The sequence below is a fragment of the Plectrocnemia conspersa genome, unplaced genomic scaffold (assembly GCF_051122295.1).
Source record: "Plectrocnemia conspersa isolate PC_06_02 unplaced genomic scaffold, ASM5112229v1 ptg000008l, whole genome shotgun sequence".
In the NCBI taxonomy this organism is placed as follows: Eukaryota; Metazoa; Arthropoda; class Insecta; order Trichoptera; family Polycentropodidae; genus Plectrocnemia; species Plectrocnemia conspersa.
In genome coordinates, this window is record NW_028277172.1 from 27445876 (window position 1) to 27590054 (window position 144179).

Sequence of the window (144179 nt, forward strand, 5' to 3'; positions counted from 1 at the left end):
TATTTTGTATTAAAAATTCAAGTCTATTTCTTAAATAGAAACCTCGTACGAGCATTAACTATATGCAGAGTCGCATAAAAGCTCGTTCGAGGTCTCGGTCAATATATGGTAAGACTCGGTTTTTATTAAAAAAAAAATAATTAAAAATTGCTTTTATATGCAAATTAAAATTCCAAACACTTTTTGCATTAGACATTTTTTAGTAGGATTTCATTTAGCAAAGTTATGACACTTTGAATTTTTACATTAGCTGCCATTTTGAAAAAAAAATTTATATATTTTTTTTAAACATAACGTATAGTGCCTGCACGTTAGTTCTATGCGATACTCAAAATTTAAATTTTTATCTTCGAAACCAAACAGTTAAGAGCGTTAACTCTTCCGAAAGTCTCAAAATGGCTAGTATGGGGGTACGATCGAACTGATACATCGCTTGTTTTCAAGCAAAAATATATATTTTTTATATTTTATTCTGATGAACTTTAGGCTTCTAAACATTTCATGTATAGAGACCTTTTTGACAAAATTGAACACTACTGAGTTATAAGTGATTGAATTTCAATACTTGTCGCCATTTTGCAAAAAATTGACAAAATGGATTTTGCTAACAAACATACACAGGATGCTTAAGAATTCTATACTGTCACAAAAATTGAAATTTAAATATGTATAAATAAGCTCACACTGACCTTAACTATATTGAAAATCTTATGAGCGTATGAATGGTAGGTCGATCGACTCATCACACTAAACGTGTTTTGAAAAAAAAATACTTTTATTTTTTAATTTTTAATTTTTTTTTATAGTATCGTAAGTATAGTCGAAAGCTCTATTTTGTATTAAAAATTCAAGTCTATTTCTTAAATAGAAACCTCGTACGAGCATTAACTATATGCAGAGTCGCATAAAAGCTCGTTCGAGGTCACGGTCAATATATGGTAAGACTCGGTTTTTATTAAAAAAAAAATAATTAAAAATTGCTTTTATATGCAAATTAAAATTCCAAACACTTTTTGCATTAGACATTTTTTAGTATGATTTCATTTAGCAAAGTTATGACACTTTGAATTTTTACATTAGCTGCCATTTTGAAAAAAAATTTTATATATTTTTTTTAAACATAACGTATAGTGCCTGCACGTTAGTTCTATGCGATACTCAAAATTTAAATTTTTATCTTCGAAACCAAACAGTTAAGAGCGTTAACTCTTCCGAAAGTCTCAAAATGGCTAGTATGGGGGTACGATCGAACTGATACATCGCTTGTTTTCAAGCAAAAATATATATTTTTTATATTTTATTCTGATGAACTTTAGGCTTCTAAACATTTCATGTATAGAGACCTTTTTGACAAAATTGAACACTACTGAGTTATAAGTGATTGAATTTCAATACTTGTCGCCATTTTGCAAAAAATTGACAAAATGGATTTTGCTAACAAACATACACAGGATGCTTAAGAATTCTATACTGTCACAAAAATTGAAATTTAAATATGTATAAATAAGCTCACACTGACCTTAACTATATTGAAAATCTTATGAGCGTATGAATGGTAGGTCGATCGACTCATCACACTAAACGTGTTTTGAAAAAAAAATACTTTTATTTTTTAATTTTTAATTTTTTTTTATAGTATCGTAAGTATAGTCGAAAGCTCTATTTTGTATTAAAAATTCAAGTCTATTTCTTAAATAGAAACCTCGTACGAGCATTAACTATATGCAGAGTCGCATAAAAGCTCGTTCGAGGTCTCGGTCAATATATGGTAAGACTCGGTTTTTATTAAAAAAAATAATTAAAAATTGCTTTTATATGCAAATTAAAATTCCAAACACTTTTGGCATTAGACATTTTTTAGTAGGATTTTATTTAGCAAAGTTATGACACTTTGAATTTTTACATTAGCTGCAATTTTAAAAAAAATTTTATATATTTTTTTTAAACATAACGTATAGTGCCTGCACGTTAGTTCTATGCGATACTCAAAATTTAAATTTTTATCTTCGAAACCAAACAGTTAAGAGCGTTAACTCTTCCGAAAGTCTCAAAATGGCTAGTATGGGGGTACGATCGAACTGATACATCGCTTGTTTTCAAGCAAAAATATATATTTTTTATATTTTATTCTGATGAACTTTAGGCTTCTAAACATTTCATGTATAGAGACCTTTTTGACAAAATTGAACACTACTGAGTTATAAGTGATTGAATTTCAATACTTGTCGCCATTTTGCAAAAAATTGACAAAATGGATTTTGCTAACAAACATACACAGGATGCTTAAGAATTCTATACTGTCACAAAAATTGAAATTTAAATATGTATAAATAAGCTCACACTGACCTTAACTATATTGAAAATCTTATGAGCGTATGAATGGTAGGTCGATCGACTCATCACACTAAACGTGTTTTGAAAAAAAAATACTTTTATTTTTTAATTTTTAATTTTTTTTTATAGTATCGTAAGTATAGTCGAAAGCTCTATTTTGTATTAAAAATTCAAGTCTATTTCTTAAATAGAAACCTCGTACGAGCATTAACTATATGCAGAGTCGCATAAAAGCTCGTTCGAGGTCTCAGTCAATATATGGTAAGACTCGGTTTTTATTAAAAAAAAAATAATTAAAAATTGCTTTTATATGAAAATTAAAATTCCAAACACTTTTTGCATTAGACATTTTTTAGTAGGATTTCATTTAGCAAAGTTATGACACTTTGAATTTTTACATTAGCTGCCATTTTGAAAAAAAAATTTATATATTTTTTTTAAACATAACGTATAGTGCCTGCACGTTAGTTCTATGCGATACTCAAAATTTAAATTTTTATCTTCGAAACCAAACAGTTAAGAGCGTTAACTCTTCCGAAAGTCTCAAAATGGCTAGTATGGGGGTACGATCGAACTGATACATCGCTTGTTTTCAAGCAAAAATATATATTTTTTATATTTTATTCTGATGAACTTTAGGCTTCTAAACATAATATGTATAGAGACCTTTTTGACAAAATTAAACACTACTGAGTTATAAGTGATTGAATTTCAATACTTGTCGCCATTTTGCAAAAAATTGACAAAATGGATTTTGCTAACAAACATACACAGGATGCTTAAGAATTCTATACTGTCACAAAAATTGAAATTTAAATATGTATAAATAAGCTCACACTGACCTTAACTATATTGAAAATCTTATGAGCGTATGAATGGTAGGTCGATCGACTCATCACACTAAACGTGTTTTGAAAAAAAAATACTTTTATTTTTTAATTTTTAATTTTTTTTTATAGTATCGTAAGTATAGTCGAAAGCTCTATTTTGTATTAAAAATTCAAGTCTATTTCTTAAATAGAAACCTCGTACGAGCATTAACTATATGCAGAGTCGCATAAAAGCTCGTTCGAGGTCTCGGTCAATATATGGTAAGACTCGGTTTTTATTAAAAAAAAAATAATTAAAAATTGCTTTTATATGCAAATTAAAATTCCAAACACTTTTTGCATTAGACATTTTTTAGTAGGATTTCATTTAGCAAAGTTATGACACTTTGAATTTTTACATTAGCTGCCATTTTGAAAAAAAATTTTATATATTTTTTTTAAACATAACGTATAGTGCCTGCACGTTAGTTCTATGCGATACTCAAAATTAAAATTTTTATCTTCGAAACCAAACAGTTAAGAGCGTTAACTCTTCCGAAAGTCTCAAAATGGCTAGTATGGGGGTACGATCGAACTGATACATCGCTTGTTTTCAAGCAAAAATATATATTTTTTATATTTTATTCTGATGAACTTTAGGCTTCTAAACATTTCATGTATAGAGACCTTTTTGACAAAATTGAACACTACTGAGTTATAAGTGATTGAATTTCAATACTTGTCGCCATTTTGCAAAAAATTGACAAAATGGATTTTGCTAACAAACATACACAGGATGCTTAAGAATTCTATACTGTCACAAAAATTGAAATTTAAATATGTATAAATAAGCTCACACTGACCTTAACTATATTGAAAATCTTATGAGCGTATGAATGGTAGGTCGATCGACTCATCACACTAAACGTGTTTTAAAAAAAAAATACTTTTATTTTTTAATTTTTAATTTTTTTTTATAGTATCGTAAGTATAGTCGAAAGCTCTATTTTGTATTAAAAATTCAAGTCTATTTCTTAAATAGAAACCTCGTACGAGCATTAACTATATGCAGAGTCGCATAAAAGCTCGTTCGAGGTCTCGGTCAATATATGGTAAGACTCGGTTTTTATTAAAAAAAAAATAATTAAAAATTGCTTTTATATGCAAATTAAAATTCCAAACACTTTTTGCATTAGACATTTTTTAGTAGGATTTCATTTAGCAAAGTTATGACACTTTGAATTTTTACATTAGCTGCCATTTTGAAAAAAAAAATTATATATTTTTTTTAAACATAACGTATAGTGCCTGCACGTTAGTTCTATGCGATACTCAAAATTTAAATTTTTATCTTCGAAACCAAACAGTTAAGAGCGTTAACTCTTCCGAAAGTCTCAAAATGGCTAGTATGGGGGTACGATCGAACTGATACATCGCTTGTTTTCAAGCAAAAATATATATTTTTTATATTTTATTCTGATGAACTTTAGGCTTCTAAACATTTCATGTATAGAGACCTTTTTGACAAAATTGAACACTACTGAGTTATAAGTGATTGAATTTCAATACTTGTCGCCATTTTGCAAAAAATTGACAAAATGGATTTTGCTAACAAACATACACAGGATGCTTAAGAATTCTATACTGTCACAAAAATTGAAATTTAAATATGTATAAATAAGCTCACACTGACCTTAACTATATTGAAAATCTTATGAGCGTATGAATGGTAGGTCGATCGACTCATCACACTAAACGTGTTTTGAAAAAAAAATACTTTTATTTTTTAATTTTTAATTTTTTTTTATAGTATCGTAAGTATAGTCGAAAGCTCTATTTTGTATTAAAAATTCAAGTCTATTTCTTAAATAGAAACCTCGTACGAGCATTAACTATATGCAGAGTCGCATAAAAGCTCGTTCGAGGTCACGGTCAATATATGGTAAGACTCGGTTTTTATTAAAAAAAAAATAATTAAAAATTGCTTTTATATGCAAATTAAAATTCCAAACACTTTTTGCATTAGACATTTTTTAGTATGATTTCATTTAGCAAAGTTATGACACTTTGAATTTTTACATTAGCTGCCATTTTGAAAAAAAATTTTATATATTTTTTTTAAACATAACGTATAGTGCCTGCACGTTAGTTCTATGCGATACTCAAAATTTAAATTTTTATCTTCGAAACCAAACAGTTAAGAGCGTTAACTCTTCCGAAAGTCTCAAAATGGCTAGTATGGGGGTACGATCGAACTGATACATCGCTTGTTTTCAAGCAAAAATATATATTTTTTATATTTTATTCTGATGAACTTTAGGCTTCTAAACATTTCATGTATAGAGACCTTTTTGACAAAATTGAACACTACTGAGTTATAAGTGATTGAATTTCAATACTTGTCGCCATTTTGCAAAAAATTGACAAAATGGATTTTGCTAACAAACATACACAGGATGCTTAAGAATTCTATACTGTCACAAAAATTGAAATTTAAATATGTATAAATAAGCTCACACTGACCTTAACTATATTGAAAATCTTATGAGCGTATGAATGGTAGGTCGATCGACTCATCACACTAAACGTGTTTTGAAAAAAAAATACTTTTATTTTTTAATTTTTAATTTTTTTTTATAGTATCGTAAGTATAGTCGAAAGCTCTATTTTGTATTAAAAATTCAAGTCTATTTCTTAAATAGAAACCTCGTTCGAGCATTAACTATATGCAGAGTCGCATAAAAGCTCGTTCGAGGTCTCGGTCAATATATGGTAAGACTCGGTTTTTATTAAAAAAAAATAATTAAAAATTGCTTTTATATGCAAATTAAAATTCCAAACACTTTTTGCATTAGACATTTTTTAGTAGGATTTTATTTAGCAAAGTTATGACACTTTGAATTTTTACATTAGCTGCCATTTTGAAAAAAAAATTTATATATTTTTTTTAAACATAACGTATAGTGCCTGCACGTTAGTTCTATGCGATACTCAAAATTTAAATTTTTATCTTCGAAACCAAACAGTTAAGAGCGTTAACTCTTCCGAAAGTCTCAAAATGGCTAGTATGGGGGTACGATCGAACTGATACATCGCTTGTTTTCAAGCAAAAATATATATTTTTTATATTTTATTCTGATGAACTTTAGGCTTCTAAACATTTCATGTATAGAGACCTTTTTGACAAAATTGAACACTACTGAGTTATAAGTGATTGAATTTCAATACTTGTCGCCATTTTGCAAAAAATTGACAAAATGGATTTTGCTAACAAACATACACAGGATGCTTGAGAATTCTATACTGTCACAAAAATTGAAATTTAAATATGTATAAATAAGCTCACACTGACCTTAACTATATTGAAAATCTTATGAGCGTATGAATGGTAGGTCGATCGACTCATCACACTAAACGTGTTTTAAAAAAAAAATACTTTTATTTTTTAATTTTTAATTTTTTTTTATAGTATCGTAAGTATAGTCGAAAGCTCTATTTTGTATTAAAAATTCAAGTCTATTTCTTAAATAGAAACCTCGTACGAGCATTAACTATATGCAGAGTCGCATAAAAGCTCGTTCGAGGTCTCGGTCAATATATGGTAAGACTCGGTTTTTATTAAAAAAAAAATAATTAAAAATTGCTTTTATATGCAAATTAAAATTCCAAACACTTTTTGCATTAGACATTTTTTAGTAGGATTTCATTTAGCAAAGTTATGACACTTTGAATTTTTACATTAGCTGCCATTTTGAAAAAAAAATTTATATATTTTTTTTAAACATAACGTATAGTGCCTGCACGTTAGTTCTATGCGATACTCAAAATTTAAATTTTTATCTTCGAAACCAAACAGTTAAGAGCGTTAACTCTTCCGAAAGTCTCAAAATGGCTAGTATGGGGGTACGATCGAACTGATACATCGCTTGTTTTCAAGCAAAAATATATATTTTTTATATTTTATTCTGATGAACTTTAGGCTTCTAAACATTTCATGTATAGAGACCTTTTTGACAAAATTGAACACTACTGAGTTATAAGTGATTGAATTTCAATACTTGTCGCCATTTTGCAAAAAATTGACAAAATGGATTTTGCTAACAAACATACACAGGATGCTTAAGAATTCTATACTGTCACAAAAATTGAAATTTAAATATGTATAAATAAGCTCACACTGACCTTAACTATATTGAAAATCTTATGAGCGTATGAATGGTAGGTCGATCGACTCATCACACTAAACGTGTTTTGAAAAAAAAATACTTTTATTTTTTAATTTTTAATTTTTTTTTATAGTATCGTAAGTATAGTCGAAAGCTCTATTTTGTATTAAAAATTCAAGTCTATTTCTTAAATAGAAACCTCGTACGAGCATTAACTATATGCAGAGTCGCATAAAAGCTCGTTCGAGGTCACGGTCAATATATGGTAAGACTCGGTTTTTATTAAAAAAAAAATAATTAAAAATTGCTTTTATATGCAAATTAAAATTCCAAACACTTTTTGCATTAGACATTTTTTAGTATGATTTCATTTAGCAAAGTTATGACACTTTGAATTTTTACATTAGCTGCCATTTTGAAAAAAAATTTTATATATTTTTTTTAAACATAACGTATAGTGCCTGCACGTTAGTTCTATGCGATACTCAAAATTTAAATTTTTATCTTCGAAACCAAACAGTTAAGAGCGTTAACTCTTCCGAAAGTCTCAAAATGGCTAGTATGGGGGTACGATCGAACTGATACATCGCTTGTTTTCAAGCAAAAATATATATTTTTTATATTTTATTCTGATGAACTTTAGGCTTCTAAACATTTCATGTATAGAGACCTTTTTGACAAAATTGAACACTACTGAGTTATAAGTGATTGAATTTCAATACTTGTCGCCATTTTGCAAAAAATTGACAAAATGGATTTTGCTAACAAACATACACAGGATGCTTAAGAATTCTATACTGTCACAAAAATTGAAATTTAAATATGTATAAATAAGCTCACACTGACCTTAACTATATTGAAAATCTTATGAGCGTATGAATGGTAGGTCGATCGACTCATCACACTAAACGTGTTTTGAAAAAAAAATACTTTTATTTTTTAATTTTTAATTTTTTTTTATAGTATCGTAAGTATAGTCGAAAGCTCTATTTTGTATTAAAAATTCAAGTCTATTTCTTAAATAGAAACCTCGTTCGAGCATTAACTATATGCAGAGTCGCATAAAAGCTCGTTCGAGGTCTCGGTCAATATATGGTAAGACTCGGTTTTTATTAAAAAAAAATAATTAAAAATTGCTTTTATATGCAAATTAAAATTCCAAACACTTTTTGCATTAGACATTTTTTAGTAGGATTTTATTTAGCAAAGTTATGACACTTTGAATTTTTACATTAGCTGCCATTTTGAAAAAAAAATTTATATATTTTTTTTAAACATAACGTATAGTGCCTGCACGTTAGTTCTATGCGATACTCAAAATTTAAATTTTTATCTTCGAAACCAAACAGTTAAGAGCGTTAACTCTTCCGAAAGTCTCAAAATGGCTAGTATGGGGGTACGATCGAACTGATACATCGCTTGTTTTCAAGCAAAAATATATATTTTTTATATTTTATTCTGATGAACTTTAGGCTTCTAAACATTTCATGTATAGAGACCTTTTTGACAAAATTGAACACTACTGAGTTATAAGTGATTGAATTTCAATACTTGTCGCCATTTTGCAAAAAATTGACAAAATGGATTTTGCTAACAAACATACACAGGATGCTTAAGAATTCTATACTGTCACAAAAATTGAAATTTAAATATGTATAAATAAGCTCACACTGACCTTAACTATATTGAAAATCTTATGAGCGTATGAATGGTAGGTCGATCGACTCATCACACTAAACGTGTTTTGAAAAAAAAATACTTTTATTTTTTAATTTTTAATTTTTTTTTATAGTATCGTAAGTATAGTCGAAAGCTCTATTTTGTATTAAAAATTCAAGTCTATTTCTTAAATAGAAACCTCGTACGAGCATTAACTATATGCAGAGTCGCATAAAAGCTCGTTCGAGGTCTCGGTCAATATATGGTAAGACTCGGTTTTTATTAAAAAAAAAATAATTAAAAATTGCTTTTATATGCAAATTAAAATTCCAAACACTTTTTGCATTAGACATTTTTTAGTAGGATTTCATTTAGCAAAGTTATGACACTTTGAATTTTTACATTAGCTGCCATTTTGAAAAAAAATTTTATATATTTTTTTTAAACATAACGTATAGTGCCTGCACGTTAGTTCTATGCGATACTCAAAATTTAAATTTTTATCTTCGAAACCAAACAGTTAAGAGCGTTAACTCTTCCGAAAGTCTCAAAATGGCTAGTATGGGGGTACGATCGAACTGATACATCGCTTGTTTTCAAGCAAAAATATATATTTTTTATATTTTATTCTGATGAGTTTTAGGCTTCTAAACATTTCATGTATAGAGACCTTTTTGACAAAATTCAACACTACTGAGTTATAAATGATTGAATTTCAATACTTGTCGCCATTTTGCAAAAAATTGACAAAATGGATTTTGCTAACAAACATACACAGGATGCTTAAGAATTCTATACTGTCACAAAAATTGAAATTTAAATATGTATAAATAAGCTCACACTGACCTTAACTATATTGAAAATCTTATGAGCGTATGAATGGTAGGTCGATCGACTCATCACACTAAACGTGTTTTGAAAAAAAAATACTTTTATTTTTTAATTTTTAATTTTTTTTTATAGTATCGTAAGTATAGTCGAAAGCTCTATTTTGTATTAAAAATTCAAGTCTATTTCTTAAATAGAAACCTCGTACGAGCATTAACTATATGCAGAGTCGCATAAAAGCTCGTTCGAGGTCTCGGTCAATATATGGTAAGACTCGGTTTTTATTAAAAAAAAAATAATTAAAAATTGCTTTTATATGCAAATTAAAATTCCAAACACTTTTTGCATTAGACATTTTTTAGTAGGATTTCATTTAGCAAAGTTATGACATTTTGAATTTTTACATTAGCTGCCATTTTGAAAAAAAATTTTATATATTTTTTTTAAACATAACGTATAGTGCCTGCACGTTAGTTCTATGCGATACTCAAAATTTAAATTTTTAATCTTCGAAACCAAACAGTTAAGAGCGTTAACTCTTCCGAAAGTCTCAAAATATCTAGTATGGGGGTACGATCGAACTGATACATCGCTTGTTTTCAAGCAAAAATATATATTTTTTATATTTTATTCTGATGAACTTTAGGCTTCTAAACATTTCATGTATAGAGACCTTTTTGACAAAATTGAACACTACTGAGTTATAAGTGATTGAATTTCAATACTTGTCGCCATTTTGCAAAAAATTGACAAAATGGATTTTGCTAACAAACATACACAGGATGCTTAAGAATTCTATACTGTCACAAAAATTGAAATTTAAATATGTATAAATAAGCTCACACTGACCTTAACTATATTGAAAATCTTATAAGCGTATGAATGGTAGGTCGATCGACTCATCACACTAAACGTGTTTTGAAAAAAAAATACTTTTATTTTTTAATTTTTAATTTTTTTTTATAGTATCGTAAGTATAGTCGAAAGCTCTATTTTGTATTAAAAATTCAAGTCTATTTCTTAAAGAGAAACCTCGTACGAGCATTAACTATATGCAGAGTCGCATAAAAGCTCGTTCGAGGTCTCGGTCAATATATGGTAAGACTCGGTTTTTATTAAAAAAAAAATAATTAAAAATTGCTTTTATATGCAAATTAAAATTCCAAACACTTTTTGCATTAGACATTTTTTAGTAGGATTTCATTTAGCAAAGTTATGACACTTTGAATTTTTACATTAGCTGCCATTTTGAAAAAAAATTTTATATATTTTTTTTAAACATAACGTATAGTGCCTGCACGTTAGTTCTATGCGATACTCAAAATTTAAATTTTTATCATTGAAACCAAACAGTTAAGAGCGTTAACTCTTCCGAAAGTCTCAAAATGGCTAGTATGGGGGTACGATCGAACTGATACATCGCTTGTTTTCAAGCAAAAATATATATTTTTTATATTTTATTCTGATGAACTTTAGGCTTCTAAACATTTCATGTATAGAGACCTTTTTGACAAAATTGAACACTACTGAGTTATAAGTGATTGAATTTCAATACTTGTCGCCATTTTGCAAAAAATTGACAAAATGGATTTTGCTAACAAACATACACAGGATGCTTAAGAATTCTATACTGTCACAAAAATTGAAATTTAAATATGTATAAATAAGCTCACACTGACCTTAACTATATTGAAAATCTTATGAGCGTATGAATGGTAGGTCGATCGACTCATCACACTAAACGTGTTTTGAAAAAAAAATACTTTTATTTTTTAATTTTTAATTTTTTTTTATAGTATCGTAAGTATAGTCGAAAGCTCTATTTTGTATTAAAAATTCAAGTCTATTTCTTAAATAGAAACCTCGTACGAGCATTAACTATATGCAGAGTCGCATAAAAGCTCGTTCGAGGTCTCGGTCAATATATGGTAAGACTCGGTTTTTAATAAAAAAAAAATAATTAAAAATTGCTTTTATATGCAAATTTAAATTCCAAACACTTTTTGCATTAGACATTTTTAAGTAGGATTTCATTTAGCAAAGTTATGACACTTTGAATTTTTACATTAGCTGCCATTTTGAAAAAAAATTTTATATATTTTTTTTAAACATAACGTATAGTGCCTGCACGTTAGTTCTATGCGATACTCAAAATTTAAATTTTTATCTTCGAAACCAAACAGTTAAGAGCGTTAACTCTTCCGAAAGTCTCATAATGGCTAGTATGGGGGTACGATCGAACTGATACATCGCTTGTTTTCAAGCAAAAATATATATTTTTTATATTTTATTCTGATGAACTTTAGGCTTCTAAACATTTCATGTATAGAGACCTTTTTGACAAAATTGAACACTACTGAGTTATAAGTGATTGAATTTCAATACTTGTCGCCATTTTGCAAAAAATTGACAAAATGGATTTTGCTAACAAACATACACAGGATGCTTAAGAATTCTATACTGTCACAAAAATTGAAATTTAAATATGTATAAATAAGCTCACACTGACCTTAACTATATTGAAAATCTTATGAGCGTATGAATGGTAGGTCGATCGACTCATCACACTAAACGTGTTTTGAAAAAAAAATACTTTTATTTTTTAATTTTTAATTTTTTTTTATAGTATCGTAAGTATAGTCGAAAGCTCTATTTTGTATTAAAAATTCAAGTCTATTTCTTAAAGAGAAACCTCGTACGAGCATTAACTATATGCAGAGTCGCATAAAAGCTCGTTCGAGGTCTCGGTCAATATATGTTAAGACTCGGTTTTTATTAAAAAAAAAATAATTAAAAATTGCTTTTATATGCAAATTAAAATTCCAAACACTTTTTGCATTAGACATTTTTTAGTAGGATTTCATTTAGCAAAGTTATGACACTTTGAATTTTTACATTAGCTGCCATTTTGAAAAAAAATTTTATATATTTTTTTTAAACATAACGTATAGTGCCTGCACGTTAGTTCTATGCGATACTCAAAATTTAAATTTTTATCATTGAAACCAAACAGTTAAGAGCGTTAACTCTTCCGAAAGTCTCAAAATGGCTAGTATGGGGGTACGATCGAACTGATACATCGCTTGTTTTCAAGCAAAAATATATATTTTTTATATTTTATTCTGATGAACTTTAGGCTTCTAAACATTTCATGTATAGAGACCTTTTTGACAAAATTGAACACTACTGAGTTATAAGTGATTGAATTTCAATACTTGTCGCCATTTTGCAAAAAATTGACAAAATGGATTTTGCTAACAAACATACACAGGATGCTTAAGAATTCTATACTGTCACAAAAATTGAAATTTAAATATGTATAAATAAGCTCACACTGACCTTAACTATATTGAAAATCTTATGAGCGTATGAATGGTAGGTCGATCGACTCATCACACTAAACGTGTTTTGAAAAAAAAATACTTTTATTTTTTAATTTTTAATTTTTTTTTATAGTATCGTAAGTATAGTCGAAAGCTCTATTTTGTATTAAAAATTCAAGTCTATTTCTTAAATAGAAACCTCGTACGAGCATTAACTATATGCAGAGTCGCATAAAAGCTCGTTCGAGGTCTCGGTCAATATATGGTAAGACTCGGTTTTTATTAAAAAAAAAATAATTAAAAATTGCTTTTATATGCAAATTAAAATTCCAAACACTTTTTGCATTAGACATTTTTTAGTAGGATTTCATTTAGCAAAGTTATGACATTTTGAATTTTTACATTAGCTGCCATTTTGAAAAAAAATTTTATATATTTTTTTTAAACATAACGTATAGTGCCTGCACGTTAGTTCTATGCGATACTCAAAATTTAAATTTTTATCTTCGAAACCAAACAGTTAAGAGCGTTAACTCTTCCGAAAGTCTCAAAATGGCTAGTATGGGGGTACGATCGAACTGATACATCGCTTGTTTTCAAGCAAAAATATATATTTTTTATATTTTATTCTGATGAACTTTAGGCTTCTAAACATTTCATGTATAGAGACCTTTTTGACAAAATTGAACACTACTGAGTTATAAGTGATTGAATTTCAATACTTGTCGCCATTTTGCAAAAAATTGACAAAATGGATTTTGCTAACAAACATACACAGGATGCTTAAGAATTCTATACTGTCACAAAAATTGAAATTTAAATATGTATAAATAAGCTCACACTGACCTTAACTATATTGAAAATCTTATGAGCGTATGAATGGTAGGTCGATCGACTCATCACACTAAACGTGTTTTGAAAAAAAAATACTTTTATTTTTTAATTTTTAATTTTTTTTTATAGTATCGTAAGTATAGTCGAAAGCTCTATTTTGTATTAAAAATTCAAGTCTATTTCTTAAATAGAAACCTCGTACGAGCATTAACTATATGCAGAGTCGCATAAAAGCTCGTTCGAGGTCTCGGTCAATATATGGTAAGACTCGGTTTTTATTAAAAAAAAAATAATTAAAAATTGCTTTTATATGCAAATTAAAATTTCAAACACTTTTTGCATTAGACATTTTTTAGTAGGATTTCATTTAGCAAAGTTATGACATTTTGAATTTTTACATTAGCTGCCATTTTGAAAAAAAATTTTATATATTTTTTTTAAACATAACGTATAGTGCCTGCACGTTAGTTCTATGCGATACTCAAAATTTAAATTTTTATCTTCGAAACCAAACAGTTAAGAGCGTTAACTCTTCCGAAAGTCTCAAAATGGCTAGTATGGGGGTACGATCGAACTGATACATCGCTTGTTTTCAAGCAAAAATATATATTTTTTATATTTTATTCTGATGAACTTTAGGCTTCTAAACATTTCATGTATAGAGACCTTTTTGACAAAATTGAACACTACTGAGTTATAAGTGATTGAATTTCAATACTTGTCGCCATTTTGCAAAAAATTGACAAAATGGATTTTGCTAACAAACATACACAGGATGCTTAAGAATTCTATACTGTCACAAAAATTGAAATTTAAATATGTATAAATAAGCTCACACTGACCTTAACTATATTGAAAATCTTATGAGCGTATGAATGGTAGGTCGATCGACTCATCACACTAAACGTGTTTTGAAAAAAAAATACTTTTATTTTTTAATTTTTAATTTTTTTTTATAGTATCGTAAGTATAGTCGAAAGCTCTATTTTGTATTAAAAATTCAAGTCTATTTCTTAAATAGAAACCTCGTACGAGCATTAACTATATGCAGAGTCGCATAAAAGCTCGTTCGAGGTCTCGGTCAATATATGGTAAGACTCGGTTTTTAATAAAAAAAAAATAATTAAAAATTGCTTTTATATGCAAATTAAAATTCCAAACACTTTTTGCATTAGACATTTTTTAGTAGGATTTCATTTAGCAAAGTTATGACACTTTGAATTTTTACATTAGCTGCCATTTTGAAAAAAAATTTTATATATTTTTTTTAAACATAACGTATAGTGCCTGCACGTTAGTTCTATGCGATACTCAAAATTTAAATTTTTATCTTCGAAACCAAACAGTTAAGAGCGTTAACTCTTCCGAAAGTCTCATAATGGCTAGTATGGGGGTACGATCGAACTGATACATCGCTTGTTTTCAAGCAAAAATATATATTTTTTATATTTTATTCTGATGAACTTTAGGCTTCTAAACATTTCATGTATAGAGACCTTTTTGACAAAATTGAACACTACTGAGTTATAAGTGATTGAATTTCAATACTTGTCGCCATTTTGCAAAAAATTGACAAAATGGATTTTGCTAACAAACATACACAGGATGCTTAAGAATTCTATACTGTCACAAAAATTGAAATTTAAATATGTATAAATAAGCTCACACTGACCTTAACTATATTGAAAATCTTATGAGCGTATGAATGGTAGGTCGATCGACTCATCACACTAAACGTGTTTTGAAAAAAAAATACTTTTATTTTTTAATTTTTAATTTTTTTTTATAGTATCGTAAGTATAGTCGAAAGCTCTATTTTGTATTAAAAATTCAAGTCTATTTCTTAAATAGAAACCTCGTACGAGCATTAACTATATGCAGAGTCGCATAAAAGCTCGTTCGAGGTCTCGGTCAATATATGGTAAGACTCGGTTTTTATTAAAAAAAAAATAATTAAAAATTGCTTTTATATGCAAATTAAAATTCCAAACACTTTTTGCATTAGACATTTTTTAGTAGGATTTCATTTAGCAAAGTTATGACACTTTGAATTTTTACATTAGCTGCCATTTTGAAAAAAAATTTTATATATTTTTTTTAAACATAACGTATAGTGCCTGCACGTTAGTTCTATGCGATACTTAAAATTTAAATTTTTATCTTCGAAACCAAACAGTTAAGAGCGTTAACTCTTCCGAAAGTCTCAAAATGGCTAGTATGGGGGTACGATCGAACTGATACATCGCTTGTTTTCAAGCAAAAATATATATTTTTTATATTTTATTCTGATGAACTTTAGGCTTCTAAACATTTCATGTATAGAGACCTTTTTGACAAAATTGAACACTACTGAGTTATAAGTGATTGAATTTCAATACTTGTCGCCATTTTGCAAAAAATTGACAAAATGGATTTTGCTAACAAACATACACAGGATGCTTAAGAATTCTATACTGTCACAAAAATTGAAATTTAAATATGTATAAATAAGCTCACACTGACCTTAACTATATTGAAAATCTTATGAGCGTATGAATGGTAGGTCGATCGACTCATCACACTAAACGTGTTTTGAAAAAAAAATACTTTTATTTTTTAATTTTTAATTTTTTTTTATAGTATCGTAAGTATAGTCGAAAGCTCTATTTTGTATTAAAAATTCAAGTCTATTTCTTAAATAGAAACCTCGTACGAGCATTAACTATATGCAGAGTCGCATAAAAGCTCGTTCGAGGTCTCGGTCAATATATGGTAAGACTCGGTTTTTATTAAAAAAAAAATAATTAAAATTGCTTTTATATGCAAATTAAAATTCCAAACACTTTTTGCATTAGACATTTTTTAGTAGGATTTTATTTAGCAAAGTTATGACACTTTGAATTTTTACATTAGCTGCCATTTTGAAAAAAAATTTTATATATTTTTTTTAAACATAACGTATAGTGCCTGCACGTTAGTTCTATGCGATACTCAAAATTTAAATTTTTATCTTTGAAACCAAACAGTTAAGAGCGTTAACTCTTCCGAAAGTCTCAAAATGGCTAGTATGGGGTTAGATCGAACTGATACATCGCTTGTTTTCAAGCAAAAATATATATTTTTTATATTTTATTCTGATGAACTTTAGGCTTCTAAACATTTCATGTATAGAGACCTTTTTGACAAAATTGAACACTACTGAGTTATAAGTGATTGAATTTCAATACTTGTCGCCATTTTGCAAAAAATTGACAAAATGGATTTTGCTAACAAACATACACAGGATGCTTAAGAATTCTATACTGTCACAAAAATTGAAATTTAAATATGTATAAATAAGCTCACACTGACCTTAACTATATTGAAAATCTTATGAGCGTATGAATGGTAGGTCGATCGACTCATCACACTAAACGTGTTTTGAAAAAAAAATACTTTTATTTTTTAATTTTTAATTTTTTTTTATAGTATCGTAAGTATAGTCGAAAGCTCTATTTTGTATTAAAAATTCAAGTCTATTTCTTAAATAGAAACCTCGTACGAGCATTAACTATATGCAGAGTCGCATAAAAGCTCGTTCGAGGTCTCGGTCAATATATGGTAAGACTCGGTTTTTATTAAAAAAAATAATTAAAAATTGCTTTTATATGCATATTAAAATTCCAAACACTTTTTGCATTAGACATTTTTTAGTAGGATTTTATTTAGCAAAGTTATGACACTTTGAATTTTTACATTAGCTGCAATTTTGAAAAAAAATTTTATATATTTTTTTTAAACATAACGTATAGTGCCTGCACGTTAGTTCTATGCGATACTCAAAATTTAAATTTTTATCTTCGAAACCAAACAGTTAAGAGCGTTAACTCTTCCGAAAGTCTCAAAATGGCTAGTATGGGGGTACGATCGAACTGATACATCGCTTGTTTTCAAGCAAAAATATATATTTTTTATATTTTATTCTGATGAACTTTAGGCTTCTAAACATTTCATGTATAGAGACCTTTTTGACAAAATTGAACACTACTGAGTTATAAGTGATTGAATTTCAATACTTGTCGCCATTTTGCAAAAAATTGACAAAATGGATTTTGCTAACAAACATACACAGGATGCTTAAGAATTCTATACTGTCACAAAAATTGAAATTTAAATATGTATAAATAAGCTCACACTGACCTTAACTATATTGAAAATCTTATGAGCGTATGAATGGTAGGTCGATCGACTCATCACACTAAACGTGTTTTGAAAAAAAAATACTTTTATTTTTTAATTTTTAATTTTTTTTTATAGTATCGTAAGTATAGTCGAAAGCTCTATTTTGTATTAAAAATTCAAGTCTATTTCTTAAATAGAAACCTCGTACGAGCATTAACTATATGCAGAGTCGCATAAAAGCTCGTTCGAGGTCTCGGTCAATATATGGTAAGACTCGGTTTTTATTAAAAAAAAAATAATTAAAAATTGCTTTTATATGCAAATTAAAATTCCAAACACTTTTTGCATTAGACATTTTTTAGTATGATTTCATTTAGCAAAGTTATGACACTTTGAATTTTTACATTAGCTGCCATTTTGAAAAAAAATTTTATATATTTTTTTTAAACATAACGTATAGTGCCTGCACGTTAGTTCTATGCGATACTCAAAATTTAAATTTTTATCTTCGAAACCAAACAGTTAAGAGCGTTAACTCTTCCGAAAGTCTCAAAATGGCTAGTATGGGGGTACGATCGAACTGATACATCGCTTGTTTTCAAGCAAAAATATATATTTTTTATATTTTATTCTGATGAACTTTAGGCTTCTAAACATTTCATGTATAGAGACCTTTTTGACAAAATTGAACACTACTGAGTTATAAGTGATTGAATTTCAATACTTGTCGCCATTTTGCAAAAAATTGACAAAATGGATTTTGCTAACAAACATACACAGGATGCTTAAGAATTCTATACTGTCACAAAAATTGAAATTTAAATATGTATAAATAAGCTCACACTGACCTTAACTATATTGAAAATCTTATGAGCGTATGAATGGTAGGTCGATCGACTCATCACACTAAACGTGTTTTGAAAAAAAAATACTTTTATTTTTTAATTTTTAATTTTTTTTTATAGTATCGTAAGTATAGTCGAAAGCTCTATTTTGTATTAAAAATTCAAGTCTATTTCTTAAATAGAAACCTCGTACGAGCATTAACTATATGCAGAGTCGCATAAAAGCTCGTTCGAGGTCTCGGTCAATATATGGTAAGACTCGGTTTTTATTAAAAAAAAATAATTAAAAATTGCTTTTATATGCAAATTAAAATTCCAAACACTTTTTGCATTAGACATTTTTTAGTAGGATTTTATTTAGCAAAGTTATGACACTTTGAATTTTTACATTAGCTGCCATTTTGAAAAAAAAATTTATATATTTTTTTTAAACATAACGTATAGTGCCTGCACGTTAGTTCTATGCGATACTCAAAATTTAAATTTTTATCTTCGAAACCAAACAGTTAAGAGCGTTAACTCTTCCGAAAGTCTCAAAATGGCTAGTATGGGGGTACGATCGAACTGATACATCGCTTGTTTTCAAGCAAAAATATATATTTTTTATATTTTATTCTGATGAACTTTAGGCTTCTAAACATTTCATGTATAGAGACCTTTTTGACAAAATTGAACACTACTGAGTTATAAGTGATTGAATTTCAATACTTGTCGCCATTTTGCAAAAAATTGACAAAATGGATTTTGCTAACAAACATACACAGGATGCTTAAGAATTCTATACTGTCACAAAAATTGAAATTTAAATATGTATAAATAAGCTCACACTGACCTTAACTATATTGAAAATCTTATGAGCGTATGAATGGTAGGTCGATCGACTCATCACACTAAACGTGTTTTGAAAAAAAAATACTTTTATTTTTTAATTTTTAATTTTTTTTTATAGTATCGTAAGTATAGTCGAAAGCTCTATTTTGTATTAAAAATTCAAGTCTATTTCTTAAATAGAAACCTCGTACGAGCATTAACTATATGCAGAGTCGCATAAAAGCTCGTTCGAGGTCTCGGTCAATATATGGTAAGACTCGGTTTTTATTAAAAAAAAAATAATTAAAAATTGCTTTTATATGCAAATTAAAATTCCAAACACTTTTTGCATTAGACATTTTTTAGTAGGATTTCATTTAGCAAAGTTATGACACTTTGAATTTTTACATTAGCTGCCATTTTGAAAAAAAAATTTATATATTTTTTTTAAACATAACGTATAGTGCCTGCACGTTAGTTCTATGCGATACTCAAAATTTAAATTTTTATCTTCGAAACCAAACAGTTAAGAGCGTTAACTCTTCCGAAAGTCTCAAAATGGCTAGTATGGGGGTACGATCGAACTGATACATCGCTTGTTTTCAAGCAAAAATATATATTTTTTATATTTTATTCTGATGAGTTTTAGGCTTCTAAACATTTCATGTATAGAGACCTTTTTGACAAAATTCAACACTACTGAGTTATAAATGATTGAATTTCAATACTTGTCGCCATTTTGCAAAAAATTGACAAAATGGATTTTGCTAACAAACATACACAGGATGCTTAAGAATTCTATACTGTCACAAAAATTGAAATTTAAATATGTATAAATAAGCTCACACTGACCTTAACTATATTGAAAATCTTATGAGCGTATGAATGGTAGGTCGATCGACTCATCACACTAAACGTGTTTTGAAAAAAAAATACTTTTATTTTTTAATTTTTAATTTTTTTTTATAGTATCGTAAGTATAGTCGAAAGCTCTATTTTGTATTAAAAATTCAAGTCTATTTCTTAAATAGAAACCTCGTACGAGCATTAACTATATGCAGAGTCGCATAAAAGCTCGTTCGAGGTCTCGGTCAATATATGGTAAGACTCGGTTTTTATTAAAAAAAAAATAATTAAAAATTGCTTTTATATGCAAATTAAAATTCCAAACACTTTTTGCATTAGACATTTTTTAGTAGGATTTCATTTAGCAAAGTTATGACATTTTGAATTTTTACATTAGCTGCCATTTTGAAAAAAAATTTTATATATTTTTTTTAAACATAACGTATAGTGCCTGCACGTTAGTTCTATGCGATACTCAAAATTTAAATTTTTATCTTCGAAACCAAACAGTTAAGAGCGTTAACTCTTCCGAAAGTCTCAAAATATCTAGTATGGGGGTACGATCGAACTGATACATCGCTTGTTTTCAAGCAAAAATATATATTTTTTATATTTTATTCTGATGAACTTTAGGCTTCTAAACATTTCATGTATAGAGACCTTTTTGACAAAATTGAACACTACTGAGTTATAAGTGATTGAATTTCAATACTTGTCGCCATTTTGCAAAAAATTGACAAAATGGATTTTGCTAACAAACATACACAGGATGCTTAAGAATTCTATACTGTCACAAAAATTGAAATTTAAATATGTATAAATAAGCTCACACTGACCTTAACTATATTGAAAATCTTATAAGCGTATGAATGGTAGGTCGATCGACTCATCACACTAAACGTGTTTTGAAAAAAAAATACTTTTATTTTTTAATTTTTAATTTTTTTTTATAGTATCGTAAGTATAGTCGAAAGCTCTATTTTGTATTAAAAATTCAAGTCTATTTCTTAAAGAGAAACCTCGTACGAGCATTAACTATATGCAGAGTCGCATAAAAGCTCGTTCGAGGTCTCGGTCAATATATGGTAAGACTCGGTTTTTATTAAAAAAAAAATAATTAAAAATTGCTTTTATATGCAAATTAAAATTCCAAACACTTTTTGCATTAGACATTTTTTAGTAGGATTTCATTTAGCAAAGTTATGACACTTTGAATTTTTACATTAGCTGCCATTTTGAAAAAAAATTTTATATATTTTTTTTAAACATAACGTATAGTGCCTGCACGTTAGTTCTATGCGATACTCAAAATTTAAATTTTTATCATTGAAACCAAACAGTTAAGAGCGTTAACTCTTCCGAAAGTCTCAAAATGGCTAGTATGGGGGTACGATCGAACTGATACATCGCTTGTTTTCAAGCAAAAATATATATTTTTTATATTTTATTCTGATGAACTTTAGGCTTCTAAACATTTCATGTATAGAGACCTTTTTCACAAAATTGAACACTACTGAGTTATAAGTGATTGAATTTCAATACTTGTCGCCATTTTGCAAAAAATTGACAAAATGGATTTTGCTAACAAACATACACAGGATGCTTAAGAATTCTATACTGTCACAAAAATTGAAATTTAAATATGTATAAATAAGCTCACACTGACCTTAACTATATTGAAAATCTTATGAGCGTATGAATGGTAGGTCGATCGACTCATCACACTAAACGTGTTTTGAAAAAAAAATACTTTTATTTTTTAATTTTTAATTTTTTTTTATAGTATCGTAAGTATAGTCGAAAGCTCTATTTTGTATTAAAAATTCAAGTCTATTTCTTAAATAGAAACCTCGTACGAGCATTAACTATATGCAGAGTCGCATAAAAGCTCGTTCGAGGTCTCGGTCAATATATGGTAAGACTCGGTTTTTATTAAAAAAAAAATAATTAAAAATTGCTTTTATATGCAAATTAAAATTCCAAACACTTTTTGCATTAGACATTTTTTAGTAGGATTTCATTTAGCAAAGTTATGACATTTTGAATTTTTACATTAGCTGCCATTTTGAAAAAAAATTTTATATATTTTTTTTAAACATAACGTATAGTGCCTGCACGTTAGTTCTATGCGATACTCAAAATTTAAATTTTTATCTTCGAAACCAAACAGTTAAGAGCGTTAACTCTTCCGAAAGTCTCAAAATGGCTAGTATGGGGGTACGATCGAACTGATACATCGCTTGTTTTCAAGCAAAAATATATATTTTTTATATTTTATTCTGATGAACTTTAGGCTTCTAAACATTTCATGTATAGAGACCTTTTTGACAAAATTGAACACTACTGAGTTATAAGTGATTGAATTTCAATACTTGTCGCCATTTTGCAAAAAATTGACAAAATGGATTTTGCTAACAAACATACACAGGATGCTTAAGAATTCTATACTGTCACAAAAATTGAAATTTAAATATGTATAAATAAGCTCACACTGACCTTAACTATATTGAAAATCTTATGAGCGTATGAATGGTAGGTCGATCGACTCATCACACTAAACGTGTTTTGAAAAAAAAATACTTTTATTTTTTAATTTTTAATTTTTTTTTATAGTATCGTAAGTATAGTCGAAAGCTCTATTTTGTATTAAAAATTCAAGTCTATTTCTTAAATAGAAACCTCGTACGAGCATTAACTATATGCAGAGTCGCATAAAAGCTCGTTCGAGGTCTCGGTCAATATATGGTAAGACTCGGTTTTTAATAAAAAAAAAATAATTAAAAATTGCTTTTATATGCAAATTTAAATTCCAAACACTTTTTGCATTAGACATTTTTAAGTAGGATTTCATTTAGCAAAGTTATGACACTTTGAATTTTTACATTAGCTGCCATTTTGAAAAAAAATTTTATATATTTTTTTTAAACATAACGTATAGTGCCTGCACGTTAGTTCTATGCGATACTCAAAATTTAAATTTTTATCTTCGAAACCAAACAGTTAAGAGCGTTAACTCTTCCGAAAGTCTCATAATGGCTAGTATGGGGGTACGATCGAACTGATACATCGCTTGTTTTCAAGCAAAAATATATATTTTTTATATTTTATTCTGATGAACTTTAGGCTTCTAAACATTTCATGTATAGAGACCTTTTTGACAAAATTGAACACTACTGAGTTATAAGTGATTGAATTTCAATACTTGTCGCCATTTTGCAAAAAATTGACAAAATGGATTTTGCTAACAAACATACACAGGATGCTTAAGAATTCTATACTGTCACAAAAATTGAAATTTAAATATGTATAAATAAGCTCACACTGACCTTAACTATATTGAAAATCTTATGAGCGTATGAATGGTAGGTCGATCGACTCATCACACTAAACGTGTTTTGAAAAAAAAATACTTTTATTTTTTAATTTTTAATTTTTTTTTATAGTATCGTAAGTATAGTCGAAAGCTCTATTTTGTATTAAAAATTCAAGTCTATTTCTTAAAGAGAAACCTCGTACGAGCATTAACTATATGCAGAGTCGCATAAAAGCTCGTTCGAGGTCTCGGTCAATATATGTTAAGACTCGGTTTTTATTAAAAAAAAAATAATTAAAAATTGCTTTTATATGCAAATTAAAATTCCAAACACTTTTTGCATTAGACATTTTTTAGTAGGATTTCATTTAGCAAAGTTATGACACTTTGAATTTTTACATTAGCTGCCATTTTGAAAAAAAATTTTATATATTTTTTTTAAACATAACGTATAGTGCCTGCACGTTAGTTCTATGCGATACTCAAAATTTAAATTTTTATCATTGAAACCAAACAGTTAAGAGCGTTAACTCTTCCGAAAGTCTCAAAATGGCTAGTATGGGGGTACGATCGAACTGATACATCGCTTGTTTTCAAGCAAAAATATATATTTTTTATATTTTATTCTGATGAACTTTAGGCTTCTAAACATTTCATGTATAGAGACCTTTTTGACAAAATTGAACACTACTGAGTTATAAGTGATTGAATTTCAATACTTGTCGCCATTTTGCAAAAAATTGACAAAATGGATTTTGCTAACAAACATACACAGGATGCTTAAGAATTCTATACTGTCACAAAAATTGAAATTTAAATATGTATAAATAAGCTCACACTGACCTTAACTATATTGAAAATCTTATGAGCGTATGAATGGTAGGTCGATCGACTCATCACACTAAACGTGTTTTGAAAAAAAAATACTTTTATTTTTTAATTTTTAATTTTTTTTTATAGTATCGTAAGTATAGTCGAAAGCTCTATTTTGTATTAAAAATTCAAGTCTATTTCTTAAATAGAAACCTCGTACGAGCATTAACTATATGCAGAGTCGCATAAAAGCTCGTTCGAGGTCTCGGTCAATATATGGTAAGACTCGGTTTTTAATAAAAAAAAAATAATTAAAAATTGCTTTTATATGCAAATTAAAATTCCAAACACTTTTTGCATTAGACATTTTTTAGTAGGATTTCATTTAGCAAAGTTATGACACTTTGAATTTTTACATTAGCTGCCATTTTGAAAAAAAATTTTATATATTTTTTTTAAACATAACGTATAGTGCCTGCACGTTAGTTCTATGCGATACTCAAAATTTAAATTTTTATCTTCGAAACCAAACAGTTAAGAGCGTTAACTCTTCCGAAAGTCTCATAATGGCTAGTATGGGGGTACGATCGAACTGATACATCGCTTGTTTTCAAGCAAAAATATATATTTTTTATATTTTATTCTGATGAACTTTAGGCTTCTAAACATTTCATGTATAGAGACCTTTTTGACAAAATTGAACACTACTGAGTTATAAGTGATTGAATTTCAATACTTGTCGCCATTTTGCAAAAAATTGACAAAATGGATTTTGCTAACAAACATACACAGGATGCTTAAGAATTCTATACTGTCACAAAAATTGAAATTTAAATATGTATAAATAAGCTCACACTGACCTTAACTATATTGAAAATCTTATGAGCGTATGAATGGTAGGTCGATCGACTCATCACACTAAACGTGTTTTGAAAAAAAAATACTTTTATTTTTTAATTTTTAATTTTTTTTTATAGTATCGTAAGTATAGTCGAAAGCTCTATTTTGTATTAAAAATTCAAGTCTATTTCTTAAAGAGAAACCTCGTACGAGCATTAACTATATGCAGAGTCGCATAAAAGCTCGTTCGAGGTCTCGGTCAATATATGGTAAGACTCGGTTTTTATTAAAAAAAAAATAATTAAAAATTGCTTTTATATGCAAATTAAAATTCCAAACACTTTTTGCATTAGACATTTTTTAGTAGGATTTCATTTAGCAAAGTTATGACACTTTGAATTTTTACATTAGCTGCCATTTTGAAAAAAAATTTTATATATTTTTTTTAAACATAACGTATAGTGCCTGCACGTTAGTTCTATGCGATACTCAAAATTTAAATTTTTATCATTGAAACCAAACAGTTAAGAGCGTTAACTCTTCCGGAAGTCTCAAAATGGCTAGTATGGGGGTACGATCGAACTGATACATCGCTTGTTTTCAAGCAAAAATATATATTTTTTATATTTTATTCTGATGAACTTTAGGCTTCTAAACATTTCATGTATAGAGACCTTTTTGACAAAATTGAACACTACTGAGTTATAAGTGATTGAATTTCAATACTTGTCGCCATTTTGCAAAAAATTGACAAAATGGATTTTGCTAACAAACATACACAGGATGCTTAAGAATTCTATACTGTCACAAAAATTGAAATTTAAATATGTATAAATAAGCTCACACTGACCTTAACTATATTGAAAATCTTATGAGCGTATGAATGGTAGGTCGATCGACTCATCACACTAAACGTGTTTTGAAAAAAAAATACTTTTATTTTTTAATTTTTAATTTTTTTTTATAGTATCGTAAGTATAGTCGAAAGCTCTATTTTGTATTAAAAATTCAAGTCTATTTCTTAAATAGAAACCTCGTACGAGCATTAACTATATGCAGAGTCGCATAAAAGCTCGTTCGAGGTCTCGGTCAATATATGGTAAGACTCGGTTTTTATTAAAAAAAAAATAATTAAAAATTGCTTTTATATGCAAATTAAAATTTCAAACACTTTTTGCATTAGACATTTTTTAGTAGGATTTCATTTAGCAAAGTTATGACATTTTGAATTTTTACATTAGCTGCCATTTTGAAAAAAAATTTTATATATTTTTTTTAAACATAACGTATAGTGCCTGCACGTTAGTTCTATGCGATACTCAAAATTTAAATTTTTATCTTCGAAACCAAACAGTTAAGAGCGTTAACTCTTCCGAAAGTCTCAAAATGGCTAGTATGGGGGTACGATCGAACTGATACATCGCTTGTTTTCAAGCAAAAATATATATTTTTTATATTTTATTCTGATGAACTTTAGGCTTCTAAACATTTCATGTATAGAGACCTTTTTGACAAAATTGAACACTACTGAGTTATAAGTGATTGAATTTCAATACTTGTCGCCATTTTGCAAAAAATTGACAAAATGGATTTTGCTAACAAACATACACAGGATGCTTAAGAATTCTATACTGTCACAAAAATTGAAATTTAAATATGTATAAATAAGCTCACACTGACCTTAACTATATTGAAAATCTTATGAGCGTATGAATGGTAGGTCGATCGACTCATCACACTAAACGTGTTTTGAAAAAAAAATACTTTTATTTTTTAATTTTTAATTTTTTTTTATAGTATCGTAAGTATAGTCGAAAGCTCTATTTTGTATTAAAAATTCAAGTCTATTTCTTAAATAGAAACCTCGTACGAGCATTAACTATATGCAGAGTCGCATAAAAGCTCGTTCGAGGTCTCGGTCAATATATGGTAAGACTCGGTTTTTAATAAAAAAAAAATAATTAAAAATTGCTTTTATATGCAAATTAAAATTCCAAACACTTTTTGCATTAGACAATTTTTAGTAGGATTTCATTTAGCAAAGTTATGACACTTTGAATTTTTACATTAGCTGCCATTTTGAAAAAAAATTTTATATATTTTTTTTAAACATAACGTATAGTGCCTGCACGTTAGTTCTATGCGATACTCAAAATTTAAATTTTTATCTTCGAAACCAAACAGTTAAGAGCGTTAACTCTTCCGAAAGTCTCATAATGGCTAGTATGGGGGTACGATCGAACTGATACATCGCTTGTTTTCAAGCAAAAATATATATTTTTTATATTTTATTCTGATGAACTTTAGGCTTCTAAACATTTCATGTATAGAGACCTTTTTGACAAAATTGAACACTACTGAGTTATAAGTGATTGAATTTCAATACTTGTCGCCATTTTGCAAAAAATTGACAAAATGGATTTTGCTAACAAACATACACAGGATGCTTAAGAATTCTATACTGTCACAAAAATTGAAATTTAAATACTTATAAATAAGCTCACACTGACCTTAACTATATTGAAAATCTTATGAGCGTATGAATGGTAGGTCTATCGACTCATCACACTAAACGTGTTTTGAAAAAAAAATACTTTTATTTTTTAATTTTTAATTTTTTTTTATAGTATCGTAAGTATAGTCGAAAGCTCTATTTTGTATTAAAAATTCAAGTCTATTTCTTAAATAGAAACCTCGTACGAGCATTAACTATATGCAGAGTCGCATAAAAGCTCGTTCGAGGTCTCGGTCAATATATGGTAAGACTCGGTTTTTATTAAAAAAAAAATAATTAAAAATTGCTTTTATATGCAAATTAAAATTCCAAACACTTTTTGCATTAGACATTTTTTAGTAGGATTTCATTTAGCAAAGTTATGACACTTTGAATTTTTACATTAGCTGCCATTTTAAAAAAATTTTATATATTTTTTTTAAACATAACGTATAGTGCCTGCACGTTAGTTCTATGCGATACTTAAAATTTAAATTTTTATCTTCGAAACCAAACAGTTAAGAGCGTTAACTCTTCCGAAAGTCTCAAAATGGCTAGTATGGGGGTACGATCGAACTGATACATCGCTTGTTTTCAAGCAAAAATATATATTTTTTATATTTTATTCTGATGAACTTTAGGCTTCTAAACATTTCATGTATAGAGACCTTTTTGACAAAATTGAACACTACTGAGTTATAAGTGATTGAATTTCAATACTTGTCGCCATTTTGCAAAAAATTGACAAAATGGATTTTGCTAACAAACATACACAGGATGCTTAAGAATTCTATACTGTCACAAAAATTGAAATTTAAATATGTATAAATAAGCTCACACTGACCTTAACTATATTGAAAATCTTATGAGCGTATGAATGGTAGGTCGATCGACTCATCACACTAAACGTGTTTTGAAAAAAAAATACTTTTATTTTTTAATTTTTAATTTTTTTTTATAGTATCGTAAGTATAGTCGAAAGCTCTATTTTGTATTAAAAATTCAAGTCTATTTCTTAAATAGAAACCTCGTACGAGCATTAACTATATGCAGAGTCGCATAAAAGCTCGTTCGAGGTCTCGGTCAATATATGGTAAGACTCGGTTTTTATTAAAAAAAAAATAATTAAAATTGCTTTTATATGCAAATTAAAATTCCAAACACTTTTTGCATTAGACATTTTTTAGTAGGATTTTATTTAGCAAAGTTATGACACTTTGAATTTTTACATTAGCTGCCATTTTGAAAAAAAATTTTATATATTTTTTTTAAACATAACGTATAGTGCCTGCACGTTAGTTCTATGCGATACTCAAAATTTAAATTTTTATCTTTGAAACCAAACAGTTAAGAGCGTTAACTCTTCCGAAAGTCTCAAAATGGCTAGTATGGGGTTAGATCGAACTGATACATCGCTTGTTTTCAAGCAAAAATATATATTTTTTATATTTTATTCTGATGAACTTTAGGCTTCTAAACATTTCATGTATAGAGACCTTTTTGACAAAATTGAACACTACTGAGTTATAAGTGATTGAATTTCAATACTTGTCGCCATTTTGCAAAAAATTGACAAAATGGATTTTGCTAACAAACATACACAGGATGCTTAAGAATTCTATACTGTCACAAAAATTGAAATTTAAATATGTATAAATAAGCTCACACTGACCTTAACTATATTGAAAATCTTATGAGCGTATGAATGGTAGGTCGATCGACTCATCACACTAAACGTGTTTTGAAAAAAAAATACTTTTATTTTTTAATTTTTAATTTTTTTTTATAGTATCGTAAGTATAGTCGAAAGCTCTATTTTGTATTAAAAATTCAAGTCTATTTCTTAAATAGAAACCTCGTACGAGCATTAACTATATGCAGAGTCGCATAAAAGCTCGTTCGAGGTCTCGGTCAATATATGGTAAGACTTGGTTTTTATTAAAAAAAAAATAATTAAAAATTGCTTTTATATGCAAATTAAAATTCCAAACACTTTTTGCATTAGACATTTTTTAGTAGGATTTTATTTAGCAAAGTTATGACACTTTGAATTTTTACATTAGCTGCCATTTTGAAAAAAAATTTTATACATTTTTTTTAAACATAACGTATAGTGCCTGCACGTTAGTTCTATGCGATACTTAAAATTTAAATTTTTATCTTCGAAACCAAACAGTTAAGAGCGTTAACTCTTCCGAAAGTCTCAAAATGGCTAGTATGGGGGTACGATCGAACTGATACATCGCTTGTTTTCAAGCAAAAATATATATTTTTTATATTTTATTCTGATGAACTTTAGGCTTCTAAACATTTCATGTATAGAGACCTTTTTGACAAAATTGAACACTACTGAGTTATAAGTGATTGAATTTCAATACTTGTCGCCATTTTGCAAAAAATTGACAAAATGGATTTTGCTAACAAACATACACAGGATGCTTAAGAATTCTATACTGTCACAAAAATTGAAATTTAAATATGTATAAATAAGCTCACACTGACCTTAACTATATTGAAAATCTTATGAGCGTATGAATGGTAGGTCGATCGACTCATCACACTAAACGTGTTTTGAAAAAAAAATACTTTTATTTTTTAATTTTTAATTTTTTTTTATAGTATCGTAAGTATAGTCGAAAGCTCTATTTTGTATTAAAAATTCAAGTCTATTTCTTAAATAGAAACCTCGTACGAGCATTAACTATATGCAGAGTCGCATAAAAGCTCGTTCGAGGTCTCGGTCAATATATGGTAAGACTCGGTTTTTAATAAAAAAAAAATAATTAAAAATTGCTTTTATATGCAAATTAAAATTCCAAACACTTTTTGCATTAGACATTTTTTAGTAGGATTTCATTTAGCAAAGTTATGACACTTTGAATTTTTACATTAGCTGCCATTTTGAAAAAAAATTTTATATATTTTTTTTAAACATAACGTATAGTGCCTGCACGTTAGTTCTATGCGATACTCAAAATTTAAATTTTTATCTTCGAAACCAAACAGTTAAGAGCGTTAACTCTTCCGAAAGTCTCATAATGGCTAGTATGGGGGTACGATCGAACTGATACATCGCTTGTTTTCAAGCAAAAATATATATTTTTTATATTTTATTCTGATGAACTTTAGGCTTCTAAACATTTCATGTATAGAGACCTTTTTGACAAAATTGAACACTACTGAGTTATAAGTGATTGAATTTCAATACTTGTCGCCATTTTGCAAAAAATTGACAAAATGGATTTTGCTAACAAACATACACAGGATGCTTAAGAATTCTATACTGTCACAAAAATTGAAATTTAAATATGTATAAATAAGCTCACACTGACCTTAACTATATTGAAAATCTTATGAGCGTATGAATGGTAGGTCGATCGACTCATCACACTAAACGTGTTTTGAAAAAAAAATACTTTTATTTTTTAATTTTTAATTTTTTTTTATAGTATCGTAAGTATAGTCGAAAGCTCTATTTTGTATTAAAAATTCAAGTCTATTTCTTAAATAGAAACCTCGTACGAGCATTAACTATATGCAGAGTCGCATAAAAGCTCGTTCGAGGTCTCGGTCAATATATGGTAAGACTCGGTTTTTATTAAAAAAAAAATAATTAAAAATTGCTTTTATATGCAAATTAAAATTCCAAACACTTTTTGCATTAGACATTTTTTAGTAGGATTTCATTTAGCAAAGTTATGACACTTTGAATTTTTACATTAGCTGCCATTTTGAAAAAAAATTTTATATATTTTTTTTAAACATAACGTATAGTGCCTGCACGTTAGTTCTATGCGATACTTAAAATTTAAATTTTTATCTTCGAAACCAAACAGTTAAGAGCGTTAACTCTTCCGAAAGTCTCAAAATGGCTAGTATGGGGGTACGATCGAACTGATACATCGCTTGTTTTCAAGCAAAAATATATATTTTTTATATTTTATTCTGATGAACTTTAGGCTTCTAAACATTTCATGTATAGAGACCTTTTTGACAAAATTGAACACTACTGAGTTATAAGTGATTGAATTTCAATACTTGTCGCCATTTTGCAAAAAATTGACAAAATGGATTTTGCTAACAAACATACACAGGATGCTTAAGAATTCTATACTGTCACAAAAATTGAAATTTAAATATGTATAAATAAGCTCACACTGACCTTAACTATATTGAAAATCTTATGAGCGTATGAATGGTAGGTCGATCGACTCATCACACTAAACGTGTTTTGAAAAAAAAATACTTTTATTTTTTAATTTTTAATTTTTTTTTATAGTATCGTAAGTATAGTCGAAAGCTCTATTTTGTATTAAAAATTCAAGTCTATTTCTTAAATAGAAACCTCGTACGAGCATTAACTATATGCAGAGTCGCATAAAAGCTCGTTCGAGGTCTCGGTCAATATATGGTAAGACTCGGTTTTTATTAAAAAAAAAATAATTAAAATTGCTTTTATATGCAAATTAAAATTCCAAACACTTTTTGCATTAGACATTTTTTAGTAGGATTTTATTTAGCAAAGTTATGACACTTTGAATTTTTACATTAGCTGCCATTTTGAAAAAAAATTTTATATATTTTTTTTAAACATAACGTATAGTGCCTGCACGTTAGTTCTATGCGATACTCAAAATTTAAATTTTTATCTTTGAAACCAAACAGTTAAGAGCGTTAACTCTTCCGAAAGTCTCAAAATGGCTAGTATGGGGTTAGATCGAACTGATACATCGCTTGTTTTCAAGCAAAAATATATATTTTTTATATTTTATTCTGATGAACTTTAGGCTTCTAAACATTTCATGTATAGAGACCTTTTTGACAAAATTGAACACTACTGAGTTATAAGTGATTGAATTTCAATACTTGTCGCCATTTTGCAAAAAATTGACAAAATGGATTTTGCTAACAAACATACACAGGATGCTTAAGAATTCTATACTGTCACAAAAATTGAAATTTAAATATGTATAAATAAGCTCACACTGACCTTAACTATATTGAAAATCTTATGAGCGTATGAATGGTAGGTCGATCGACTCATCACACTAAACGTGTTTTGAAAAAAAAATACTTTTATTTTTTAATTTTTAATTTTTTTTTATAGTATCGTAAGTATAGTCGAAAGCTCTATTTTGTATTAAAAATTCAAGTCTATTTCTTAAATAGAAACCTCGTACGAGCATTAACTATATGCAGAGTCGCATAAAAGCTCGTTCGAGGTCTCGGTCAATATATGGTAAGACTTGGTTTTTATTAAAAAAAAAATAATTAAAAATTGCTTTTATATGCAAATTAAAATTCCAAACACTTTTTGCATTAGACATTTTTTAGTAGGATTTTATTTAGCAAAGTTATGACACTTTGAATTTTTACATTAGCTGCCATTTTGAAAAAAAATTTTATACATTTTTTTTAAACATAACGTATAGTGCCTGCACGTTAGTTCTATGCGATACTTAAAATTTAAATTTTTATCTTCGAAACCAAACAGTTAAGAGCGTTAACTCTTCCGAAAGTCTCAAAATGGCTAGTATGGGGGTACGATCGAACTGATACATCGCTTGTTTTCAAGCAAAAATATATATTTTTTATATTTTATTCTGATGAACTTTAGGCTTCTAAACATTTCATGTATAGAGACCTTTTTGACAAAATTGAACACTACTGAGTTATAAGTGATTGAATTTCAATACTTGTCGCCATTTTGCAAAAAATTGACAAAATGGATTTTGCTAACAAACATACACAGGATGCTTAAGAATTCTATACTGTCACAAAAATTGAAATTTAAATATGTATAAATAAGCTCACACTGACCTTAACTATATTGAAAATCTTATGAGCGTATGAATGGTAGGTCGATCGACTCATCACACTAAACGTGTTTTGAAAAAAAAATACTTTTATTTTTTAATTTTTAATTTTTTTTTATAGTATCGTAAGTATAGTCGAAAGCTCTATTTTGTATTAAAAATTCAAGTCTATTTCTTAAATAGAAACCTCGTACGAGCATTAACTATATGCAGAGTCGCATAAAAGCTCGTTCGAGGTCTCGGTCAATATATGGTAAGACTCGGTTTTTATTAAAAAAAAAATAATTAAAAATTGCTTTTATATGCAAATTAAAATTCCAAACACTTTTTGCATTAGACATTTTTTAGTAGGATTTCATTTAGCAAAGTTATGACACTTTGAATTTTTACATTAGCTGCCATTTTGAAAAAAAAATTTATATATTTTTTTTAAACATAACGTATAGTGCCTGCACGTTAGTTCTATGCGATACTTAAAATTTTAATTTTTATCTTCGAAACCAAACAGTTAAGAGCGTTAACTCTTCCGAAAGTCTCAAAATGGCTAGTATGGGGGTACGATCGAACTGATACATCGCTTGTTTTCAAGCAAAAATATATATTTTTTATATTTTATTCTGATGAACTTTAGGCTTCTAAACATTTCATGTATAGAGACCTTTTTGACAAAATTGAACACTACTGAGTTATAAGTGATTGAATTTCAATACTTGTCGCCATTTTGCAAAAAATTGACAAAATGGATTTTGCTAACAAACATACACAGGATGCTTAAGAATTCTATACTGTCACAAAAATTGAAATTTAAATATGTATAAATAAGCTCACACTGACCTTAACTATATTGAAAATCTTATGAGCGTATGAATGGTAGGTCGATCGACTCATCACACTAAACGTGTTTTGAAAAAAAAATACTTTTATTTTTTAATTTTTAATTTTTTTTTATAGTATCGTAAGTATAGTCGAAAGCTCTATTTTGTATTAAAAATTCAAGTCTATTTCTTAAATAGAAACCTCGTACGAGCATTAACTATATGCAGAGTCGCATAAAAGCTCGTTCGAGGTCTCGGTCAATATATGGTAAGACTCGGTTTTTATTAAAAAAAAAATAATTAAAATTGCTTTTATATGCAAATTAAAATTCCAAACACTTTTTGCATTAGACATTTTTTAGTAGGATTTTATTTAGCAAAGTTATGACACTTTGAATTTTTACATTAGCTGCCATTTTGAAAAAAAATTTTATATATTTTTTTTAAACATAACGTATAGTGCCTGCACGTTAGTTCTATGCGATACTCAAAATTTAAATTTTTATCTTCGAAACCAAACAGTTAAGAGCGTTAACTCTTCCGAAAGTCTCAAAATGGCTAGTATGGGGGTACGATCGAACTGATACATCGCTTGTTTTCAAGCAAAAATATATATTTTTTATATTTTACTTAGATGAACTTTAGGCTTCTCAACATTTCATGTATAGAGACCTCTTTGACAAAATTCAACACTACTGAGTTATAAGTGATTGAATTTTAATACTTGTCGCCATTTTGCAAAAAATTGACAAAATGGATTTTGCTAACAAACATACACAGGATGTTTAAGAATTCTATACTGTCACAAAAATTGAAATTTAAATATTTATAAATAAGCTCACACTGACCTTAACTATATTGAAAATCTTATGAGCGTATGTATGGTGGGTCGATCGACTCATCACACTAAACGTGTTTTGAAAAAAAAATACTTTTATTTTTTAATTTTTTATTTTTTTTTATAGTATCGTAAGTATAGTCGAAAGCTCTATTTTGTATTAAAAATTCAAGTCGATTTCTTAAATAGAAACCTCGTACGAGCGTTAACTATATGCAGAGTCGCATAAAAGCTCGTTCGAGGTCTCGGTCAATATATGGTAAGACTCGGTTTTTATTAAAAAAAAAATAATAAAAAATTGCTTTTATATGCAAATTTAAATTCCAAACACTTTTTGCATCAGACATTTTTTAGTAGGATTTCATTTAGCAAAGTTATGACACTTTGAATTTTTACATTAGCCGCCATTTTTAAAAAAAAATTTATATATTTTTTTTAAACATAACGTATAGGGGCTGCACGTTAGTTCTATGCGATACTCAAAATTTAAATTTTTATCTTCGAAACCAAACAGTTAAGAGCGTTAACTCTTCCGAAATTCTCAAAATGGCTAGTATGGGGGTACGATCGAACTGATACATCGCTTGTTTTCAAGCAAAAATATATATTTTTTATATTTTACTTAGATGAACTTTAGGCTTCTCAACATTTCATGTATAGAGACCTTTTTGACAAAATTCAACACTACTGAGTTATAAGTGATTGAATTTTAATACTTGTCGCCATTTTGCAAAAAATTGACAAAATGGATTTTGCTAACAAACATACACAGGATGTTTAAGAATTCTATACTGTCACAAAAATTGAAATTTAAATATTTATAAATAAGCTCACACTGACCTTAACTATATTGAAAATCTTATGAGCGTATGTATGGTGGGTCGATCGACTCATCACACTAAACGTGTTTTGAAAAAAAAATACTTTTATTTTTTAATTTTTTATTTTTTTTTATAGTATCGTAAGTATAGTCGAAAGCTCTATTTTGTATTAAAAATTCAAGTCGTATTCTTAAATAGAAACCTCTAACGAGCGTTAACTATATGCAGAGTCGCATAAAAGCTCGTTCGAGGTCTCGGTCAATATATGGTAAGACTCGGTTTTTATTAAAAAAAAAATAATTAAAAATTGCTTTTATATGCAAATTAAAATTCCAAACACTTTTTGCATTAGACATTTTTTAGTAGGATTTTATTTAGCAAAGTTATGACACTTTGAATTTTTACATTAGCTGCCATTTTGAAAAAAAATTTTATATTTTTTTTAAACATAACGTATTGTGCCTGCACGTTAGTTCTATGCGATACTCAAAATTTAAATTTTTATCTTCGAAACCAAACAGTTAAGAGCGTTAACTCTTCCGAAAGTCTCAAAATGGCTAGTATGGGGGTACGATCGAACTGATACATCGCTTGTTTTCAAGCAAAAATATATATTTTTTATATTTTATTCTGATGAACTTTAGGCTTCTAAACATTTCATGTATAGAGACCTTTTTGACAAAATTGAACACTACTGAGTTATAAGTGATTGAATTTCAATACTTGTCGCCATTTTGCAAAAAATTGACAAAATGGATTTTGCTAACAAACATACACAGGATGCTTAAGAATTCTATACTGTCACAAAAATTGAAATTTAAATATGTATAAATAAGCTCACACTGACCTTAACTATATTGAAAATCTTATGAGCGTATGAATGGTAGGTCGATCGACTCATCACACTAAACGTGTTTTGAAAAAAAAATACTTTTATTTTTTAATTTTTAATTTTTTTTTATAGTATCGTAAGTATAGTCGAAAGCTCTATTTTGTATTAAAAATTCAAGTCTATTTCTTAAATAGAAACCTCGTACGAGCATTAAATATATGCAGAGTCGCATAAAAGCTCGTTCGAGGTCTCGGTCAATATATGGTAAGACTCGGTTTTTATTAAAAAAAAAATAATTAAAAATTGCTTTTATATGCAAATTAAAATTCCAAACACTTTTTGCATTAGACATTTTTTAGTAGGATTTTATTTAGCAAAGTTATGACACTTTGAATTTTTACATTAGCTGCCATTTTGAAAAAAAATTTTATATTTTTTTTAAACATAACGTATAGTGCCTGCACGTTAGTTCTATGCGATACTCAAAATTTAAATTTTTATCTTCGAAACCAAACAGTTAAGAGCGTTAACTCTTCCGAAAGTCTCAAAATGGCTAGTATGGGGGTACGATCGAACTGATACATCGCTTGTTTTCAAGCAAAAATATATATTTTTTATATTTTATTCTGATGAACTTTAGGCTTCTAAACATTTCATGTATAGAGACCTTTTTGACAAAATTGAACACTACTGAGTTATAAGTGATTGAATTTCAATACTTGTCGCCATTTTGCAAAAAATTGACAAAATGGATTTTGCTAACAAACATACACAGGATGCTTAAGAATTCTATACTGTCACAAAAATTGAAATTTAAATATGTATAAATAAGCTCACACTGACCTTAACTATATTGAAAATCTTATGAGCGTATGAATGGTAGGTCGATCGACTCATCACACTAAACGTGTTTTGAAAAAAAAATACTTTTATTTTTTAATTTTTAATTTTTTTTTATAGTATCGTAAGTATAGTCGAAAGCTCTATTTTGTATTAAAAATTCAAGTCTATTTCTTAAATAGAAACCTCGTACGAGCATTAACTATATGCAGAGTCGCATAAAAGCTCGTTCGAGGTCTCGGTCAATATATGGTAAGACTCGGTTTTTATTAAAAAAAATAATTAAAAATTGCTTTTATATGCAAATTAAAATTCCAAACACTTTTTGCATTAGACATTTTTTAGTAGGATTTCATTTAGCAAAGTTATGACACTTTGAATTTTTACATTAGCTGCCATTTTGAAAAAAAAATTTATATATTTTTTTTAAACATAACGTATAGTGCGTGCACGTTAGTTCTATGCGATACTCAAAATTTAAATTTTTATCTTCGAAACCAAACAGTTAAGAGCGTTAACTCTTCCGAAAGTCTCAAAATGGCTAGTATGGGGGTACGATCGAACTGATACATCGCTTGTTTTCAAGCAAAAATATATATTTTTTATATTTTATTCTGATGAACTTTAGGCTTCTAAACATTTCATGTATAGAGACCTTTTTGACAAAATTGAACACTACTGAGTTATAAGTGATTGAATTTCAATACTTGTCGCCATTTTGCAAAAAATTGACAAAATGGATTTTGCTAACAAACATACACAGGATGCTTAAGAATTCTATACTGTCACAAAAATTGAAATTTAAATATGTATAAATAAGCTCACACTGACCTTAACTATATTGAAAATCTTATGAGCGTATGAATGGTAGGTCGATCGACTCATCACACTAAACGTGTTTTGAAAAAAAAATACTTTTATTTTTTAATTTTTAATTTTTTTTTATAGTATCGTAAGTATAGTCGAAAGCTCTATTTTGTATTAAAAATTCAAGTCTATTTCTTAAATAGAAACCTCGTACGAGCATTAACTATATGCAGAGTCGCATAAAAGCTCGTTCGAGGTCTCGGTCAATATATGGTAAGACTCGGTTTTTATTAAAAAAAAAATAATAAAAAATTGCTTTTATATGCAAATTTAAATTCCAAACACTTTTTGCATCAGACATTTTTTAGTAGGATTTCATTTAGCAAAGTTATGACACTTTGAATTTTTACATTAGCCGCCATTTTTAAAAAAAAATTTATATATTTTTTTTAAACATAACGTATAGGGGCTGCACGTTAGTTCTATGCGATACTCAAAATTTAAATTTTTATCTTCGAAACCAAACAGTTAAGAGCGTTAACTCTTCCGAAAGTCTCAAAATGGCTAGTATGGGGGTACGATCGAACTGATACATCGCTTGTTTTCAAGCAAAAATATATATTTTTTATATTTTACTTAGATGAACTTTAGGCTTCTCAACATTTCATGTATAGAGACCTTTTTGACAAAATTCAACACTACTGAGTTATAAGTGATTGAATTTTAATACTTGTCGCCATTTTGCAAAAAATTGACAAAATGGATTTTGCTAACAAACATACACAGGATGTTTAAGAATTCTATACTGTCACAAAAATTGAAATTTAAATATTTATAAATAAGCTCACACTGACCTTAACTATATTGAAAATCTTATGAGCGTATGTATGGTGGGTCGATCGACTCATCACACTAAACGTGTTTTGAAAAAAAAATACTTTTATTTTTTAATTTTTTATTTTTTTTTATAGTATCGTAAGTATAGTCGAAAGCTCTATTTTGTATTAAAAATTCAAGTCGTATTCTTAAATAGAAACCTCTAACGAGCGTTAACTATATGCAGAGTCGCATAAAAGCTCGTTCGAGGTCTCGGTCAATATATGGTAAGACTCGGTTTTTATTAAAAAAAAAATAATTAAAAATTGCTTTTATATGCAAATTAAAATTCCAAACACTTTTTGCATTAGACATTTTTTAGTAGGATTTTATTTAGCAAAGTTATGACACTTTGAATTTTTACATTAGCTGCCATTTTGAAAAAAAATTTTATATTTTTTTTAAACATAACGTATAGTGCCTGCACGTTAGTTCTATGCGATACTCAAAATTTAAATTTTTATCTTCGAAACCAAACAGTTAAGAGCGTTAACTCTTCCGAAAGTCTCAAAATGGCTAGTATGGGGGTACGATCGAACTGATACATCGCTTGTTTTCAAGCAAAAATATATATTTTTTATATTTTATTCTGATGAACTTTAGGCTTCTAAACATTTCATGTATAGAGACCTTTTTGACAAAATTGAACACTACTGAGTTATAAGTGATTGAATTTCAATACTTGTCGCCATTTTGCAAAAAATTGACAAAATGGATTTTGCTAACAAACATACACAGGATGCTTAAGAATTCTATACTGTCACAAAAATTGAAATTTAAATATGTATAAATAAGCTCACACTGACCTTAACTATATTGAAAATCTTATGAGCGTATGAATGGTAGGTCGATCGACTCATCACACTAAACGTGTTTTGAAAAAAAAATACTTTTATTTTTTAATTTTTAATTTTTTTTTATAGTATCGTAAGTATAGTCGAAAGCTCTATTTTGTATTAAAAATTCAAGTCTATTTCTTAAATAGAAACCTCGTACGAGCATTAACTATATGCAGAGTCGCATAAAAGCTCGTTCGAGGTCTCGGTCAATATATGGTAAGACTCGGTTTTTATTAAAAAAAATAATTAAAAATTGCTTTTATATGCAAATTAAAATTCCAAACACTTTTTGCATTAGACATTTTTTAGTAGGATTTCATTTAGCAAAGTTATGACACTTTGAATTTTTACATTAGCTGCCATTTTGAAAAAAAAATTTATATATTTTTTTTAAACATAACGTATAGTGCGTGCACGTTAGTTCTATGCGATACTCAAAATTTAAATTTTTATCTTCGAAACCAAACAGTTAAGAGCGTTAACTCTTCCGAAAGTCTCAAAATGGCTAGTATGGGGGTACGATCGAACTGATACATCGCTTGTTTTCAAGCAAAAATATATATTTTTTATATTTTATTCTGATGAACTTTAGGCTTCTAAACATTTCATGTATAGAGACCTTTTTGACAAAATTGAACACTACTGAGTTATAAGTGATTGAATTTCAATACTTGTCGCCATTTTGCAAAAAATTGACAAAATGGATTTTGCTAACAAACATACACAGGATGCTTAAGAATTCTATACTGTCACAAAAATTGAAATTTAAATATGTATAAATAAGCTCACACTGACCTTAACTATATTGAAAATCTTATGAGCGTATGAATGGTAGGTCGATCGACTCATCACACTAAACGTGTTTTGAAAAAAAAATACTTTTATTTTTTAATTTTTAATTTTTTTTTATAGTATCGTAAGTATAGTCGAAAGCTCTATTTTGTATTAAAAATTCAAGTCTATTTCTTAAATAGAAACCTCGTACGAGCATTAACTATATGCAGAGTCGCATAAAAGCTCGTTCGAGGTCTCGGTCAATATATGGTAAGACTCGGTTTTTATTAAAAAAAAAATAATTAAAATTGCTTTTATATGCAAATTAAAATTCCAAACACTTTTTGCATTAGACATTTTTTAGTAGGATTTTATTTAGCAAAGTTATGACACTTTGAATTTTTACATTAGCTGCCATTTTGAAAAAAAATTTTATATATTTTTTTTAAACATAACGTATAGTGCCTGCACGTTAGTTCTATGCGATACTCAAAATTTAAATTTTTATCTTCGAAACCAAACAGTTAAGAGCGTTAACTCTTCCGAAAGTCTCAAAATGGCTAGTATGGGGGTACGATCGAACTGATACATCGCTTGTTTTCAAGCAAAAATATATATTTTTTATATTTTATTCTGATGAACTTTAGGCTTCTAAACATTTCATGTATAGAGACCTTTTTGACAAAATTGAACACTACTGAGTTATAAGTGATTGAATTTCAATACTTGTCGCCATTTTGCAAAAAATTGACAAAATGGATTTTGCTAACAAACATACACAGGATGCTTAAGAATTCTATACTGTCACAAAAATTGAAATTTAAATATGTATAAATAAGCTCACACTGACCTTAACTATATTGAAAATCTTATGAGCGTATGAATGGTAGGTCGATCGACTCATCACACTAAACGTGTTTTGAAAAAAAAATACTTTTATTTTTTAATTTTTAATTTTTTTTTATAGTATCGTAAGTATAGTCGAAAGCTCTATTTTGTATTAAAAATTCAAGTCTATTTCTTAAATAGAAACCTCGTACGAGCATTAAATATATGCAGAGTCGCATAAAAGCTCGTTCGAGGTCTCGGTCAATATATGGTAAGACTCGGTTTTTATTAAAAAAAAAATAATTAAAAATTGCTTTTATATGCAAATTAAAATTCCAAACACTTTTTGCATTAGACATTTTTTAGTAGGATTTTATTTAGCAAAGTTATGACACTTTGAATTTTTACATTAGCTGCCATTTTGAAAAAAAATTTTATATTTTTTTTAAACATAACGTATAGTGCCTGCACGTTAGTTCTATGCGATACTCAAAATTTAAATTTTTATCTTCGAAACCAAACAGTTAAGAGCGTTAACTCTTCCGAAAGTCTCAAAATGGCTAGTATGGGGGTACGATCGAACTGATACATCGCTTGTTTTCAAGCAAAAATATATATTTTTTATATTTTATTCTGATGAACTTTAGGCTTCTAAACATTTCATGTATAGAGACCTTTTTGACAAAATTGAACACTACTGAGTTATAAGTGATTGAATTTCAATACTTGTCGCCATTTTGCAAAAAATTGACAAAATGGATTTTGCTAACAAACATACACAGGATGCTTAAGAATTCTATACTGTCACAAAAATTGAAATTTAAATATGTATAAATAAGCTCACACTGACCTTAACTATATTGAAAATCTTATGAGCGTATGAATGGTAGGTCGATCGACTCATCACACTAAACGTGTTTTGAAAAAAAAATACTTTTATTTTTTAATTTTTAATTTTTTTTTATAGTATCGTAAGTATAGTCGAAAGCTCTATTTTGTATTAAAAATTCAAGTCTATTTCTTAAATAGAAACCTCGTACGAGCATTAACTATATGCAGAGTCGCATAAAAGCTCGTTCGAGGTCTCGGTCAATATATGGTAAGACTCGGTTTTTATTAAAAAAAATAATTAAAAATTGCTTTTATATGCAAATTAAAATTCCAAACACTTTTTGCATTAGACATTTTTTAGTAGGATTTCATTTAGCAAAGTTATGACACTTTGAATTTTTACATTAGCTGCCATTTTGAAAAAAAAATTTATATATTTTTTTTAAACATAACGTATAGTGCGTGCACGTTAGTTCTATGCGATACTCAAAATTTAAATTTTTATCTTCGAAACCAAACAGTTAAGAGCGTTAACTCTTCCGAAAGTCTCAAAATGGCTAGTATGGGGGTACGATCGAACTGATACATCGCTTGTTTTCAAGCAAAAATATATATTTTTTATATTTTATTCTGATGAACTTTAGGCTTCTAAACATTTCATGTATAGAGACCTTTTTGACAAAATTGAACACTACTGAGTTATAAGTGATTGAATTTCAATACTTGTCGCCATTTTGCAAAAAATTGACAAAATGGATTTTGCTAACAAACATACACAGGATGCTTAAGAATTCTATACTGTCACAAAAATTGAAATTTAAATATGTATAAATAAGCTCACACTGACCTTAACTATATTGAAAATCTTATGAGCGTATGAATGGTAGGTCGATCGACTCATCACACTAAACGTGTTTTGAAAAAAAAATACTTTTATTTTTTAATTTTTAATTTTTTTTTATAGTATCGTAAGTATAGTCGAAAGCTCTATTTTGTATTAAAAATTCAAGTCTATTTCTTAAATAGAAACCTCGTACGAGCATTAACTATATGCAGAGTCGCATAAAAGCTCGTTCGAGGTCTCGGTCAATATATGGTAAGACTCGGTTTTTATAAAAAAAAAAATAATTAAAAATTGCTTTTATATGCAAATTAAAATTCCAAACACTTTTTGCATTAGACATTTTTTAGTAGGATTTCATTTAGCAAAGTTATGACACTTTGAATTTTTACATTAGCTGCCATTTTGAAAAAAAATTTTATATATTTTTTTTAAACATAACGTATAGTGCCTGCACGTTAGTTCTATGCGATACTTAAAATTTTAATTTTTATCTTCGAAACCAAACAGTTAAGAGCGTTAACTCTTCCGAAAGTCTCAAAATGGCTAGTATGGGGGTACGATCGAACTGATACATCGCTTGTTTTCAAGCAAAAATATATATTTTTTATATTTTATTCTGATGAACTTTAGGCTTCTAAACATTTCATGTATAGAGACCTTTTTGACAAAATTGAACACTACTGAGTTATAAGTGATTGAATTTCAATACTTGTCGCCATTTTGCAAAAAATTGACAAAATGGATTTTGCTAACAAACATACACAGGATGCTTAAGAATTCTATACTGTCACAAAAATTGAAATTTAAATATGTATAAATAAGCTCACACTGACCTTAACTATATTGAAAATCTTATGAGCGTATGAATGGTAGGTCGATCGACTCATCACACTAAACGTGTTTTGAAAAAAAAATACTTTTATTTTTTAATTTTTAATTTTTTTTTATAGTATCGTAAGTATAGTCGAAAGCTCTATTTTGTATTAAAAATTCAAGTCTATTTCTTAAATAGAAACCTCGTACGAGCATTAACTATATGCAGAGTCGCATAAAAGCTCGTTCGAGGTCTCGGTCAATATATGGTAAGACTCGGTTTTTATTAAAAAAAATAATTAAAAATTGCTTTTATATGCAAATTAAAATTCCAAACACTTTTTGCATTAGACATTTTTTAGTAGGATTTCATTTAGCAAAGTTATGACACTTTGAATTTTTACATTAGCTGCCATTTTGAAAAAAAATTTTATATATTTTTTTTAAACATAACGTATAGTGCCTGCACGTTAGTTCTATGCGATACTCAAAATTTAAATTTTTATCTTCGAAACCAAACAGTTAAGAGCGTTAACTCTTCCGAAAGTCTCAAAATGGCTAGTATGGGGGTACGATCGAACTGATACATCGCTTGTTTTCAAGCAAAAATATATATTTTTTATATTTTATTCTGATGAACTTTAGGCTTCTAAACATTTCATGTATAGAGACCTTTTTGACAAAATTGAACACTACTGAGTTATAAGTGATTGAATTTCAATACTTGTCGCCATTTTGCAAAAAATTGACAAAATGGATTTTGCTAACAAACATACACAGGATGCTTAAGAATTCTATACTGTCACAAAAATTGAAATTTAAATATGTATAAATAAGCTCACACTGACCTTAACTATATTGAAAATCTTATGAGCGTATGAATGGTAGGTCGATCGACTCATCACACTAAACGTGTTTTGAAAAAAAATTACTTTTATTTTTTAATTTTTAATTTTTTTTTATAGTATCGTAAGTATAGTCGAAAGCTCTATTTTGTATTAAAAATTCAAGTCTATTTCTTAAATAGAAACCTCGTACGAGCATTAACTATATGCAGAGTCGCATAAAAGCTCGTTCGAGGTCTCGGTCAATATATGGTAAGACTCGGTTTTTATTAAAAAAAAAATAATTAAAAATTGCTTTTATATGCAAATTAAAATTCCAAACACTTTTTGCATTAGACATTTTTTAGTAGGATTTTATTTAGCAAAGTTATGACACTTTGAATTTTTACATTAGCTGCCATTTTGAAAAAAAATTTTATATATTTTTTTTAAACATAACGTATAGTGCCTGCACGTTAGTTCTATGCGATACTTAAAATTTAAATTTTTATCTTCGAAACCAAACAGTTAAGAGCGGGAACTCTTCCGAAAGTCTCAAAATGGCTAGTATGGGGGTACGATCGAACTGATACATCGCTTGTTTTCAAGCAAAAATATATATTTTTTATATTTTATTCTGATGAACTTTAGGCTTCTAAACATTTCATGTATAGAGACCTTTTTGACAAAATTGAACACTACTGAGTTATAAGTGATTGAATTTCAATACTTGTCGCCATTTTGCAAAAAATTGACAAAATGGATTTTGCTAACAAACATACACAGGATGCTTAAGAATTCTATACTGTCACAAAAATTGAAATTTAAATATGTATAAATAAGCTCACACTGACCTTAACTATATTGAAAATCTTATGAGCGTATGAATGGTAGGTCGATCGACTCATCACACTAAACGTGTTTTGAAAAAAAAATACTTTTATTTTTTAATTTTTAATTTTTTTTTATAGTATCGTAAGTATAGTCGAAAGCTCTATTTTGTATTAAAAATTCAAGTCTATTTCTTAAATAGAAACCTCGTACGAGCATTAACTATTTGCAGAGTCGCATAAAAGCTCGTTCGAGGTCTCGGTCAATATATGGTAAGACTCGGTTTTTATTAAAAAAAATAATTAAAAATTGCTTTTATATGCAAATTAAAATTCCAAACACTTTTTGCATTAGACATTTTTTAGTAGGATTTCATTTAGCAAAGTAATGACACTTTGAATTTTTACATTAGCTGCCATTTTGAAAAAAAAATTTATTTATTTTTTTTAAACATAACGTATAGTGCGTGCACGTTAGTTCTATGCGATACTCAAAATTTAAATTTTTATCTTCGAAACCAAACAGTTAAGAGCGTTAACTCTTCCGAAAGTCTCAAAATGGCTAGTATGGGGGTACGATCGAACTGATACATCGCTTGTTTTCAAGCAAAAATATATATTTTTTATATTTTATTCTGATGAACTTTAGGCTTCTAAACATTTCATGTATAGAGACCTTTTTGACAAAATTGAACACTACTGAGTTATAAGTGATTGAATTTCAATACTTGTCGCCATTTTGCAAAAAATTGACAAAATGGATTTTGCTAACAAACATACACAGGATGCTTAAGAATTCTATACTGTCACAAAAATTGAAATTTAAATATGTATAAATAAGCTCACACTGACCTTAACTATATTGAAAATCTTATGAGCGTATGAATGGTAGGTCGATCGACTCATCACACTAAACGTGTTTTGAAAAAAAAATACTTTTATTTTTTAATTTTTAATTTTTTTTTATAGTATCGTAAGTATAGTCAAAAGCTCTATTTTGTATTAAAAATTTAAGTCTATTTCTTAAATAGAAACCTCGTACGAGCATTAACTATATGCAGAGTCGCATAAAAGCTCGTTCGAGGTCTCGGTCAATATATGGTAAGACTCGGTTTTTATTAAAAAAAAAATAATTAAAAATTGCTTTTATATGCAAATTAAAATTCCAAACACTTTTTGCATTAGACATTTTTTAGTAGGATTTTATTTAGCAAAGTTATGACACTTTGAATTTTTACATTAGCTGCCATTTTGAAAAAAAATTTTATACATTTTTTTTAAACATAACGTATAGTGCCTGCACGTTAGTTCTATGCGATACTCAAAATTTAAATTTTTATCTTCGAAACCAAACAGTTAAGAGCGTTAACTCTTCCGAAAGTCTCAAAATGGCTAGTATGGGGGTACGATCGAACTGATACATCGCTTGTTTTCAAGCAAAAATAAATATTTTTTATATTTTATTCTGATGAACTTTAGGCTTCTAAACATTTCATGTATAGAGACCTTTTTGACAAAATTGAACACTACTGAGTTATAAGTGATTGAATTTCAATACTTGTCGCCATTTTGCAAAAAATTGACAAAATGGATTTTGCTAACAAACATACACAGGATGCTTAAGAATTCTATACTGTCACAAAAATTGAAATTTAAATATGTATAAATAAGCTCACACTGACCTTAACTATATTAAAAATCTTATGAGCGTATGAATGGTAGGTCGATCGACTCATCACACTAAACGTGTTTTGAAAAAAAAATACTTTTATTTTTTAATTTTTAATTTTTTTTTATAGTATCGTAAGTATAGTCGAAAGCTCTATTTGTATTAAAAATTCAAGTCTATTTCTTAAATAGAAACCTCGTACGAGCATTAACTATATGCAGAGTCGCATAAAAGCTCGTTCGAGGTCTCGGTCAATATATGGTAAGACTCGGTTTTTATTAAAAAAAAAATAATTAAAAATTGCTTTTATATGCAAATTAAAATCCAAACACTTTTTGCATTAGACATTTTTTAGTAGGATTTTATTTAGCAAAGTTATGACACTTTGAATTTTTACATTAGCTGCCATTTTGAAAAAAAATTTTATATATTTTTTTTAAACATAACGTATAGTGCCTGCACGTTAGTTCTATGCGATACTCAAAATTTAAATTTTTATCTTCGAAACCAAACAGTTAAGAGCGTTAACTCTTCCGAAAGTCTCAAAATGGCTAGTATGGGGGTACGATCGAACTGATACATCGCTTGTTTTCAAGCAAAAATATATATTTTTTATATTTTATTCTGATGAACTTTAGGCTTCTAAACATTTCATGTATAGAGACCTTTTTGACAAAATTAAACACTACTGAGTTATAAGTGATTGAATTTCAATACTTGTCGCCATTTTGCAAAAAATTGACAAAATGGATTTTGCTAACAAACATACACAGGATGCTTAAGAATTCTATACTGTCACAAAAATTGAAATTTAAATATGTATAAATAAGCTCACACTGACCTTAACTATATTGAAAATCTTATGAGCGTATGAATGGTAGGTCGATCGACTCATCACACTAAACGTGTTTTGAAAAAAAAATACTTTTATTTTTTAATTTTTAATTTTTTTTTATAGTATCGTAAGAATAGTCGAAAGCTCTATTTTGTATTAAAAATTCAAGTCTATTTCTTAAATAGAAACCTCGTACGAGCATTAAATATATGCAGAGTCGCATAAAAGCTCGTTCGAGGTCTCGGTCAATATATGGTAAGACTCGGTTTTTATTAAAAAAAAAAAAATTAAAAATTGCTTTTATATGCAAATTAAAATTCCAAACACTTTTTGCATTAGAAATTTTTTAGTAGGATTTTATTTAGCAAAGTTATGACACTTTGAATTTTTATATTAGCTGCCATTTTGAAAAAAAATTTTATATATTTTTTTTAAACATAACGTATAGTGCCTGCACGTTAGTTCTATGCGATACTCAAAATTTAAATTTTTATCTTCGAAACCAAACAGTTAAGAGCGTTAACTCTTCCGAAAGTCTCAAAATGGCTAGTATGGGGGTACGATCGAACTGATACATCGCTTGTTTTCAAGCAAAAATATATATTTTTTATATTTTATTCTGATGAACTTTAGGCTTCTAAACATTTCATGTATAGAGACCTTTTTGACAAAATTGAACACTACTGAGTTATAAGTGATTGAATTTCAATACTTGTCGCCATTTTGCAAAAAATTGACAAAATGGATTTTGCTAACAAACATACACAGGATGCTTAAGAATTCTATACTGTCACAAAAATTGAAATTTAAATATGTATAAATAAGCTCACACTGACCTTAACTATATTGAAAATCTTATGAGCGTATGAATGGTAGGTCGATCGACTCATCACACTAAACGTGTTTTGAAAAAAAAATACTTTTATTTTTTAATTTTTAATTTTTTTTTATAGTATCGTAAGTATAGTCGAAAGCTCTATTTTGTATTAAAAATTCAAGTCTATTTCTTAAATAGAAACCTCGTACGAGCATTAACTATATGCAGAGTCGCATAAAAGCTCGTTCGAGGTCTCGGTCAATATATGGTAAGACTCGGTTTTTATTAAAAAAAAAATAATTAAAAATTGCTTTTATATGCAAATTAAAATTCCAAACACTTTTTGCATTAGACATTTTTTAGTAGGATTTCATTTAGCAAAGTTATGACACTTTGAATTTTTACATTAGCTGCCATTTTGAAAAAAAATTTTATATATTTTTTTTAAACATAACGTATAGTGCCTGCACGTTAGTTCTATGCGATACTCAAAATTTAAATTTTTATCTTCGAAACCAAACAGTTAAGAGCGTTAACTCTTCCGAAAGTCTCAAAATGGCTAATATGGGGGTACGATCGAACTGATACATCGCTTGTTTTCAAGCAAAAATATATATTTTTTATATTTTATTCTGATGAACTTTAGGCTTCTAAACATTTCATGTATAGAGACCTTTTTGACAAAATTGAACACTACTGAGTTATAAGTGATTGAATTTCAATACTTGTCGCCATTTTGCAAAAAATTGACAAAATGGATTTTGCTAACAAACATACACAGGATGCTTAAGAATTCTATACTGTCACAAAAATTGAAATTTAAATATGTATAAATAAGCTCACACTGACCTTAACTATATTGAAAATCTTATGAGCGTATGAATGGTAGGTCGATCGACTCATCACACTAAACGTGTTTTGAAAAAAAAATACTTTTATTTTTTAATTTTTAATTTTTTTTTATAGTATCGTAAGTATAGTCGAAAGCTCTATTTTGTATTAAAAATTCAAGTCTATTTCTTAAATAGAAACCTCGTACGAGCATTAACTATATGCAGAGTCGCATAAAAGCTCGTTCGAGGTCTCGGTCAATATATGGTAAGACTCGGTTTTTATTAAAAAAAAAATAATTAAAAATTGCTTTTATATGCAAATTAAAATTCCAAACACTTTTTGCATTAGACATTTTTTAGTAGGATTTCATTTAGCAAAGTTATGACACTTTGAATTTTTACATTAGCTGCCATTTTGAAAAAAAATTTTATATATTTTTTTTAAACATAACGTATAGTGCCTGCACGTTAGTTCTATGCGATACTTAAAATTTTAATTTTTATCTTCGAAACCAAACAGTTAAGAGCGTTAACTCTTCCGAAAGTCTCAAAATGGCTAGTATGGGGGTACGATCGAACTGATACATCGCTTGTTTTCAAGCAAAAATATATATTTTTTATATTTTATTCTGATGAACTTTAGGCTTCTAAACATTTCATGTATAGAGACCTTTTTGACAAAATTGAACACTACTGAGTTATAAGTGATTGAATTTCAATACTTGTCGCCATTTTGCAAAAAATTGACAAAATGGATTTTGCTAACAAACATACACAGGATGCTTAAGAATTCTATACTGTCACAAAAATTGAAATTTAAATATGTATAAATAAGCTCACACTGACCTTAACTATATTGAAAATCTTATGAGCGTATGAATGGTAGGTCGATCGACTCATCACACTAAACGTGTTTTGAAAAAAAAATACTTTTATTTTTTAATTTTCAATTTTTTTTTATAGTATCGTAAGTATAGTCGAAAGCTCTATTTTGTATTAAAAATTCAAGTCTATTTCTTAAATAGAAACCTCGTACGAGCATTAACTATATGCAGAGTCGCATAAAAGCTCGTTCGAGGTCTCGGTCAATATATGGTAAGACTCGGTTTTTATTAAAAAAAATAATTAAAAATTGCTTTTATATGCAAATTAAAATTCCAAACACTTTTTGCATTAGACATTTTTTAGTAGGATTTCATTTAGCAAAGTTATGACACTTTGAATTTTTACATTAGCTGCCATTTTGAAAAAAAATTTTATATATTTTTTTTAAACATAACGTATAGTGCCTGCACGTTAGTTCTATGCGATACTCAAAATTTAAATTTTTATCTTCGAAACCAAACAGTTAAGAGCGTTAACTCTTCCGAAAGTCTCAAAATGGCTAGTATGGGGGTACGATCGAACTGATACATCGCTTGTTTTCAAGCAAAAATATATATTTTTTATATTTTATTCTGATGAACTTTAGGCTTCTAAACATTTCATGTATAGAGACCTTTTTGACAAAATTGAACACTACTGAGTTATAAGTGATTGAATTTCAATACTTGTCGCCATTTTGCAAAAAATTGACAAAATGGATTTTGCTAACAAACATACACAGGATGCTTAAGAATTCTATACTGTCACAAAAATTGAAATTTAAATATGTATAAATAAGCTCACACTGACCTTAACTATATTGAAAATCTTATGAGCGTATGAATGGTAGGTCGATCGACTCATCACACTAAACGTGTTTTGAAAAAAAATTACTTTTATTTTTTAATTTTTAATTTTTTTTTATAGTATCGTAAGTATAGTCGAAAGCTCTATTTTGTATTAAAAATTCAAGTCTATTTCTTAAATAGAAACCTCGTACGAGCATTAACTATATGCAGAGTCGCATAAAAGCTCGTTCGAGGTCTCGGTCAATATATGGTAAGACTCGGTTTTTATTAAAAAAAAAATAATTAAAAATTGCTTTTATATGCAAATTAAAATTCCAAACACTTTTTGCATTAGACATTTTTTAGTAGGATTTTATTTAGCAAAGTTATGACACTTTGAATTTTTACATTAGCTGCCATTTTGAAAAAAAATTTTATATATTTTTTTTAAACATAACGTATAGTGCCTGCACGTTAGTTCTATGCGATACTTAAAATTTAAATTTTTATCTTCGAAACCAAACAGTTAAGAGCGTTAACTCTTCCGAAAGTCTCAAAATGGCTAGTATGGGGGTACGATCGAACTGATACATCGCTTGTTTTCAAGCAAAAATATATATTTTTTATATTTTATTCTGATGAACTTTAGGCTTCTAAACATTTCATGTATAGAGACCTTTTTGACAAAATTGAACACTACTGAGTTATAAGTGATTGAATTTCAATACTTGTCGCCATTTTGCAAAAAATTGACAAAATGGATTTTGCTAACAAACATACACAGGATGCTTAAGAATTCTATACTGTCACAAAAATTGAAATTTAAATATGTATAAATAAGCTCACACTGACCTTAACTATATTGAAAATCTTATGAGCGTATGAATGGTAGGTCGATCGACTCATCACACTAAACGTGTTTTGAAAAAAAAATACTTTTATTTTTTAATTTTTAATTTTTTTTTATAGTATCGTAAGTATAGTCGAAAGCTTTATTTTGTATTAAAAATTCAAGTCTATTTCTTAAATAGAAACCTCGTACGAGCATTAACTATATGCAGAGTCGCATAAAAGCTCGTTCGAGGTCTCGGTCAATATATGGTAAGACTCGGTTTTTATTAAAAAAAAAATAATTAAAAATTGCTTTTATATGCAAATTAAAATTCCAAACACTTTTTGCATTAGACATTTTTTAGTAGGATTTCATTTAGCAAAGTTATGACACTTTGAATTTTTACATTAGCTGCCATTTTGAAAAAAAATTTTATATATTTTTTTTAAACATAACGTATAGTGCCTGCACGTTAGTTCTATGCGATACTCAAAATTTAAATTTTTATCTTCGAAACCAAACAGTTAAGAGCGTTAACTCTTCCGAAAGTCTCAAAATGGCTAGTATGGGGGTACGATCGAACTGATACATCGCTTGTTTTCAAGCAAAAATATATATTTTTTATATTTTATTCTGATGAACTTTAGGCTTCTAAACATTTCATGTATAGAGACCTTTTTGACAAAATTGAACACTACTGAGTTATAAGTGATTGAATTTCAATACTTGTCGCCATTTTGCAAAAAATTGACAAAATGGATTTTGCTAACAAACATACACAGGATGCTTAAGAATTCTATACTGTCACAAAAATTGAAATTTAAATATGTATAAATAAGCTCACACTGACCTTAACTATATTGAAAATCTTATGAGCGTATGAATGGTAGGTCGATCGACTCATCACACTAAACGTGTTTTGAAAAAAAAATACTTTTATTTTTTAATTTTTAATTTTTTTTTATAGTATCGTAAGTATAGTCGAAAGCTCTATTTTGTATTAAAAATTCAAGTCTATTTCTTAAATAGAAACCTCGTACGAGCATTAACTATATGCAGAGTCGCATAAAAGCTCGTTCGAGGTCTCGGTCAATATATGGTAAGACTCGGTTTTTATTAAAAAAAATAATTAAAAATTGCTTTTATATGCAAATTAAAATTCCAAACACTTTTTGCATTAGACATTTTTTAGTAGGATTTCATTTAGCAAAGTTATGACACTTTGAATTTTTACATTAGCTGCCATTTTGAAAAAAAATTTTATATATTTTTTTTAAACATAACGTATAGTGCCTGCACGTTAGTTCTATGCGATACTCAAAATTTAAATTTTTATCTTCGAAACCAAACAGTTAAGAGCGTTAACTCTTCCGAAAGTCTCAAAATGGCTAGTATGGGGGTACGATCGAACTGATACATCGCTTGTTTTCAAGCAAAAATATATATTTTTTATATTTTATTCTGATGAACTTTAGGCTTCTAAACATTTCATGTATAGAGACCTTTTTGACAAAATTGAACACTACTGAGTTATAAGTGATTGAATTTCAATACTTGTCGCCATTTTGCAAAAAATTGACAAAATGGATTTTGCTAACAAACATACACAGGATGCTTAAGAATTCTATACTGTCACAAAAATTGAAATTTAAATATGTATAAATAAGCTCACACTGACCTTAACTATATTGAAAATCTTATGAGCGTATGAATGGTAGGTCGATCGACTCATCACACTAAACGTGTTTTGAAAAAAAATTACTTTTATTTTTTAATTTTTAATTTTTTTTTATAGTATCGTAAGTATAGTCGAAAGCTCTATTTTGTATTAAAAATTCAAGTCTATTTCTTAAATAGAAACCTCGTACGAGCATTAACTATATGCAGAGTCGCATAAAAGCTCGTTCGAGGTCTCGGTCAATATATGGTAAGACTCGGTTTTTATTAAAAAAAAAATAATTAAAAATTGCTTTTATATGCAAATTAAAATTCCAAACACTTTTTGCATTAGACATTTTTTAGTAGGATTTTATTTAGCAAAGTTATGACACTTTGAATTTTTACATTAGCTGCCATTTTGAAAAAAAATTTTATATATTTTTTTTAAACATAACGTATAGTGCCTGCACGTTAGTTCTATGCGATACTTAAAATTTAAATTTTTATCCTAGAAACCAAACAGTTAAGAGCGTTAACTCTTCCGAAAGTCTCAAAATGGCTAGTATGGGGGTACGATCGAACTGATACATCGCTTGTTTTCAAGCAAAAATATATATTTTTTATATTTTATTCTGATGAACTTTAGGCTTCTAAACATTTCATGTATAGAGACCTTTTTGACAAAATTGAACACTACTGAGTTATAAGTGATTGAATTTCAATACTTGTCGCCATTTTGCAAAAAATTGACAAAATGGATTTTGCTAACAAACATACACAGGATGCTTAAGAATTCTATACTGTCACAAAAATTGAAATTTAAATATGTATAAATAAGCTCACACTGACCTTAACTATATTGAAAATCTTATGAGCGTATGAATGGTAGGTCGATCGACTCATCACACTAAACGTGTTTTGAAAAAAAAATACTTTTATTTTTTAATTTTTAATTTTTTTTTATAGTATCGTAAGTATAGTCGAAAGCTCTATTTTGTATTAAAAATTCAAGTCTATTTCTTAAATAGAAACCTCGTACGAGCATTAACTATATGCAGAGTCGCATAAAAGCTCGTTCGAGGTCTCGGTCAATATATGGTAAGACTCGGTTTTTATTAAAAAAAATAATTAAAAATTGCTTTTATATGCAAATTAAAATTCCAAACACTTTTTGCATTAGACATTTTTTAGTAGGATTTCATTTAGCAAAGTAATGACACTTTGAATTTTTACATTAGCTGCCATTTTGAAAAAAAAATTTATATATTTTTTTTAAACATAACGTATAGTGCGTGCACGTTAGTTCTATGCGATACTCAAAATTTAAATTTTTATCTTCGAAACCAAACAGTTAAGAGCGTTAACTCTTCCGAAAGTCTCAAAATGGCTAGTATGGGGGTACGATCGAACTGATACATCGCTTGTTTTCAAGCAAAAATATATATTTTTTATATTTTATTCTGATGAACTTTAGGCTTCTAAACATTTCATGTATAGAGACCTTTTTGACAAAATTGAACACTACTGAGTTATAAGTGATTGAATTTCAATACTTGTCGCCATTTTGCAAAAAATTGACAAAATGGATTTTGCTAACAAACATACACAGGATGCTTAAGAATTCTATACTGTCACAAAAATTGAAATTTAAATATGTATAAATAAGCTCACACTGACCTTAACTATATTGAAAATCTTATGAGCGTATGAATGGTAGGTCGATCGACTCATCACACTAAACGTGTTTTGAAAAAAAAATACTTTTATTTTTTAATTTTTAATTTTTTTTTATAGTATCGTAAGTATAGTCAAAAGCTCTATTTTGTATTAAAAATTTAAGTCTATTTCTTAAATAGAAACCTCGTACGAGCATTAACTATATGCAGAGTCGCATAAAAGCTCGTTCGAGGTCTCGGTCAATATATGGTAAGACTCGGTTTTTATTAAAAAAAAAATAATTAAAAATTGCTTTTATATGCAAATTAAAATTCCAAACACTTTTTGCATTAGACATTTTTTAGTAGGATTTTATTTAGCAAAGTTATGACACTTTGAATTTTTACATTAGCTGCCATTTTGAAAAAAAATTTTATACATTTTTTTTAAACATAACGTATAGTGCCTGCACGTTAGTTCTATGCGATACTCAAAATTTAAATTTTTATCTTCGAAACCAAACAGTTAAGAGCGTTAACTCTTCCGAAAGTCTCAAAATGGCTAGTATGGGGGTACGATCGAACTGATACATCGCTTGTTTTCAAGCAAAAATAAATATTTTTTATATTTTATTCTGATGAACTTTAGGCTTCTAAACATTTCATGTATAGAGACCTTTTTGACAAAATTGAACACTACTGAGTTATAAGTGATTGAATTTCAATACTTGTCGCCATTTTGCAAAAAATTGACAAAATGGATTTTGCTAACAAACATACACAGGATGCTTAAGAATTCTATACTGTCACAAAAATTGAAATTTAAATATGTATAAATAAGCTCACACTGACCTTAACTATATTAAAAATCTTATGAGCGTATGAATGGTAGGTCGATCGACTCATCACACTAAACGTGTTTTGAAAAAAAAATACTTTTATTTTTTAATTTTTAATTTTTTTTTATAGTATCGTAAGTATAGTCGAAAGCTCTATTTTGTATTAAAAATTCAAGTCTATTTGTTAAATAGAAACCTCGTACGAGCATTAACTATATGCAGAGTCGCATAAAAGCTCGTTCGAGGTCTCGGTCAATATATGGTAAGACTCGGTTTTTATTAAAAAAAAAATAATTAAAAATTGCTTTTATATGCAAATTAAAATTCCAAACACTTTTTGCATTAGACATTTTTTAGTAGGATTTTATTTAGCAAAGTTATGACACTTTGAATTTTTACATTAGCTGCCATTTTGAAAAAAAATTTTATATATTTTTTTTAAACATAACGTATAGTGCCTGCACGTTAGTTCTATGCGATACTCAAAATTTAAATTTTTATCTTCGAAACCAAACAGTTAAGAGCGTTAACTCTTCCGAAAGTCTCAAAATGGCTAGTATGGGGGTACGATCGAACTGATACATCGCTTGTTTTCAAGCAAAAATATATATTTTTTATATTTTATTCTGATGAACTTTAGGCTTCTAAACATTTCATGTATAGAGACCTTTTTGACAAAATTAAACACTACTGAGTTATAAGTGATTGAATTTCAATACTTGTCGCCATTTTGCAAAAAATTGACAAAATGGATTTTGCTAACAAACATACACAGGATGCTTAAGAATTCTATACTGTCACAAAAATTGAAATTTAAATATGTATAAATAAGCTCACACTGACCTTAACTATATTGAAAATCTTATGAGCGTATGAATGGTAGGTCGATCGACTCATCACACTAAACGTGTTTTGAAAAAAAAATACTTTTATTTTTTAATTTTTAATTTTTTTTTATAGTATCGTAAGAATAGTCGAAAGCTCTATTTTGTATTAAAAATTCAAGTCTATTTCTTAAATAGAAACCTCGTACGAGCATTAAATATATGCAGAGTCGCATAAAAGCTCGTTCGAGGTCTCGGTCAATATATGGTAAGACTCGGTTTTTATTAAAAAAAAAATAATTAAAAATTGCTTTTATATGCAAATTAAAATTCCAAACACTTTTTGCATTAGACATTTTTTAGTAGGATTTTATTTAGCAAAGTTATGACACTTTGAATTTTTACATTAGCTGCCATTTTGAAAAAAAATTTTATATATTTTTTTTAAACATAACGTATAGTGCCTGCACGTTAGTTCTATGCGATACTCAAAATTTAAATTTTTATCTTCGAAACCAAACAGTTAAGAGCGTTAACTCTTCCGAAAGTCTCAAAATGGCTAGTATGGGGGTACGATCGAACTGATACATCGCTTGTTTTCAAACAAAAATATATATTTTTTATATTTTACTTAGATGAACTTTAGGCTTCTCAACATTTCATGTATAGAGACCTTTTTGCCAAAATTAAACACTACTGAGTTATAAGTGATTGAATTTTAATACTTGTCGTCATTTTGCAAAAAATTGACAAAATGGATTTTGCTAACAAACATACACAGGATGCTTAAGAATTCTATACTGTCACAAAAATTGAAATTCAAATATGTTTAAATAAGCTCATACTGACCTAAACTATATTGAAAATCTTATGAGCGTATGTATGGTGGGTCGATCGACTCATCACACTAAACGTGTTTTGAAAAAAAAATACTTTTATTTTTTAATTTTTAATTTTTTTTTATAGTATCGTAAGTATAGTCGAAAGCTCTATTTTGTATAAAAAATTCAAGTCGATTTCTTGAATAGAAGCCTCATACGAGCGTTAACTATATGCAGAGTCGCATAAAAGCTCGTTCGAGGTCTCGGTCAATATATGGTAAGACTCGGTTTTTATTAAAAAAAAAATAATTAAAAATTGCTTTTATATGCAAATTAAAATTCCAAACACTTTTTGCATTAAACATTTTTTAGTAGGATTTCATTTAGCAAAGTTATGACACTTTGAATTTTTACATTAGCCGCCATTTTGAAAAAAAATTTTATATATTTTTTTTAAACATAACGTATAGGGGCTGCACGTTAGTTCTATGCGATACTCAATTTTTAAATTTTTATCTTCGAAACCAAACAGTTAAGAGCGTTAACTCTTCCGAAAGTCTCAAAATGGCTAGTATGGGGGTACGATCGAACTGATACATCGCTTGTTTTTAAGCAAAAATATATATTTTTTATATTTTACTTAGATGAACTTTAGGCTTCTCAACATTTCATGTATAGAGACCTTTTTGCTAAAATTCAACACTACTGAGTTATAAGTGATTGAATTTTTATACTTGTCGTCATTTTGCAAAAAATTGACAAAATGGATTTTGCTAACAAACATACACAGGATGCTTAAGAATTCTATACTGTCACAAAAATTTAAATTCAAATATGTATAAATAAGCTTACACTGACCTAAACTATATTGAAAATCTTATGAGCGTATGTATGGTGGGCGATCGACTCATCACACTAAACGTGTTTTGAAAAAAAAATACTTTTATTTTTTAATTTTTAATTTTTTTTTATAGTATCGTAAGTATAGTCGAAAGCTCTATTTTGTATAAAAAATTTAAGTCGATTTCTTGAATAGAAGCCTCATACGAGCGTTAACTATATGCAGAGTCGCATAAAAGCTCGTTCGAGGTCTCGGTCAATATATGGTAAGACTCGGTTTTTATTAAAAAAAAAATAATTAAAAATTGTTTTTATATGCAAATTTAAATTCCAAACACTTTTTGCATCAGACATTTTTTAGTAGGATTTCATTTAGCAAAGTTATGACACTTTGAATTTTTACATTAGCCGCCATTTTAAAAAAAAATTTTATATATTTTTTTTAAACATAACGTATAGGGGCTGCACGTTAGTTCTATGCGATACTCAAAATTGAAATTTTTATCTTCAAAACCAAACAGTTAAGAGCGTTAACTCTTCCGAAAGTCTCAAAATGGCTAGTATGGGGGTACGATCGAACTGATACATCGCTTGTTTTCAAGCAAAAATATATATTTTTTATATTTTACTTAGATGAACTTTAGGCTTCTCAACATTTCATGTATAGAGACCTTTTTGCCAAAATTCAACACTACTGAGTTATAAGTGATTGAATTTTAATACTTGTCGTCATTTTGCAAAAAATTGACAAAATGGATTTTGCTAACAAACATACACAGGATGCTTAAGAATTCTATACTGTCACAAAAATTGAAATTCAAATATGTATAAATAAGCTCACACTGACCTAAACTATATTGAAAATCTTATGAGCGTATGTATGGTGGGTCGATCGACTCATCACACTAAACGTGTTTTGAAAAAAAAATACTTTTATTTTTTAATTTTTAATTTTTTTTTATAGTATCGTAAGTATAGTCGAAAGCTCTATTTTGTATAAAAAATTCAAGTCGATTTCTTGAATAGAAGCCTCATACGAGCGTTAACTATATGCAGAGTCGCATAAAAGCTCGTTCGAGGTCTCGGTCAATATATGGTAAGACTCGGTTTTTATTAAAAAAAAAATAATCAAAAATTGCTTTTATATGCAAAATAAAATTCCAAACACTTTTTGCATTAAACATTTTTTAGTAGGATTTCATTTAGCAAAGTTATGACACTTTGAATTTTTACATTAGCCGCCATTTTGAAAAAAAATTTTATATATTTTTTTTAAACATAACGTATAGGGGCTGCACGTTAGTTCTATGCGATACTCAAAATTTAAATTTTTATCTTTGAAACCAAACAGTTAAGAGCGTTAACTCTTCCGAAAGTCTCAAAATGGCTAGTATGGGGGTACGATCGAACTGATACATCGCTTGTTTTCAAGCAAAAATATATATTTTTTATATTTTACTTAGATGAACTTTAGGCTTCTCAACATTTCATGTATAGAGACCTTTTTGCCAAAATTCAACACTACTGAGTTATAAGTGATTGAATTTTAATACTTGTCGTCATTTTGCAAAAAATTGACAAAATGGATTTTGCTAACAAACATACACAGGATGCTTAAGAATTCTATACTGTCACAAAAATTGAAATTCAAATATGTATAAATAAGCTCACACTGACCTAAACTATATTGAAAATCTTATGAGCGTATGTATGGTGGGTCGATCGACTCATCACACTAAACGTGTTTTGAAAAAAAAATACTTTTATTTTTTAATTTTTAATTTTTTTTTATAGTATCGTAAGTATAGTCGAAAGCTCTATTTTGTATAAAAAATTCAAGTCGATTTCTTGAATAGAAGCCTCATACGAGCGTTAACTATATGCAGAGTCGCATAAAAGCTCGTTCGAGGTCTCGGTCAATATATGGTAAGACTCGGTTTTTATTAAAAAAAAAAGAATTAAAAATTGCTTTTATATGCAAATTAAAATTCCAAACACTTTTTGCATTAAACATTTTTTAGTAGGATTTCATTTAGCAAAGTTATGACACTTTGAATTTTTACATTAGCCGCCATTTTGAAAAAAAAATTTATATATTTTTTTTAAACATAACGTATAGGGGCTGCACGTTAGTTCTATGCGATACTCAAAATTTAAATTTGTATCTTCGAAACCAAACAGTTAAGAGCGTTAACTCTTCCGAAAGTCTCAAAATGGCTAGTATGGGGGTACGATCGAACTGATACATCGCTTGTTTTCAAGCAAAAATATATATTTTTTATATTTTACTTAGATGAACTTTAGGCTTCTCAACATTTCATGTATAGAGACCTTTTTGCCAAAATTCAACACTACTGAGTTATAAGTGATTGAATTTTAATACTTGTCGTCATTTTGCAAAAAATTGACAAAATGGATTTTGCTAACAAACATACACAGGATGCTTAAGAATTCTATACTGTCACAAAAATTGAAATTCAAATATGTATAAATAAGCTCACACTGACCTAAACTATATTGAAAATCTTATGAGCGTATGTATGGTGGGTCGATCGACTCATCACACTAAACGTATTTTGAAAAAAAAAATACTTTTATTTTTTAATTTTTAATTTTTTTTTATAGTATCGTAAGTATAGTCGAAAGCTCTATTTTGTATAAAAAATTCAAGTCGATTTCTTGAATAGAAGCCTCATACGAGCGTTAACTATATGCAGAGTCGCATAAAAGCTCGTTCGAGGTCTCGGTCAATATATGGTAAGACTCGGTTTTTATTCAAAAAAAATAATTAAAAATTGCTTTTATATGCAAATTAAAATTCCAAACACTTTTTGCATTAAACATTTTTTAGTAGGATTTCATTTAGCAAAGTTATGACACTTTGAATTTTTACATTAGCCGCCATTTTGAAAAAAAATTTTATATATTTTTTTTAAACATAACGTATAGGGGCTGCACGTTAGTTCTATGCGATACTCAAAATTTAAATTTTTATCTTTGAAACCAAACAGTTAAGAGCGTTAACTCTTCCGAAAGTCTCAAAATGGCTAGTATGGGGGTACGATCGAACTGATACATCGCTTGTTTTCAAGCAAAAATATATATTTTTTATATTTTACTTAGATGAACTTTAGGCTTCTCAACATTTCATGTATAGAGACCTTTTTGCCAAAATTCAACACTACTGAGTTATAAGTGATTGAATTTTAATACTTGTCGCCATTTTGCAAAAAATTGACAAAATGGATTTTGCTAACAAACATACACAGGATGCTTAAGAATTCTATACTGTCACAAAAATTGAAATTCAAATATGTATAAATAAGCTCACACTGACCTAAACTATATTGAAAATCTTATGAGCGTATGTATGGTGGGTCGATCGACTCATCACACTAAACGTGTTTTGAAAAAAAAATACTTTTATTTTTTAATTTTTAATTTTTTTTTATAGTATCGTAAGTATAGTCGAAAGCTCTATTTTGTATAAAAAATTCAAGTCGATTTCTTGAATAGAAGCCTCATACGAGCGTTAACTATATGCAGAGTCGCATAAAAGCTCGTTCGAGGTCTCGGTCAATATATGGTAAGACTCGGTTTTTATTAAAAAAAAAATAATTAAAAATTGCTTTTATATGCAAATTAAAATTCCAAACACTTTTTGCATTAAACATTTTTTAGTAGGATTTCATTTAGCAAAGTTATGACACTTTGAATTTTTACATTAGCCGCCATTTTGAAAAAAAATTTTATATATTTTTTTTAAACATAACGTATAGGGGCTGCACGTTAGTTCTATGCGATACTCAAAATTTAAATTTTTATCTTCGAAACCAAACAGTTAAGAGCGTTAACTCTTCCGAAAGTCTCAAAATGGCTAGTATGGGGGTACGATCGAACTGATACATCGCTTGTTTTCAAGCAAAAATATATATTTTTTATATTTTACTTAGATGAACTTTAGGCTTCTCAACATTTCATGTATAGAGACCTTTTTGCTAAAATTCAACACTACTGAGTTATAAGTGATTGAATTTTAATACTTGTCGTCATTTTGCAAAAAATTGACAAAATGGATTTTGCTAACAAACATACACAGGATGCTTAAGAATTCTATACTGTCACAAAAATTGAAATTCAAATATGTATAAATAAGCTCACACTGACCTAAACTATATTGAAAATCTTATGAGCGTATGTATGGTGGGTCGATCGACTCATCACACTAAACGTGTTTTGAAAAAAAAATACTTTTATTTTTTAATTTTTAATTTTTTTTTATAGTATCGTAAGTATAGTCGAAAGCTCTGTTTTGTATAAAAAATTCAAGTCGATTTCTTGAATAGAAGCCTCATACGAGCGTTAACTATATGCAGAGTCGCATAAAAGCTCGTTCGAGGTCTCGGTCAATATATGGTAAGACTCGGTTTTTATTAAAAAAAAAATAATTAAAAATTGCTTTTATATGCAAATTAAAATTCCAAACACTTTTTGCAATAAACATTTTTTAGTAGGATTTCATTTAGCAAAGTTATGACACTTTGAATTTTTACATTAGCCGCCATTTTGAAAAAAAATTTTATATATTTTTTTTAAACATAACGTATAGGGGCTGCACGTTAGTTCTATGCGATACTCAAAATTTAAATTTTTATCTTCGAAACCAAACAGTTAAGAGCGTTAACTCTTCCGAAAGTCTCAAAATGGCTAGTATGGGGGTACGATCGAACTGATACATCGCTTGTTTTCAAGCAAAAATATATATTTTTTATATTTTACTTAGATGAACTTTAGGCTTCTCAACATTTCATGAATAGAGACCTTTTTGCCAAAATTCAACACTACTGAGTTATAAGTGATTGAATTTTAATACTTGTCGTCATTTTGCAAAAAATTGACAAAATGGATTTTGCTAACAAACATACACAGGATGCTTAAGAATTCTATACTGTCACAAAAATTGAAATTCAAATATGTATAAATAAGCTCACACTGACCTAAACTATATTGAAAATCTTATGAGCGTATGTATGGTGGGTCGATCGACTCATCACACTAAACGTGTTTTGAAAAAAAAATACTTTTATTTTTTAATTTTTAATTTTTTTTTATAGTATCGTAAGTATAGTCGAAAGCTCTATTTTGTATAAAAAATTCAAGTCGATTTCTTAAATAGAAGCCTCATACGAGCGTTAACTATATGCAGAGTCGCATAAAAGCTCGTTCGAGGTCTCGGTCAATATATGGTAAGACTCGGTTTTTATTAAAAAAAAAATAATTAAAAATTGCTTTTATATGCAAATTAAAACTCCAAACACTTTTTGCATTAAACATTTTTTAGTAGGATTTCATTTAGCAAAGTTATGACACTTTGAATTTTTACATTAGCCGCCATTTTGAAAAAAAATTTTATATATTTTTTTTAAACATAACGTATAGGGGCTGCACGTTAGTTCTATGCGATACTCAAAATTTAAATTTTTATCTTCGAAACCAAACAGTTAAGAGCGTTAACTCTTCCGAAAGTCTCAAAATGGCTAGTATGGGGGTACGATCGAACTGATACATCGCTTGTTTTCAAGCAAAAATATATATTTTTTATATTTTACTTAGATGAACTTTAGGCTTCTTAACATTTCATGTATAGTGACCTTTTTGCTAAAATTCAACACTACTGAGTTATAAGTGATTGAATTTTAATACTTGTCGTCATTTTGCAAAAAATTGACAAAATGGATTTTGCTAACAAACATACACAGGATGCTTAAGAATTCTATACTGTCACAAAAATTGAAATTCAAATATGTATAAATAAGCTCACACTGACCTAAACTATATTGAAAATCTTATGAGCGTATGTATGGTGGGTCGATCGACTCATCACACTAAACGTGTTTTGAAAAAAAAATACTTTTATTTTTTAATTTTTAATTTTTTTTTATAGTATCGTAAGTATAGTCGAAAGCTCTATTTTGTATAAAAAATTCAAGTCGATTTCTTGAATAGAAGCCTCATACGAGCGTTAACTATATGCAGAGTCGCATAAAAGCTCGTTCGAGGTCTCGGTCAATATATGGTAAGACTCGGTTTTTTTAAAAAAAAAAAATTAAAAATTGCTTTTATATGCAAATTAAAATTCCAAACACTTTTTGCATTAAACATTTTTTAGTAGGATTTCATTTAACAAAGTTATGACACTTTGAATTTTTACATTAGCCGCCATTTTAAAAAAAATTTATATATTTTTTTTAAACATAACGTATAAGGGCTGCACGTTAGTTCTATGCGATACTCAAAATTTAAATTTTTATCTTCGAAACCTAACAGTTAAGAGCGTTAACTCTTCCGAAAGTCTCAAAATGGCTAGTATGGGGGTACGATCGAACTGATACATCGCTTGTTTTCAAGCAAAAATATATATTTTTTATATTTTACTTAGATGAACTTTAGGCTTCTCAACATTTCATGTATAGAGACCTTTTTGCCAAAATTCAACACTACTGAGTTATAAGTGATTGAATTTTAATACTTGTCGTCATTTTGCAAAAAATTGACAAAATGGATTTTGCTAACAAACATACACAGGATGCTTAAGAATTCTATACTGTCACAAAAATTGAAATTCAAATATGTATAAATAAGCTCACACTGACCTAAACTATATTGAAAATCTTATGAGCGTATGTATGGTGGGTCGATCGACTCATCACACTAAACGTGTTTTGAAAAAAAAATACTTTTATTTTTTAATTTTTAATTTTTTTTTATAGTATCGTAAGTATAGTCGAAAGCTCTATTTTGTATAAAAAATTCAAGTCGATTTCTTGAATAGAAGCCTCATACGAGCGTTAACTATATGCAGAGTCGCATAAAAGCTCGTTCGAGGTCTCGGTCAATATATGGTAAGACTCGGTTTTTATTAAAAAAAAAATAATTAAAAATTGCTTTTATATGCAAAATAAAATTCCAAACACTTTTTGCATTAAACATTTTTTAGTAGGATTTCATTTAGCAAAGTTATGACACTTTGAATTTTTACATTAGCCGCCATTTTGAAAAAAAATTTTATATATTTTTTTTAAACATAACGTATAGGGGCTGCACGTTAGTTCTATGCGATACTCAAAATTTAAATTTTTATCTTTGAAACCAAACAGTTAAGAGCGTTAACTCTTCCGAAAGTCTCAAAATGGCTAGTATGGGGGTACGATCGAACTGATACATCGCTTGTTTTCAAGCAAAAATATATATTTTTTATATTTTACTTAGATGAACTTTAGGCTTCTCAACATTTCATGTATAGAGACCTTTTTGCCAAAATTCAACACTACTGAGTTATAAGTGATTGAATTTTAATACTTGTCGTCATTTTGCAAAAAATTGACAAAATGGATTTTGCTAACAAACATACACAGGATGCTTAAGAATTCTATACTGTCACAAAAATTGAAATTCAAATATGTATAAATAAGCTCACACTGACCTAAACTATATTGAAAATCTTATGAGCGTATGTATGGTGGGTCGATCGACTCATCACACTAAACGTGTTTTGAAAAAAAAATACTTTTATTTTTTAATTTTTAATTTTTTTTTATAGTATCGTAAGTATAGTCGAAAGCTCTGTTTTGTATAAAAAATTCAAGTCGATTTCTTGAATAGAAGCCTCATACGAGCGTTAACTATATGCAGAGTCGCATAAAAGCTCGTTCGAGGTCTCGGTCAATATATGGTAAGACTCGGTTTTTATTAAAAAAAAAATAATTAAAAATTGCTTTTATATGCAAATTAAAATTCCAAACACTTTTTGCAATAAACATTTTTTAGTAGGATTTCATTTAGCAAAGTTATGACACTTTGAATTTTTACATTAGCCGCCATTTTGAAAAAAAATTTTATATATTTTTTTTAAACATAACGTATAGGGGCTGCACGTTAGTTCTATGCGATACTCAAAATTTAAATTTTTATCTTCGAAACCAAACAGTTAAGAGCGTTAACTCTTCCGAAAGTCTCAAAATGGCTAGTATGGGGGTACGATCGAACTGATACATCGCTTGTTTTCAAGCAAAAATATATATTTTTTATATTTTACTTAGATGAACTTTAGGCTTCTCAACATTTCATGAATAGAGACCTTTTTGCCAAAATTCAACACTACTGAGTTATAAGTGATTGAATTTTAATACTTGTCGTCATTTTGCAAAAAATTGACAAAATGGATTTTGCTAACAAACATACACAGGATGCTTAAGAATTCTATACTGTCACAAAAATTGAAATTCAAATATGTATAAATAAGCTCACACTGACCTAAACTATATTGAAAATCTTATGAGCGTATGTATGGTGGGTCGATCGACTCATCACACTAAACGTGTTTTGAAAAAAAAATACTTTTATTTTTTAATTTTTAATTTTTTTTTATAGTATCGTAAGTATAGTCGAAAGCTCTGTTTTGTTTAAAAAATTCAAGTCGATTTCTTGAATAGAAGCCTCATACGAGCGTTAACTATATGCAGAGTCGCATAAAAGCTCGTTCGAGGTCTCGGTCAATATATGGTAAGACTCGGTTTTTATTAAAAAAAAAATAATTAAAAATTGCTTTTATATGCAAATTAAAATTCCAAACACTTTTTGCAATAAACATTTTTTAGTAGGATTTCATTTAGCAAAGTTATGACACTTTGAATTTTTACATTAGCCGCCATTTTGAAAAAAAATTTTATATATTTTTTTTAAACATAACGTATAGGGGCTGCACGTTAGTTCTATGCGATACTCAAAATTTAAATTTTTATCTTCAAAACCAAACAGTTAAGAGCGTTAACTCTTCCGAAAGTCTCAAAATGGCTAGTATGGGGGTACGATCGAACTGATACATCGCTTGTTTTCAAGCAAAAATATATATTTTTTATATTTTACTTAGATGAACTTTAGGCTTCTCAACATTTCATGAATAGAGACCTTTTTGCCAAAATTCAACACTACTGAGTTATAAGTGATTGAATTTTAATACTTGTCGTCATTTTGCAAAAAATTGACAAAATGGATTTTGCTAACAAACATACACAGGATGCTTAAGAATTCTATACTGTCACAAAAATTGAAATTCAAATATGTATAAATAAGCTCACACTGACCTAAACTATATTGAAAATCTTATGAGCGTATGTATGGTGGGTCGATCGACTCATCACACTAAACGTGTTTTGAAAAAAAAATACTTTTATTTTTTAATTTTTAATTTTTTTTTATAGTATCGTAAGTATAGTCGAAAGCTCTATTTTGTATAAAAAATTCAAGTCGATTTCTTAAATAGAAGCCTCATACGAGCGTTAACTATATGCAGAGTCGCATAAAAGCTCGTTCGAGGTCTCGGTCAATATATGGTAAGACTCGGTTTTTATTAAAAAAAAAATAATTAAAAATTGCTTTTATATGCAAATTAAAACTCCAAACACTTTTTGCATTAAACATTTTTTAGTAGGATTTCATTTAGCAAAGTTATGACACTTTGAATTTTTACATTAGCCGCCATTTTGAAAAAAAATTTTATATATTTTTTTTAAACATAACGTATAGGGGCTGCACGTTAGTTCTATGCGATACTCAAAATTTAAATTTTTATCTTCGAAACCAAACAGTTAAGAGCGTTAACTCTTCCGAAAGTCTCAAAATGGCTAGTATGGGGGTACGATCGAACTGATACATCGCTTGTTTTCAAGCAAAAATATATATTTTTTATATTTTACTTAGATGAACTTTAGGCTTCTTAACATTTCATGTATAGTGACCTTTTTGCTAAAATTCAACACTACTGAGTTATAAGTGATTGAATTTTAATACTTGTCGTCATTTTGCAAAAAATTGACAAAATGGATTTTGCTAACAAACATACACAGGATGCTTAAGAATTCTATACTGTCACAAAAATTGAAATTCAAATATGTATAAATAAGCTCACACTGACCTAAACTATATTGAAAATCTTATGAGCGTATGTATGGTGGGTCGATCGACTCATCACACTAAACGTGTTTTGAAAAAAAAATACTTTTATTTTTTAATTTTTAATTTTTTTTTATAGTATCGTAAGTATAGTCGAAAGCTCTATTTTGTATAAAAAATTCAAGTCGATTTCTTGAATAGAAGCCTCATACGAGCGTTAACTATATGCAGAGTCGCATAAAAGCTCGTTCGAGGTCTCGGTCAATATATGGTAAGACTCGGTTTTTTTAAAAAAAAAAAATTAAAAATTGCTTTTATATGCAAATTAAAATTCCAAACACTTTTTGCATTAAACATTTTTTAGTAGGATTTCATTTAACAAAGTTATGACACTTTGAATTTTTACATTAGCCGCCATTTTAAAAAAAATTTATATATTTTTTTTAAACATAACGTATAAGGGCTGCACGTTAGTTCTATGCGATACTCAAAATTTAAATTTTTATCTTCGAAACCTAACAGTTAAGAGCGTTAACTCTTCCGAAAGTCTCAAAATGGCTAGTATGGGGGTACGATCGAACTGATACATCGCTTGTTTTCAAGCAAAAATATATATTTTTTATATTTTACTTAGATGAACTTTAGGCTTCTCAACATTTCATGTATAGAGACCTTTTTGCCAAAATTCAACACTACTGAGTTATAAGTGATTGAATTTTAATACTTGTCGTCATTTTGCAAAAAATTGACAAAATGGATTTTGCTAACAAACATACACAGGATGCTTAAGAATTCTATACTGTCACAAAAATTGAAATTCAAATATGTATAAATAAGCTCACACTGACCTAAACTATATTGAAAATCTTATGAGCGTATGTATGGTGGGTCGATCGACTCATCACACTAAACGTGTTTTGAAAAAAAAATACTTTTATTTTTTAATTTTTAATTTTTTTTTATAGTATCGTAAGTATAGTCGAAAGCTCTATTTTGTATAAAAAATTGAAGTCGATTTCTTGAATAGAAGCCTCATACGAGCGTTAACTATATGCAGAGTCGCATAAAAGCTCGTTCGAGGTCTCGGTCAATATATGGTAAGACTCGGTTTTTATTAAAAAAAAAATAATTAAAAATTGCTTTTATATGCAAAATAAAATTCCAAACACTTTTTGCATTAAACATTTTTTAGTAGGATTTCATTTAGCAAAGTTATGACACTTTGAATTTTTACATTAGCCGCCATTTTGAAAAAAAATTTTATATATTTTTTTTAAACATAACGTATAGGGGCTGCACGTTAGTTCTATGCGATACTCAAAATTTAAATTTTTATCTTTGAAACCAAACAGTTAAGAGCGTTAACTCTTCCGAAAGTCTCAAAATGGCTAGTATGGGGGTACGATCGAACTGATACATCGCTTGTTTTCAAGCAAAAATATATATTTTTTATATTTTACTTAGATGAACTTTAGGCTTCTCAACATTTCATGTATAGAGACCTTTTTGCCAAAATTCAACACTACTGAGTTATAAGTGATTGAATTTTAATACTTGTCGTCATTTTGCAAAAAATTGACAAAATGGATTTTGCTAACAAACATACACAGGATGCTTAAGAATTCTATACTGTCACAAAAATTGAAATTCAAATATGTATAAATAAGCTCACACTGACCTAAACTATATTGAAAATCTTATGAGCGTATGTATGGTGGGTCGATCGACTCATCACACTAAACGTGTTTTGAAAAAAAAATACTTTTATTTTTTAATTTTTAATTTTTTTTTATAGTATCGTAAGTATAGTCGAAAGCTCTGTTTTGTATAAAAAATTCAAGTCGATTTCTTGAATAGAAGCCTCATACGAGCGTTAACTATATGCAGAGTCGCATAAAAGCTCGTTCGAGGTCTCGGTCAATATATGGTAAGACTCGGTTTTTATTAAAAAAAAAATAATTAAAAATTGCTTTTATATGCAAATTAAAATTCCAAACACTTTTTGCAATAAACATTTTTTAGTAGGATTTCATTTAGCAAAGTTATGACACTTTGAATTTTTACATTAGCCGCCATTTTGAAAAAAAATTTTATATATTTTTTTTAAACATAACGTATAGGGGCTGCACGTTAGTTCTATGCGATACTCAAAATTTAAATTTTTATCTTCGAAACCAAACAGTTAAGAGCGTTAACTCTTCCGAAAGTCTCAAAATGGCTAGTATGGGGGTACGATCGAACTGATACATCGCTTGTTTTCAAGCAAAAATATATATTTTTTATATTTTACTTAGATGAACTTTAGGCTTCTCAACATTTCATGAATAGAGACCTTTTTGCCAAAATTCAACACTACTGAGTTATAAGTGATTGAATTTTAATACTTGTCGTCATTTTGCAAAAAATTGACAAAATGGATTTTGCTAACAAACATACACAGGATGCTTAAGAATTCTATACTGTCACAAAAATTGAAATTCAAATATGTATAAATAAGCTCACACTGACCTAAACTATATTGAAAATCTTATGAGCGTATGTATGGTGGGTCGATCGACTCATCACACTAAACGTGTTTTGAAAAAAAAATACTTTTATTTTTTAATTTTTAATTTTTTTTTATAGTATCGTAAGTATAGTCGAAAGCTCTGTTTTGTTTAAAAAATTCAAGTCGATTTCTTGAATAGAAGCCTCATACGAGCGTTAACTATATGCAGAGTCGCATAAAAGCTCGTTCGAGGTCTCGGTCAATATATGGTAAGACTCGGTTTTTATTAAAAAAAAAATAATTAAAAATTGCTTTTATATGCAAATTAAAATTCCAAACACTTTTTGCAATAAACATTTTTTAGTAGGATTTCATTTAGCAAAGTTATGACACTTTGAATTTTTACATTAGCCGCCATTTTGAAAAAAAATTTTATATATTTTTTTTAAACATAACGTATAGGGGCTGCACGTTAGTTCTATGCGATACTCAAAATTTAAATTTTTATCTTCAAAACCAAACAGTTAAGAGCGTTAACTCTTCCGAAAGTCTCAAAATGGCTAGTATGGGGGTACGATCGAACTGATACATCGCTTGTTTTCAAGCAAAAATATATATTTTTTATATTTTACTTAGATGAACTTTAGGCTTCTCAACATTTCATGAATAGAGACCTTTTTGCCAAAATTCAACACTACTGAGTTATAAGTGATTGAATTTTAATACTTGTCGTCATTTTGCAAAAAATTGACAAAATGGATTTTGCTAACAAACATACACAGGATGCTTAAGAATTCTATACTGTCACAAAAATTGAAATTCAAATATGTATAAATAAGCTCACACTGACCTAAACTATATTGAAAATCTTATGAGCGTATGTATGGTGGGTCGATCGACTCATCACACTAAACGTGTTTTGAAAAAAAAATACTTTTATTTTTTAATTTTTAATTTTTTTTTATAGTATCGTAAGTATAGTCGAAAGCTCTATTTTGTATAAAAAATTCAAGTCGATTTCTTAAATAGAAGCCTCATACGAGCGTTAACTATATGCAGAGTCGCATAAAAGCTCGTTCGAGGTCTCGGTCAATATATGGTAAGACTCGGTTTTTATTAAAAAAAAAATAATTAAAAATTGCTTTTATATGCAAATTAAAACTCCAAACACTTTTTGCATTAAACATTTTTTAGTAGGATTTCATTTAGCAAAGTTATGACACTTTGAATTTTTACATTAGCCGCCATTTTGAAAAAAAATTTTATATATTTTTTTTAAACATAACGTATAGGGGCTGCACGTTAGTTCTATGCGATACTCAAAATTTAAATTTTTATCTTCGAAACCAAACAGTTAAGAGCGTTAACTCTTCCGAAAGTCTCAAAATGGCTAGTATGGGGGTACGATCGAACTGATACATCGCTTGTTTTCAAGCAAAAATATATATTTTTTATATTTTACTTAGATGAACTTTAGGCTTCTTAACATTTCATGTATAGTGACCTTTTTGCTAAAATTCAACACTACTGAGTTATAAGTGATTGAATTTTAATACTTGTCGTCATTTTGCAAAAAATTGACAAAATGGATTTTGCTAACAAACATACACAGGATGCTTAAGAATTCTATACTGTCACAAAAATTGAAATTCAAATATGTATAAATAAGCTCACACTGACCTAAACTATATTGAAAATCTTATGAGCGTATGTATGGTGGGTCGATCGACTCATCACACTAAACGTGTTTTGAAAAAAAAATACTTTTATTTTTTAATTTTTAATTTTTTTTTATAGTATCGTAAGTATAGTCGAAAGCTCTATTTTGTATAAAAAATTCAAGTCGATTTCTTGAATAGAAGCCTCATACGAGCGTTAACTATATGCAGAGTCGCATAAAAGCTCGTTCGAGGTCTCGGTCAATATATGGTAAGACTCGGTTTTTTTAAAAAAAAAAAATTAAAAATTGCTTTTATATGCAAATTAAAATTCCAAACACTTTTTGCATTAAACATTTTTTAGTAGGATTTCATTTAACAAAGTTATGACACTTTGAATTTTTACATTAGCCGCCATTTTAAAAAAAATTTATATATTTTTTTTAAACATAACGTATAAGGGCTGCACGTTAGTTCTATGCGATACTCAAAATTTAAATTTTTATCTTCGAAACCTAACAGTTAAGAGCGTTAACTCTTCCGAAAGTCTCAAAATGGCTAGTATGGGGGTACGATCGAACTGATACATCGCTTGTTTTCAAGCAAAAATATATATTTTTTATATTTTACTTAGATGAACTTTAGGCTTCTCAACATTTCATGTATAGAGACCTTTTTGCCAAAATTCAACACTACTGAGTTATAAGTGATTGAATTTTAATACTTGTCGTCATTTTGCAAAAAATTGACAAAATGGATTTTGCTAACAAACATACACAGGATGCTTAAGAATTCTATACTGTCACAAAAATTGAAATTCAAATATGTATAAATAAGCTCACACTGACCTAAACTATATTGAAAATCTTATGAGCGTATGTATGGTGGGTCGATCGACTCATCACACTAAACGTGTTTTGAAAAAAAAATACTTTTATTTTTTAATTTTTAATTTTTTTTTATAGTATCGTAAGTATAGTCGAAAGCTCTATTTTGTATAAAAAATTGAAGTCGATTTCTTGAATAGAAGCCTCATACGAGCGTTAACTATATGCAGAGTCGCATAAAAGCTCGTTCGAGGTCTCGGTCAATATATGGTAAGACTCGGTTTTTATTAAAAAAAAAATAATTAAAAATTGCTTTTATATGCAAAATAAAATTCCAAACACTTTTTGCATTAAACATTTTTTAGTAGGATTTCATTTAGCAAAGTTATGACACTTTGAATTTTTACATTAGCCGCCATTTTGAAAAAAAATTTTATATATTTTTTTTAAACATAACGTATAGGGGCTGCACGTTAGTTCTATGCGATACTCAAAATTTAAATTTTTATCTTTGAAACCAAACAGTTAAGAGCGTTAACTCTTCCGAAAGTCTCAAAATGGCTAGTATGGGGGTACGATCGAACTGATACATCGCTTGTTTTCAAGCAAAAATATATATTTTTTATATTTTACTTAGATGAACTTTAGGCTTCTCAACATTTCATGTATAGAGACCTTTTTGCCAAAATTCAACACTACTGAGTTATAAGTGATTGAATTTTAATACTTGTCGTCATTTTGCAAAAAATTGACAAAATGGATTTTGCTAACAAACATACACAGGATGCTTAAGAATTCTATACTGTCACAAAAATTGAAATTCAAATATGTATAAATAAGCTCACACTGACCTAAACTATATTGAAAATCTTATGAGCGTATGTATGGTGGGTCGATCGACTCATCACACTAAACGTGTTTTGAAAAAAAAATACTTTTATTTTTTAATTTTTAATTTTTTTTTATAGTATCGTAAGTATAGTCGAAAGCTCTGTTTTGTATAAAAAATTCAAGTCGATTTCTTGAATAGAAGCCTCATACGAGCGTTAACTATATGCAGAGTCGCATAAAAGCTCGTTCGAGGTCTCGGTCAATATATGGTAAGACTCGGTTTTTATTAAAAAAAAAATAATTAAAAATTGCTTTTATATGCAAATTAAAATTCCAAACACTTTTTGCAATAAACATTTTTTAGTAGGATTTCATTTAGCAAAGTTATGACACTTTGAATTTTTACATTAGCCGCCATTTTGAAAAAAAATTTTATATATTTTTTTTAAACATAACGTATAGGGGCTGCACGTTAGTTCTATGCGATACTCAAAATTTAAATTTTTATCTTCGAAACCAAACAGTTAAGAGCGTTAACTCTTCCGAAAGTCTCAAAATGGCTAGTATGGGGGTACGATCGAACTGATACATCGCTTGTTTTCAAGCAAAAATATATATTTTTTATATTTTACTTAGATGAACTTTAGGCTTCTCAACATTTCATGAATAGAGACCTTTTTGCCAAAATTCAACACTACTGAGTTATAAGTGATTGAATTTTAATACTTGTCGTCATTTTGCAAAAAATTGACAAAATGGATTTTGCTAACAAACATACACAGGATGCTTAAGAATTCTATACTGTCACAAAAATTGAAATTCAAATATGTATAAATAAGCTCACACTGACCTAAACTATATTGAAAATCTTATGAGCGTATGTATGGTGGGTCGATCGACTCATCACACTAAACGTGTTTTGAAAAAAAAATACTTTTATTTTTTAATTTTTAATTTTTTTTTATAGTATCGTAAGTATAGTCGAAAGCTCTATTTTGTATAAAAAATTCAAGTCGATTTCTTGAATAGAAGCCTCATACGAGCGTTAACTATATGCAGAGTCGCATAAAAGCTCGTTCGAGGTCTCGGTCAATATATGGTAAGACTCGGTTTTTTTAAAAAAAAATAATTAAAAATTGCTTTTATATGCAAATTAAAATTCCAAACACTTTTTGCATTAAACATTTTTTAGTAGGATTTCATTTAACAAAGTTATGACACTTTAAATTTTTACATTAGCCGCCATTTTGAAAAAAAAATTTATATATTTTTTTTAAACATAACGTATAAGGGCTGCACGTTAGTTCTATGCGATACTCAAAATTTAAATTTTTATCTTCGAAACCAAACAGTTAAGAGCGTTAACTCTTCCGAAAGTCTCAAAATGGCTAGTATGGGGGTACGATCGAACTGATACATCGCTTGTTTTCAAGCAAAAATATATCTTTTTTATATTTTACTTAGATGAACTTTAGGCTTCTCAACATTTCATGTATAGAGACCTTTTTGCTAAAATTCAACACTACTGAGTTATAAGTGATTGAATTTTAATACTTGTCGTCATTTTGCAAAAAATTGACAAAATGGATTTTGCTAACAAACATACACAGGATGCTTAAGAATTCTATACTGTCACAAAAATTGAAATTCAAATATGTATAAATAAGCTCACACTAACCTAAACTATATTGAAAATCTTATGAGCGTATGTATGGTGGGTCGATCGACTCATCACACTAAACGTGTTTTGAAAAAAAAATACTTTTATTTTTTAATTTTTAATTTTTTTTTATAGTATCGTAAGTATAGTCGAAAGCTCTATTTTGTATAAAAAATTCAAGTCGATTTCTTAAATAGAAGCCTCATACGAGCGTTAACTATATGCAGAGTCGCATAAAAGCTCGTTCGAAGTCTCGGTCAATATATGGTAAGACTCGGTTTTTATTAAAAAAAAAATATTTAAAAATTGCTTTTATATGCAAATTAAAATTGAAAACACTTTTTGCATTTAACATTTTTAGTAGGATTTTATTTAGCAAAGTTATGACACTTTGAATTTTTACATTAGCCGCCATTTTGAAAAAAAAATTTATATATTTTTTTTAAACATAACGTATAGGGGCTGCACGTTAGTTCTATGCGATACTCAAAATTTAAATTTTTATCTTCGAAACCAAACAGTTAAGAGCGTTAACTCTTCCGAAAGTCTCAAAATGGCTAGTATGGGGGTACGATCGAACTGATACATCGCTTGTTTTCAAGCAAAAATATATATTTTTTATATTTTACTTAGATGAACTTTAGGCTTCTCAACATTTCATGTATAGAGACCTTTTTGACAAAATTCAACACTACTGAGTTATAAGTGATTGAATTTTAATACTTGTCGCCATTTTGCAAAAAATTGACAAAATGGATTTTGCTAACAAACATACACAGGATGCTTAAGAATTCTATACTGTCACAAAAATTGAAATTCAAATATGTATAAATAAGCTCACACTGACCTAAACTATATTGAAAATCTTATGAGCGTATGTATGGTGGGTCGATCGACTCATCACACTAAACGTATTTTGAAAAAAAAATACTTTTATTTTTTAATTTTTAATTTTTTTTTATAGTATCGTAAGTATAGTCGAAAGCTCTATTTTGTATAAAAAATTCAAGTCGATTTCTTGAATAGAAGCCTCATACGAGCGTTAACTATATGCAGAGTCGCATAAAAGCTCGTTCGAGGTCTCGGTCAATATATGGTAAGACTCGGTTTTTATTCAAAAAAAATAATTAAAAATTGCTTTTATATGCAAATTAAAATTCCAAACACTTTTTGCATTAAACATTTTTTAGTAGGATTTCATTTAGCAAAGTTATGACACTTTGAATTTTTACATTAGCCGCCATTTTGAAAAAAAATTTTATATATTTTTTTTAAACATAACGTATAGGGGCTGCACGTTAGTTCTATGCGATACTCAAAATTTAAATTTTTATCTTCGAAACCAAACAGTTAAGAGCGTTAACTCTTCCGAAAGTCTCAAAATGGCTAGTATGGGGGTACGATCGAACTGATACATCGCTTGTTTTCAAGCAAAAATATATATTTTTTATATTTTACTTAGATGAACTTTAGGCTTCTCAACATTTCATGTATAGAGACCTTTTTGCTAAAATTCAACACTACTGAGTTATAAGTGATTGAATTTTAATACTTGTCGTCATTTTGCAAAAAATTGACAAAATGGATTTTGCTAACAAACATACACAGGATGCTTAAGAATTCTATACTGTCACAAAAATTGAAATTCAAATATGTATAAATAAGCTCACACTAACCTAAACTATATTGAAAATCTTATGAGCGTATGTATGGTGGGTCGATCGACTCATCACACTAAACGTGTTTTGAAAAAAAAATACTTTTATTTTTTAATTTTTAATTTTTTTTTATAGTATCGTAAGTATAGTCGAAAGCTCTATTTTGTATAAAAAATTCAAGTCGATTTCTTGAATAGAAGCCTCATACGAGCGTTAACTATATGCAGAGTCGCATAAAAGCTCGTTCGAAGTCTCGGTCAATATATGGTAAGACTCGGTTTTTATTAAAAAAAAAATATTTAAAAATTGCTTTTATATGCAAATTAAAATTCCAAACACTTTTTGCATTAAACATTTTTAGTAGGATTTCATTTAGCAAAGTTATGACACTTTGAATTTTTACATTAGCCGCCATTTTGAAAAAAAATTTTATATATTTTTTTTAAACATAACGTATAGGGGCTGCACGTTAGTTCTATGCGATACTCAAAATTTAAATTTTTATCTTCGAAACCAAACAGTTAAGAGCGTTAACTCTTCCGAAAGTCTCAAAATGGCTAGTATGGGGGTACGATCGAACTGATACATCGCTTGTTTTCAAGCAAAAATATATATTTTTTATATTTTACTTAGATGAACTTTAGGCTTCTCAACATTTCATGTATAGTGACCTTTTTGCCAAAATTCAACACTACTGAGTTATAAGTGATTGAATTTTAATACTTGTCGTCATTTTGCAAAAAATTGACAAAATGGATTTTGCTAACAAACATACACAGGATGCTTAAGAATTCTATACTGTCACAAAAATTGAAATTCAAATATGTATAAATAAGCTCACACTGACCTAAACTATATTGAAAATCTTATGAGCGTATGTATGGTGGGTCGATCGACTCATCACACTAAACGTATTTTGAAAAAAAAATACTTTTATTTTTTAATTTTTAATTTTTTTTTATAGTATCGTAAGTATAGTCGAAAGCTCTATTTTGTATAAAAAATTCAAGTCGATTTCTTAAATAGAAGCCTCATACGAGCGTTAACTATATGCAGAGTCGCATAAAAGCTCGTTCGAGGTCTCGGTCAATATATGGTAAGACTCGGTTTTTATTCAAAAAAAATAATTAAAAATTGCTTTTATATGCAAATTAAAATTCCAAACACTTTTTGCATTAAACATTTTTTAGTAGGATTTCATTTAGCAAAGTTATGACACTTTGAATTTTTACATTAGCCGCCATTTTGAAAAAAAATTTTATATATTTTTTTTAAACATAACGTATAGGGGCTGCACGTTAGTTCTATGCGATACTCAAAATTTAAATTTTTATCTTCGAAACCAAACAGTTAAGAGCGTTAACTCTTCCGAAAGTCTCAAAATGGCTAGTATGGGGGTACGATCGAACTGATACATCGCTTGTTTTCAAGCAAAAATATATATTTTTTATATTTTACTTAGATGAACTTTAGGCTTCTCAACATTTCATGTATAGAGACCTTTTTGCTAAAATTCAACACTACTGAGTTATAAGTGATTGAATTTTAATACTTGTCGTCATTTTGCAAAAAATTGACAAAATGGATTTTGCTAACAAACATACACAGGATGCTTAAGAATTCTATACTGTCACAAAAATTGAAATTCAAATATGTATAAATAAGCTCACACTGACCTAAACTATATTGAAAATCTTATGAGCGTATGTATGGTGGGTCGATCGACTCATCACACTAAACGTGTTTTGAAAAAAAAATACTTTTATTTTTTAATTTTTAATTTTTTTTTATAGTATCGTAAGTATAGTCGAAAGCTCTATTTTGTATAAAAAATTCAAGTCGATTTCTTGAATAGAAGCCTCATACGAGCGTTAACTATATGCAGAGTCGCATAAAAGCTCGTTCGAGGTCTCGGTCAATATATGGTAAGACTCGGTTTTTTTAAAAAAAAATAATTAAAAATTGCTTTTATATGCAAATTAAAATTCCAAACACTTTTTGCATTAAACATTTTTTAGTAGGATTTCATTTAACAAAGTTATGACACTTTGAATTTTTACATTAGTTGCCATTTTGAAAAAAAAATTTATATATTTTTTTTAAACATAACGTATAAGGGCTGCACGTTAGTTCTATGCGATACTCAAAATTTAAATTTTTATCTTCGAAAACAAACAGTTAAGAGCGTTAACTCTTCCGAAAGTCTCAAAATGGCTAGTATGGGGGTACGATCGAACTGATACATCGCTTGTTTTCAAGCAAAAATATATATTTTTTATATTTTACTTAGATGAACTTTAGGCTTCTCAACATTTCATGTATAGAGACCTTTTTGCCAAAATTCAACACTACTGAGTTATAAGTGATTGAATTTTAATACTTGTCGTCATTTTGCAAAAAATTGACAAAATGGATTTTGCTAACAAACATACACAGGATGCTTAAGAATTCTATACTGTCACAAAAATTGAAATTCAAATATGTATAAATAAGCTCACACTGACCTAAACTATATTGAAAATCTTATGAGCGTATGTATGGTGGGTCGATCGACTCATCACACTAAACGTGTTTTGAAAAAAAAATACTTTTATTTTTTAATTTTTAATTTTTTTTTATAGTATCGTAAGTATAGTCGAAAGCTCTATTTTGTATAAAAAATTCAAGTCGATTTCTTGAATAGAAGCCTCATACGAGCGTTAACTATATGCAGAGTCGCATAAAAGCTCGTTCGAGGTCTCGGTCAATATATGGTAAGACTCGGTTTTTATTAAAAAAAAAATAATTAAAAATTGCTTTTATATGCAAATTAAAACTCCAAACACTTTTTGCATTAAACATTTTTTAGTAGGATTTCATTTAGCAAAGTTATGACACTTTGAATTTTTACATTAGCCGCCATTTTGAAAAAAAATTTTATATATTTTTTTTAAACATAACGTATAGGGGCTGCACGTTAGTTCTATGCAATACTCAAAATTTAAATTTTTATCTTCGAAACCAAACAGTTAAGAGCGTTAACTCTTCCGAAAGTCTCAAAATGGCTAGTATGGGGGTACGATCGAACTGATACATCGCTTGTTTTCAAGCAAAAATATATATTTTTTATATCTTACTTAGATGAACTTTAGGCTTCTCAACATTTCATGTATAGAGACCTTTTTGCTAAAATTTAACACTACTGAGTTATAAGTGATTGAATTTTAATACTTGTCGTCATTTTGCAAAAAATTGACAAAATGGATTTTGCTAACAAACATACACAGGATGCTTAAGAATTCTATACTGTCACAAAAATTGAAATTCAAATATGTATAAATAAGCTCACACTGACCTAAACTATATTGAAAATCTTATGAGCGTATGTATGGTGGGTCGATCGACTCATCACACTAAACGTGTTTTGAAAAAAAAATACTTTTATTTTTTAATTTTTAATTTTTTTTTATAGTATCGTAAGTATAGTCGAAAGCTCTATTTTGTATAAAAAATTCAAGTCGATTTCTTGAATAGAAGCCTCATACGAGCGTTAACTATATGCAGAGTCGCATAAAAGCTCGTTCGAGGTCTCGGTCAATATATGGTAAGACTCGGTTTTTATTAAAAAAAAAATAATTAAAAATTGCTTTTATATGCAAATTAAAATTCCAAACACTTTTTGCATTAAACATTTTTTAGTAGGATTTCATTTAGCAAAGTTATGACACTTTGAATTTTTACATTAGCCGCCATTTTGAAAAAAAATTTTATATATTTTTTTTAAACATAACGTATAGGGGCTGCACGTTAGTTCTATGCGATACTCAAAATTTAAATTTTTATCTTCGAAACCAAACAGTTAAGAGCGTTAACTCTTCCGAAAGTCTCAAAATGGCTAGTATGGGGGTACGATCGAACTGATACATCGCTTGTTTTCAAGCAAAAATATATATTTTTTATATTTTACTTAGATGAACTTTAGGCTTCTCAACATTTCATGTATAGAGACCTTTTTGCCAAAATTCAACACTACTGAGTTATAAGTGATTGAATTTTAATACTTGTCGTCATTTTGCAAAAAATTGACAAAATGGATTTTGCTAACAAACATACACAGGATGCTTAAGAATTCTATACTGTCACAAAAATTGAAATTCAAATATGTATAAATAAGCTCACACTGACCTAAACTATATTGAAAATCTTATGAGCGTATGTATGGTGGGTCGATCGACTCATCACACTAAACGTGTTTTGAAAAAAAAATACTTTTATTTTTTAATTTTTAATTTTTTTTTATAGTATCGTAAGTATAGTCGAAAGCTCTATTTTGTATAAAAAATTCAAGTCGATTTCTTGAATAGAAGCCTCATACGAGCGTTAACTATATGCAGAGTCGCATAAAAGCTCGTTCGAGGTCTCGGTCAATATATGGTAAGACTCGGTTTTTATTAAAAAAAAAATAATTAAAAATTGCTTTTATATGCAAATTAAAATTCCAAACACTTTTTGCATTAAACATTTTTTAGTAGGATTTCATTTAGCAAAGTTATGACACTTTGAATTTTTACATTAGCCGCCATTTTGAAAAAAAATTTTATATATTTTTTTTAAACATAACGTATAGGGGCTGCACGTTAGTTCTATGCGATACTCAAAATTTAAATTTTTATCTTCGAAACCAAACAGTTAAGAGCGTTAACTCTTCCGAAAGTCTCAAAATGGCTAGTATGGGGGTACGATCGAACTGATACATCGCTTGTTTTCAAGCAAAAATATATATTTTTTATATTTTACTTAGATGAACTTTAGGCTTCTCAACATTTCATGTATAGAGACCTTTTTGCTAAAATTCAACACTACTGAGTTATAAGTGATTGAATTTTAATACTTGTCGTCATTTTGCAAAAAATTGACAAAATGGATTTTGCTAACAAACATACACAGGATGCTTAAGAATTCTATACTGTCACAAAAATTGAAATTCAAATATGTATAAATAAGCTCACACTGACCTAAACTATATTGAAAATCTTATGAGCGTATGTATGGTGGGTCGATCGACTCATCACACTAAACGTGTTTTGAAAAAAAAATACTTTTATTTTTTAATTTTTAATTTTTTTTTATAGTATCGTAAGTATAGTCGAAAGCTCTATTTTGTATAAAAAATTCAAGTCGATTTCTTGAATAGAAGCCTCATACGAGCGTTAACTATATGCAGAGTCGCATAAAAGCTCGTTCGAGGTCTCGGTCAATATATGGTAAGACTCGGTTTTTATTAAAAAAAAAATAATTAAAAATTGCTTTTATATGCAAATTAAAATTCCAAACACTTTTTGCATTAAACATTTTTTAGTAGGATTTCATTTAACAAAGTTATGACACTTTAAATTTTTACATTAGCCGCCATTTTTAAAAAAAAATTTATATATTTTTTTTAAACATAACGTATAAGGGCTACACGTTAGTTCTATGCGATACTCAAAATTTAAATTTTTATCTTCGAAACCAAACAGTTAAGAGCGTTAACTCTTCCGAAAGTCTCAAAATGGCTAGTATGGGGGTACGATCGAACTGATACATCGCTTGTTTTCAAGCAAAAATATATATTTTTTATATTTTACTTAGATGAACTTTAGGCTTCTCAACATTTCATGTATAGAGACCTTTTTGCCAAAATTCAACACTACTGAGTTATAAGTGATTGAATTTTAATACTTGTCGTCATTTTGCAAAAAATTGACAAAATGGATTTTGCTAACAAACATACACAGGATGCTTAAGAATTCTATACTGTCACAAAAATTGAAATTCAAATATGTATAAATAAGCTCACACTGACCTAAACTATATTGAAAATCTTATGAGCGTATGTATGGTGGGTCGATCGACTCATCACACTAAACGTGTTTTGAAAAAAAAATACTTTTATTTTTTAATTTTTAATTTTTTTTTATAGTATCGTAAGTATAGTCGAAAGCTCTATTTTGTATAAAAAATTCAAGTCGATTTCTTGAATAGAAGCCTCATACGAGCGTTAACTATATGCAGAGTCGCATAAAAGCTCGTTCGAGGTCTCGGTCAATATATGGTAAGACTCGGTTTTTATTAAAAAAAAAATAATTAAAAATTGCTTTTATATGCAAATTAAAATTCCAAACACTTTTTGCATTAAACATTTTTTAGTAGGATATTATTTAGCAAAGTTATGACACTTTGAATTTTTACATTAGCCGCCATTTTGAAAAAAAAGTTTATATATTTTTTTTAAACATAACGTATAGGGGCTGCACGTTAGTTCTATGCGATACTCAAAATTTAAATTTTTATCTTCGAAACCAAACAGTTAAGAGCGTTAACTCTTCCGAAAGTCTCAAAATGGCTAGTATGGGGGTACGATCGAACTGATACATCGCTTGTTTTCAAGCAAAAATATATATTTTTTATATTTTACTTAGATGAACTTTAGGCTTCTCAACATTTCATGTATAGAGACCTTTTTGACAAAATTCAACACTACTGAGTTATAAGTGATTGAATTTTAATACTTGTCGCCATTTTGCAAAAAATTGACAAAATGGATTTTGCTAACAAACATACACAGGATGCTTAAGAATTCTATACTGTCACAAAAATTGAAATTCAAATATGTATAAATAAGCTCACACTGACCTAAACTATATTGAAAATCTTATGAGCGTATGTATGGTGGGTCGATCGACTCATCACACTAAACGTGTTTTGAAAAAAAAATACTTTTATTTTTTAATTTTTAATTTTTTCTTATAGTATCGTAAGTATAGTCGAAAGCTCTATTTTGTATAAAAAATTCAAGTCGATTTCTTGAATAGAAGCCTCATACGAGCGTTAACTATATGCAGAGTCGCATAAAAGCTCGTTCGAGGTCTCGGTCAATATATGGTAAGACTCGGTTTTTATTAAAAAAAAAATAATTAAAAATTGCTTTTATATGCAAATTAAAATTCCAAACACTTTTTGCATTAAACATTTTTTAGTAGGATTTCATTTAACAAAGTTATGACACTTTAAATTTTTACATTAGCCGCCATTTTGAAAAAAAAATTTATATATTTTTTTTAAACATAACGTATAAGGGCTACACGTTAGTTCTATGCGATACTCAAAATTTAAATTTTTATCTTCGAAACCTAACAGTTAAGAGCGTTAACTCTTCCGAAAGTCTCAAAATGGCTAGTATGGGGGTACGATCGAACTGATACATCGCTTGTTTTCAAGCAAAAATATATATTTTTTATATTTTACTTAGATGAACTTTAGGCTTCTCAACATTTCATGTATAGAGACCTTTTTGCCAAAATTCAACACTACTGAGTTATAAGTGATTGAATTTTAATACTTGTCGTCATTTTGCAAAAAATTGACAAAATGGATTTTGCTAACAAACATACACAGGATGCTTAAGAATTCTATACTGTCACAAAAATTTAAATTCAAATATGTATAAATAAGCTCACACTGACCTAAACTATATTGAAAATCTTATGAGCGTATGTATGGTGGGTCGATCGACTCATCACACTAAACGTGTTTTGAAAAAAAAATACTTTTATTTTTTAATTTTTAATTTTTTTTTATAGTATCGTAAGTATAGTCGAAAGCTCTATTTTGTATAAAAAATTCAAGTCGATTTCTTGAATAGAAGCCTCATACGAGCGTTAACTATATGCAGAGTCGCATAAAAGCTCGTTCGAGGTCTCGGTCAATATATGGTAAGACTCGGTTTTTATTAAAAAAAAAATAATTAAAAATTGCTTTTATATGCAAATTAAAATTCCAAACACTTTTTGCATTAAACATTTTTTAGTAGGATATTATTTAGCAAAGTTATGACACTTTGAATTTTTACATTAGCCGCCATTTTGAAAAAAAAGTTTATATATTTTTTTTAAACATAACGTATAGGGGCTGCACGTTAGTTCTATGCGATACTCAAAATTTAAATTTTTATCTTCGAAACCAAACAGTTAAGAGCGTTAACTCTTCCGAAAGTCTCAAAATGGCTAGTATGGGGGTACGATCGAACTGATACATCGCTTGTTTTCAAGCAAAAATATATATTTTTTATATTTTACTTAGATGAACTTTAGGCTTCTCAACATTTCATGTATAGAGACCTTTTTGCCAAAATTCAACACTACTGAGTTATAAGTGATTGAATTTTAATACTTGTCGCCATTTTGCAAAAAATTGACAAAATGGATTTTGCTAACAAACATACACAGGTTGCTTAAGAATTCTATACTGTCACAAAAATTAAAATTCAAATATGTATAAATAAGCTCACACTGACCTAAACTATATTGAAAATCTTATGAGCGTATGTATGGTGGGTCGATCGACTCATCACACTAAACGTGTTTTGAAAAAAAAATACTTTTATTTTTTAATTTTTAATTTTTTTTTATAGTATCGTAAGTATAGTCGAAAGCTCTATTTTGTATTAAAAATTCAAGTCGATTTCTTAAATAGAAACCTCGTACGAGCGTTAACTATATGCAGAGTCGCATAAAAGCTCGTTCGAGGTCTCGGTCAATATATGGTAAGACTCGGTTTTTATTAAAAAAAAAAAATTAAAAATTGCTTTTATATGCAAATTTAAATTCCAAACACTTTTTGCATCAGACATTTTTTAGTAGGATTTCATTTAGCAAAGTTATGACACTTTGAATTTTTACATTAGCCGCCATTTTGAAAAAAAAATTTATATATTTTTTTTAAACATAACGTATAGGGGCTGCACGTTAGTTCTATGCGATACTCAAAATTTAAATTTTTATCTTCGAAACCAAACAGTTAAGAGCGTTAACTCTTCCGAAAGTCTCAAAATGGCTAGTATGGGGGTACGATCGAACTGATACATCGCTTGTTTTCAAGCAAAAATATATATTTTTTATATTTTACTTAGATGAACTTTAGGCTTCTCAACATTTCATGTATAGAGACCTTTTTGACAAAATTTAACACTACTGAGTTATAAGTGATTGAATTTTAATACTTGTCGCCATTTTGCAAAAAATTGACAAAATGGATTTTGCTAACAAACATACACAGGATGTTTAAGAATTCTATACTGTCACAAAAATTTAAATTTAAATATTTATAAATAAGCTCACACTGACCTTAACTATATTGAAAATCTTATGAGCGTATGTATGGTGGGTCGATCGACTCATCACACTAAGCGTGTTTTGAAAAAAAAATACTTTTATTTTTTAATTTTTTATTTTTTTTTATAGTATCGTAAGTATAGTCGAAAGCTCTATTTTGTATTAAAAATTCAAGTCGATTTTTTAAATAGAAACCTCGTACGAGCGTTAACTATATGCAGAGTCGCATAAAAGCTCGTTCGAGGTCTCGGTCAATATATGGTAAGACTCGGTTTTTATTAAAAAAAAAATAATTAAAAATTGCTTTTATATGCAAATTTAAATTCCAAACACTTTTTGCATTAGACATTTTTTAGTAGGATTTTATTTAGCAAAGTTATGACACTTTGAATTTTTACATTAGCCGCCATTTTGAAAAAAAAATTTATATATTTTTTTTAAACATAACGTATAGGGGCTGCACGTTAGTTCTATGCGATACTCAAAATTTAAATTTTTATCTTAGAAACCAAACAGTTAAGAGCGTTAACTCTTCCGAAAGTCTCAAAATGGCTAGTATGGGGGTACGATCGAACTGATACATCGCTTGTTTTCAAGCAAAAATATATATTTTTTATATTTTACTTAGATGAACTTTAGGCTTCTCAACATTTCATGTATAGAGACCTTTTTGACAAAATTCAACACTACTGAGTTATAAGTGATTGAATTTTAATACTTGTCGCCATTTTGCAAAAAATTGACAAAATGGATTTTGCTAACAAACATACACAGGATGTTTAAGAATTCTATACTGTCACAAAAATTGAAATTTAAATATTTATAAATAAGCTCACACTGACCTTAACTATATTGAAAATCTTATGAGCGTATGTATGGTGGGTCGATCGACTCATCACACTAAACGTGTTTTGAAAAAAAAATACTTTTATTTTTTAATTTTTTATTTTTTTTTATAGTATCGTAAGTATAGTCGAAAGCTCTATTTTGTATTAAAAATTCAAGTCGATTTCTTAAATAGAAACCTCGTACGAGCGTTAACTATATGCAGAGTCGCATAAAAGCTCGTTCGAGGTCTCGGTCAATATATGGTAAGACTCGGTTTTTATTAAAAAAAAAATAATTAAAAATTGCTTTTATATGCAAATTTAAATTCCAAACACTTTTTGCATTAAACATTTTTTAGTAGGATTTCATTTAGCAAAGTTATGACACTTTGAATTTTTACATTAGCCGCCATTTTGAAAAAAAAATTTATATATTTTTTTTAAACATAACGTATAGGGGCTGCACGTTAGTTCTATGCGATACTCAAAATTTAAATTTTTATCTTCGAAACCAAACAGTTAAGAGCGTTAACTCTTCCGAAAGTCTCAAAATGGCTAGTATGGGGGTACGATCGAACTGATACATCGCTTGTTTTCAAGCAAAAATATATATTTTTTATATTTTACTTAGATGAACTTTAGGCTTCTCAACATTTGATGTATAGAGACCTTTTTGCCAAAATTCAACACTACTGAGTTATAAGTGATTGAATTTTAATACTTGTCGTCATTTTGCAAAAAATTGACAAAATGGATTTTGCTAACAAACATACACAGGATGCTTAAGAATTCTATACTGTCACAAAAATTGAAATTCAAATATGTATAAATAAGCTCACACTGACCTAAACTATATTGAAAATCTTATGAGCGTATGTATGGTGGGTCGATCGACTCATCACACTAAACGTGTTTTGAAAAAAAAATACTTTTATTTTTTAATTTTTAATTTTTTTTTATAGTATCGTAAGTATAGTCGAAAGCTCTATTTTGTATAAAAAATTCAGGTCGATTTCTTGAATAGAAGCCTCATACGAGCGTTAACTATATGCAGAGTCGCATAAAAGCTCGTTCGAGGTCTCGGTCAATATATGGTAAGACTCGGTTTTTATTTAAAAAAAAATAATTAAAAATTGCTTTTATATGCAAATTAAAATTCCAAACACTTTTTGCATTAAACATTTTTTAGTAGGATTTCATTTAGCAAAGTTATGACACTTTGAATTTTTACACTAGCCGCCATTTTAAAAAAAAATTTTATATATTTTTTTTAAACATAACGTATAGGGGCTGCACGTTAGTTCTATGCGATACTCAAAATTTAAATTTTTATCTTCGAAACCAAACAGTTAAGAGCGTTAACTCTTCCGAAAGTCTCAAAATGGCTAGTATGGGGGTACGATCGAACTGATACATCGCTTGTTTTCAAGCAAAAATATATATTTTTTATATTTTACTTAGATGAACTTTAGGCTTCTCAACATTTCATGTATAGAGACCTTTTTGCCAAAATTCAACACTACTGAGTTATAAGTGATTGAATTTTAATACTTGTCGTCATTTTGCAAAAAATTGACAAAATGGATTTTGCTAACAAACATACACAGGATGCTTAAGAATTCTATACTGTCACAAAAATTGAAATTCAAATATGTATAAATAAGCTCACACTGACCTAAACTATATTGAAAATCTTATGAGCGTATGTATGGTGGGTCGATCGACTCATCACACTAAACGTGTTTTGAAAAAAAAATACTTTTATTTTTTAATTTTTAATTTTTTTTTATAGTATCGTAAGTATAGTCGAAAGCTCTATTTTGTATAAAAATTCAAGTCGATTTCTTGAATAGAAGCCTCATACGAGCGTTAACTATATGCAGAGTCGCATAAAAGCTCGTTCGAGGTCTCGGTCAATATATGGTAAGACTCGGTTTTTATTAAAAAAAAAAAAATTAAAAATTGCTTTTATATGCAAATTTAAATTCCAAACACTTTTTGCATCAGACATTTTTTAGTAGGATTTCATTTAGCAAAGTTATGACACTTTGAATTTTTACATTAGCCGCCATTTTAAAAAAAAAATTTATATATTTTTTTTAAACATAACGTATAGGGGCTGCACGTTAGTTCTATGCGATACTCAAAATTTAAATTTTTATCTTAGAAACCAAACAGTTAAGAGCGTTAACTCTTCCGAAAGTCTCAAAATGGCTAGTATGGGGGTACGATCGAACTGATACATCGCTTGTTTTCAAGCAAAAATATATATTTTTTATATTTTACTTAGATGAACTTTAGGCTTCTCAACATTTCATGTATAGAGACCTTTTTGACAAAATTCAACACTACTGAGTTATAAGTGATTGAATTTTAATACTTGTCGCCATTTTGCAAAAAATTGACAAAATGGATTTTGCTAACAAACATACACAGGATGTTTAAGAATTCTATACTGTCACAAAAATTTAAATTTAAATATTTATAAATAAGCTCACACTGACCTTAACTATATTGAAAATCTTATGAGCGTATGTATGGTGGGTCGATCGACTCATCACACTAAACGTGTTTTGAAAAAAAAATACTTTTATTTTTTAATTTTTTATTTTTTTTTATAGTATCGTAAGTATAGTCGAAAGCTCTATTTTGTATTAAAAATTCAAGTCGATTTCTTAAATAGAAACCTCGTACGAGCGTTAACTATATGCAGAGTCACATAAAAGCTCGTTCGAGGTCTCGGTCAATATATGGTAAGACTCGGTTTTTATTAAAAAAAAAATAATTAAAAATTGCTTTTATATGCAAATTTAAATTCCAAACACTTTTTGCATCAGACATTTTTTAGTAGGATTTCATTTAGCAAAGTTATGACACTTTGAATTTTTACATTAGCCGCCATTTTGAAAAAAAAATTTATATATTTTTTTTAAACATAACGTATAGGGGCTGCACGTTAGTTCTATGCGATACTCAAAATTTAAATTTTTATCTTCGAAACCAAACAGTTAAGAGCGTTAACTCTTCCGAAAGTCTCAAAATGGCTAGTATGGGGGTACGATCGAACTGATACATCGCTTGTTTTCAAGCAAAAATATATATTTTTTATATTTTACTTAGATGAACTTTAGGCTTCTCAACATTTCATGTATAGAGACCTTTTCGACAAAATTCAACACTACTGAGTTATAAGTGATTGAATTTTAATACTTGTCGTCATTTTGCAAAAAATTGACAAAATGGATTTTGCTAACAAACATACACAGGATGCTTAAGAATTCTATACTGTCACAAAAATTGAAATTCAAATATGTATAAATAAGCTCACACTGACCGAAACTATATTGAAAATCTTATGAGCGTATGTATGGTGGGTCGATCGACTCATCACACTAAACGTGTTTTGAAAAAAAAATACTTTTATTTTTTAATTTTTAATTTTTGTTTATAGTATCGTAAGTATAGTCGAAAGCTCTATTTTGTATAAAAAATTCAAGTCGATTTCTTGAATAGAAGCCTCATACGAGCGTTAACTATATGCAGAGTCGCATAAAAGCTCGTTCGAGGTCTCGGTCAATATATGGTAAGACTCGGTTTTTATTAAAAAAAAAATAATTAAAAATTGCTTTTATATGCAAATTAAAATTCCAAACACTTTTTGCAATAAACATTTTTTAGTAGGATTTCATTTAGCAAAGTTATGACACTTTGAATTTTTACATTAGCCGCCATTTTGAAAAAAAAATTTATATATTTTTTTTAAACATAACGTATAGTTCTATGCGATACTCAAAATTTAAATTTTTATCTTCGAAACCAAACAGTTAAGAGCGTTAACTCTTCCGAAAGTCTCAAAATGGCTAGTATGGGGGTACGATCGAACTGATACATCGCTTGTTTTCAAGCAAAAATATATATTTTTTATATTTTACTTACTCTAAACATTTCATGTATAGAGACCCTTTTGACAAAGTTCAACACTACTGAGTTATAAGTGATTGAATTTTAATACTTGTCGTCATTTTGCAAAAAATTGACAAAATGGATTTTGCTAACAAACATACACAGGATGCTTAAGAATTCTATACTGTCACAAAAATTGAAATTCAAATATGTATAAATAAGCTCACACTGACCTAAACTATATTGAAAATCTTATGAGCGTATGTATGGTGGGTCGATCGACTCATCACACTAAACGTGTTTTGAAAAAAAAATACTTTTATTTTTTAATTTTTAATTTTTTTTTATAGTATCGTAAGTATAGTCGAAAGCTCTATTTTGTATTAAAAATTCAAGTCGATTTCTTTAATAGAAACCTCGTACGAGCGTTAACTATATGCAGAGTCGCATAAAAGCTCGTTCGAGGTCTCGGTCAATATATGGTAAGACTCGGTTTTTATTAAAAAAAAAATAATTAAAAATTGCTTTTATATGCAAATTAAAATTCCAAACACTTTTTGCATTAAACATTTTTTAGTAGGATTTCATTTAGCAAAGTTATGACACTTTGAATTTTTACATTAGCCGCCATTTTGAAAAAAAATTTTATATATTTTTTTTAAACATAACGTATAGGGGCTGCACGTTAGTTCTATGCGATACTCAAAATTTAAATTTTTATCTTCGAAACCAAACAGTTAAGAGCGTTAACTCTTCCGAAAGTCTCAAAATGGCTAGTATGGGGGTACGATCGAACTGATACATCGCTTGTTTTCAAGCAAAAATATATATTTTTTATATTTTACTTAGATGAACTTTAGGCTTCTCAACATTTCATGTATAGAGACCTTTTTGCCAAAATTTAACACTACTGAGTTATAAGTGATTGAATTTTAATACTTGTCGTCATTTTGCAAAAAATTGACAAAATGGATTTTGCTAACAAACATACACAGGATGCTTAAGAATTCTATACTGTCACAAAAATTGAAATTCAAATATGTATAAATAAGCTCACACTGACCTAAACTATATTGAAAATCTTATGAGCGTATGTATGGTGGGTCGATCGACTCATCACACTAAACGTGTTTTGAAAAAAAAATACTTTTATTTTTTAATTTTTAATTTTTTTTTATAGTATTGTAAGTATAGTCGAAAGCTCTATTTTGTATAAAAAATTCAAGTCGATTTCTTGAATAGAAGCCTCATACGAGCGTTAACTATATGCAGAGTCGCATAAAAGCTCGTTCGAGGTCTCGGTCAATATATGGTAAGACTCGGTTTTTATTAAAAAAAAAATAATTAAAAATTGCTTTTATATGCAAATTAAAATTCCAAACACTTTTTACAATAAACATTTTTTGGTAGGATTTTATTTAGCAAAGTTATGACACTTTGAATTTTTACATTAGCCGCCATTTTGAAAAAAAATTTTATATATTTTTTTTAAACATAACGTATAGGGGCTGCACGTTAGTTCTATGCGATACTCAAAATTTAAATTTTTATCTTCGAAACCAAACAGTTAAGAGCGTTAACTCTTCCGAAAGTCTCAAAATGGCTAGTATGGGGGTACGATCGAACTGATACATCGCTTGTTTTTAAGCAAAAATATATATTTTTTATATTTTACTTAGATGAACTTTAGGCTTCTCAACATTTCATGTATAGAGACCTTTTTGCCAAAATTCAACACTACTGAGTTATAAGTGATTGAATTTTAATACTTGTCGTCATTTTGCAAAAAATTGACAAAATGGATTTTGCGAACAAACATACACAGGATGCTTAAGAATTCTATACTGTCACAAAAATTGAAATTCAAATATGTATAAATAAGCTCACACTGACCTAAACTATATTGAAAATCTTATGAGCGTATGTATGGTGGGTCGATCGACTCATCACACTAAACGTGTTTTGAAAAAAAAATACTTTTATTTTTTAATTTTTAATTTTTTTTTATAGTATCGTAAGTATAGTCGACCGCTCTATTTTGTTTAAAAAATTCAAGTCGATTTCTTGAATAAGAGCCTCATACGAGCGTTAACTATATGCAGAGTCGCATAAAAGCTCGTTCGAGGTCTCGGTCAATATATGGTAAGACTCGGTTTTTATTAAAAAAAAAATAATAAAAAATTGCTTTTATATGCAAATTAAAATTCCAAACACTTTTTGCATTAAACATTTTTTAGTAGGATTTCATTTAGCAAAGTTATGACACTTTGAATTTTTACATTAGCCGCCATTTTGAAAAATAATTTTATATATTTTTTTTTTACATAACGTATAGGAGCTGCACGTTAGTTCTATGCGATACTTAAAATTTAAATTTTTATCTTCGAAACCAAACAGTTAAGAGCGTTAACTCTTCCGAAAGTCTCAAAATGGCTAGTATGGGGGTACGATCGAACTGATACATCGCTTGTTTTCAAACAAAAATATATATTTTTTATATTTTACTTAGATGAACTTTAGGCTTCTCAACATTTCATGTATAGAGACCTTTTTGCCAAAATTAAACACTACTGAGTTATAAGTGATTGAATTTTAATACTTGTCGTCATTTTGCAAAAAATTGACAAAATGGATTTTGCTAACAAACATACACAGGATGCTTAAGAATTCTATACTGTCACAAAAATTGAAATTCAAATATGTATAAATAAGCTCACACTGACCTAAACTATATTGAAAATCTTATGAGCGTATGTATGGTGGGTCGATCGACTCATCACACTAAACGTGTTTTGAAAAAAAAATACTTTTATTTTTTAATTTTTAATTTTTTTTTATAGTATCGTAAGTATAGTCGAAAGCTCTATTTTGTATTAAAAATTCAAGTCGATTTCTTGAATAGAAGCCTCATACGAGCGTTAACTATATGCAGAGTCGCATAAAAGCTCGTTCGAGGTCTCGGTCAATATATGGTAAGACTCGGTTTTTATTAAAAAAAAAAGAATTAAAAATTGCTTTTATATGCAAATTAAAATTCCAAACACTTTTTGCATTAAACATTTTTTAGTAGGATTTCATTTAGCAAAGTTATGACACTTTGAATTTTTACATTAGCCGCCATTTTGAAAAAAAAATTTATATATTTTTTTTAAACATAACGTATAGGGGCTGCACGTTAGTTCTATGCGATACTCAAAATTTAAATTTTTATCTTCGAAACCAAACAGTTAAGAGCGTTAACTCTTCCGAAAGTCTCAAAATGGCTAGTATGGGGCTACGATCGAACTGATACATCGCTTGTTTTCAAGCAAAAATATATATTTTTTATATTTTACTTAGATGAACTTTAGGCTTCTCAACATTTCATGTATAGAGACCTTTTTGCCAAAATTCAACACTACTGAGTTATAAGTGATTGAATTTTAATACTTGTCGTCATTTTGCAAAAAATTGACAAAATGGATTTTGCTAACAAACATACACAGGATGCTTAAGAATTCTATACTGTCACAAAAATTGAAATTCAAATATGTATAAATAAGCTCACACTGACCTAAACTATATTGAAAATCTTATGAGCGTATGTATGGTGGGTCGATCGACTCATCACACTAAACGTATTTTGAAAAAAAAAATACTTTTATTTTTTAATTTTTAATTTTTTTTTATAGTATCGTAAGTATAGTCGAAAGCTCTATTTTGTATTAAAAATTCAAGTCGATTTCTTGAATAGAAGCCTCATACGAGCGTTAACTATATGCAGAGTCGCATAAAAGCTCGTTCGAGGTCTCGGTCAATATATGGTAAGACTCGGTTTTTATTCAAAAAAAATAATTAAAATTGCTTTTATATGCAAATTAAAATTCCAAACACTTTTTGCATTAAACATTTTTTAGTAGGATTTCATTTAGCAAAGTTATGACACTTTGAATTTTTACATTAGCCGCCATTTTGAAAAAAAATTTTATATATTTTTTTTAAACATAACGTATAGGGGCTGCACGTTAGTTCTATGCGATACTCAAAATTTAAATTTTTATCTTCGAAACCAAACAGTTAAGAGCGTTAACTCTTCCGAAAGTCTCAAAATGGCTAGTATGGGGGTACGATCGAACTGATACATCGCTTGTTTTCAAGCAAAAATATATATTTTTTATATTTTACTTAGATGAACTTTAGGCTTCTCAACATTTCATGTATAGAGACCTTTTTGCTAAAATTCAACACTACTGAGTTATAAGTGATTGAATTTTAATACTTGTCGTCATTTTGCAAAAAATTGACAAAATGGATTTTGCTAACAAACATACCCAGGATGCTTAAGAATTCTATACTGTCACAAAAATTGAAATTCAAATATGTATAAATAAGCTCACACTGACCTAAACTATATTGAAAATCTTATGAGCGTATGTATGGTGGGTCGATCGACTCATCACACTAAACGTGTTTTGAAAAAAAAATACTTTTATTTTTTAATTTTTAATTTTTTTTTATAGTATCGTAAGTATAGTCGAAAGCTCTATTTTGTATAAAAAATTCAAGTCGATTTCTTGAATAGAAGCCTCATACGAGCGTTAACTATATGCAGAGTCGCATAAAAGCTCGTTCGAGGTCTCGGTCAATATATGGTAAGACTCGGTTTTTTTAAAAAAAAAAAATTAAAAATTGCTTTTATATGCAAATTAAAATTCCAAACACTTTTTGCATTAAACATTTTTTAGTAGGATTTCATTTAACAAAGTTATGACACTTTGAATTTTTACATTAGCCGCCATTTTGAAAAAAAAATTTATATATTTTTTTTAAACATAACGTATAAGGGCTGCACGTTAGTTCTATGCGATACTCAAAATTTAAATTTTTATCTTCGAAACCTAACAGTTAAGAGCGTTAACTCTTCCGAAAGTCTCAAAATGGCTAGTATGGGGGTACGATCGAACTGATACATCGCTTGTTTTCAAGCAAAAATATATATTTTTTATATTTTACTTAGATGAACTTTAGGCTTCTCAACATTTCATGTATAGAGACCTTTTTGCCAAAATTCAACACTACTGAGTTATAAGTGATTGAATTTTAATACTTGTCGTCATTTTGCAAAAAATTGACAAAATGGATTTTGCTAACAAACATACACAGGATGCTTAAGAATTCTATACTGTCACAAAAATTTAAATTCAAATATGTATAAATAAGCTCACACTGACCTAAACTATATTGAAAATCTTATGAGCGTATGTATGGTGGGTCGATCGACTCATCACACTAAACGTGTTTTGAAAAAAAAATACTTTTATTTTTTAATTTTTAATTTTTTTTTATAGTATCGTAAGTATAGTCGAAAGCTCTATTTTGTATAAAAAATTCAAGTCGATTTCTTGAATAGAAGCCTCATACGAGCGTTAACTATATGCAGAGTCGCATAAAAGCTCGTTCGAGGTCTCGGTCAATATATGGTAAGACTCGGTTTTTATTAAAAAAAAAATAATTAAAAATTGCTTTTATATGCAAAATAAAATTCCAAACACTTTTTGCATTAAACATTTTTTAGTAGGATTTCATTTAGCAAAGTTATGACACTTTGAATTTTTACATTAGCCGCCATTTTGAAAAAAAATTTTATATATTTTTTTTAAACATAACGTATAGGGGCTGCACGTTAGTTCTATGCGATACTCAAAATTTAAATTTTTATCTTTGAAACCAAACAGTTAAGAGCGTTAACTCTTCCGAAAGTCTCAAAATGGCTAGTATGGGGGTACGATCGAACTGATACATCGCTTGTTTTCAAGCAAAAATATATATTTTTTATATTTTACTTAGATGAACTTTAGGCTTCTCAACATTTCATGTATAGAGACCTTTTTGCCAAAATTCAACACTACTGAGTTATAAGTGATTGAATTTTAATACTTGTCGTCATTTTGCAAAAAATTGACAAAATGGATTTTGCTAACAAACATACACAGGATGCTTAAGAATTCTATACTGTCACAAAAATTGAAATTCAAATATGTATAAATAAGCTCACACTGACCTAAACTATATTGAAAATCTTATGAGCGTATGTATGGTGGGTCGATCGACTCATCACACTAAACGTGTTTTGAAAAAAAAATACTTTTATTTTTTAATTTTTAATTTTTTTTTATAGTATCGTAAGTATAGTCGAAAGCTCTGTTTTGTATAAAAAATTCAAGTCGATTTCTTGAATAGAAGCCTCATACGAGCGTTAACTATATGCAGAGTCGCATAAAAGCTCGTTCGAGGTCTCGGTCAATATATGGTAAGACTCGGTTTTTATTAAAAAAAAAATAATTAAAAATTGCTTTTATATGCAAATTAAAATTCCAAACACTTTTTGCAATAAACATTTTTTAGTAGGATTTCATTTAGCAAAGTTATGACACTTTGAATTTTTACATTAGCCGCCATTTTGAAAAAAAATTTTATATATTTTTTTTAAACATAACGTATAGGGGCTGCACGTTAGTTCTATGCGATACTCAAAATTTAAATTTTTATCTTCGAAACCAAACAGTTAAGAGCGTTAACTCTTCCGAAAGTCTCAAAATGGCTAGTATGGGGGTACGATCGAACTGATACATCGCTTGTTTTCAAGCAAAAATATATATTTTTTATATTTTACTTAGATGAACTTTAGGCTTCTCAACATTTCATGTATAGAGACCTTTTTGCTAAAATTCAACACTACTGAGTTATAAGTGATTGAATTTTAATACTTGTCGTCATTTTGCAAAAAATTGACAAAATGGATTTTGCTAACAAACATACACAGGATGCTTAAGAATTCTATACTGTCACAAAAATTGAAATTCAAATATGTATAAATAAGCTCACACTGACCTAAACTATATTGAAAATCTTATGAGCGTATGTATGGTGGGTCGATCGACTCATCACACTAAACGTGTTTTGAAAAAAAAATACTTTTATTTTTTAATTTTTAATTTTTTTTTATAGTATCGTAAGTATAGTCGAAAGCTCTATTTTGTATAAAAAATTCAAGTCGATTTCTTGAATAGAAGCCTCATACGAGCGTTAACTATATGCAGAGTCGCATAAAAGCTCGTTCGAGGTCTCGGTCAATATATGGTAAGACTCGGTTTTTTTAAAAAAAAATAATTAAAAATTGCTTTTATATGCAAATTAAAATTCCAAACACTTTTTGCATTAAACATTTTTTAGTAGGATTTCATTTAACAAAGTTATGACACTTTAAATTTTTACATTAGCCGCCATTTTGAAAAAAAATTTTATATATTTTTTTTAAACATAACGTATAAGGGCTGCACGTTAGTTCTATGCGATACTCAAAATTTAAATTTTTATCTTCGAAACCAAACAGTTAAGAGCGTTAACTCTTCCGAAAGTCTCAAAATGGCTAGTATGGGGGTACGATCGAACTGATACATCGCTTGTTTTCAAGCAAAAATATATCTTTTTTATATTTTACTTAGATGAACTTTAGGCTTCTCAACATTTCATGTATAGAGACCTTTTTGCTAAAATTCAACACTACTGAGTTATAAGTGATTGAATTTTAATACTTGTCGTCATTTTGCAAAAAATTGACAAAATGGATTTTGCTAACAAACATACACAGGATGCTTAAGAATTCTATACTGTCACAAAAATTGAAATTCAAATATGTATAAATAAGCTCACACTAACCTAAACTATATTGAAAATCTTATGAGCGTATGTATGGTGGGTCGATCGACTCATCACACTAAACGTGTTTTGAAAAAAAAATACTTTTATTTTTTAATTTTTAATTTTTTTTTATAGTATCGTAAGTATAGTCGAAAGCTCTATTTTGTATAAAAAATTCAAGTCGATTTCTTAAATAGAAGCCTCATACGAGCGTTAACTATATGCAGAGTCGCATAAAAGCTCGTTCGAAGTCTCGGTCAATATATGGTAAGACTCGGTTTTTATTAAAAAAAAAATATTTAAAAATTGCTTTTATATGCAAATTAAAATTCCAAACACTTTTTGCATTAAACATTTTTAGTAGGATTTCATTTAGCAAAGTTATGACACTTTGAATTTTTACATTAGCCGCCATTTTGAAAAAAAAATTTATATATTTTTTTTAAACATAACGTATAGGGGCTGCACGTTAGTTCTATGCGATACTCAAAATTTAAATTTTTATCTTCGAAACCAAACAGTTAAGAGCGTTAACTCTTCCGAAAGTCTCAAAATGGCTAGTATGGGGGTACGATCGAACTGATACATCGCTTGTTTTCAAGCAAAAATATATATTTTTTATATTTTACTTAGATGAACTTTAGGCTTCTCAACATTTCATGTATAGAGACCTTTTTGCCAAAATTCAACACTACTGAGTTATAAGTGATTGAATTTTAATACTTGTCGTCATTTTGCAAAAAATTGACAAAATGGATTTTGCTAACAAACATACACAGGATGCTTAAGAATTCTATACTGTCACAAAAATTGAAATTCAAATATGTATAAATAAGCTCACACTGACCTAAACTATATTGAAAATCTTATGAGCGTATGTATGGTGGGTCGATCGACTCATCACACTAAACGTGTTTTGAAAAAAAAATACTTTTATTTTTTAATTTTTAATTTTTTTTTATAGTATCGTAAGTATAGTCGAAAGCTCTATTTTGTATAAAAAATTCAAGTCGATTTCTTGAATAGAAGCCTCATACGAGCGTTAACTATATGCAGAGTCGCATAAAAGCTCGTTCGAGGTCTCGGTCAATATATGGTAAGACTCGGTTTTTATTCAAAAAAAATAATTAAAAATTGCTTTTATATGCAAATTAAAATTCCAAACACTTTTTGCATTAAACATTTTTTAGTAGGATTTTATTTAGCAAAGTTATGACACTTTGAATTTTTACATTAGCCGCCATTTTGAAAAAAAATTTTATATATTTTTTTTAAACATAACGTATAGGGGCTGCACGTTAGTTCTATGCGATACTCAAAATTTAAATTTTTATCTTCGAAACCAAACAGTTAAGAGCGTTAACTCTTCCGAAAGTCTCAAAATGGCTAGTATGGGGGTACGATCGAACTGATACATCGCTTGTTTTCAAGCAAAAATATATATTTTTTATATTTTACTTAGATGAACTTTAGGCTTCTCAACATTTCATGTATAGAGACCTTTTTGCTAAAATTCAACACTACTGAGTTATAAGTGATTGAATTTTAATACTTGTCGTCATTTTGCAAAAAATTGACAAAATGGATTTTGCTAACAAACATACACAGGATGCTTAAGAATTCTATACTGTCACAAAAATTGAAATTCAAATATGTATAAATAAGCTCACACTGACCTAAACTATATTGAAAATCTTATGAGCGTATGTATGGTGGGTCGATCGACTCATCACACTAAACGTGTTTTGAAAAAAAAATACTTTTATTTTTTAATTTTTAATTTTTTTTTATAGTATCGTAAGTATAGTCGAAAGCTCTATTTTGTATAAAAAATTCAAGTCGATTTCTTGAATAGAAGCCTCATACGAGCGTTAACTATATGCAGAGTCGCATAAAAGCTCGTTCGAGGTCTCGGTCAATATATGGTAAGACTCGGTTTTTTAAAAAAAAAATAATTAAAAATTGCTTTTATATGCAAATTAAAATTCCAAACACTTTTTGCATTAAACATTTTTTAGTAGGATTTCATTTAACAAAGTTATGACACTTTGAATTTTTACATTAGCCGCCATTTTGAAAAAAAAATTTATATATTTTTTTTAAACATAACGTATAAGGGCTGCACGTTAGTTCTATGCGATACTCAAAATTTAAATTTTTATCTTCGAAACCAAACAGTTAAGAGCGTTAACTCTTCCGAAAGTCTCAAAATGGCTAGTATGGGGGTACGATCGAACTGATACATCGCTTGTTTTCAAGCAAAAATATATATTTTTTATATTTTACTTAGATGAACTTTAGGCTTCTCAACATTTCATGTATAGAGACCTTTTTGCTAAAATTCAACACTACTGAGTTATAAGTGATTGAATTTTATTACTTGTCGTCATTTTGCAAAAAATTGACAAAATGGATTTTGCTAACAAACATACACAGGATGCTTAAGAATTCTATACTGTCACAAAAATTGAAATTCAAATATGTATAAATAAGCTCACACTGACCTAAACTATATTGAAAATCTTATGAGCGTATGTATGGTGGGTCGATCGACTCATCACACTAAACGTGTTTTGAAAAAAAAATACTTTTATTTTTTAATTTTTAATTTTTTTTTATAGTATCGTAAGTATAGTCGAAAGCTCTATTTTGTATAAAAAATTCAAGTCGATTTCTTGAATAGAAGCCTCATACGAGCGTTAACTATATGCAGAGTCGCATAAAAGCTCGTTCGAGGTCTCGGTCAATATATGGTAAGACTCGGTTTTTTTAAAAAAAAATAATTAAAAATTGCTTTTATATGCAAATTAAAATTCCAAACACTTTTTGCATTAAACATTTTTTAGTAGGATTTCATTTAACAAAGTTATGACACTTTGAATTTTTACATTAGCCGCCATTTTGAAAAAAAAATTTATATATTTTTTTTAAACATAACGTATAAGGGCTGCACGTTAGTTCTATGCGATACTCAAAATTTAAATTTTTATCTTCGAAACCAAACAGTTAAGAGCGTTAACTCTTCCGAAAGTCTCAAAATGGCTAGTATGGGGGTACGATCGAACTGATACATCGCTTGTTTTCAAGCAAAAATATATATTTTTTATATTTTACTTAGATGAACTTTAGGCTTCTCAACATTTCATGTATAGAGACCTTTTTGCTAAAATTCAACACTACTGAGTTATAAGTGATTGAATTTTAATACTTGTCGTCATTTTGCAAAAAATTGACAAAATGGATTTTGCTAACAAACATACACAGGATGCTTAAGAATTCTATACTGTCACAAAAATTGAAATTCAAATATGTATAAATAAGCTCACACTGACCTAAACTATATTGAAAATCTTATGAGCGTATGTATGGTGGGTCGAACGACTCATCACACTAAACGTGTTTTGAAAAAAAAATACTTTTATTTTTTAATTTTTAATTTTTTTTTATAGTATCGTAAGTATAGTCGAAAGCTCTATTTTGTATAAAAAATTCAAGTCGATTTCTTGAATAGAAGCCTCATACGAGCGTTAACTATATGCAGAGTCGCATAAAAGCTCGTTCGAGGTCTCGGTCAATATATGGTAAGACTCGGTTTTTATTAAAAAAAAAATATTTAAAAATTGCTTTTATATGCAAATTAAAATTCCAAACACTTTTTGCATTAAACATTTTTTAGTAGGATTTCATTTAACAAAGTTATGACACTTTAAATTTTTACATTAGCCGCCATTTTGAAAAAAAAATTTATATATTTTTTTTAAACATAACGTATAAGGGCTGCACGTTAGTTCTATGCGATACTCAAAATTTAAATTTTTATCTTCGAAACCAAACAGTTAAGAGCGTTAACTCTTCCGAAAGTCTCAAAATGGCTAGTATGGGGGTACGATCGAACTGATACATCGCTTGTTTTCAAGCAAAAATATATCTTTTTTATATTTTACTAAGATGAACTTTAGGCTTCTCAACATTTCATGTATAGAGACCTTTTTGCTAAAATTCAACACTACTGAGTTATAAGTGATTGAATTTTAATACTTGTCGTCATTTTGCAAAAAATTGACAAAATGGATTTTGCTAACAAACATACACAGGATGCTTAAGAATTCTATACTGTCACAAAAATTGAAATTCAAATATGTATAAATAAGCTCACACTAACCTAAACTATATTGAAAATCTTATGAGCGTATGTATGGTGGGTCGATCGACTCATCACACTAAACGTGTTTTGAAAAAAAAATACTTTTATTTTTTAATTTTTAATTTTTTTTTATAGTATCGTAAGTATAGTCGAAAGCTCTATTTTGTATAAAAAATTCAAGTCGATTTCTTGAATAGAAGCCTCATACGAGCGTTAACTATATGCAGAGTCGCATAAAAGCTCGTTCGAGGTCTCGGTCAATATATGGTAAGACTCGGTTTTTATTAAAAAAAAAATATTTAAAAATTGCTTTTATATGCAAATTAAAATTCCAAACACTTTTTGCATTCAACATTTTTAGTAGGATTTCATTTAGCAAAGTTATGACACTTTGAATTTTTACATTAGCCGCCATTTTGAAAAAAAATTTTATATATTTTTTTTAAACATAACGTATAGGGGCTGCACGTTAGTTCTATGCGATACTCAAAATTTTAATTTTTATCTTCGAAACCAAACAGTTAAGAGCGTTAACTCTTCCGAAAGTCTCAAAATGGCTAGTATGGGGGTACGATCGAACTGATACATCGCTTGTTTTCAAGCAAAAATATATATTTTTTATATTTTACTTAGATGAACTTTAGGCTTCTCAACATTTCATGTATAGAGACCTTTGTGCCAAAATTCAACACTACTGAGTTATAAGTGATTGAATTTTAATACTTGTCGTCATTTTGCAAAAAATTGACAAAATGGATTTTGCTAACAAACATACACAGGATGCTTAAGAATTCTATACTGTCACAAAAATTGAAATTCAAATATGTATAAATAAGCTCACACTGACCTAAACTATATTGAAAATCTTATGAGCGTATGTATGGTGGGTCGATCGACTCATCACACTAAACGTATTTTGAAAAAAAAATACTTTTATTTTTTAATTTTTAATTTTTTTTTATAGTATCGTAAGTATAGTCGAAAGCTCTATTTTGTATTAAAAATTCAAGTCGATTTCTTAAATAGAAGCCTCATACGAGCGTTAACTATATGCAGAGTCGCATAAAAGCTCGTTCGAGGTCTCGGTCAATATATGGTAAGACTCGGTTTTTATTCAAAAAAAATAATTAAAAATTGCTTTTATATGCAAATTAAAATTCCAAACACTTTTTGCATTAAACATTTTTTAGTAGGATTTCATTTAGCAAAGTTATGACACTTTGAATTTTTACATTAGCCGCCATTTTGAAAAAAAATTTTATATATTTTTTTTAAACATAACGTATAGGGGCTGCACGTTAGTTCTATGCGATACTCAAAATTTAAATTTTTATCTTCGAAACCAAACAGTTAAGAGCGTTAACTCTTCCGAAAGTCTCAAAATGGCTAGTATGGGGGTACGATCGAACTGATACATCGCTTGTTTTCAAGCAAAAATATATATTTTTTATATTTTACTTAGATGAACTTTAGGCTTCTCAACATTTCATGTATAGAGACCTTTTTGCTAAAATTCAACACTACTGAGTTATAAGTGATTGAATTTTAATACTTGTCGTCATTTTGCAAAAAATTGACAAAATGGATTTTGCTAACAAACATACACAGGATGCTTAAGAATTCTATACTGTCACAAAAATTGAAATTCAAATATGTATAAATAAGCTCACACTGACCTAAACTATATTGAAAATCTTATGAGCGTATGTATGGTGGGTCGATCGACTCATCACACTAAACGTGTTTTGAAAAAAAAATACTTTTATTTTTTAATTTTTAATTTTTTTTTATAGTATCGTAAGTATAGTCGAAAGCTCTATTTTGTATAAAAAATTCAAGTCGATTTCTTGAATAGAAGCCTCATACGAGCGTTAACTATATGCAGAGTCGCATAAAAGCTCGTTCGAGGTCTCGGTCAATATATGGTAAGACTCGGTTTTTTTAAAAAAAAATAATTAAAAATTGCTTTTATATGCAAATTAAAATTCCAAACACTTTTTGCATTAAACATTTTTTAGTAGGATTTCATTTAACAAAGTTATGACACTTTGAATTTTTACATTAGCCGCCATTTTGAAAAAAAATTTTATATATTTTTTTTAAACATAACGTATAGGGGCTGCACGTTAGTTCTATGCAATACTCAAAATTTAAATTTTTATCTTCGAAACCAAACAGTTAAGAGCGTTAACTCTTCCGAAAGTCTCAAAATGGCTAGTATGGGGGTACGATCGAACTGATACATCGCTTGTTTTCAAGCAAAAATATATATTTTTTATATTTTACTTAGATGAACTTTAGGCTTCTCAACATTTCATGTATAGAGACCTTTTTGCTAAAATTCAACACTACTGAGTTATAAGTGATTGAATTTTAATACTTGTCGTCATTTTGCAAAAAATTGACAAAATGGATTTTGCTAACAAACATACACAGGATGCTTAAGAATTCTATACTGTCACAAAAATTGAAATTCAAATATGTATAAATAAGCTCACACTGACCTAAACTATATTGAAAATCTTATGAGCGTATGTATGGTGGGTCGATCGACTCATCACACTAAACGTGTTTTGAAAAAAAAATACTTTTATTTTTTAATTTTTAATTTTTTTTTATAGTATCGTAAGTATAGTCGAAAGCTCTATTTTGTATAAAAAATTCAAGTCGATTTCTTGAATAGAAGCCTCATACGAGCGTTAACTATATGCAGAGTCGCATAAAAGCTCGTTCGAGGTCTCGGTCAATATATGGTAAGACTCGGTTTTTATTAAAAAAAAAATAATTAAAAATTGCTTTTATATGCAAATTAAAACTCCAAACACTTTTTGCATTAAACATTTTTTAGTAGGATTTCATTTAGCAAAGTTATGACACTTTGAATTTTTACATTAGCCGCCATTTTGAAAAAAAATTTTATATATTTTTTTTAAACATAACGTATAGGGGCTGCACGTTAGTTCTATGCAATACTCAAAATTTAAATTTTTATCTTCGAAACCAAACAGTTAAGAGCGTTAACTCTTCCGAAAGTCTCAAAATGGCTAGTATGGGGGTACGATCGAACTGATACATCGCTTGTTTTCAAGCAAAAATATATATTTTTTATATTTTACTTAGATGAACTTTAGGCTTCTCAACATTTCATGTATAGAGACCTTTTTGCTAAAATTCAACACTACTGAGTTATAAGTGATTGAATTTTAATACTTGTCGTCATTTTGCAAAAAATTGACAAAATGGATTTTGCTAACAAACATACACAGGATGCTTAAGAATTCTATACTGTCACAAAAATTCTAATTCAAATATGTATAAATAAGCTCACACTGACCTAAACTATATTGAAAATCTTATGAGCGTATGTATGGTGGGTCGATCGACTCATCACACTAAACGTGTTTTGAAAAAAAAATACTTTTATTTTTTAATTTTTAATTTTTTTTTATAGTATCGTAAGTATAGTCGAAAGCTCTATTTTGTATAAAAAATTCAAGTCGATTTCTTGAATAGAAGCCTCATACGAGCGTTAACTATATGCAGAGTCGCATAAAAGCTCGTTCGAGGTCTCGGTCAATATATGGTAAGACTCGGTTTTTATTAAAAAAAAAATAATTAAAAATTGCTTTTATATGCAAATTAAAATTCCAAACACTTTTTGCATTAAACATTTTTTAGTAGGATTTCATTTAACAAAGTTATGACACTTTAAATTTTTACATTAGCCGCCATTTTGAAAAAAAAATTTATATATTTTTTTTAAACATAATGTATAAGGGCTGCACGTTAGTTCTATGCGATACTCAAAATTTAAATTTTTATCTTCGAAACCAAAAAGTTAAGAGCGTTAACTCTTCTGAAAGTCTCAAAATGGCTAGTATGGGGGTACGATCGAACTGATACATCGCTTGTTTTCAAGCAAAAATATATCTTTTTTATATTTTACTTAGATGAACTTTAGGCTTCTCAACATTTCATGTATAGAGACCTTTTTGCTAAAATTCAACACTACTGAGTTATAAGTGATTGAATTTTAATACTTGTCGTCATTTTGCAAAAAATTGACAAAATGGATTTTGCTAACAAACATACACAGGATGCTTAAGAATTCTATACTGTCACAAAAATTGAAATTCAAATATGTATAAATAAGCTCACACTAACCTAAACTATATTGAAAATCTTATGAGCGTATGTATGGTGGGTCGATCGACTCATCACACTAAACGTGTTTTGAAAAAAAAATACTTTTATTTTTTAATTTTTAATTTTTTTTTATAGTATCGTAAGTATAGTCGAAAGCTCTATTTTGTATAAAAAATTCAAGTCGATTTCTTGAATAGAAGCCTCATACGAGCGTTAACTATATGCAGAGTCGCATAAAAGCTCGTTCGAGGTCTCGGTCAATATATGGTAAGACTCGGTTTTTATTACAAAAAAAATAATTAAAAATTGCTTTTATATGCAAAATAAAATTCCAAACACTTTTTGCATTAAACATTTTTTAGTAGGATTTCATTTAGCAAAGTTATGACACTTTGAATTTTTACATTAGCCGCCATTTTGAAAAAAAATTTTATATATTTTTTTTAAACATAACGTACAGGGGCTGCACGTTAGTTCTATGCGATACTCAAAATTTAAATTTTTATCTTTGAAACCAAACAGTTAAGAGCGTTAACTCTTCCGAAAGTCTCAAAATGGCTAGTATGGGGGTACGATCGAACTGATACATCGCTTGTTTTCAAGCAAAAATATATATTTTTTATATTTTACTTAGATGAACTTTAGGCTTCTCAACATTTCATGTATAGAGACCTTTTTGCCAAAATTCAACACTACTGAGTTATAAGTGATTGAATTTTAATACTTGTCGTCATTTTGCAAAAAATTGACAAAATGGATTTTGCTAACAAACATACACAGGATGCTTAAGAATTCTATACTGTCACAAAAATTGAAATTCAAATATGTATAAATAAGCTCACACTGACCTAAACTATATTGAAAATCTTATGAGCGTATGTATGGTGGGTCGATCGACTCATCACACTAAACGTGTTTTGAAAAAAAAATACTTTTATTTTTTAATTTTTAATTTTTTTTTATAGTATCGTAAGTATAGTCGAAAGCTCTATTTTGTATAAAAAATTCAAGTCGATTTCTTGAATAGAAGCCTCATACGAGCGTTAACTATATGCAGAGTCGCATAAAAGCTCGTTCGAGGTCTCGGTCAATATATGGTAAGACTCGGTTTTTTTAAAAAAAAATAATTAAAAATTCCTTTTATATGCAAATTAAAATTCCAAACACTTTTTGCATTAAACATTTTTTAGTAGGATTTCATTTAACAAAGTTATGACACTTTAAATTTTTACATTAGCCGCCATTTTGAAAAAAAATTATATATATTTTTTTTAAACATAACGTATAAGGGCTGCACGTTAGTTCTATGCGATACTCAAAATTTAAATTTTTATCTTCGAAACCAAACAGTTAAGAGCGTTAACTCTTCCGAAAGTCTCAAAATGGCTAGTATGGGGGTACGATCGAACTGATACATCGCTTGTTTTCAAGCAAAAATATATCTTTTTTATATTTTACTTAGATGAACTTTAGGCTTCTCAACATTTCATGTATAGAGACCTTTTTGCTAAAATTCAACACTACTGAGTTATAAGTGATTGAATTTTAATACTTGTCGTCATTTTGCAAAAAATTGACAAAATGGATTTTGCTAACAAACATACACAGGATGCTTAAGAATTCTATACTGTCACAAAAATTGAAATTCAAATATGTATAAATAAGCTCACACTAACCTAAACTATATTGAAAATCTTATGAGCGTATGTATGGTGGGTCGATCGACTCATCACACTAAACGTGTTTTGAAAAAAAAATACTTTTATTTTTTAATTTTTAATTTTTTTTTATAGTATCGTAAGTATAGTCGAAAGCTCTATTTGGTATAAAAAATTCAAGTCGATTTCCTAAATAGAAGCCTCATACGAGCGTTAACTATATGCAGAGTCGCATAAAAGCTCGTTCGAAGTCTCGGTCAATATATGGTAAGACTCGGTTTTTATTAAAAAAAAAATATTTAAAAATTGCTTTTATATGCAAATTAAAATTCCAAACACTTTTTGCATTAAACATTTTTAGTAGGATTTCATTTAGCAAAGTTATGACACTTTGAATTTTTACATTAGCCGCCATTTTGAAAAAAAATTTTATATATTTTTTTTAAACATAACGTATAGGGGCTGCACGTTAGTTCTATGCGATACTCAAAATTTAAATTTTTATCTTCGAAACCAAACAGTTAAGAGCGTTAACTCTTCCGAAAGTCTCAAAATGGCTAGTATGGGGGTACGATCGAACTGATACATCGCTTGTTTTCAAGCAAAAATATATATTTTTTATATTTTACTTAGATGAACTTTAGGCTTCTCAACATTTCATGTATAGAGACCTTTTTGCCAAAATTCAACACTACTGAGTTATAAGTGATTGAATTTTAATACTTGTCGTCATTTTGCAAAAAATTGACAAAATGGATTTTGCTAACAAACATACACAGGATGCTTAAGAATTCTATACTGTCACAAAAATTGAAATTCAAATATGTATAAATAAGCTCACACTGACCTAAACTATATTGAAAATCTTATGAGCGTATGTATGGTGGGTCGATCGACTCATCACACTAAACGTATTTTGAAAAAAAAATACTTTTATTTTTTAATTTTTAATTTTTTTTTATAGTATCGTAAGTATAGTCGAAAGCTCTATTTTGTATAAAAAATTCAAGTCGATTTCTTGAATAGAAGCCTCATACGAGCGTTAACTATATGCAGAGTCGCATAAAAGCTCGTTCGAGGTCTCGGTCAATATATGGTAAGACTCGGTTTTTATTCAAAAAAAATAATTAAAAATTGCTTTTATATGCAAATTAAAATTCCAAACACTTTTTGCATTAAACATTTTTTAGTAGGATTTCATTTAGCAAAGTTATGACACTTTGAATTTTTACATTAGCCGCCATTTTGAAAAAAAATTTTATATATTTTTTTTAAACATAACGTATAGGGGCTGCACGTTAGTTCTATGCGATACTCAAAATTTAAATTTTTATCTTCGAAACCAAACAGTTAAGAGCGTTAACTCTTCCGAAAGTCTCAAAATGGCTAGTATGGGGGTACGATCGAACTGATACATCGCTTGTTTTCAAGCAAAAATATATATTTTTTATATTTTACTTAGATGAACTTTAGGCTTCTCAACATATTATGTATAGAGACCTTTTTGCTAAAATTCAACACTACTGAGTTATAAGTGATTGAATTTTAATACTTGTCGTCATTTTGCAAAAAATTGACAAAATGGATTTTGCTAACAAACATACACAGGATGCTTAAGAATTCTATACTGTCACAAAAATTGAAATTCAAATATGTATAAATAAGCTCACACTGACCTAAACTATATTGAAAATCTTATGAGCGTATGTATGGTGGGTCGATCGACTCATCACACTAAACGTGTTTTGAAAAAAAAATACTTTTATTTTTTAATTTTTAATTTTTTTTTATAGTATCGTAAGTATAGTCGAAAGCTCTATTTTGTATAAAAAATTCAAGTCGATTTCTTGAATAGAAGCCTCATACGAGCGTTAACTATATGCAGAGTCGCATAAAAGCTCGTTCGAGGTCTCGGTCAATATATGGTAAGACTCGGTTTTTTTAAAAAAAAATAATTAAAAATTGCTTTTATATGCAAATTAAAATTCCAAACACTTTTTGCATTAAACATTTTTTAGTAGGATTTTATTTAACAAAGTTATGACACTTTGAATTTTTACATTAGCCGCCATTTTGAAAAAAAAAATTATATATTTTTTTTAAACATAACGTATAAGGGCTGCACGTTAGTTCTATGCGATACTCAAAATTTAAATTTTTATCTTCGAAACCAAACAGTTAAGAGCGTTAACTCTTCCGAAAGTCTCAAAATGGCTAGTATGGGGGTACGATCGAACTGATACATCGCTTGTTTTCAAGCAAAAATATATATTTTTTATATTTTACTTAGATGAACTTTAGGCTTCTCAACATTTCATGTATAGAGACCTTTTTGCTAAAATTCAACACTACTGAGTTATAAGTGATTGAATTTTAATACTTGTCGTCATTTTGCAAAAAATTGACAAAATGGATTTTGCTAACAAACATACACAGGATGCTTAAGAATTCTATACTGTCACAAAAATTGAAATTTAAATTTGTATAAATAAGCTCACACTGACCTAAACTATATTGAAAATCTTATGAGCGTATGTATGGTGGGTCGATCGACTCATCACACTAAACGTGTTTTGAAAAAAAAATACTTTTATTTTTTAATTTTTAATTTTTTTTTATAGTATCGTAAGTATAGTCGAAAGCTCTATTTTGTATAAAAAATTCAAGTCGATTTCTTGAATAGAAGCCTCATACGAGCGTTAACTATATGCAGAGTCGCATAAAAGCTCGTTCGAAGTCTCGGTCAATATATGGTAAGACTCGGTTTTTATTAAAAAAAAAAGAATTAAAAATTGCTTTTATATGCAAATTAAAATTCCAAACACTTTTTGCATTCAACATTTTTAGTAGGATTTCATTTAGCAAAGTTATGACACTTTGAATTTTTACATTAGTTGCCATTTTGAAAAAAAATTTTATATATTTTTTTTAAACATAACGTATAGGGGCTGCACGTTAGTTCTATGCGATACTCAAAATTTAAATTTTTATCTTCGAAACCAAACAGTTAAGAGCGTTAACTCTTCCGAAAGTCTCAAAATGGCTAGTATGGGGGTACGATCGAACTGATACATCGCTTGTTTTCAAGCAAAAATATATATTTTTTATATTTTACTTAGATGAACTTTAGGCTTCTCAACATTTCATGTATAGAGACCTTTTTGCCAAAATTCAACACTACTGAGTTATAAGTGATTGAATTTTAATACTTGTCGTCATTTTGCAAAAAATTGACAAAATGGATTTTGCTAACAAACATACACAGGATGCTTAAGAATTCTATACTGTCACAAAAATTGAAATTCAAATATGTATAAATAAGCTCACACTGACCTTAACTATATTGAAAATCTTATGAGCGTATGTATGGTGGGTCGATCGACTCATCACACTAAACGTATTTTGAAAAAAAAAATACTTTTATTTTTTAATTTTTAATTTTTTTTTATAGTATCGTAAGTATAGTCGAAAGCTCTATTTTGTATAAAAAATTCAAGTCGATTTCTTAAATAGAAGCCTCATACGAGCGTTAACTATATGCAGAGTCGCATAAAAGCTCGTTCGAGGTCTCGGTCAATATATGGTAAGACTCGGTTTTTATTCAAAAAAAATAATTAAAAATTGCTTTTATATGCAAATTAAAATTCCAAACACTTTTTGCATTAAACATTTTTTAGTAGGATTTCATTTAGCAAAGTTATGACACTTTGAATTTTTACATTAGCCGCCATTTTGAAAAAAAATTTTATATATTTTTTTTAAACATAACGTATAGGGGCTGCACGTTAGTTCTATGCGATACTCAAAATTTAAATTTTTATCTTCGAAACCAAACAGTTAAGAGCGTTAACTCTTCCGAAAGTCTCAAAATGGCTAGTATGGGGGTACGATCGAACTGATACATCGCTTGTTTTCAAGCAAAAATATATATTTTTTATATTTTACTTAGATGAACTTTAGGCTTCTCAACATTTCATGTATAGAGACCTTTTTGCTAAAATTCAACACTACTGAGTTATAAGTGATTGAATTTTAATACTTGTCGTCATTTTGCAAAAAATTGACAAAATGGATTTTGCTAACAAACATACACAGGATGCTTAAGAATTCTATACTGTCACAAAAATTGAAATTCAAATATGTATAAATAAGCTCACACTGACCTAAACTATATTGAAAATATAATGAGCGTATGTATGGTGGGTCGATCGACTCATCACACTAAACGTGTTTTGAAAAAAAAATACTTTTATTTTTTAATTTTTAATTTTTTTTTATAGTATCGTAAGTATAGTCGAAAGCTCTATTTTGTATAAAAAATTCAAGTCGATTTCTTGAATAGAAGCCTCATACGAGCGTTAACTATATGCAGAGTCGCATAAAAGCTCGTTCGAGGTCTCGGTCAATATATGGTAAGACTCGGTTTTTTTAAAAAAAAATAATTAAAAATTGCTTTTATATGCAAATTAAAATTCCAAACACTTTTTGCATTAAACATTTTTTAGTAGGATTTCATTTAGCAAAGTTATGACACTTTGAATTTTTACATTAGCCGCCATTTTGAAAAAAAAATTTATATATTTTTTTTAAACATAACGTATAGGGGCTGCACGTTAGTTCTATGCGATACTCAAAATTTAAATTTTTATCTTCGAAACCAAACAGTTAAGAGCGTTAACTCTTTCGAAAGTCTCAAAATGGCTAGTATGGGGGTACGATCGAACTGATACATCGCTTGTTTTCAAGCAAAAATATATATTTTTTATATTTTACTTAGATGAACTTTAGGCTTCTCAACATTTCATGTATAGAGACCTTTTTGCTAAAATTCAACACTACTGAGTTATAAGTGATTGAATTTTAATACTTGTCGTCATTTTGCAAAAAATTGACAAAATGGATTTTGCTAACAAACATACACAGGATGCTTAAGAATTCTATACTGTCACAAAAATTGAAATTCAAATATGTATAAATAAGCTCACACTGACCTAAACTATATTGAAAATCTTATGAGCGTATGTATGGTGGGTCGATCGACTCATCACACTAAACGTGTTTTGAAAAAAAAATACTTTTATTTTTTAATTTTTAATTTTTTTTTATAGTATCGTAAGTATAGTCGAAAGCTCTATTTTGTATAAAAAATTCAAGTCGATTTCTTGAATAGAAGCCTCATACGAGCGTTAACTATATGCAGAGTCGCATAAAAGCTCGTTCGAGGTCTCGGTCAATATATGGTAAGACTCGGTTTTTTTAAAAAAAAATAATTAAAAATTGCTTTTATATGCAAATTAAAATTCCAAACACTTTTTGCATTAAACATTTTTTAGTAGGATTTCATTTAACAAAGTTATGACACTTTGAATTTTTACATTAGCCGCCATTTTGAAAAAAAAATTTATATATTTTTTTTAAACATAACGTATAAGGGCTGCACGTTAGTTCTATGCGATACTCAAAATTTAAATTTTTATCTTCGAAACCAAACAGTTAAGAGCGTTAACTCTTCCGAAAGTCTCAAAATGGCTAGTATGGGGGTACGATCGAACTGATACATCGCTTGTTTTCAAGCAAAAATATATATTTTTTATATTTTACTTAGATGAACTTTAGGCTTCTCAACATTTCATGTATAGAGACCTTTTTGCCAAAATTCAACACTACTGAGTTATAAGTGATTGAATTTTAATACTTGTCGTCATTTTGCAAAAAATTGACAAAATGGATTTTGCTAACAAACATACACAGGATGCTTAAGAATTCTATACTGTCACAAAAATTGAAATTCAAATATGTATAAATAAGCTCACACTGACCTAAACTATATTGAAAATCTTATGAGCGTATGTATGGTGGGTCGATCGACTCATCACACTAAACGTGTTTTGAAAAAAAAATACTTTTATTTTTTAATTTTTAATTTTTTTTTATAGTATCGTAAGTATAGTCGAAAGCTCTATTTTGTATAAAAAATTCAAGTCGATTTCTTGAATAGAAGCCTCATACGAGCGTTAACTATATGCAGAGTCGCATAAAAGCTCGTTCGAGGTCTCGGTCAATATATGGTAAGACTCGGTTTTTATTAAAAAAAAAATAATTAAAAATTGCTTTTATATGCAAATTAAAACTCCAAACACTTTTTGCATTAAACATTTTTTAGTAGGATTTCATTTAGCAAAGTTATGACACTTTGAATTTTTACATTAGCCGCCATTTTGAAAAAAAATTTTATATATTTTTTTTAAACATAACGTATAGGGGCTGCACGTTAGTTCTATGCAATACTCAAAATTTAAATTTTTATCTTCGAAACCAAACAGTTAAGAGCGTTAACTCTTCCGAAAGTCTCAAAATGGCTAGTATGGGGGTACGATCGAACTGATACATCGCTTGTTTTCAAGCAAAAATATATATTTTTTATATTTTACTTAGATGAACTTTAGGCTTCTCAACATTTCATGTATAGAGACCTTTTTGCTAAAATTCAACACTACTGAGTTATAAGTGATTGAATTTTAATACTTGTCGTCATTTTGCAAAAAATTGACAAAATGGATTTTGCTAACAAACATACACAGGATGCTTAAGAATTCTATACTGTCACAAAAATTGAAATTCAAATATGTATAAATAAGCTCACACTGACCTAAACTATATTGAAAATCTTATGAGCGTATGTATGGTGGGTCGATCGACTCATCACACTAAACGTGTTTTGAAAAAAAAATACTTTTATTTTTTAATTTTTAATTTTTTTTTATAGTATCGTAAGTATAGTCGAAAGCTCTATTTTGTATAAAAAATTCAAGTCGATTTCTTGAATAGAAGCCTCATACGAGCGTTAACTATATGCAGAGTCGCATAAAAGCTCGTTCGAGGTCTCGGTCAATATATGGTAAGACTCGGTTTTTATTAAAAAAAAAATAATTAAAAATTGCTTTTATATGCAAATTTAAATTCCAAACACTTTTTGCATTAAACATTTTTTAGTAGGATTTCATTTAACAAAGTTATGACACTTTAAATTTTTACATTAGCCGCCATTTTAAAAAAAAAATTTATATATTTTTTTTAAACATAATGTATAAGGGCTGCACGTTAGTTCTATGCGATACTCAAAATTTAAATTTTTATCTTCGAAACCAAACAGTTAAGAGCGTTAACTCTTCCGAAAGTCTCAAAATGGCTAGTATGGGGGTACGATCGAACTGATACATCGCTTGTTTTCAAGCAAAAATATATCTTTTTTATATTTTACTTAGATGAACTTTAGGCTTCTCAACATTTCATGTATAGAGACCTTTTTGCTAAAATTCAACACTACTGAGTTATAAGTGATTGAATTTTAATACTTGTCGTCATTTTGCAAAAAATTGACAAAATGGATTTTGCTAACAAACATACACAGGATGCTTAAGAATTCTATACTGTCACAAAAATTGAAATTCAAATATGTATAAATAAGCTCACACTAACCTAAACTATATTGAAAATCTTATGAGCGTATGTATGGTGGGTCGATCGACTCATCACACTAAACGTGTTTTGAAAAAAAAATACTTTTATTTTTTAATTTTTAATTTTTTTTTATAGTATCGTAAGTATAGTCGAAAGCTCTATTTTGTATAAAAAATTCAAGTCGATTTCTTGAATAGAAGCCTCATACGAGCGTTAACTATATGCAGAGTCGCATAAAAGCTCGTTCGAGGTCTCGGTCAATATATGGTAAGACTCGGTTTTTATTAAAAAAAAAAGAATTAAAAATTGCTTTTATATGCAAATTAAAATTCCAAACACTTTTTGCATTAAACATTTTTTAGTAGGATTTCATTTAGCAAAGTTATGACACTTTGAATTTTTACATTAGCCGCCATTTTGAAAAAAAAATTTATATATTTTTTTTAAACATAACGTATAGGGGCTGCACGTTAGTTCTATGCGATACTCAAAATTTAAATTTTTATCTTCGAAACCAAACAGTTAAGAGCGTTAACTCTTCCGAAAGTCTCAAAATGGCTAGTATGGGGGTACGATCGAACTGATACATCGCTTGTTTTCAAGCAAAAATATATATTTTTTATATTTTACTTAGATGAACTTTAGGCTTCTCAACATTTCATGTATAGAGACCTTTTTGCCAAAATTCAACACTACTGAGTTATAAGTGATTGAATTTTAATACTTGTCGTCATTTTGCAAAAAATTGACAAAATGGATTTTGCTAACAAACATACACAGGATGCTTAAGAATTCTATACTGTCACAAAAATTGAAATTCAAATATGTATAAATAAGCTCACACTGACCTAAACTATATTGAAAATCTTATGAGCGTATGTATGGTGGGTCGATCGACTCATCACACTAAACGTGTTTTGAAAAAAAAATACTTTTATTTTTTAATTTTTAATTTTTTTTTATAGTATCGTAAGTATAGTCGAAAGCTCTATTTTGTATAAAAAATTCAAGTCGATTTCTTGAATAGAAGCCTCATACGAGCGTTAACTATATGCAGAGTCGCATAAAAGCTCGTTCGAGGTCTCGGTCAATATATGGTAAGACTCGGTTTTTTTAAAAAAAAATAATTAAAAATTCCTTTTATATGCAAATTAAAATTCCAAACACTTTTTGCATTAAACATTTTTTAGTAGGATTTCATTTAACAAAGTTATGACACTTTAAATTTTTACATTAGCCGCCATTTTGAAAAAAAATTATATATATTTTTTTTAAACATAACGTATAAGGGCTGCACGTTAGTTCTATGCGATACTCAAAATTTAAATTTTTATCTTCGAAACCAAACAGTTAAGAGCGTTAACTCTTCCGAAAGTCTCAAAATGGCTAGTATGGGGGTACGATCGAACTGATACATCGCTTGTTTTCAAGCAAAAATATATCTTTTTTATATTTTACTTAGATGAACTTTAGGCTTCTCAACATTTCATGTATAGAGACCTTTTTGCTAAAATTCAACACTACTGAGTTATAAGTGATTGAATTTTAATACTTGTCGTCATTTTGCAAAAAATTGACAAAATGGATTTTGCTAACAAACATACACAGGATGCTTAAGAATTCTATACTGTCACAAAAATTGAAATTCAAATATGTATAAATAAGCTCACACTAACCTAAACTATATTGAAAATCTTATGAGCGTATGTATGGTGGGTCGATCGACTCATCACACTAAACGTGTTTTGAAAAAAAAATACTTTTATTTTTTAATTTTTAATTTTTTTTTATAGTATCGTAAGTATAGTCGAAAGCTCTATTTGGTATAAAAAATTCAAGTCGATTTCCTAAATAGAAGCCTCATACGAGCGTTAACTATATGCAGAGTCGCATAAAAGCTCGTTCGAAGTCTCGGTCAATATATGGTAAGACTCGGTTTTTATTAAAAAAAAAATATTTAAAAATTGCTTTTATATGCAAATTAAAATTCCAAACACTTTTTGCATTAAACATTTTTAGTAGGATTTCATTTAGCAAAGTTATGACACTTTGAATTTTTACATTAGCCGCCATTTTGAAAAAAAATTTTATATATTTTTTTTAAACATAACGTATAGGGGCTGCACGTTAGTTCTATGCGATACTCAAAATTTAAATTTTTATCTTCGAAACCAAACAGTTAAGAGCGTTAACTCTTCCGAAAGTCTCAAAATGGCTAGTATGGGGGTACGATCGAACTGATACATCGCTTGTTTTCAAGCAAAAATATATATTTTTTATATTTTACTTAGATGAACTTTAGGCTTCTCAACATTTCATGTATAGAGACCTTTTTGCCAAAATTCAACACTACTGAGTTATAAGTGATTGAATTTTAATACTTGTCGTCATTTTGCAAAAAATTGACAAAATGGATTTTGCTAACAAACATACACAGGATGCTTAAGAATTCTATACTGTCACAAAAATTGAAATTCAAATATGTATAAATAAGCTCACACTGACCTAAACTATATTGAAAATCTTATGAGCGTATGTATGGTGGGTCGATCGACTCATCACACTAAACGTATTTTGAAAAAAAAATACTTTTATTTTTTAATTTTTAATTTTTTTTTATAGTATCGTAAGTATAGTCGAAAGCTCTATTTTGTATAAAAAATTCAAGTCGATTTCTTGAATAGAAGCCTCATACGAGCGTTAACTATATGCAGAGTCGCATAAAAGCTCGTTCGAGGTCTCGGTCAATATATGGTAAGACTCGGTTTTTATTCAAAAAAAATAATTAAAAATTGCTTTTATATGCAAATTAAAATTCCAAACACTTTTTGCATTAAACATTTTTTAGTAGGATTTCATTTAGCAAAGTTATGACACTTTGAATTTTTACATTAGCCGCCATTTTGAAAAAAAATTTTATATATTTTTTTTAAACATAACGTATAGGGGCTGCACGTTAGTTCTATGCGATACTCAAAATTTAAATTTTTATCTTCGAAACCAAACAGTTAAGAGCGTTAACTCTTCCGAAAGTCTCAAAATGGCTAGTATGGGGGTACGATCGAACTGATACATCGCTTGTTTTCAAGCAAAAATATATATTTTTTATATTTTACTTAGATGAACTTTAGGCTTCTCAACATATTATGTATAGAGACCTTTTTGCTAAAATTCAACACTACTGAGTTATAAGTGATTGAATTTTAATACTTGTCGTCATTTTGCAAAAAATTGACAAAATGGATTTTGCTAACAAACATACACAGGATGCTTAAGAATTCTATACTGTCACAAAAATTGAAATTCAAATATGTATAAATAAGCTCACACTGACCTAAACTATATTGAAAATCTTATGAGCGTATGTATGGTGGGTCGATCGACTCATCACACTAAACGTGTTTTGAAAAAAAAATACTTTTATTTTTTAATTTTTAATTTTTTTTTATAGTATCGTAAGTATAGTCGAAAGCTCTATTTTGTATAAAAAATTCAAGTCGATTTCTTGAATAGAAGCCTCATACGAGCGTTAACTATATGCAGAGTCGCATAAAAGCTCGTTCGAGGTCTCGGTCAATATATGGTAAGACTCGGTTTTTTTAAAAAAAAATAATTAAAAATTGCTTTTATATGCAAATTAAAATTCCAAACACTTTTTGCATTAAACATTTTTTAGTAGGATTTTATTTAACAAAGTTATGACACTTTGAATTTTTACATTAGCCGCCATTTTGAAAAAAAAAATTATATATTTTTTTTAAACATAACGTATAAGGGCTGCACGTTAGTTCTATGCGATACTCAAAATTTAAATTTTTATCTTCGAAACCAAACAGTTAAGAGCGTTAACTCTTCCGAAAGTCTCAAAATGGCTAGTATGGGGGTACGATCGAACTGATACATCGCTTGTTTTCAAGCAAAAATATATATTTTTTATATTTTACTTAGATGAACTTTAGGCTTCTCAACATTTCATGTATAGAGACCTTTTTGCTAAAATTCAACACTACTGAGTTATAAGTGATTGAATTTTAATACTTGTCGTCATTTTGCAAAAAATTGACAAAATGGATTTTGCTAACAAACATACACAGGATGCTTAAGAATTCTATACTGTCACAAAAATTGAAATTTAAATTTGTATAAATAAGCTCACACTGACCTAAACTATATTGAAAATCTTATGAGCGTATGTATGGTGGGTCGATCGACTCATCACACTAAACGTGTTTTGAAAAAAAAATACTTTTATTTTTTAATTTTTAATTTTTTTTTATAGTATCGTAAGTATAGTCGAAAGCTCTATTTTGTATAAAAAATTCAAGTCGATTTCTTGAATAGAAGCCTCATACGAGCGTTAACTATATGCAGAGTCGCATAAAAGCTCGTTCGAAGTCTCGGTCAATATATGGTAAGACTCGGTTTTTATTAAAAAAAAAAGAATTAAAAATTGCTTTTATATGCAAATTAAAATTCCAAACACTTTTTGCATTCAACATTTTTAGTAGGATTTCATTTAGCAAAGTTATGACACTTTGAATTTTTACATTAGTTGCCATTTTGAAAAAAAATTTTATATATTTTTTTTAAACATAACGTATAGGGGCTGCACGTTAGTTCTATGCGATACTCAAAATTTAAATTTTTATCTTCGAAACCAAACAGTTAAGAGCGTTAACTCTTCCGAAAGTCTCAAAATGGCTAGTATGGGGGTACGATCGAACTGATACATCGCTTGTTTTCAAGCAAAAATATATATTTTTTATATTTTACTTAGATGAACTTTAGGCTTCTCAACATTTCATGTATAGAGACCTTTTTGCCAAAATTCAACACTACTGAGTTATAAGTGATTGAATTTTAATACTTGTCGTCATTTTGCAAAAAATTGACAAAATGGATTTTGCTAACAAACATACACAGGATGCTTAAGAATTCTATACTGTCACAAAAATTGAAATTCAAATATGTATAAATAAGCTCACACTGACCTTAACTATATTGAAAATCTTATGAGCGTATGTATGGTGGGTCGATCGACTCATCACACTAAACGTATTTTGAAAAAAAAAATACTTTTATTTTTTAATTTTTAATTTTTTTTTATAGTATCGTAAGTATAGTCGAAAGCTCTATTTTGTATAAAAAATTCAAGTCGATTTCTTAAATAGAAGCCTCATACGAGCGTTAACTATATGCAGAGTCGCATAAAAGCTCGTTCGAGGTCTCGGTCAATATATGGTAAGACTCGGTTTTTATTCAAAAAAAATAATTAAAAATTGCTTTTATATGCAAATTAAAATTCCAAACACTTTTTGCATTAAACATTTTTTAGTAGGATTTCATTTAGCAAAGTTATGACACTTTGAATTTTTACATTAGCCGCCATTTTGAAAAAAAATTTTATATATTTTTTTTAAACATAACGTATAGGGGCTGCACGTTAGTTCTATGCGATACTCAAAATTTAAATTTTTATCTTCGAAACCAAACAGTTAAGAGCGTTAACTCTTCCGAAAGTCTCAAAATGGCTAGTATGGGGGTACGATCGAACTGATACATCGCTTGTTTTCAAGCAAAAATATATATTTTTTATATTTTACTTAGATGAACTTTAGGCTTCTCAACATTTCATGTATAGAGACCTTTTTGCTAAAATTCAACACTACTGAGTTATAAGTGATTGAATTTTAATACTTGTCGTCATTTTGCAAAAAATTGACAAAATGGATTTTGCTAACAAACATACACAGGATGCTTAAGAATTCTATACTGTCACAAAAATTGAAATTCAAATATGTATAAATAAGCTCACACTGACCTAAACTATATTGAAAATATAATGAGCGTATGTATGGTGGGTCGATCGACTCATCACACTAAACGTGTTTTGAAAAAAAAATACTTTTATTTTTTAATTTTTAATTTTTTTTTATAGTATCGTAAGTATAGTCGAAAGCTCTATTTTGTATAAAAAATTCAAGTCGATTTCTTGAATAGAAGCCTCATACGAGCGTTAACTATATGCAGAGTCGCATAAAAGCTCGTTCGAGGTCTCGGTCAATATATGGTAAGACTCGGTTTTTTTAAAAAAAAATAATTAAAAATTGCTTTTATATGCAAATTAAAATTCCAAACACTTTTTGCATTAAACATTTTTTAGTAGGATTTCATTTAGCAAAGTTATGACACTTTGAATTTTTACATTAGCCGCCATTTTGAAAAAAAAATTTATATATTTTTTTTAAACATAACGTATAGGGGCTGCACGTTAGTTCTATGCGATACTCAAAATTTAAATTTTTATCTTCGAAACCAAACAGTTAAGAGCGTTAACTCTTTCGAAAGTCTCAAAATGGCTAGTATGGGGGTACGATCGAACTGATACATCGCTTGTTTTCAAGCAAAAATATATATTTTTTATATTTTACTTAGATGAACTTTAGGCTTCTCAACATTTCATGTATAGAGACCTTTTTGCTAAAATTCAACACTACTGAGTTATAAGTGATTGAATTTTAATACTTGTCGTCATTTTGCAAAAAATTGACAAAATGGATTTTGCTAACAAACATACACAGGATGCTTAAGAATTCTATACTGTCACAAAAATTGAAATTCAAATATGTATAAATAAGCTCACACTGACCTAAACTATATTGAAAATCTTATGAGCGTATGTATGGTGGGTCGATCGACTCATCACACTAAACGTGTTTTGAAAAAAAAATACTTTTATTTTTTAATTTTTAATTTTTTTTTATAGTATCGTAAGTATAGTCGAAAGCTCTATTTTGTATAAAAAATTCAAGTCGATTTCTTGAATAGAAGCCTCATACGAGCGTTAACTATATGCAGAGTCGCATAAAAGCTCGTTCGAGGTCTCGGTCAATATATGGTAAGACTCGGTTTTTTTAAAAAAAAATAATTAAAAATTGCTTTTATATGCAAATTAAAATTCCAAACACTTTTTGCATTAAACATTTTTTAGTAGGATTTCATTTAACAAAGTTATGACACTTTGAATTTTTACATTAGCCGCCATTTTGAAAAAAAAATTTATATATTTTTTTTAAACATAACGTATAAGGGCTGCACGTTAGTTCTATGCGATACTCAAAATTTAAATTTTTATCTTCGAAACCAAACAGTTAAGAGCGTTAACTCTTCCGAAAGTCTCAAAATGGCTAGTATGGGGGTACGATCGAACTGATACATCGCTTGTTTTCAAGCAAAAATATATATTTTTTATATTTTACTTAGATGAACTTTAGGCTTCTCAACATTTCATGTATAGAGACCTTTTTGCCAAAATTCAACACTACTGAGTTATAAGTGATTGAATTTTAATACTTGTCGTCATTTTGCAAAAAATTGACAAAATGGATTTTGCTAACAAACATACACAGGATGCTTAAGAATTCTATACTGTCACAAAAATTGAAATTCAAATATGTATAAATAAGCTCACACTGACCTAAACTATATTGAAAATCTTATGAGCGTATGTATGGTGGGTCGATCGACTCATCACACTAAACGTGTTTTGAAAAAAAAATACTTTTATTTTTTAATTTTTAATTTTTTTTTATAGTATCGTAAGTATAGTCGAAAGCTCTATTTTGTATAAAAAATTCAAGTCGATTTCTTGAATAGAAGCCTCATACGAGCGTTAACTATATGCAGAGTCGCATAAAAGCTCGTTCGAGGTCTCGGTCAATATATGGTAAGACTCGGTTTTTATTAAAAAAAAAATAATTAAAAATTGCTTTTATATGCAAATTAAAACTCCAAACACTTTTTGCATTAAACATTTTTTAGTAGGATTTCATTTAGCAAAGTTATGACACTTTGAATTTTTACATTAGCCGCCATTTTGAAAAAAAATTTTATATATTTTTTTTAAACATAACGTATAGGGGCTGCACGTTAGTTCTATGCAATACTCAAAATTTAAATTTTTATCTTCGAAACCAAACAGTTAAGAGCGTTAACTCTTCCGAAAGTCTCAAAATGGCTAGTATGGGGGTACGATCGAACTGATACATCGCTTGTTTTCAAGCAAAAATATATATTTTTTATATTTTACTTAGATGAACTTTAGGCTTCTCAACATTTCATGTATAGAGACCTTTTTGCTAAAATTCAACACTACTGAGTTATAAGTGATTGAATTTTAATACTTGTCGTCATTTTGCAAAAAATTGACAAAATGGATTTTGCTAACAAACATACACAGGATGCTTAAGAATTCTATACTGTCACAAAAATTGAAATTCAAATATGTATAAATAAGCTCACACTGACCTAAACTATATTGAAAATCTTATGAGCGTATGTATGGTGGGTCGATCGACTCATCACACTAAACGTGTTTTGAAAAAAAAATACTTTTATTTTTTAATTTTTAATTTTTTTTTATAGTATCGTAAGTATAGTCGAAAGCTCTATTTTGTATAAAAAATTCAAGTCGATTTCTTGAATAGAAGCCTCATACGAGCGTTAACTATATGCAGAGTCGCATAAAAGCTCGTTCGAGGTCTCGGTCAATATATGGTAAGACTCGGTTTTTATTAAAAAAAAAATAATTAAAAATTGCTTTTATATGCAAATTTAAATTCCAAACACTTTTTGCATTAAACATTTTTTAGTAGGATTTCATTTAACAAAGTTATGACACTTTAAATTTTTACATTAGCCGCCATTTTAAAAAAAAAATTTATATATTTTTTTTAAACATAATGTATAAGGGCTGCACGTTAGTTCTATGCGATACTCAAAATTTAAATTTTTATCTTCGAAACCAAACAGTTAAGAGCGTTAACTCTTCCGAAAGTCTCAAAATGGCTAGTATGGGGGTACGATCGAACTGATACATCGCTTGTTTTCAAGCAAAAATATATCTTTTTTATATTTTACTTAGATGAACTTTAGGCTTCTCAACATTTCATGTATAGAGACCTTTTTGCTAAAATTCAACACTACTGAGTTATAAGTGATTGAATTTTAATACTTGTCGTCATTTTGCAAAAAATTGACAAAATGGATTTTGCTAACAAACATACACAGGATGCTTAAGAATTCTATACTGTCACAAAAATTGAAATTCAAATATGTATAAATAAGCTCACACTAACCTAAACTATATTGAAAATCTTATGAGCGTATGTATGGTGGGTCGATCGACTCATCACACTAAACGTGTTTTGAAAAAAAAATACTTTTATTTTTTAATTTTTAATTTTTTTTTATAGTATCGTAAGTATAGTCGAAAGCTCTATTTTGTATAAAAAATTCAAGTCGATTTCTTGAATAGAAGCCTCATACGAGCGTTAACTATATGCAGAGTCGCATAAAAGCTCGTTCGAGGTCTCGGTCAATATATGGTAAGACTCGGTTTTTATTAAAAAAAAAAGAATTAAAAATTGCTTTTATATGCAAATTAAAATTCCAAACACTTTTTGCATTAAACATTTTTTAGTAGGATTTCATTTAGCAAAGTTATGACACTTTGAATTTTTACATTAGCCGCCATTTTGAAAAAAAAATTTATATATTTTTTTTAAACATAACGTATAGGGGCTGCACGTTAGTTCTATGCGATACTCAAAATTTAAATTTTTATCTTCGAAACCAAACAGTTAAGAGCGTTAACTCTTCCGAAAGTCTCAAAATGGCTAGTATGGGGGTACGATCGAACTGATACATCGCTTGTTTTCAAGCAAAAATATATATTTTTTATATTTTACTTAGATGAACTTTAGGCTTCTCAACATTTCATGTACAGAGACCTTTTTGCCAAAATTCAACACTACTGAGTTATAAGTGATTGAATTTTAATACTTGTCGTCATTTTGCAAAAAATTGACAAAATGGATTTTGCTAACAAACATACACAGGATGCTTAAGAATTCTATACTGTCACAAAAATTGAAATTCAAATATGTATAAATAAGCTCACACTGACCTAAACTATATTGAAAATCTTATGAGCGTATGTATGGTGGGTCGATCGACTCATCACACTAAACGTATTTTGAAAAAAAAATACTTTTATTTTTTAATTTTTAATTTTTTTTTATAGTATCGTAAGTATAGTCGAAAGCTCTATTTTGTATAAAAAATTCAAGTCGATTTCTTGAATAGAAGCCTCATACGAGCGTTAACTATATGCAGAGTCGCATAAAAGCTCGTTCGAGGTCTCGGTCAATATATGGTAAGACTCGGTTTTTATTAAAAAAAAAATAATTAAAAATTGCTTTTATATGCAAATTAAAACTCCAAACACTTTTTGCATTAAACATTTTTTAGTAGGATTTCATTTAGCAAAGTTATGACACTTTGAATTTTTACATTAGCCGCCATTTTGAAAAAAAATTTTATATATTTTTTTTAAACATAACGTATAGGGGCTGCACGTTAGTTCTATGCGATACTCAAAATTTAAATTTTTATCTTCGAAACCAAACAGTTAAGAGCGTTAACTCTTCCGAAAGTCTCAAAATGGCTAGTATGGGGGTACGATCGAACTGATACATCGCTTGTTTTCAAGCAAAAATATATATTTTTTATATTTTACTTAGATGAACTTTAGGCTTCTCAACATTTCATGTATAGAGACCTTTTTGCTAAAATTCAACACTACTGAGTTATAAGTGATTGAATTTTAATACTTGTCGTCATTTTGCAAAAAATTGACAAAATGGATTTTGCTAACAAACATACACAGGATGCTTAAGAATTCTATACTGTCACAAAAATTGAAATTCAAATATGTATAAATAAGCTCACACTGACCTAAACTATATTGAAAATCTTATGAGCGTATGTATGGTGGGTCGATCGACTCATCACACTAAACGTGTTTTGAAAAAAAAATACTTTTATTTTTTAATTTTTAATTTTTTTTTATAGTATCGTAAGTATAGTCGAAAGCTCTATTTTGTATAAAAAATTCAAGTCGATTTCTTGAATAGAAGCCTCATACGAGCGTTAACTATATGCAGAGTCGCATAAAAGCTCGTTCGAGGTCTCGGTCAATATATGGTAAGACTCGGTTTTTTTAAAAAAAAATAATTAAAAATTGCTTTTATATGCAAATTAAAATTCCAAACACTTTTTGCATTAAACATTTTTTAGTAGGATTTCATTTAACAAAGTTATGACACTTTGAATTTTTACATTAGCCGCCATTTTGAAAAAAAAATTTATATATTTTTTTTAAACATAACGTATAAGGGCTGCACGTTAGTTCTATGCGATACTCAAAATTTAAATTTTTATCTTCGAAACCAAACAGTTAAGAGCGTTAACTCTTCCGAAAGTCTCAAAATGGCTAGTATGGGGGTACGATCGAACTGATACATCGCTTGTTTTCAAGCAAAAATATATATTTTTTATATTTTACTTAGATGAACTTTAGGCTTCTCAACATTTCATGTATAGAGACCTTTTTGCCAAAATTCAACACTACTGAGTTATAAGTGATTGAATTTTAATACTTGTCGTCATTTTGCAAAAAATTGACAAAATGGATTTTGCTAACAAACATACACAGGATGCTTAAGAATTCTATACTGTCACAAAAATTGAAATTCAAATATGTATAAATAAGCTCACACTGACCTAAACTATATTGAAAATCTTATGAGCGTATGTATGGTGGGTCGATCGACTCATCACACTAAACGTGTTTTGAAAAAAAAATACTTTTATTTTTTAATTTTTAATTTTTTTTTATAGTATCGTAAGTATAGTCGAAAGCTCTATTTTGTATAAAAAATTCAAGTCGATTTCTTGAATAGAAGCCTCATACGAGCGTTAACTATATGCAGAGTCGCATAAAAGCTCGTTCGAGGTCTCGGTCAATATATGGTAAGACTCGGTTTTTATTAAAAAAAAAATAATTAAAAATTGCTTTTATATGCAAATTAAAACTCCAAACACTTTTTGCATTAAACATTTTTTAGTAGGATTTCATTTAGCAAAGTTATGACACTTTGAATTTTTACATTAGCCGCCATTTTGAAAAAAAATTTTATATATTTTTTTTAAACATAACGTATAGGGGCTGCACGTTAGTTCTATGCAATACTCAAAATTTAAATTTTTATCTTCGAAACCAAACAGTTAAGAGCGTTAACTCTTCCGAAAGTCTCAAAATGGCTAGTATGGGGGTACGATCGAACTGATACATCGCTTGTTTTCAAGCAAAAATATATATTTTTTATATTTTACTTAGATGAACTTTAGGCTTCTCAACATTTCATGTATAGAGAACTTTTTGCTAAAATTCAACACTACTGAGTTATAAGTGATTGAATTTTAATACTTGTCGTCATTTTGCAAAAAATTGACAAAATGGATTTTGCTAACAAACATACACAGGATGCTTAAGAATTCTATACTGTCACAAAAATTGAAATTCAAATATGTATAAATAAGCTCACACTGACCTAAACTATATTGAAAATCTTATGAGCGTATGTATGGTGGGTCGATCGACTCATCACACTAAACGTGTTTTGAAAAAAAAATACTTTTATTTTTTAATTTTTAATTTTTTTTTATAGTATCGTAAGTATAGTCGAAAGCTCTATTTTGTATAAAAAATTCAAGTCGATTTCTTGAATAGAAGCCTCATACGAGCGTTAACTATATGCAGAGTCGCATAAAAGCTCGTTCGAGGTCTCGGTCAATATATGGTAAGACTCGGTTTTTATTAAAAAAAAAATAATTAAAAATTGCTTTTATATGCAAATTTAAATTCCAAACACTTTTTGCATTAAACATTTTTTAGTAGGATTTCATTTAACAAAGTTATGACACTTTAAATTTTTACATTAGCCGCCATTTTAAAAAAAAAATTTATATATTTTTTTTAAACATAATGTATAAGGGCTGCACGTTAGTTCTATGCGATACTCAAAATTTAAATTTTTATCTTCGAAACCAAACAGTTAAGAGCGTTAACTCTTCCGAAAGTCTCAAAATGGCTAGTATGGGGGTACGATCGAACTGATACATCGCTTGTTTTCAAGCAAAAATATATCTTTTTTATATTTTACTTAGATGAACTTTAGGCTTCTCAACATTTCATGTATAGAGACCTTTTTGCTAAAATTCAACACTACTGAGTTATAAGTGATTGAATTTTAATACTTGTCGTCATTTTGCAAAAAATTGACAAAATGGATTTTGCTAACAAACATACACAGGATGCTTAAGAATTCTATACTGTCACAAAAATTGAAATTCAAATATGTATAAATAAGCTCACACTAACCTAAACTATATTGAAAATCTTATGAGCGTATGTATGGTGGGTCGATCGACTCATCACACTAAACGTGTTTTGAAAAAAAAATACTTTTATTTTTTAATTTTTAATTTTTTTTTATAGTATCGTAAGTATAGTCGAAAGCTCTATTTTGTATAAAAAATTCAAGTCGATTTCTTGAATAGAAGCCTCATACGAGCGTTAACTATATGCAGAGTCGCATAAAAGCTCGTTCGAGGTCTCGGTCAATATATGGTAAGACTCGGTTTTTATTAAAAAAAAAAGAATTAAAAAGTGCTTTTATATGCAAATTAAAATTCCAAACACTTTTTGCATTAAACATTTTTTAGTAGGATTTCATTTAGCAAAGTTATGACACTTTGAATTTTTACATTAGCCGCCATTTTGAAAAAAAAATTTATATATTTTTTTTAAACATAACGTATAGGGGCTGCACGTTAGTTCTATGCGATACTCAAAATTTAAATTTTTATCTTCGAAACCAAACAGTTAAGAGCGTTAACTCTTCCGAAAGTCTCAAAATGGCTAGTATGGGGGTACGATCGAACTGATACATCGCTTGTTTTCAAGCAAAAATATATATTTTTTATATTTTACTTAGATGAACTTTAGGCTTCTCAACATTTCATGTACAGAGACCTTTTTGCCAAAATTCAACACTACTGAGTTATAAGTGATTGAATTTTAATACTTGTCGTCATTTTGCAAAAAATTGACAAAATGGATTTTGCTAACAAACATACACAGGATGCTTAAGAATTCTATACTGTCACAAAAATTGAAATTCAAATATGTATAAATAAGCTCACACTGACCTAAACTATATTGAAAATCTTATGAGCGTATGTATGGTGGGTCGATCGACTCATCACACTAAACGTATTTTGAAAAAAAAATACTTTTATTTTTTAATTTTTAATTTTTTTTTATAGTATCGTAAGTATAGTCGAAAGCTCTATTTTGTATAAAAAATTCAAGTCGATTTCTTGAATAGAAGCCTCATACGAGCGTTAACTATATGCAGAGTCGCATAAAAGCTCGTTCGAGGTCTCGGTCAATATATGGTAAGACTCGGTTTTTATTAAAAAAAAAATAATTAAAAATTGCTTTTATATGCAAATTAAAACTCCAAACACTTTTTGCATTAAACATTTTTTAGTAGGATTTCATTTAGCAAAGTTATGACACTTTGAATTTTTACATTAGCCGCCATTTTGAAAAAAAATTTTATATATTTTTTTTAAACATAACGTATAGGGGCTGCACGTTAGTTCTATGCGATACTCAAAATTTAAATTTTTATCTTCGAAACCAAACAGTTAAGAGCGTTAACTCTTCCGAAAGTCTCAAAATGGCTAGTATGGGGGTACGATCGAACTGATACATCGCTTGTTTTCAAGCAAAAATATATATTTTTTATATTTTACTTAGATGAACTTTAGGCTTCTCAACATTTCATGTATAGAGACCTTTTTGCTAAAATTCAACACTACTGAGTTATAAGTGATTGAATTTTAATACTTGTCGTCATTTTGCAAAAAATTGACAAAATGGATTTTGCTAACAAACATACACAGGATGCTTAAGAATTCTATACTGTCACAAAAATTGAAATTCAAATATGTATAAATAAGCTCACACTGACCTAAACTATATTGAAAATCTTATGAGCGTATGTATGGTGGGTCGATCGACTCATCACACTAAACGTGTTTTGAAAAAAAAATACTTTTATTTTTTAATTTTTAATTTTTTTTTATAGTATCGTAAGTATAGTCGAAAGCTCTATTTTGTATAAAAAATTCAAGTCGATTTCTTGAATAGAAGCCTCATACGAGCGTTAACTATATGCAGAGTCGCATAAAAGCTCGTTCGAGGTCTCGGTCAATATATGGTAAGACTCGGTTTTTATTCAAAAAAAATAATTAAAAATTGCTTTTATATGCAAATTAAAATTCCAAACACTTTTTGCATTAAACATTTTTTAGTAGGATTTCATTTAGCAAAGTTATGACACTTTGAATTTTTACATTAGCCGCCATTTTGAAAAAAAATTTTATATATTTTTTTTAAACATAACGTATAGGGGCTGCACGTTAGTTCTATGCGATACTCAAAATTTAAATTTTTATCTTCGAAACCAAACAGTTAAGAGCGTTAACTCTTCCGAAAGTCTCAAAATGGCTAGTATGGGGGTACGATCGAACTGATACATCGCTTGTTTTCAAGCAAAAATATATATTTTTTATATTTTACTTAGATGAACTTTAGGCTTCTCAACATTTCATGTATAGAGACCTTTTTGCCAAAATTCAACACTACTGAGTTATAAGTGATTGAATTTTAATACTTGTCGTCATTTTGCAAAAAATTGACAAAATGGATTTTGCTAACAAACATACACAGGATGCTTAAGAATTCTATACTGTCACAAAAATTGAAATTCAAATATGTATAAATAAGCTCACACTGACCTAAACTATATTGAAAATCTTATGAGCGTATGTATGGTGGGTCGATCGACTCATCACACTAAACGTGTTTTGAAAAAAAAATACTTTTATTTTTTAATTTTTAATTTTTTTTTATAGTATCGTAAGTATAGTCGAAAGCTCTATTTTGTATAAAAAATTCAAGTCGATTTCTTGAATAGAAGCCTCATACGAGCGTTAACTATATGCAGAGTCGCATAAAAGCTCGTTCGAGGTCTCGGTCAATATATGGTAAGACTCGGTTTTTATTACAAAAAAAATAATTAAAAATTGCTTTTATATGCAAAATAAAATTCCAAACACTTTTTGCATTAAACATTTTTTAGTAGGATTTCATTTAGCAAAGTTATGACACTTTGAATTTTTACATTAGCCGCCATTTTGAAAAAAAATTTTATATATTTTTTTTAAACATAACGTATAGGGGCTGCACGTTAGTTCTATGCGATACTCAAAATTTAAATTTTTATCTTTGAAACCAAACAGTTAAGAGCGTTAACTCTTCCGAAAGTCTCAAAATGGCTAGTATGGGGGTACGATCGAACTGATACATCGCTTGTTTTCAAGCAAAAATATATATTTTTTATATTTTACTTAGATGAATTTTAGGCTTCTCAACATTTCATGTATGAAGACCTTTTTGCCAAAATTCAACACTACTGAGTTATAAGTGATTGAATTTTAATACTTGTCGTCATTTTGCAAAAAATTGACAAAATGGATTTTGCTAACAAACATACACAGGATGCTTAAGAATTCTTTACTGTCACAAAAATTGAAATTCAAATATGTATAAATAAGCTCACACTGACCTAAACTATATTGAAAATCTTATGAGCGTATGTATGGTGGGTCGATCGACTCATCACACTAAACGTGTTTTGAAAAAAAAATACTTTTATTTTTTAATTTTTAATTTTTTTTTATAGTATCGTAAGTATAGTCGAAAGCTCTATTTTGTATAAAAAATTCAAGTCGATTTCTTGAATAGAAGCCTCATACGAGCGTTAACTATATGCAGAGTCGCATAAAAGCTCGTTCGAGGTCTCGGTCAATATATGGTAAGACTCGGTTTTTATTAAAAAAAAAATAATTAAAAATTGCTTTTATATGCAAATTTAAATTCCAAACACTTTTTGCATTAAACATTTTTTAGTAGGATTTCATTTAACAAAGTTATGACACTTTAAATTTTTACATTAGCCGCCATTTTAAAAAAAAAATTTATATATTTTTTTTAAACATAATGTATAAGGGCTGCACGTTAGTTCTATGCGATACTCAAAATTTAAATTTTTATCTTCGAAACCAAACAGTTAAGAGCGTTAACTCTTCCGAAAGTCTCAAAATGGCTAGTATGGGGGTACGATCGAACTGATACATCGCTTGTTTTCAAGCAAAAATATATCTTTTTTATATTTTACTTAGATGAACTTTAGGCTTCTCAACATTTCATGTATAGAGACCTTTTTGCTAAAATTCAACACTACTGAGTTATAAGTGATTGAATTTTAATACTTGTCGTCATTTTGCAAAAAATTGACAAAATGGATTTTGCTAACAAACATACACAGGATGCTTAAGAATTCTATACTGTCACAAAAATTGAAATTCAAATATGTATAAATAAGCTCACACTAACCTAAACTATATTGAAAATCTTATGAGCGTATGTATGGTGGGTCGATCGACTCATCACACTAAACGTGTTTTGAAAAAAAAATACTTTTATTTTTTAATTTTTAATTTTTTTTTATAGTATCGTAAGTATAGTCGAAAGCTCTATTTTGTATAAAAAATTCAAGTCGATTTCTTGAATAGAAGCCTCATACGAGCGTTAACTATATGCAGAGTCGCATAAAAGCTCGTTCGAGGTCTCGGTCAATATATGGTAAGACTCGGTTTTTATTAAAAAAAAAAGAATTAAAAAGTGCTTTTATATGCAAATTAAAATTCCAAACACTTTTTGCATTAAACATTTTTTAGTAGGATTTCATTTAGCAAAGTTATGACACTTTGAATTTTTACATTAGCCGCCATTTTGAAAAAAAAATTTATATATTTTTTTTAAACATAACGTATAGGGGCTGCACGTTAGTTCTATGCGATACTCAAAATTTAAATTTTTATCTTCGAAACCAAACAGTTAAGAGCGTTAACTCTTCCGAAAGTCTCAAAATGGCTAGTATGGGGGTACGATCGAACTGATACATCGCTTGTTTTCAAGCAAAAATATATATTTTTTATATTTTACTTAGATGAACTTTAGGCTTCTCAACATTTCATGTACAGAGACCTTTTTGCCAAAATTCAACACTACTGAGTTATAAGTGATTGAATTTTAATACTTGTCGTCATTTTGCAAAAAATTGACAAAATGGATTTTGCTAACAAACATACACAGGATGCTTAAGAATTCTATACTGTCACAAAAATTGAAATTCAAATATGTATAAATAAGCTCACACTGACCTAAACTATATTGAAAATCTTATGAGCGTATGTATGGTGGGTCGATCGACTCATCACACTAAACGTATTTTGAAAAAAAAATACTTTTATTTTTTAATTTTTAATTTTTTTTTATAGTATCGTAAGTATAGTCGAAAGCTCTATTTTGTATAAAAAATTCAAGTCGATTTCTTGAATAGAAGCCTCATACGAGCGTTAACTATATGCAGAGTCGCATAAAAGCTCGTTCGAGGTCTCGGTCAATATATGGTAAGACTCGGTTTTTATTAAAAAAAAAATAATTAAAAATTGCTTTTATATGCAAATTAAAACTCCAAACACTTTTTGCATTAAACATTTTTTAGTAGGATTTCATTTAGCAAAGTTATGACACTTTGAATTTTTACATTAGCCGCCATTTTGAAAAAAAATTTTATATATTTTTTTTAAACATAACGTATAGGGGCTGCACGTTAGTTCTATGCGATACTCAAAATTTAAATTTTTATCTTCGAAACCAAACAGTTAAGAGCGTTAACTCTTCCGAAAGTCTCAAAATGGCTAGTATGGGGGTACGATCGAACTGATACATCGCTTGTTTTCAAGCAAAAATATATATTTTTTATATTTTACTTAGATGAACTTTAGGCTTCTCAACATTTCATGTATAGAGACCTTTTTGCTAAAATTCAACACTACTGAGTTATAAGTGATTGAATTTTAATACTTGTCGTCATTTTGCAAAAAATTGACAAAATGGATTTTGCTAACAAACATACACAGGATGCTTAAGAATTCTATACTGTCACAAAAATTGAAATTCAAATATGTATAAATAAGCTCACACTGACCTAAACTATATTGAAAATCTTATGAGCGTATGTATGGTGGGTCGATCGACTCATCACACTAAACGTGTTTTGAAAAAAAAATACTTTTATTTTTTAATTTTTAATTTTTTTTTATAGTATCGTAAGTATAGTCGAAAGCTCTATTTTGTATAAAAAATTCAAGTCGATTTCTTGAATAGAAGCCTCATACGAGCGTTAACTATATGCAGAGTCGCATAAAAGCTCGTTCGAGGTCTCGGTCAATATATGGTAAGACTCGGTTTTTATTCAAAAAAAATAATTAAAAATTGCTTTTATATGCAAATTAAAATTCCAAACACTTTTTGCATTAAACATTTTTTAGTAGGATTTCATTTAGCAAAGTTATGACACTTTGAATTTTTACATTAGCCGCCATTTTGAAAAAAAATTTTATATATTTTTTTTAAACATAACGTATAGGGGCTGCACGTTAGTTCTATGCGATACTCAAAATTTAAATTTTTATCTTCGAAACCAAACAGTTAAGAGCGTTAACTCTTCCGAAAGTCTCAAAATGGCTAGTATGGGGGTACGATCGAACTGATACATCGCTTGTTTTCAAGCAAAAATATATATTTTTTATATTTTACTTAGATGAACTTTAGGCTTCTCAACATTTCATGTATAGAGACCTTTTTGCCAAAATTCAACACTACTGAGTTATAAGTGATTGAATTTTAATACTTGTCGTCATTTTGCAAAAAATTGACAAAATGGATTTTGCTAACAAACATACACAGGATGCTTAAGAATTCTATACTGTCACAAAAATTGAAATTCAAATATGTATAAATAAGCTCACACTGACCTAAACTATATTGAAAATCTTATGAGCGTATGTATGGTGGGTCGATCGACTCATCACACTAAACGTGTTTTGAAAAAAAAATACTTTTATTTTTTAATTTTTAATTTTTTTTTATAGTATCGTAAGTATAGTCGAAAGCTCTATTTTGTATAAAAAATTCAAGTCGATTTCTTGAATAGAAGCCTCATACGAGCGTTAACTATATGCAGAGTCGCATAAAAGCTCGTTCGAGGTCTCGGTCAATATATGGTAAGACTCGGTTTTTATTACAAAAAAAATAATTAAAAATTGCTTTTATATGCAAAATAAAATTCCAAACACTTTTTGCATTAAACATTTTTTAGTAGGATTTCATTTAGCAAAGTTATGACACTTTGAATTTTTACATTAGCCGCCATTTTGAAAAAAAATTTTATATATTTTTTTTAAACATAACGTATAGGGGCTGCACGTTAGTTCTATGCGATACTCAAAATTTAAATTTTTATCTTTGAAACCAAACAGTTAAGAGCGTTAACTCTTCCGAAAGTCTCAAAATGGCTAGTATGGGGGTACGATCGAACTGATACATCGCTTGTTTTCAAGCAAAAATATATATTTTTTATATTTTACTTAGATGAATTTTAGGCTTCTCAACATTTCATGTATGAAGACCTTTTTGCCAAAATTCAACACTACTGAGTTATAAGTGATTGAATTTTAATACTTGTCGTCATTTTGCAAAAAATTGACAAAATGGATTTTGCTAACAAACATACACAGGATGCTTAAGAATTCTTTACTGTCACAAAAATTGAAATTCAAATATGTATAAATAAGCTCACACTGACCTAAACTATATTGAAAATCTTATGAGCGTATGTATGGTGGGTCGATCGACTCATCACACTAAACGTGTTTTGAAAAAAAAATACTTTTATTTTTTAATTTTTAATTTTTTTTTATAGTATCGTAAGTATAGTCGAAAGCTCTGTTTTGTATAAAAAATTCAAGTCGATTTCTTGAATAGAAGCCTCATACGAGCGTTAACTATATGCAGAGTCGCATAAAAGCTCGTTCGAGGTCTCGGTCAATATATGGTAAGACTCGGTTTTTATTAAAAAAAAAATAATTAAAAATTGCTTTTATATGCAAAATAAAATTCCAAACACTTTTTGCATTAAACATTTTTTAGTAGGATTTCATTTAGCAAAGTTATGACACTTTGAATTTTTACATTAGCCGCCATTTTAAAAAAAAATTTTATATATTTTTTTTAAACATAACGTATAGGGGCTGCACGTTAGTTCTATGCGATACTCAAAATTTAAATTTTTATCTTTGAAACCAAACAGTTAAGAGCGTTAACTCTTCCGAAAGTCTCAAAATGGCTAGTATGGGGGTACGATCGAACTGATACATCGCTTGTTTTCAAGCAAAAATATATATTTTTTATATTTTACTTAGATGAACTTTAGGCTTCTCAACATTTCATGTATAGAGACCTTTTTGCCAAAATTCAACACTACTGAGTTATAAGTGATTGAATTTTAATACTTGTCGTCATTTTGCAAAAAATTGACAAAATGGATTTTGCTAACAAACATACACAGGATGCTTAAGAATTCTATACTGTCACAAAAATTGAAATTCAAATATGTATAAATAAGCTCACACTGACCTAAACTATATTGAAAATCTTATGAGCGTATGTATGGTGGGTCGATCGACTCATCACACTAAACGTGTTTTGAAAAAAAAATACTTTTATTTTTTAATTTTTAATTTTTTTTTATAGTATCGTAAGTATAGTCGAAAGCTCTGTTTTGTATAAAAAATTCAAGTCGATTTCTTGAATAGAAGCCTCATACGAGCGTTAACTATATGCAGAGTCGCATAAAAGCTCGTTCGAGGTCTCGGTCAATATATGGTAAGACTCGGTTTTTATTAAAAAAAATATAATTAAAAATTGCTTTTATATGCAAATTAAAATTCCAAACACTTTTTGCAATAAACATTTTTTAGTAGGATTTCATTTAGCAAAGTTATGACACTTTGAATTTTTACATTAGCCGCCATTTTGAAAAAAATTTTTATATATTTTTTTTAAACATAACGTATAGGGGCTGCACGTTAGTTCTATGCGATACTCAAAATTTAAATTTTTATCTTCGAAACCAAACAGTTAAGAGCGTTAACTCTTCCGAAAGTCTCAAAATGGCTAGTATGGGGGTACGATCGAACTGATACATCGCTTGTTTTCAAGCAAAAATATATATTTTTTATATTTTACTTAGATGAACTTTAGGCTTCTCAACATTTCATGAATAGAGACCTTTTTGCCAAAATTCAACACTACTGAGTTATAAGTGATTGAATTTTAATACTTGTCGTCATTTTGCAAAAAATTGACAAAATGGATTTTGCTAACAAACATACACAGGATGCTTAAGAATTCTATACTGTCACAAAAATTGAAATTCAAATATGTATAAATAAGCTCACACTGACCTAAACTATATTGAAAATCTTATGAGCGTATGTATGGTGGGTCGATCGACTCATCACACTAAACGTGTTTTGAAAAAAAAATACTTTTATTTTTTAATTTTTAATTTTTTTTTATAGTATCGTAAGTATAGTCGAAAGCTCTGTTTTGTATAAAAAATTCAAGTCGATTTCTTGAATAGAAGCCTCATACGAGCGTTAACTATATGCAGAGTCGCATAAAAGCTCGTTCGAGGTCTCGGTCAATATATGGTAAGACTCGGTTTTTATTAAAAAAAAAATAATTAAAAATTGCTTTTATATGCAAAATAAAATTCCAAACACTTTTTGCATTAAACATTTTTTAGTAGGATTTCAGTTAGCAAAGTTATGACACTTTGAATTTTTACATTAGCCGCCATTTTGAAAAAAAATTTTATATATTTTTTTTAAACATAACGTATAGGGGCTGCACGTTAGTTCTATGCGATACTCAAAATTTAAATTTTTATCTTTGAAACCAAACAGTTAAGAGCGTTAACTCTTCCGAAAGTCTCAAAATGGCTAGTATGGGGGTACGATCGAACTGATACATCGCTTGTTTTCAAGCAAAAATATATATTTTTTATATTTTACTTAGATGAACTTTAGGCTTCTCAACATTTCATGTATAGAGACCTTTTTGCCAAAATTCAACACTACTGAGTTATAAGTGATTGAATTTTAATACTTGTCGCCATTTTGCAAAAAATTGACAAAATGGATTTTGCTAACAAACATACACAGGATGCTTAAGAATTCTATACTGTCACAAAAATTGAAATTCAAATATGTATAAATAAGCTCACACTGACCTAAACTATATTGAAAATCTTATGAGCGTATGTATGGTGGGTCGATCGACTCATCACACTAAACGTGTTTTGAAAAAAAAATACTTTTATTTTTTAATTTTTAATTTTTTTTTATAGTATCGTAAGTATAGTCGAAAGCTCTATTTTGTATAAAAAATTCAAGTCGATTTCTTGAATAGAAGCCTCATACGAGCGTTAACTATATGCAGAGTCGCATAAAAGCTCGTTCGAGGTCTCGGTCAATATATGGTAAGACTCGGTTTTTATTAAAAAAATAAGAATTAAAAATTGCTTTTATATGCAAATTAAAATTTCAAACACTTTTTGCATTAAACATTTTTTAGTAGGATTTCATTTAGCAAAGTTATGACACTTTGAATTTTTACATTAGCCGCCATTTTGAAAAAAATTTTTATATATTTTTTTTAAACATAACGTATAGGGGCTGCACGTTAGTTCTATGCGATACTCAAAATTTAAATTTTTATCTTCGAAACCAAACAGTTAAGAGCGTTAACTCTTCCGAAAGTCTCAAAATGGCTAGTATGGGGGTACGATCGAACTGATACATCGCTTGTTTTCAAGCAAAAATATATATTTTTTATATTTTACTTAGATGAACTTTAGGCTTCTCAACATTTCATGAATAGAGACCTTTTTGCCAAAATTCAACACTACTGAGTTATAAGTGATTGAATTTTAATACTTGTCGTCATTTTGCAAAAAATTGACAAAATGGATTTTGCTAACAAACATACACAGGATGCTTAAGAATTCTATACTGTCACAAAAATTGAAATTCAAATATGTATAAATAAGCTCACACTGACCTAAACTATATTGAAAATCTTATGAGCGTATGTATGGTGGGTCGATCGACTCATCACACTAAACGTGTTTTGAAAAAAAAATACTTTTATTTTTTAATTTTTAATTTTTTTTTATAGTATCGTAAGTATAGTCGAAAGCTCTGTTTTGTATAAAAAATTCAAGTCGATTTCTTGAATAGAAGCCTCATACGAGCGTTAACTATATGCAGAGTCGCATAAAAGCTCGTTCGAGGTCTCGGTCAATATATGGTAAGACTCGGTTTTTATTAAAAAAATAAGAATTAAAAATTGCTTTTATATGCAAATTAAAATTTCAAACACTTTTTGCATTAAACATTTTTTAGTAGGATTTCATTTAGCAAAGTTATGACACTTTGAATTTTTACATTAGCCGCCATTTTGAAAAAAAAATTTATATATTTTTTTTAAACATAACGTATAGGGGCTGCACGTTAGTTCTATGCGATACTCAAAATTTAAATTTTTATCTTCGAAACCAAACAGTTAAGAGCGTTAACTCTTCCGAAAGTCTCAAAATGGCTAGTATGGGGGTACGATCGAACTGATACATCGCTTGTTTTCAAGCAAAAATATATATTTTTTATATTTTACTTAGATGAACTTTAGGCTTCTCAACATTTCATGTATAGAGACCTTTTTGCCAAAATTCAACACTACTGAGTTATAAGTGATTGAATTTTAATACTTGTCGTCATTTTGCAAAAAATTGACAAAATGGATTTTGCTAACAAACATACACAGGATGCTTAAGAATTCTATACTGTCACAAAAATTGAAATTCAAATATGTATAAATAAGCTCACACTGACCTAAACTATATTGAAAATCTTATGAGCGTATGTATGGTGGGTCGATCGACTCATCACACTAAACGTATTTTGAAAAAAAAATACTTTTATTTTTTAATTTTTAATTTTTTTTTATAGTATCGTAAGTATAGTCGAAAGCTCTATTTTGTATAAAAAATTCAAGTCGATTTCTTGAATAGAAGCCTCATACGAGCGTTAACTATATGCAGAGTCGCATAAAAGCTCGTTCGAGGTCTCGGTCAATATATGGTAAGACTCGGTTTTTATTAAAAAAAAAATAATTAAAAATTGCTTTTATATGCAAATTAAAACTCCAAACACTTTTTGCATTAAACATTTTTTAGTAGGATTTCATTTAGCAAAGTTATGACACTTTGAATTTTTACATTAGCCGCCATTTTGAAAAAAAATTTTATATATTTTTTTTAAACATAACGTATAGGGGCTGCACGTTAGTGCTATGCGATACTCAAAATTTAAATTTTTATCTTCGAAACCAAACAGTTAAGAGCGTTAACTCTTCCGAAAGTCTCAAAATGGCTAGTATGGGGGTACGATCGAACTGATACATCGCTTGTTTTCAAGCAAAAATATATCTTTTTTATATTTTACTTAGATGAACTTTAGGCTTCTCAACATTTCATGTATAGAGACCTTTTTGCTAAAATTCAACACTACTGAGTTATAAGTGATTGAATTTTAATACTTGTCGTCATTTTGCAAAAAATTGACAAAATGGATTTTGCTAACAAACATACACAGGATGCTTAAGAATTCTATACTGTCACAAAAATTGAAATTCAAATATGTATAAATAAGCTCACACTGACCTAAACTATATTGAAAATCTTATGAGCGTATGTATGGTGGGTCGATCGACTCATCACACTAAACGTGTTTTAAAAAAAAAATACTTTTATTTTTTAATTTTTAATTTTTTTTTATAGTATCGTAAGTATAGTCGAAAGCTCTATTTTGTATAAAAAATTCAAGTCGATTTCTTGAATAGAAGCCTCATACGAGCGTTAACTATATGCAGAGTCGCATAAAAGCTCGTTCGAGGTCTCGGTCAATATATGGTAAGACTCGGTTTTTATTCAAAAAAAATAATTAAAAATTGCTTTTATATGCAAATTAAAATTCCAAACACTTTTTGCATTAAACATTTTTTAGTAGGATTTCATTTAGCAAAGTTATGACACTTTGAATTTTTACATTAGCCGCCATTTTGAAAAAAAATTTTATATATTTTTTTTAAACATAACGTATAGGGGCTGCACGTTAGTTCTATGCGATACTCAAAATTTAAATTTTTATCTTCGAAACCAAACAGTTAAGAGCGTTAACTCTTCCGAAAGTCTCAAAATGGCTAGTATGGGGGTACGATCGAACTGATACATCGCTTGTTTTCAAGCAAAAATATATATTTTTTATATTTTACTTAGATGAACTTTAGGCTTCTCAACATTTCATGTATAGAGACCTTTTTGCCAAAATTCAACACTACTGAGTTATAAGTGATTGAATTTTAATACTTGTCGTCATTTTGCAAAAAATTGACAAAATGGATTTTGCTAACAAACATACACAGGATGCTTAAGAATTCTATACTGTCACAAAAATTGAAATTCAAATATGTATAAATAAGCTCACACTGACCTAAACTATATTGAAAATCTTATGAGCGTATGTATG

At 28.4% G+C, this 144179-nt stretch overlaps 1 long non-coding RNA gene across 2 annotated transcripts; it reads left to right on the plus strand.

The window, feature by feature from the left end:
- The first annotated feature begins 34952 nt into the window (after positions 1 to 34952).
- On the plus strand, positions 34953 to 88892 carry LOC148233603 (uncharacterized). Of its 2 annotated transcripts, XR_015810427.1 has the most exons (3): positions 34953 to 36479; positions 38965 to 39793; positions 87063 to 88892. It is a non-coding gene; the product is annotated as an uncharacterized LOC148233603 (long non-coding RNA). The 2 variants fall into 2 exon arrangements; XR_015810426.1 differs by lacking the exon at positions 34953 to 36479 and having other exon boundaries at positions 38556 to 39793.
- Positions 88893 to 144179: the final 55287 nt, after the last annotated feature.